Source organism: Rattus norvegicus, chromosome 1, assembly GCF_036323735.1.
Source record: "Rattus norvegicus strain BN/NHsdMcwi chromosome 1, GRCr8, whole genome shotgun sequence".
Lineage (NCBI taxonomy): Eukaryota > Metazoa > Chordata > Mammalia > Rodentia > Muridae > Rattus > Rattus norvegicus.
In genome coordinates, this window is record NC_086019.1 from 245,298,049 (window position 1) to 245,438,884 (window position 140,836).

The 140,836-nt window shown below is 43.3% G+C and overlaps 4 protein-coding genes and 1 long non-coding RNA gene across 19 annotated transcripts in view; 2 read left to right on the forward strand and 3 right to left on the reverse strand.

The window, feature by feature from the left end:
* The window catches only part of Ffar4 (free fatty acid receptor 4), an 18,021-nt gene extending 12,040 nt beyond the window's left edge, over window positions 1–5,981 (forward strand). The window contains 1 exon segment of the mRNA NM_001047088.1: window positions 5,335–5,981. Within this exon segment, the coding sequence (NP_001040553.1) occupies window positions 5,335–5,724 (390 nt within the window). The 3' untranslated portion in view covers window positions 5,725–5,981.
* Window positions 5,982–8,300: 2,319 nt separating this feature from the next.
* Window positions 8,301–15,503, reverse strand: Rbp4 (retinol binding protein 4). The gene is made up of 6 exons (NM_013162.1): window positions 15,472–15,503; window positions 15,234–15,362; window positions 15,011–15,147; window positions 14,749–14,855; window positions 9,933–10,145; window positions 8,301–8,586 (listed from the first exon to the last, which is right to left on the reverse strand). Exons 2-6 carry the CDS (start codon window positions 15,342–15,344, stop codon window positions 8,549–8,551), a joined length of 606 nt encoding a protein of 201 aa, NP_037294.1. The 5' UTR covers window positions 15,345–15,362; window positions 15,472–15,503; the 3' UTR covers window positions 8,301–8,548.
* Window positions 15,504–23,966: 8,463 nt separating this feature from the next.
* Pde6c (phosphodiesterase 6C) lies at window positions 23,967–79,826 on the forward strand. Of its 2 annotated transcripts, NM_001416003.1 has the most exons (22): window positions 23,967–24,638; window positions 33,381–33,533; window positions 33,633–33,722; window positions 34,799–34,939; window positions 43,953–44,027; window positions 44,957–45,021; window positions 45,113–45,179; window positions 47,059–47,106; window positions 51,050–51,199; window positions 52,079–52,222; window positions 53,365–53,433; window positions 55,375–55,521; window positions 55,754–55,861; window positions 56,210–56,319; window positions 62,629–62,716; window positions 68,794–68,894; window positions 71,943–72,050; window positions 72,152–72,215; window positions 75,827–75,901; window positions 75,990–76,073; window positions 76,628–76,784; window positions 79,551–79,813. In NM_001416003.1, exons 1-22 carry the CDS (start codon window positions 24,159–24,161, stop codon window positions 79,610–79,612), a joined length of 2,586 nt encoding a protein of 861 aa, NP_001402932.1. In that variant the 5' UTR covers window positions 23,967–24,158; the 3' UTR covers window positions 79,613–79,813. The 2 variants fall into 2 exon arrangements, with proteins under 2 accessions (NP_001402932.1, XP_063124726.1); XM_063268656.1 differs by lacking the exon at window positions 75,827–75,901 and having other exon boundaries at window positions 24,050–24,638; window positions 79,551–79,826.
* Window positions 79,827–83,489: 3,663 nt separating this feature from the next.
* On the reverse strand, window positions 83,490–115,831 carry Fra10ac1 (FRA10A associated CGG repeat 1). 11 transcript variants are annotated; one of them, XM_039085664.2, is made up of 14 exons: window positions 115,201–115,831; window positions 113,109–113,185; window positions 110,818–110,913; window positions 110,646–110,691; window positions 107,741–107,817; window positions 106,524–106,607; window positions 105,488–105,572; window positions 101,449–101,494; window positions 99,033–99,146; window positions 95,997–96,039; window positions 93,642–93,760; window positions 90,320–90,358; window positions 84,834–84,915; window positions 83,490–83,814 (listed from the first exon to the last, which is right to left on the reverse strand). In XM_039085664.2, exons 2-14 carry the CDS (start codon window positions 113,183–113,185, stop codon window positions 83,772–83,774), a joined length of 951 nt encoding a protein of 316 aa, XP_038941592.1. In that variant the 5' UTR covers window positions 115,201–115,831; the 3' UTR covers window positions 83,490–83,771. The 11 variants fall into 11 exon arrangements, with proteins under 11 accessions (XP_038941592.1, XP_008758593.1, XP_038941565.1 ...); XM_008760371.4 differs by having other exon boundaries at window positions 84,834–84,912; window positions 114,708–115,831; XM_039085637.2 differs by having other exon boundaries at window positions 114,708–115,831.
* A 13,936-nt stretch (window positions 115,832–129,767) lies between these two features.
* Window positions 129,768–139,524, reverse strand: RGD1561251. 4 transcript variants are annotated; one of them, XR_010061253.1, is made up of 4 exons: window positions 137,492–139,524; window positions 137,208–137,395; window positions 136,328–136,436; window positions 129,768–132,226 (listed from the first exon to the last, which is right to left on the reverse strand). It is a non-coding gene; the product is annotated as an RGD1561251 (long non-coding RNA). The 4 variants fall into 4 exon arrangements; XR_010061252.1 differs by having other exon boundaries at window positions 136,328–136,439; XR_351052.5 differs by having other exon boundaries at window positions 137,208–139,524.
* Between the last annotated feature and the right edge of the window lie 1,312 nt (window positions 139,525–140,836).

Consider the following 140,836-nt stretch of genomic DNA (forward strand, 5'->3'; position numbering starts at 1 on the left):
GAAGTGTCTATCAGGCAGCAAGCACTAAGACATTTGATCCTAATAAGATTCTCAGGGGAGACCATGCAGAGATGCCATGCTGTGTACCCAGGGTCATGACCTTATAGGTGTCAGCTTCAGTATTGAAACCCAAGCAGACTGGACTCAGAGCCTCGGAGCTTCAACTCCTCAGAGGTTTTTTTTTTTTTTTGGTGTTTGTTTGTTTGTTTTTTAAGAGTGCTATGTGTGGAGTGTTGGCAGGGATTGAGTGTGGTTCAGGAGTATGCGAATTATAATCTGCCTAGAGGGACCTTTGGCAAAGAGGCAGCAGGACAATGACGCTGAGATTTAAAGCAAAGATTTCAGCAGCGCGGGAGAGAGCGATGCTGGGTCAGCATGAAACTAAAGCAAGCGTTAGCTGGTGCACGAAGGTGAAGGACCAACAAGGGGCACGTAGAGAGCAAAGCACCACAGGAACAAACACGAGGCTTGGAAGACTCTTTATAAATTACCTATCTTTGAGTGTTGACTGCCGATTTACTTTGCTGTGAGGCTTGGTCCTACTACTTGGACTCTCTGGGCCCAAGTTCCATCATCTTCAAAAAGGCAGCCTTACTTTCTTTCCAGTGTGATCTTGCACTGGCTGGGAGCAGCAGCCGCACCTGAACTCCCCTTGTTGGCGAACACCCCTGCGATCCGAAGAAGTCAAGAGGGCTCTTGTGTGCCTCCTTTCCACGTGGGGCACACCCTCCTGTGGGGACTATGTCCCCCCCAATCTCAAGGCTGACATCTCAATCTTTCCTGCAGAGAAAAATCAGAAAAATGCCTCAGAATCATGAAGGGGAGAGAGACCTCTCCTCCCTCCTCTGAACGGGTTCGCCATGCTCTCCCCACACTTGAGTCTAAATTCACGGCCAGCGTTGCACATCTCCACATCGCCGACCCCTGCACATCTTCCACGCACAACGGAAGGTCTGTGTTTTGCAGCTGTGGATGCACTCAGCTACCTGAGTGTTAGGTCACAGAGGAAATTTACACCCGTTGCTTCCTTATACATGAACCAGATGCCAAGCCCCTATCTAAAGTCTGGCCGTACAGTTTGCCTTTTGCCTGCCCCCCCACAGTGTCTCCCATCTTGTATCCAGGTGAGCAGGTGACTGTTCCCCCCACACGCTCACACACAGCTGCCTAGGGGCCATGACATCTGCCATTTCCTCTTCAGGACCTCTCTTGTCTGGATCGCTGTGTAGACCACTCCTGGACAATTCAGAGCAATCCCTCACTCTCAGAGGTTTCTCCTCAAAACAGGGCATCCTCTCATCTGTCATTCAAGCTCTGTGAGGGGGTGAGGTGTGAGAGGTGAGGTGAGAGTTCATTGTGTCTGCACAGGAGCTGGCCTGTATTTGCATATGAGTGAGGCCCAAGCTCTGGAGCACAGGGCAGGGCCTCTCAGCTTGGGCTTTGGGCATCCCCAGCACTGTTAAATCTGATCACAGAACCCATTTCCACATGCAGAGCATCTCTCTCAGCTGGTATTGCATAGAGCTCCCAGAGGGAAGCCCTGCTTCCAGCTTTTGCTGGTTCTGACCTGGGCAGTTCAGAGTGGACATCCGACTGCCTCTCCCCTTGCTGATCACCTTTCAGGAATAGCTTGAGGGGCTGGGCCTTTTTTTTTCCCTCTGCCCTCTCTGCTTCCTCTTTCCTTGTGACTCAGACATGCCATACATTTTCAGTAACATTTTTCCTATCAACAGTTCCCCCAAGGGAGTAAGTAGCTTCCCAGGGCTGGCAGCTTCAGACAAGGTTTCCAAGTTCACCCAGCAACCATAATGATGATGGGCTCTGATGCATCTGCTGTCGTAACCGTATTTCTAGTTCTCCCTCCCACTGGCCACGGGCATGGGGCTGCAGAATGGGCAGGACCTCTTTGCTTCTTGCCCTGTGTCCAGCCTCTTCAGGAGATAGTAGCATATAGCATAGCAGAGATCGTAGAGTCTTGGTAAATATTTGTTGAAGGAACTATTAACTCTAGGGCTCACAGATAGAAATCCCTCTGCCTACTGTAGAGCTTAGCTGAGAAATTGAAATCGACTTAACTGAACATGAGGCCTGACCCTCACTAGCTACCACTTGGACCTGTAGTCATGTTATAGGCTTCGATTTGGGTCCTGAGTCCTGGGGACAACTGGTGAAATTGCCAGGGTCTTGTGTTCTGGGACAAAACAAAAAAAAACGCACCAGGGACACATGATTAATAATAGAAACAGGGACAGATTACTAAGAGAAAGACATCTCCGAGAACGGGAGGGACCTAATGAGCTGTGGGGAGAGGGTTTCTATGTAAAAGAAACCCAACAGTGGGCCTCTGGTCTTCTAGCTCTTTCTGGGTAATTCACATGGCACTTGCCTCTCCCGAGGTTGTATATTGCCTATGCTCAGGCTGGCTTTTCTTCAATGTGCTTTGCTGTTGCATGAGAGTTGGGAAGCATTTGGGGACTGAGGGATGCTGGGAGAACCTGGAGGCCAGGTCTGCCTTGGTCTGTAAAATATGCATCTCAGTACCTTGCTCCGGGGTCCAAAACCAAACAGCGTTTTTTTTTTGTTTTGTTTTGTTTTTCACATGTTTATCTTGATGCTACTCTTCCCAGTCCTAACTCTCCTACGGTTAGGTCTCTCTGAGGGGAGACCTCTGAGAAGGTGGGATATCTTGTCCGATGATTCTAATCGGGACACTACTGATTAGCCAATTAGCTCCACAGATGAGGCTCAACCCCCTAGGGCTCCAACTTCTGTCAGTGGGGATCCCCTTCACTGCCAGCATCCAGCCGGTGTGGCCTGGCTCCGCAAAGGGGTGGTGGGTGGGAATAGGATTCCCTCCTGGCCTGTCAGAAGCTTACGTGGCTACAATGAGTCATGAAAGGTCTGCTTTAAAACTGGACTTTTTTAAAGGTCTAGGGAGAAAAAGTCGAAACCAAGCAGCTGTCTGGGATTAGCAGTCCTTAAGCTCTTAAGAGCAAAAGTCATCTGGATGTTCAGGAGAAGTGCAGATCCCTGGATCCCCTCACCGGATCCATGTGTCGTAAAGTGGCCCCTATTAGACTCGTAAAAAACACTGCTTTCAGCACAAGAGGATAAGAGATCATTTATTCTGAGTAGCCATAGTCCAGGAATGGAGATTCAGGCTACCTCAAATTCCATGTTCCAAAATGATAACTGTTTTATGAAGCTTTTGTTTTTTAATATAGTAAAGGGCGATTTTCAAATACATCGTTGGGAACATCAGGAAAAAGGTGTGTAACAAACCTCACTATAGACCTGAGATGTCTGATGACATTCTTTTTTTTTTTTTTTTTTAAGATTTATTTATTTCATGTGGGTGAGTACACTGTCGCTGTCTTCAGACACACCAGAAGAGGGCATCAGATCCATTACAGATGGTTGTGAGCCACCATGTGGTTGCTGGGAATTGAATTCAGGTCCTCTGGAAGAGCAGTCATTTTCTTAACCCCTGAACCACCTCTCCAGCCCCATCTGATGACATTCTTAGATTATTATCATTATCATCATCGTCATAATCATTATTATTATTATTATTATTATTATTATTATTAGCACCTGTCAGTCCCAAGAATGGTAGGCCAGAGCCAGAGTAGGTGTGGAATAACTATTAAGGGGGCTAAAAGTGGCCAAAGATAAACTACAGTTGGGCTCTGGAGCAGCTGCCCTAATCTCTCAACAATAATTTACCTTCTAGCTGGTTAGTCAGCCTTGTAGAAGGGTTAGTGTCAGGTGTAGCTCTTTATAGGAACTTTCGTTCATAGAAATTTTGTGTTTTACCAAGTTCCCAGTGGTCACGGAACACATTCTCACGAGCACTGCTGTCCCCCAAGCCACTGCCCCTCCAGCCATCATCCACCCCCACCACCAGCCATTGGCAATATGTCAGGGTGAAGTAGCACATGCGCACTGACGTGCGGGGCTCCTGAAGAAGGTGAACCCCAGGACAACCCCCTAGAGACCTGCTCTGAGGGTGAGAGTTATGCGGGACTTCGTAAGAGCACACAAGGCATTCCACCAACGCCAGAGACATTGGAAATCCTGGCCAGTAGACAGTGAGTCTAATGTGGGGTAGGGAGCAAGGAAGGACTCATGTCTTATTGCAATGCTTGATTTTCTTCCTGATTCTACAAATTGTGGGGACCGTGGAATAAGGGCGAAAGAATTCTCTTCTTGGCTTGGCTCTGAGTCAATCCCTTTGTTTATCACAGCCATTGTCAGGCACCCGCAAGAGCCCTGGGCCCCACAGTATGGGAACCCCTACGGAGCCTGATTGTCACTGGTGGGGGCTGTAACTATTAGTATCAGAAAAAAAGGACTTTCAGTCAGTAACCTACTTCCCCAGAGAGTCAATTTGCAAGAACAGCGGTGGTGTGAACACACAGAGGAGCGATGGTGTGAACACACAGAGGATGCGTGAAGATTAAAGGAGACAACTGATAAAATAAATGTCTGGCGAGTGGCAGGGAGCCAGGGGAAATCACAGCAGTTCTGACTGCTCACATCCTGGTGTTCTGGTTGTCAAGCGCTATGAGAGGAATCCAGTCTGTTCACGGGGCACCTGCTGTCCTTGTCTGATCACAAACAGGTGGCTCTAAATGCCCCACACAGTGAGCGGCGATCATGTAATCATGCAATAGTCAAGCACCTATTTTTTTAATTAGGGAATTAAAAGAATTGTACGGAGGACATTTTAAGCCGTTTTTGATGAGTTAAACTTGCCCAAATTGTGAATGATGCTAATGACTTTAAAATTACTTCCTCCCTCCAGATGCAAGGATCTTGGGAGAAAAGGCCCCACTCCCCACCCCCACCCCCCATCCAGAACTGGCACCGTGACTAAGAGACAGAGAGAGAGCCTGGGCCAGCTCCAGCAATGGAAGTTAGTAAGGGCCAATGACAAGGTCAGGAGATATCCCATTGGCTCTCTTCCCTCAGGACAAAGGTCAGAGACTGGCACGGCAGGCCCATAGACATAATGTCCTTCACATTAGAGGTTAGCAGGGTCCAGCCAGACTGCAACCCACCATCTCTGGTCTCACCCCTATCCACCAGGTTTCAATTCTCAGTCCCACGAAGCAAAACCAACCAACAGCAAAGCCCTGACATCGACAGTGACCTGTAGCTCCATTTTTTTTTTTCAAGACAGTGGGGTCCTGACTGTCCTGGAACTCTTTATGTAGCCCGGCCTGTCCTTGCACCCACAGAGGTCCGCCTGTTTCTGTCTCGCAACTGCTCCGATCAAAGCCACGCCCCACCACGCCCCACAATAGCTCCAGTTCTTTGTGTTTCCTGCAGATCACGAAAGCCTCGCGGAAGAGGCTTACGCTGAGCTTGGCATACTCCGAGAGCCACCAGATCCGAGTGTCCCAGCAGGACTACCGGCTCTTCCGAACGCTCTTCCTGCTCATGGTTTCCTTCTTCATCATGTGGAGTCCCATCATCATCACCATCCTCCTCATCTTGATCCAGAACTTCCGGCAGGACCTGGTTATCTGGCCGTCCCTTTTCTTCTGGGTGGTGGCCTTCACGTTTGCCAACTCCGCCCTAAACCCCATTCTGTACAACATGTCGCTGTTCAGGAGCGAGTGGAGGAAGATTTTTTGCTGCTTCTTTTTCCCAGAGAAGGGAGCCATTTTTACAGAAACGTCTATCAGGCGAAATGACTTGTCTGTTATTTCCACCTAACTGCTGGTGCCAGGTAAACCATGGTGTGCATGTAAAGGGAGTTAAACACCAGGAAAAGCCCACCAGGGTACCCTGATTAAAAAATGTTCAACTTCCAACAGTGCGCATCTACAGGACCAGCAAATTAAGGAACGATCGCTCAGTATAAAAAATATTTTTCCTTAAAAGAACTTTCTATGGGTTCCTTTTGTGAACTCTTATTTAGTGTGTTTGTATTATGATCAAGTTAATAAATTTTTATTTATCGCTGTTCCTACATATAAAGCTGTACCTTGTGGTTGCTGAAACAAACCTTAGGGCTGATTCAGGACTCAGATCTTTCTGTAAAGGGTCATGGCTACCCTGAGTCCCCACCTTGTGGATCATTTATTCATTCCTGTCAAGACTGCTAAAGGAATTTCCAGGGAACAATTAAAAATGACTTTTTTTTCCATGTATAAAAAGTGGGCTGGGGACATGGCCCAATGATAGTGTGGCCCTAGGTTCAATCCCTAGTACATGAAAGGAAGGAAGGAAGGAAGGAGAAGGAAGGAAAAGAAAAGAAAAAGAAAAATACTACAGACCACTTGACCATTTTAGTAGACGGAGCACCATAGTATCAAAAAAGGGAGGACAGGCTATAAAGGTGGAGAGGGAGATCAAGACTCGATGCTTTGTCACCCCACCTATGTCACCCCACCTATCACCCCTTTGAAACACCTGCCCTGGCTGTGCAGTGGTTTGGAACCCAGTGGTAGAGCTGATCGCCCTGGCTCTGTTCTCAGGGAGCGCACCTTCTCATGGAGGCGGAGGACCACATATGCTAACAGAAGTCACGCTGCACCCGAGAGTGAGCAGACACACTGGAGAAAGTAGGACGGGGTGCTGTGGGGTGACGGTTACTTAAGTGGGTAGGAGTGGGACTGGGAACACTGAAGAGCAGTAGTCAAGTTGAAAAGCAAAAGGTAAGAAACAAAGATGTGGATCCAGAGGAAGGACCTTTGCAGGATGAGCTAGACTGACGGGCCACGTGGTCTGGGAGGCTGACGAGCCACGTGGTCCGGGAAGCTGACGAGCCACGTGGTCACGGGTCAGTGGCAGCAGGCAGAGCTCAGTGGGCAGCCCTGAGGTTGACTGTGGGAGGTCTAAAGGATGATTGCTCAGGCGCAGGCTTGAAGGAGCAAGAATAAACATGGAGACTAGGTATGTGGCTGATTGAAGGAAAAAAGCTGGGAAGACCTTGAAGATGCATGGCACCAGTGAAGGATTGTGTGCAGCCGTCTTGGACTGTGCTTGGGAACGTGAGACACTTTACACGCATAGGGCGTCTCCTAGACTTTAAGCCTGGCACTGGTTAGATAGAGGAGCAGGACAAAGCTAAGGAAACCTGGGAAGCCAACAGGATTTCATTTACAGCATATGCTTGAAATCCCATGAGGCAGCTGGATGAAGAAATAGGGAACTGGGTCTAAGGATACAATGTTGCTGGGGAATGGGATGGTTGGCTACGAACCAATGGTTTTATGAAATAGTCTGGGAGAAGATGAAGAAAGGAAAGAAACCACAAACACTGAGCCCCAGGAGATGCCAAATCATAGGTCTGAAGTAAGATTTATGGTGACCATGACAGTAAGTACTTTGTTCCTGTGGGGTTAATGGGTTTGATGCACTGATGCTGTCTTGAAGGGGTATGTGAGTATCTATGGCTGTGGTGTCAAACTGAAGCCGAGGAGCTAGACAGTCCGCTTGTCCTGAGAGTGGAAGGTGGAGTTTTCTCATGGCTGTTTCCCCTGCCTTTGCTAGACTACAAAGCACACAGGCATTTGGTGTGAGGTCCCCATGGTCCTTAAAAAAATGTCAGCAAAGCAACTCCAATATATATCACAGATGTCCTCCTGTCTGAACCGTTTTCACAGCTCCTTCACGTGCTTGCAGACATTATATTGACTCTATCCTGTTAGGCAGGGAGCAATTGCTTCCCAAGTTTAATGAGAGAAGTCACAAAATCAGCCCCAAATCTTACAGCTCCAAACTAGATTCGATTTTAAAACCAAGATCCTCTGGTACCGCAGCCTTACTGAAAAACAGGCTCCTGGGAACCTGTGGGGAACCGAGACAGGTTCTACTGATGGTATGGTCCTGGCTGCTTCCTCTCCTGCCTTGATATTTCCCCGCATACTCTTGCCCCATCCCTAAACTTCTCCAAGGGAACACCAAGGCAGCCTGCTCTTCAACATTCTGCTGCCATCTGAAATACAAGGTGAATCATGCTAGAAGTAACGAAGAGCAGGGTGGCTTCCTAGAGTTCTCTCAGACCCATGTTTCTCAGCCTGCCAACTCTTTCCAGAGGCGAGCCTTCTGTCCTGCTCACCTCATGGGCCCTGGGCTGACAGCCATAGGTTTGACAGTGTGGCCACTCACTTCCTCTTTTGGCTGTCAGTGGCTTAGTAGGCCATTTTTAAGACCTTCTTAGTTAGGTCTTAAAACCCTTTCCTAGGATATTAGAAGCCAGTCTTTAATGTGGAGATCAGGTCTTGGCATCTCCAAGTACAGCCCACCTGCAGCTGGACCACAAAGAAGTCTGCAACTCACAGGAAGATGGTGACTATACGTTTAATAAATCAAGTTTGGAATCCCAAGCCTCAAACGTCTCTCGGGGAACTTCTCAGTAAGATACACGTTTGTGTGAATGGATTCAGGCATTCCCATGTATTTGGACGATGGTTTTAATGTCCACCTAGAGAAGGGAGGGGAGGTGGGGAAACTAAACTTCTAAGATAAATAGAGATGAAGACTGGATGAGAGCTAATCAGAAGTTTTCCAACTTTATACATCCTTGACGTTGCTACAAACTGTTTCTTGAGGGTCTGCTTTGACAGTAACCTGAAAAACAGAAAATAAAACCATAATGACAGAGAGGTGGATCAGGGCTTATGTAGATAAATGAACACCCGGGCTGCCATAGAGCAAGCCACCATTCATAGGCTTCTGTGTGACTGCATTTCACAAGTTCCCTGACAGTTGGCACTGGAGCTCTTTGAATTCTACAGGGAGCAGCAGGGCTGAGGGCACATGGCCTGTAGCATGAATCACTTTCCACTTACCCTTCGACTGATTCCACCCCACTGCATCTCCAAGTGACTCAAAGCCCATCCTCCTGCCTCAAGACATGAGGGCCACACCAACCTGAGCTCAGCCTCACTGTTATAGCTTTATAGCCTACGTGGTGTCCCTGTCCTACCTGTGTCACCAGAAGGCAACACAAGAAACTCCATAGTGACAAATATCTGAGTTTGCATTAAACTTAGCTATCTATCGGAGATCTTAGATAAAGTGTTTAACCTTCCTTAGCCTTGATTTTATTTTCCTCACTGGTAGAGTATGTATAAAGTGTCTCCAAGGGTTAACTGGGTTAACTGGGGTGACTTGGGTGAAAGGCTCTGCGATGCCTGGGGGGGTAACACAATCCTTCACTAGCCCCACTTTCAGCCTCCTCCCCCACCCCACCCTTCATTATCTATATGTCTGAGCTCACATTGGTGGTGTATTGGATCACTGAGATGCCTAAGAAAAATGTTCTTTTTTTTTTTCTACACTTCAGCGTGACCCTTTTTGGATTTTGAGGCCCAATTGTTCATACAAGTGAGTGCAGGTGAATTCAAAATAGACAGCCCACTTCCCCACCATGTTTCTGAGTTTTAAATTAGGATCCGTTAGGCAATAGCTATTAAAGTTTCCCACAGTTATCCGGGGACTCTCCCCAGGAAACCCGAGTGGAGGTCCCTTGAGCTAATTGGATGCTGTTTGGTTTTGTGAAGGGTAAAAAGTATCTCAGGCACCGGTCTTTACAGACCTTGCTACACTGACGCCTTTGTTTATGGTTTTACACAAAATGGATGCATGTTGCACCCAGTTCTCACTAGGGACACTTCCTCTCCACCAAACTCTAATTCCTGCAGAATGGTTTCTCAGGCTTGTAGCATCAGCAGCAAAATGTGGGGAGCAAAAACATAAGAAGAGAGTGGTTCCACAACTTTGGTTATAGAAAAGTGCCAGCGTTTAGGGGAAGAGAAACCTTTGGTCCCTTGTCTGTGTGGCTGATGGCAAAGCCCTAGGAAAAATTTAATCAAGACTTGGCCCAAAGGAGGCTCCTCGGGCAACCCACTTGCACAGATGCTGCACCTCTTATCCTCCCAGCCCTGCTAAGTTCCTCAGGAAGAGTTGCTCACCATTGTGCTCGATCCATCTGTACTGCCTCTCTAGGCACAGCTCCTCCTGTCGCTGCCTCACCAGCCTCCGTGTCTCCGGGGTCAGGCCATTGGGGTCACGAGAAAACACAAAGGAGTAGCTGTCTGCACAGGTGCCATCCAGATTCTGCAGGCGGCAGGAATACTGCAGAGCGAAGGTGTCGTAGTCCGTATCGATGATCCAGTGGTCATCGTCTGTAAGTCAGAGAGACACAGTAGCCCCGGGGCCCTGACCAACTTGCTAACCACTGACTCCCTGGAACGGGCAGGCAGCCTTTCCTTAGCGAGAGGAGGCTGCAGAGACTCCTGATTGCTTCTGTATAAGTGGGCAAGTGAAAGAGGATCTTGCTCTCTTTACAGAAAGGTGTCCTGGCACAGAAGGCACCTCCTGGTCTAGAGGGCACCTTATTCACCCCAACAACTCCTTGATAACTGATAGCATCATGTTTTTCTGAAGGACCTCTGTGGACACACTACTGTCTTCACTTCCTACCCGACAGTAGCACATGTCTCTGTCTATGTCTCTCCCAACTCCAGGTCATGACTTATCAATGCTCTATGGGATCTACCTCCCACCATCTCACTTAGCCCCACTGTTCTATTGGGTGAGCTAGAGACTGCCACTCTGACGGTGATAGTCTTTCAGCTCTACCCTTCTTTACGCTTGGGAATCCTATTCGCTTCCTCAGGTTGACGACTGGGATGCCAGGGGACAAAAGATGCTCACTACTGAGCTTCAGATACTCACTCGAATTTGTATTTTGGGGGTGCTAAGGGGGTGCCCAGTGGGTAATTGTGTTTGCTCTGCAAGCATAAGGACCCGAACTCAAATCCCCAGCACCCACATAAAATGCCAGACTGGCTACGTGGGCCTGAAAACCTAGCTCTGGGAGGCAGGGACAGGCAGATCCTGAGAGGTCACTGTAAGGTCAGCCTAGTAGAAACAGCGAGATTCCCCGTGCAGTGAAAGGCTGTTTCAGAGGAATAAGGCTGTCAGCAAGTGTTCTGACAGCCAATGCTCTGCTCTGGGCTGGTTCTTACGCCTTCACACTCACATGTATACAATGAACGCATGTACACATGGATGGCACGGTAGGCCATTCATGTCCCCACTGTAAGTCAACTGTGTGTGTGGCTCTCTACAAACACTTGGGATCCGCCTAGGATCTGGCTCAGCACAAACCCAGACCCACAGGAGCACTGCTCACTCAGGAGAGGATGTGCGGCCCTTCTCCTCAGCTCCTGCCCACAACAGACAAGAAGAAGATGAGCCACTCCTTTATCTCTAGGCTTTCAGAGGCCTGGCTTGAAAATGTCACTGCCCACAGCTCATCTGCTAGGCGGTGACCATGAAGGTTCTCAAAAGATGGACCAGGAACAGAAGCCACATGGCTGCTGCTGGGCCGTCCTCACCACAGACTCTACCCTCCTCCCCAGGCTCCTGAGCATGGGGCAGAGCCTTCCCGTCTCTGGATAATATCATGGGACCACTGTGTCACAAAGTGCATCCTGGGAGCCTGCCTCAGACAAAAAGGCACTCATGTTTCAACTAGTATCTCAACCCATTGTCTTCACAGCTATCAGTCTCTCACACCTGCAGCTTAGCAATTTTATCCCCAAATTGTTGCCAGAATATAAAATATGCCCTCAGAGCTAACTTTTAATGCCCGATTTTAGTGCCCTGGCCTGCTGCTTCTGACTTAAAAGAAGGCCTGAGTTGGTTTGGTTTATCTCCAGATTCTTTTTGGCAGCATAGTTCAGTCACGAAGAATCCTAATGAACTTCACCAGTTACTCCCTCCTAACAGTATTTGCCAGAGAAGCTCTGCCAGGGCACAGCTTGAAAGAACGAACTTAGCCCTCCAGCCCTCTCTCCTCCCGATGGGTGGGGTTCCTCCAGAAAGTCTTCCCAGATATCACCTAACTACACACAGTAGCTGTGGAGAGAGTGCCTGAGGCAGAGACTATGTGGCTGGCAGTCCCTGACTCCCCTCTGAAACCCCAGAATATGACCTTACACTGTGGCTGTGTCTACAATGAACTGAGCAGGTAGGCTGAGCACTTAGAGTTGCCTGGTTTCAAATGTTCAACAGAGGGAACTGTTTTGGTGGTTGGCTTTCTTAAAAGATCTGTCATTCACTGCTCTCCCTTGCTGTGGCCCTAGATAATGTTCCCTTGGCTCCCTAGACCCGTGTCCTCCAGGAGAGAAGCTCGCTATGACTCTCAGGCCTAAGGATCCAACTAAATGAATCAGGGTACAGATTCCACCCAATTTCCAACTAGTAACCTTAGTAAAGGAGTAAAGTCTGAAACCCCCATGGTTTGAATTATCTAGCCTACTGATTCTCAAACTTCACTGTGCAGAAGGAACTCGCCAAAGGAGTGGATTGGGAACGGAGATACAGTGCTCTACTCTGAAGAGTTTCTGACTCAGTGAGTCTGATTTGGACCCAAACATCTGCACTTTGAAAAAAATCCTGCAGCTGATTCAGCTGAAGTTCGCCCAAGGCAGTCAGTGACTTTGAGAAACACTGATGTAGACGTTCAAGCCCCACATTAAATAATTGTTCCTCCATTAACAAAGATCCCTTTGCCAAGAGAGTGGCGACATTTACTTGGGACAAGGAAGACATCTTAGTTCGTGTTTTTCTGGGAAGGCACAACAAAATAATGACATAGCTAATATTTAATAAGCTCTTATTGTGCACCAAGCTAAACACGTCCATGCATTACCAGGAGTGATTCTTTCAACAATCTTTTAAATAGGAACTATTCCATAACTCAATTTGATAGCAAAGAAATCAAGTTTCAGAGAATCTAGTCTTTAATTAAGTCTACATTCAACCAAGAGAGGCTGATGCCAACGTCCTTCACTTTTGAGATCTTACTCCGTGCTGGTAGAGTGAGAAGAGAAAGAGATCAGCACAGAACATGGCCACGGAGGGGGCATCAGGTCAGAGCAGTCTGCTTGCACGGAAGGATGGAGCACAGTTTTAGAGCTCTTGCCTAACATGGTTCTGGGTTTGATTCCTGGCCATTTATGGGGGGAAGAAAAAGTAAAAAGAAAATACCAAGAAGTCACCTCCTCATTTCACCCAGCTGACAAGCTCACTATGCATTTAGCTCTCTAATCTGCTACAATAGGGATTCAGAATGGCTGGAATTTTCTCGGAACTCCAGCATCAACTATAGAGTTTTATTTTATTTGCATTGAATTATTTCCAATCAGCCTGCCCTATTACAAATATATCCATCTGGTGAGGTGTAGAATGTGACAAGGAGAGAGACAGAATTTTGACCTCTTTGTGTGGCCTTCAACTTCCTGTCCAGATTCATGCTTAATGTAAGGTCAAGGAAGGAAATTAGCACAAGGAATGAACATGAAGTTTGTGAAGAAGGTCCCCAGATGAGCATATGAGACAGTGGAAGGCAGACACCTCAAGTGAGTCACAGATTCAGAAACCGTGGTAAAGGTGGTGTAGGCTAACGGTCTTTTACATCATTTGTGTCCCAACAGTTGCTGTGTGGCTGTTCCCCTGGGACATTCACTTCTGAACTTAAATAATAAACTTGAACTTAATGGTGTCTGTGGGCTCTCCTGCTCCAGACCCAGTGTGTAAAGCTATGATTTCTTTACCTAGGAGGTAACTAAGAAGCTGAAATATCAAACAGAATGTATGCCTCAGACACTCTTCTTAGTGCTTTCTGCCCACTAATGTATTATATCTTCACAGTCCCATGGCCTGGGTGCTGTGATTCTGTTTACTTTGCACCGGAGGAAACTGAGGCACAGAAAAGTTAAGTAATAACCCAGGGTCCCACAGGTAATAGATTAGTTAGGATTTGAACTCAGGTTGTGTGTGTGTGTGTGTGTGTGTGTGTGTGTGTGTGTGTGTGTGTGCCCCGAGCGTGATGTACAGGTGAAATTTATCCTGGATACCCCCTTCGTCCTAGGGAAGTGGCTCTCAACTTTGCTAATCCTGTGTGTATGTCTCTTTGATATGGTTCCTCGTGTTGTAGTGCCACCAACCACGAAATTATTTTTGTTGCTACTTCCTAACTGTAATTTTGCTACTGTTGTGAATCATAGTGAAACATCTGAGTTTTCAGATAGGTTTAGGTGACCTCTGTGAAAGAATAATTCGCCCCCCCAAGGGGATAGCAACCCACAAATCTAGAACCATGGTGAGATCTAGAACCCCTCCTCTCTGAGATCTCACGATACTTCTTCCCACCCTGAATTATCCCTTAGTTAATCAAGTAGCTTTCAGATTTATAATTTAAGTGAAATGGACTGGGGGTTAAAGAACGGGTAGATTGTCCTGAAAAGTACCCTAAGCTTTAGGGAACTTCGTTGGGAGTCCTCAAAATCCTGCCTTACATATGAGGTCTTAAGGAAAGGAGACTGTTGCAGCCAGAAAACTGCCTGGCTGGTGGTAGTCCACCGGCAAGGCCCGGGGGTTTTCACCCAGCTCAGACACTTGGTCCCTTCATCTTGGATATTGGTCTCTACTTCTGCCGATGTTCCAGATTGTCGAACTGTCTCAGGGATTCCACCCAACGGAACAGAGTGGAGTGGTGATGTGGGGAGACAGTGTGGTGATCAGGAAAATGGTACCCGACAAGCCCAAAGGCCCTTCTGAACTTGGATCAGGTATTTTAGGCTGAGAATCCAGTCCCTTCTAATCCCACGGCCCCTAAATTCAGACAGGGCCAGAGAGACTGCCTCTTAAAGCCCTTCCCAATGGTGCCACTGAATAGAATCACAGTGATTTGGCCATTTATGCCCCACTACTCACTTCCTCGCTGGAGAAAGGAGGCTACACCCCAGTACTTCATCTTGAACTTGGCAGGATCTTCTGTGTCTGTGAAAGTGCCCACCATGTCTGCACACACTTCCCAGTTGCTGAAAAAGCCAAGAGAACCCTGAGCCAAGCCAGGAAAGGGCTCCTACCCCATCCAAGGTGCTCCTTTCCCTTCCCAGTGAGGGTTGGGCTCCCAGCCAGCCAAAGCGGGGAGGCACCTTGGAACGCGGCACATAGCCCACTAGAGGCCACTGACCTCAGAAGACGGACTCGTCCCTTGGCTGTAGCGCTCATATGACCCTTCTCGTCCACAGAAAACTCAGCGATGATGTTGTCTTGCAAAAAGAGACCCTCGGGATCCTTTTTGGCGATGGCATACCAGAGCCCAGAGAACTGAGAAAGAGATAAGAGAGTTGGCGACTAGAGTCTGGGGTCCACCGCCGGCCCGCAGGAATCGGGGGACCGGGGCTGATACCTACACGAGCCTTGTCGAAGTTCTCCTTGACTCTGAAGCTGCTCACCCTGCAGTCGCGCTCGGCGCTGCCGCCTCCCAGAGCCGCCAGCAGCACGAGCGCCCACACCCACTCCATTTCACACCGGAGTCTGCCCTGCAGGACAGGCGCCGGGTGAGCGCGGATCCGGAGGACCGAGCCACCCGTCGCCCCCTCCCACCCCACCCCGCCCCGCAGGTCCCGGGGGGAGCGCGCGACCGCTCACCAGCAGAAGCCGCGTGCAAGCCTGGCCGCCGCGTTCGCGCGCGCGTGAAGCGACGGAGGCGAGCGGCTTCCCGACCTTTATAGCTCCGGGGGGAGGGGGTCGCGCTTTCGTAACCACGCGGGGTGAAAGACCGCGGGGAGGTGCCGGGGGCGGGCGGGAGGGGGGCGGCGGAGCTTGCATAACCCTCCCTGACTCACCGCCTGAACGCACGCGGGGCCCCTCCGTCAGCCTTGCCGCCCCATGATGCCTAGGCTACGAGCTCCGCTCAGGGTGGTCTTGGTGGAGCCAAACTCTCCAGCCCAGACGAGCCATCGGGGCCAAGAGCTGGGCCGGGAATCCAGCGACAGCACAGCCAGCTGCGGTCTTGAGTGTCCTCCAGGTCCTGTTGCCCTGGCTGGAGGCCTACGTGGCCATGGTGTGATGATGGTGGCCTCACTGAGCAAGAAGGGACCTATGATGTAGCCTGGCACATTAGTGTCCAGGCCCTGGCTTTCCCAAGTGGCCTCTGCTCCTACTGAGGAGCTGTTGTGCGAAGCATTTTGGCATATTTTGGCTGCGGTTTTTTCCCTTTAGAAAAGGGGCATATTTTACTCTTTGAGGAGTTGTGGTGCTGTTTGTGTCAATATTTATTCTTTCGTTTCATCATCTTTAGAAAAACTAAAACGCTCCCTGTTAAATATTCTCTAGCAACGCAACCTGGTCAGGGCAGGAAATCTTCTCGCAGCGCCAGTGGCCGAGTGGTTGATCGTCCACTTCTGTTGCCACACTTCCCTGAAACCACACCGAAAAACATAATTGCTAAGTGTTCACCATGCATTTTTATTTATAAGCCATACTAGGATTTACTTATTCCAAAACAGTGAGGAAAATTGGCTCAGGAAGAGAAAAAGGAGAGGGAAAGAATTCCATAACCTTAATGGTGGTGGCCAAAAGGTGTGTTGACCGGTTAATACTTTTTGCTTATGGCACAACACGACTCACTACGTTCCCTTCTGCGTTTGGAGTTTGCGATCTGTCAAACTGAACCCAGCAGTTCAAAGGAGGAAGATTTCGACCAATGAGATTTAGTGACTTTTTTTTTTTATGAGAAAGTATTTGTGTCTCCCTTGCCCAAAGTCTGAGCATTTGAGACACTGAATATTTTGCTATAGCTTTATAAGAGGAGATGGGGAAAGGAGAGGAGAGACGCCACAGAAAGAACTAGGTTGATGTTTCCTTCAACAAACAGCACCTTAGCCACATCTGGAAATCTTGTAAAGATACCTGTGGCTTCCTTCAACTTCCTGTGACCTTTTGGACATTCACCTGCCTGGTTCTCTGCTTTCTGTCCCTCTCCACCCCTGCACCCATTGTGTTCCTTGTAGTCTCTGTGGCACCAGAGACTATGTTTCAACTCCACAGGAACCTAGGAAGGACTACTGACCAGTAGCTAACTGGAGAATTTGATTGGACTAGTTTTACCAAAGGATGCATTTCTTGCCCCTCAGTTTCGGCTAGGGTTTGATTCTATATCCCCCAAATCCAAGGATATCCAAAGCCTCTGTATAAAATGATGCATTTGAATACAATCTATATGCATCCTCGTGTGTATTTTAGTCTTCTCTGGATTATAATGTTTAATAAAATGTAAATGTCATGTAAATAACTACTGTGCTGTAAACAAAGGACTATAAGTTCAGTATAGACACCAGGGTGGTGTGTTGTTACGCAAACTCTTTTTTTTTTTAAACTATATTGTTTAGAGAATGACGAAAAGTCAGCAGGGGTCTGGACATGAGTGCCTAACTACACGGTTCATAAACAAGATGAAGGTGTCCAGCACACACACTGAAGAAAGGCTGGGGGTCTATGGGATGGTATAAGGCCACCGCAGGGTATGTAGTATGTTACCATTCTCCTGAGTGTTCAACTGAGTGCTTCTTGTGCACGTTTAAGTCGTTTCTGTCGTATCTTTCTGTGCCCTTTTCTGCTAATATTTTCTGCTCACTGTTGGTTGAAAAGAACCCAGCAGCTCAAATAAGATGTGCTCAGAAGGTGGTGGAAGTATGTATTTGCTGGGATTGTGGTCTATATCTCTGTGCCCCGAAAGGACTTCTGGGTACTTCCCTGGCAACTGCCCAACACTGTATTCCTCTTCATACTCCAGAGCAGAGCCTTTTCCTGAGTAAACCCGAGTGACACGCTTCTGGCTGACCCATTGCCTTTGCCTGAGCATTTCTGAAAGAAAAGGTCTGTAATCTCTCCGGTCAACCAGTGCCCCTGAAGCATGTCCTGGTGGCTGGGCTGCTCGCTATATATCAAGATAAATGTGGAGGATTTCAGTGGGCCTCCACATTTATATCCTAGGTGTTTAGAAAGCTGAGCCATTAACCACTCTCTTCTCTTTCCCGCCCCCTCTCCTCCTTTTCCTCTCTTTCCTCTCTCAGACCTTGATGTTTTAGATCCCAGCAAAGAAAAACAGTTTATTTTGGCATTCTCTCCCGGATTTCTTCATGATTACAAATATGTGATTTCAGGTCAACTGATGCTTTGAACATTATAAGTAGCATTTCAAACATGCGTGTATATATACATATACATATATATACACATATACATATGTATGTATATATATACACACATATATATATACATATACATATACATATATATCCACAAAGGTTTAAATATTCACAGTGGTTATCCCTATATGATAGGATTTGAGACAATTCAAGAGTTAGTTTTCTTTGCACTTCTTATATTTTTTTTCAGTTTTTCTACAGACAAAATGTCAAACATAAAATAAATACTTCGTATGCCAGCATTTTTTCTGGCCCTTTTTATTTGCAAAGTTGTGTTCTGAGTTTGCCTGTAATGCACATAAAGTTCACTTCTTCGCCATTTCTCACTTCAAGGCTGAGAGCTGCTCCATTCTCCCTTCTATGAGACATGGCATTCACATACAACAGACACTGAAATCAATGATTTTTTCAGTGTAAGCTTCATATAAGTACATACTTAAAGACCAGTCAGAAACCAGACCACGCACCTTTAATTCCAGCACTCAAGAGGCAGAAGCAACCATATCTCTGTGGGTTCAAGGCCAGCCTGGTCTAAATGGTCATTTCCAAACCATCCAGAGTTACAAGGTAAGACTCAATAAAACAAAACCAACACAAAAACCTTTCTAACATCTAGTTTCTCAGGATTTAGCCTTTATGCCTGAGTTGAATACTTGTGCTTTTGTCTTTATGCCCCTTCCCTAAAGACTACACCATCAGCTCTTGCTTTCCTTGTACCATCTCCCCAAAGCTTCCTAAGGCCACAGCCTAAGTTCTGGTCTCTGGAATGTGTTACCTGTTTGTGTATGATCTGGCTCAAATGGGCTATGGAAAAGCTGCCTGTCCAACCAACCTCATTTATTTGCTGTCAATGAAACAGCCAAACTAGAGTGTGTGTGCGTGCATTCGCGTGTGTGTGCACACACAAACAGTGAATTTATTTGCATGAGAAATTAACTTGCACTGGATTACACCACTGGGACTGTGAAGGATCCTCTGGATGAGAAGTTAATATCAGCACTAACCTTGATGAGCAAGCCACTTCCTAGAAAACACTGGAAGATGTTTTATCACAGAACGAGTGCAAGGACATTCATGTCCCTGCCATCAGACAAGCCAAGCATTTTGATCACTACTCCATTTTGTACAAAGTGGTGTTGATCTTTTCAGGCTGTCCAAGAGGCCAAGGAAAATGAAAAACAAGGAAGTTGAACAGCATCTAAAGATACCAAAAGCATGGTTGAAAACGAAAAGGTTAGCTAGCGAATGTTGTTGGGTATGGAGAGTCAAACTGGTGAGGACACACTGTAGACAGTGGTCCAAGGGGGCAGGGTCCCCAGAGAAGCAGCTCTGAGAGTCTTGGTCAGCGGTCAGGGTGCCAGGAGGAATGGGTTTCATTTGCTGTTAGTCCCTGCCTGAAAGCTGTAAGTGAGGATGTAACTCAAGCAAAAAGAAGGTACACAGACACCAGGTCAAACCCATTCCCACACAGCACCCCACATTTGCCAGAAGCCCTCTAAAAGCTTCCTAGCTACCAGGCTGGTAGCATTCTATTTCTGGTGACTCCCCAACCTCGAGGAGAAGCCTTGGAACTCTTTGCTGTTTCCTCATTTTTCTATGTCGGGACTACTTACCTTGAGACCCTTTCTCCTGCCATGTGTGGAGTCAGCTAGGCTAACTGAACTAAGGGGCTTTTTACCCAGTGACGGAAAGCCTGTGCAATATTTTCTGGGGGTCCCTGTTGCTGTGTGGTAAGATGAATGCGTTTCCAGACTAACAAGGGTGTACTAGACCTCTAGGATGGGTTCTCTTGATATTTAGGCATAATTTCTTACATAAGGTAGCTCCTGAGTTTTCACTTCCGACAAATTGGGACCAATATAGTCAGCTTCTTCTTTTGGAGGTCCCTCCTGAAATATTTTTTTTTTGTGCACAGGGTTTGTCTTTTTTTTCCAGATTTGGAAAGAAAGGCAAGCTAGAACGTTTAACTAAGCAAATCATGGAGGTTCCAAGGAATGAGGAGACTTAGCTATGATATATTTCCTATGATTAAAAGTTATTAAACATCTACAGTCAAAGTTCAAACGCACATTTATTTATAAATCGATAGCGATTCTTAAGTTAGCGATCTGTTTTCGGTGGCTGTGCTGGCTAGTTTTATGTCCTCTTGACACACAAGCTAGAGTCATTTGAGAGTGAGGGAACCTCATGAAAACCCTCGCTGAGATCAGGCTGTAGGCAAGCCTGTAGAGTATTGTCTTAATTAGTGATCAATAGAGGAGGCCCCAGCCCATTGTGGGTGATGCCAATCCGGGGCTGATGGTCCTGGGTTCTATAAGAAGGCAGACTGAGCAAGCCATGAGGAGCAAGCCAGTAAGCAGCCCTCCTCCATGGCCTCTGCATCGGCTCCTGCCTCCAGGTTCCTGCCCTGTTTAGGTTCCTGTCCCGACTTCCCTCAGTGATGGACTATGATGTGGAAGTGTAAGCCAAATAAACTCTTTCCTCTCCAAGTTGCTTTTGGTCATGGTGTCTCACACAGCAATAGTAGCCCGGACTAGGACAGTAGCATTTATAAGGACTGGTTTAACAAACAACAAAATGTACCTCTAGTCAGGATTTATTTTAAAGTCTTTGAGTTTTACCTGAGCTTTATCTAAAAGTTACACAAAAGTCAAAAGTGCATGGAGCTAGAGATGGTTCAGTGATGTAGACCATTTTTTTTTTTTTTAAAGAACTCTGGTTCAATTCCAAGACTCCACATGACAGCTCACAATTATCTATAACTCCAATTCTAAGGGGATTTGACAGCATCTTCTGACTTCTGCAGGTACCAGCCATGCATGTGGTGAATACATATACATGCAGGAAAAACATTCATACATGTAGAATAAGATAAATCTTTTTTAAAATGGAGAAAAAAGTTAAAAGTACCAGACTGGTGCAACCAACATTCTGGGTGTTCAATAACCATGACTTGCAGTCATGCTAGTAGTTTAAGTAGTCACAGCCAAATAGTTTAGTCTTTGCTTTCCACAATCAACTAGGTAAAGGAGACTATAGGCCAGCTGCCAAAGACTCTGAAGCTCTGTCAAGTCATCTGTATGATGAGACCGGAGCCAGAAGCTGCACCTCACCAGTGTACATTTTTCAAAGAAGAGAGTCAACACAGAAACAAAATGCAGCCCCCCCGTGCTTCCAAAGGGAAGACTACAGTCCGTGAGAACCTGACCCCTCCCCAACAGGTGACACAACTGGAGAGAGGGGTGGGGGAGGAAAAGAAATGAAGGAAGGAAGGAAGGAAGGAAGGAAGGAAGGAAGGAAGGAAAGTTAAAGAGGAGAGAGAGGAAAGAAATTAAGGAAAGGGAAGAAGTTCAGAAAGAAAGAAAGAGAGAGGGAGAGAGAGAGAGGGAGGGAGGGAAGGAAGGAAGGAAGGAAGGAAGGAAGGAAGGAAGGAAGGAAGGACAAAAATAAGCAAGCAAGGAAGACCGGGGAGGAAGGAAAGAAGGAAAATAAAGGAGCCAGGGTTCCTCTGAAGCTCATGTAATTCTTGAGAACCAGAGCTTCAGCTGGTTCTCAAAAGTGGGTCTGTATCTTCATCTACACAACAGTCAAGAGTCATGGGGAAAGAAGTCCTGGAGCAGAACACAGAGTCATGATGGAGGAATAAAGCCAAGAGCAGTTAATTTTGGTCACCTCATGATCTTAATACCTACCGGGAAAGAATAACCAATATTAGAAAGAATGATTTTTCGCAGTGTAAGGAACCATACTCCCCTGACATTAGGCCTACATTAACCATATGAGATGTTATATGGGTGACCATTTCTCACTAAGGATTTTCTTCTTGGTGAGGAAAACTCTGCCCAGATACAGGACATTTGGCCTTGGCTCAACTTCATGATTGCTTCACCTATAGGAGAACCTGGTTCTCTGCCTAGGGCTTGCAATGTTAAAGGTTTCCATTAACTCATGCCATCTCCTACTGGGATGGAGTCATTTCTTCTGCTCAAGAGCCAATGCTTCTATTTCTATTTTGTAGACGTGAAAGCAAGAGAACTCTTTTTGTGTGTGTGCTTATGTCTGTGTGAGTATATGCACATATGTATGAGGTGTTCAAAGAGGCTAGAATCAGGCATTGGGTCCACTGGAATTGAAGTCATGAGCCATCTATGTGGGTGCTGGGATCTGAACTCTGGTCCTCTGTAAGAGCAGTAAGCAAAGTGGTCTCAAAAGTTGATATACCTTGGTAGCCATAGAGAGGGAACTCCTCTAAACTTATTCTACATACCCAGCATCCCCTTGCTACCAGATTAAACTGTAAGGAAGAGTCCTCTCCTACTTCAAAAGCTTCAAGCCCCCCAGCATAGCCTCTGAAGTCCTGTGACTGGGACTCAGTCTACCCTCCTAGGCTCATCTCCACTTGTTCTGTCAGCTATCCTTTTACTGACTCAATCTCATTGCCTGTTGTTTGATGTAGGGCTTTCCTATCCTGACTAGGACCTAATGTATCTAACGATGATGTGAAGGAATTAGTTACTTGACAAAAGCCCTCCTGAGGGGGAACTTGGGTGCTATATAGCAGGAATAGGAAATGTGGGCACCGTACCAGATTCTTTGGGGTGTCAAGTGAATCACCATTATATAAGTGGGCATAACTTTTAGTGCTGGCGTGAGTTCTTTCCCCTTGGGAATATGAAGAATTTCTGTTCTTGATCTGAACCCTGCAGTCTCAACCTTTCTCTTCCATGACTACTGAGATTACTATATTTTAGTGAAGCAGATCTTTGCATTTAGAAACTTAAACAAGACCTACCCATTGTCCTTTAGAAGCCGATCTAAGTGTATCTCAGGATACACTAACAACTGGTAGTCATTCTTTTTCATTTCAACGTTGTCTTGCAATGTTTGAAGCTTTATTGAGACAGTTAAAAGATTCATCAATCTTGGAGTCAGCCCTTAAATAGGCAAGCCAACTGGTTCAGAAAATGTTTCGTTTGATTTAGGATGTGTGATGGCGTTGCTTGAGGAAATGTACTTAATAGATATTAAAGCTTGATAAAATAAACATTAAACAAAACTTAGTAGCTCTGTGTACTCTGCTCTCTTGCAGCCTCTGAGATGGCGAGGATCCTAGCAACAGAAGACACAGCCCGTGTCCTGTAGATGTAAGAAGCTTCCTCAGAGGGAATGAAGCTTGATGCCCGGTTACTATTACTGAAAACAAATCCTGCCTAATATGCTTAGTGGTAGAAGAGCCAGTTAGGGACAACATGGGTCACTTCTGTAGTCATGTCCTTGACAGGCAATCAAAAACTGTGGTTACTTTGCACTTAGATTGCAGCCAAATGTTATTTTTAAAACTATATACCTCTAACTCTCTTAGTAGTAAACTTCAGTTTTGTTCCCTTGAAAGGGGTTCTAAGACCAAGCTTTCTAAAATGGAGGCCCTTGAGAAGGGAGACTTTTAGGGAAGAGTGGTGAGAACAGCCCAGGGCTTTCAAAAAGCGGGAAGAATTAGTGTTCTTTTGTGTGCGTGTGTGCGTGTGTGCGTGTGTGCGTGTGTGTGTGTGTGTGTGTGTGTGAGAATGTGTGTGTTACACGGAAACTAAAACCTTCTGTCTCTCTGACCCATACTCACTGAAATGGTTAAAGCTGCTATATGCATAGAAACAAAAACCCTAAGTACTTGATGTTTGTATACAAACCACCCCGATAGCTACCACGGAAGAGCAATTTAAAGGCGCTGCCTGCGCTGTTATAAGGTAACCGGTGGAGCGGTGGCAATTCTTCCTGGCTGTGGGCTGCGGCTGAGTTATTCTTCTGGGATAGACATTGCCACCTGACTCCTGCCCGGCTGCTCAAAAAGTCTCTGAGGACTTAGAGGCTAAAAATGTTAAGGATTTTGTGACTTAAAGCACTCCTTAATCCACTGCTTCCTGCCTACCATAAGCCAAGATCTCGTGAGTCCCAGGCAGCTTGGAAGAACTACTAAGCAACCTTCCTGCTTCTCTTTTGGGGATTTAATGAGGGACCACCTGCGGCTTCCTTGGTGATTTTTGACCAGGATGTATTTCCTCGTTATGCTGCTCAGGGTATCGCTCTGAGGAACCCTCCGCTCTGGGTAGCAGCAGCAACACAAGCCACAACATGGGGGAGATCAGCCAAGATGCCGTGGAGCGCTACCTGGAGGAGAACCCTTGTTTTGCCAAGGAGTACTTTGACAAGAAGCTGCGGGTGGAGACACCGGGGGCGATCTTCAAAAACAGCCATGCGGGGGTCCAGGCTGGCACGTCTCTCCCCCGGATGACACAGGTGGAGGAGTCGGCCTTGTGCCTGGAGCTACTACAGCATATGCAGGACGAGACAGGAAGCGCCGAGCAGGTGGCTCACAGGGCCCTGCAGAGGCTGGCTCGGCTTCTACAGGCTGAATGCTGCAGTATGTTCTCATGCCGATCAAGAAACGGCATACCGGAGGTGGCCTCCAGGCTGCTGAACGTCACCCCAACTTCTAAGTTTGAGGACAACCTCGTGGCCCCTAACAGAGAAGTTGTATTTCCGTTGGACATTGGGATAGTTGGCTGGGTCGCTCATGTGAAGAAAGCCCTTAATGTCTCAAATGTCAAAAAGGTAGGTGGCCCTCCCTGTAGTGGGGCAGAGGTAGAGGGACAAGGGGGAACCGAAGGGAAGGAGTTGACAGACCTAGCCAAGCTAGAGTTAAAATACAAAGTACCAATAGAACTGGGATTTCAGAGAAGAGGCGGATACAGCATTTTGGTGCAAGTGAGTCTTGATGTGAATTTTTGTCAGATATTCCTGACTAGGCCTAGTGTGTTCCTCCATTGCTTCAGAGACTTATCCTGCCAAGACCACCAGTAGTCAGCACAGTGAAGGCTGGCCTAGCACAGGGAGCCTTTCCATGCCTCTAGTCACAACCCTCGGAGATTGTTCTGGAATAAGCTGGCTCACAAACAGATTCTTTCATCTATAGGTCCACATTGGGGGGGAGGGGAGCATTTCTACTATTCAAATGTTAAAATATTTTATTTGAGTCATAACAAATGCGAATTCAGGAGAGTGAGTGTAATTGGCCCCTCCCGCACAACTGGGATGGTCACAAATTCCAATTGTCCCGGATTCCGATCCTTTAAGGAGGCATGTGCTCTTCACTAAAGACCAAGTCTGCACAGTGCTAAGACAAGGCATTGGTATCTATGCTCCTTGTGAAAACAGGAAATCAACTCTTTCTTCTGACCACCGCGCCTCTCCTGGTCCTTTGGCAGCACGGAGAGATCACACGCCTCAGTTTCTGCCTTCACTGTTTTCCTGCCTACACCCCGCTCCTGTGATTTACTATTGACAGAAGGGGTCAGCACGGATGGAGAAGATGAGTCAGAGGGCAGCCCCTGAAGTGCCCTGTGCAGAGTCCATAACCTGGCTCGTGACTAAGGGCAGCTGAGAGGTTGGAGCTAATCTCCAAATCCCTCCTGAAGCTGATTACAGAAGGCTCTCACAGACACTGGGGAATCAGTGTGTCAAACATTAGCACCGCTCTGCAAACAACTGCAGGGCGCTCCTCAGGTACAAGGGTTGATGTGTGCTCTGAAGACAGCTTCTCTTGACCCTAGCTAACAGGCTATGTCCGGACACCTGGAATGTTCTAATGAGAACCTGCTTCCTCCCATCTCCACGATTGCAAAGGCATCGAACTTCAGACTCTGACGTGCACATTTTTTTCCTAAGACCTTTTCCCCCCCTAAGGAGAACGGGGTAAAATGATTTCTGGTAGGGAAGAGATAGCAACGTGATGTTGCTGTGTCCCTGAGCTGTCTTGTCTGTCCCCAGAGCCTTGCTTTAGGGATGGTGAGCTCAGGAAGAAAGCATCTCCCTCTTCCTTCCCTTGGCACTCCTGATGTGCAGAACAGGACGGGGAGGCATGAATGGTAAAGACGGACATACTGAGCTCAGTGGGAGACAGACATCTCATTTGCTGTCCCTGTAGATTATAAGCCCTTCGTCCGCTTGCTAGCATGATACTTTTCAACTCAGGCTATACATTAAATCCAATTAATAATACGAATGCTTGAGACTCCCAACAGAACGGCCATAGCAGACTCCATTTGGGAAGTGGGCTCCCCAGGTGGTACTAATAGGTAACCAGTGCTGAAAACCACAGGTCTATTGGGTGAGCAGATGCAGGAGGATGAAGAGACCTTCCCGTTAAATGTGGGAGATATGAGATGGCAAGGCTTGGTGACTCTGTAGCTCCACCCTTTCCTGTGTCAGATGGGAAGTCTGAGGTCATAGAACAGTGTCTCTTCCAGACCAAGGTTCCCAAGGCCTTCCCTTCTCAACACACCACTGACCACAAACACCCGTGTCTACACTGCTACCCAGACAAGAGGAGTGTGTGATCAGTAGGTAACACCTAGACAAAGATCCAGAGTTGGTTACTCCTGACCGTGGAGGCCCTAAAGGGGGGTAACGGGGAAGCCGTGGCAATGCTCTGAGGTCACTGTAATGGACTGAGTGTCCACCCCTGAGAATGGAGACAATCAAATAAAATGGTTGACTTGCAGTACTCGCTCAGTTAACCACAGCGAACATATGATTATCTTGATGTGAGCAGGAGTTCGGAGACCTGGTAGCCAAGGTCAAATAAAAGGATCAGTGATTGTCCATGGTTGAAACTAGGTTAAGAGGGAGAAAACTTTCAACAACAGGAATCTGAGAGATACTCCCCTTACGCTGCTTCTTTTCCTGTTGGGGAAGCCGGTTATCTGCTTAGGCACTGCTCCATCAGACTGGTTGGGAAAGAAGGCTGCACGAGGCTGATGTTTTCAATAATTAACTGGATGTTTATAGACCCATTTCCTCCCTTCTCTCTTCCCCTTCCTGCCTCCTCTTCTGCCTCCTGACCTCAAGAGTTAGCAGTTAAAGTTCTGGCCTTTAGACCCACTGAGCTAGCGGAAATGGTGTCTTACTGCTACCGTGTCCTCCAGTTGTTTTTGGGACCTTCTTTGGAAAAACAACTTTGGGAGAATTTGGGAGTCCATAGAACAAAATAAACTTAAAAAAAATCTGGAAAGCCTCCCTCCCTACATCGACGGACAGTTTTCAGATGTGCTAACAAGTTAGCACTAAATTTTGAAAGTTAAAAGTCACCTTTTCAAATGGCCCAAGAGTATTTGGGAGCGCATGCTTGACTTTAGTACCTATATTAAAGTAATGTCAAGTGTGACACGTGTTCGGAAAGACACACTACCTACCTCCGGGCTACGTTTTTGGAGTTCCATTTTTCTCAGTTTGTGCGTGTGACCGCTGTGTAAAAGGAAGCTGGTGTAAGCAGTAGTGGGTAACAGGGTCGAAGCAGGTGGCATCTGGGCAGCGAATCAAGAGAAAGAACCTAAAGGAGTTTGGAGACATTCTGACCAAGGGTGAGGATGGCGCAGGAGCAGAGGTAGTAGATAAAGGGGCCAGCAGAGAACTGTGGCACCCAGCAGAGCACCGGCTCCTACAGGAAGGGAACCTTGGGCACAGGATGCCTCTACCCTGCTGAGTGCCTAACTTCTTCTGTGACTAGAACTGGTGAGAAAAGTGAGGACTAGAAGCAAAGCAGACACCATGGAGAAAGAACTGCTTCTCCTTCCTGTGAACGCGTGTAGGGGGAGGCTTCTCTTTTCCGTGTTTATCCAGTGTCTGATGTGCACAAGACCTTTCTGCCAATGGTGTGTCTCTCCATTTTCACACTGTGAACTCTGGACTTGACGCAGCACCACTTTGCTGTTTTAGATTAGAAAACACGGAATCAGGCAATAGTGGTTTGCATCTTTAATCCCAGCTCTCAGAGGCAGAGGCAAGTGGATCTCTGAGTTCAATCTACAGCATGAATTCCAGGACATCGAGGGCTACACAGAGAAACCCTGTCTTGAAAAGAAAAACAAAAAACAAAAAAGGAAAAGAAAGACAAGACAGACACAGAGGGTAGAATAGGATCACAGAGCTAGGAAAACAGGGAAACCAGAAAGCTTATTCCAGAACCTTCTCTCTCACGCATGCAGCCTGCAAAAGAAATGGTGTTCTCTCAGAAAGATCATACTATATATGGGTGAGGAGAGGCAGCCAATTGCCCGGCACCCCCATTTGTTTCATGAGCAGGACCATTCCAAAAATCTCCCAAAGCGGCCCTGCGTCCATTAGGTTGAGCATGGGAATTACACAGCACATCTAAATACCTAAATCATGTGTGGAATGTAGATGCTTGGATTTTAAAGGTTACAGCAATCTGATCTACCTGATGGGGTCCCCCATGGCACAGCTATGAATTGATGCTCTGACTTGAACAGTGAGTGTCACTGGCCTTTGAGGCCTTTGTCTGGGTGTGAATTCCAGCCTGTAAACCACACTCCAGTGAATTCTCACATTTTTCACTTTGGGAAACTAGACAGAGCAGACTCCAAGGTCTGTGCTGCTTCTAGAAATATAACCAATAAGGAAATGAAAATAATTCCATTTAAAAAAATGAATGAACGAACAAACAAAAACCCCCACGTATTTTGGGCCAGAGTTTCATCGTTCTAGAGAGTGTTCTCTGGAATTACAGAGCATATAAATGCCTCCACAACCCATTTATCTTGATTTTGAACACTTACATCCCCAAATTTACCTCAATTCTTGTCATGCTAGTCATCAACATTACCTTTGCAGCTCCTATAGGAGTTATATCCAAGATCCGGTTTTTTCCTCTTCTCTCAAAAAAAAGATTATGAAAGGAAAGACTTTAGCTTGAGATGGCCTTTGAGGAACCTGTAAGCATTGACAGTGGTAAGGTGACCTTTTCACACAGTTGAAGGGGTAAGAATTTTTAATGTGCAAGACATGGTGACATATGCCTGCAATCCCAGTCTGTACTTGGGAGGCCAAGGCAGATGGATCTCAGAGTTCAAGGCCAGCTTGATCTTCATAGCAAATTCCAGACCAACCAGGGCTACATAGTGAGATCCTGTCTTTAAAAAGAAAAGAAAAAAATCAATCACTGAGTGGTGATGGAGCAAGCCTTTAATCTTAGCACCCAGGAAGGCAGAAGCAGGCAGATCTCTGTGAGTTTGAGGTCAGCCTGACCTACAGAATTATTTCCTTCCAAGAAAACCAGGGCTGCACAGAGAAACCGTGTCTCAAACGAACAAACAAATACACAACATACCCAAACTTACAGGACACAAGGTGACTCTAAGAGGCAAATTCATAGCACCAAATGCCTACATTAAAAAATTGGAGTGATCTCATTCTAGTAATTAACAGCACTCCTAGAAGTTCAAGATTCTAGATTCTAGATTCTAGATCAGTGGTTCTAAACCTTCCTAATCCTGGGACTCTTTAATACAGTTCTTTGTGTTACTGTGACCCCCTAACCATGAAATTATTTCATTGCTACTTTGTAACTATAATTTTACTACTGTTATAGATCCTAATATAAATATTTGATATGCAGGATATCTGATATGTTGAGAACCACTGATCTAGAACAAAAGGAATATATCACACCCAAAAGGAGTAGATGACAAGAAATAATAAAACTATTTATTGAAATAAGATTAAATTAGAAACAAACAATAAATAGAAAGAACAGTGAAAGAGTTGGTTCTTTGGAAAAAATCAGCAAAATCAAAACCTTATCCAAATTAACTAAAAGGCAGAGAGAGAAGATCCAACTTAAATCTAGAAATGAAAAGGAGGTGACCACAACAGTCACCAGGGAAATCCAGAGAATCACAAGGACATACTTTAAAAAACTCCACCAAATTGGCAAACCTTTAAAAAATGAAAGTTAAATCAAGGTCAGGATAGCAGTTTAAACAGACCTATAACTCCTCACCCCAGTGAAATAGAAGGTCCTGGTGAATTAAAAGTTTCCAAACCATAAAAGCCCAGGGCCAGATGGTTTTAGTGTAAAATCCTACCAGACTCTCTCAGGAGAGTTAAGGCCAATACTCCTCAGATTATTCCACAACAGAAACAGAAGGAACTTTGCCCAGGTGATTCTCTGGCCACAGCTACCCTGATATCCAACTTCATAAAAACTCAAGAAAGAAAGAGAATGACAGAACAACCTCAGACAAAGTAGCAGGCTACAGAATGGGAAAAGATTTTTACCAACTGCACATCCAACAAAGGGTTAGTATCCAAAATAAATAAAGAACTAAAAAAGAGCTAGATTTCAAGAAAACAATTAACTCAATTTTTAAAATGTGCCAAACAGAGATTTCTCAAAAGAGGAAATGCAAGTGGCTGATGAACACATCAAGAAATGTTGAGCATCCTCAGTTATCAGGAGAAAAGCAAACCTAAACTGCTTTAAGATTTCATCTTACTCTAGTCAGAATGGCAATGATCAATAAAGCAAATGACAGCTCATGCTGGCGAGGAGGTGGAGTAAGGTGACCTCCATTGCTGCTGGGAGTGCAAACTTGTACCGCCACTGTGGAGATCAGTGTGGCGGTTCCTCAAGATGGGAATAGATCTACCTCAAGACCCAGCTACACCTCTCTTGAATATCTACCCAAAAGATGCTTCATCCTACCACAAACACGCTTGCTCAACCACGTTCATTGCTGCTCTATTCACAATAGCCACAAACTGGAAACGGCCTACACGTCCCTCAGCAGATGATTGGGTAAGGCAGCTGCCATGCATTTGCACAATAGAGCATTACTCGGCCATTTTTAAAAAGTGAAATCTTAAAATTCCCAGTTAAATGGATTGAACTAGAAAATGAAATTATTCAGAGTAAGGTATCTCAGACTAGAAAGACAGACATTGTATGTTTTCACCTATGTGCTGATATTAGTTATTAATTCATTGATAACCAAGCTACATCCACAGAAGCACGGAGGTTAGGGATAGAGTCAAGGAAGTGGAAATAGGATAGTAGTTATGGGTAGATTGGGGCAGGGCCTGGAACAGAAGGATCAAGCAGAGAGAGAGAGAGGAAAGGAAGAGGGGGATAAGGGAGGGAATGTGGGGAGAGACAGCTAAAATTAAGGGCTATTTGAGGGGTAGTATGAAAATTCAATAGAAGCTTATATACATATATGGAGGTGATCTAAACGAGATGGCCAAATAATGGTGGAGACAGAGCCCCAGATGGCCCTTTCTTGTCACCAAATGAAGCTTCTAATACTGAGACTGGGTGGCATCTAATTGAGTTCTTGGCTAAATGGATCCCGTGGGAAGCCCCCAAACAATCAGGTTGTTGCCAAGTCTTTTAGGTTGCTCTCTACAAACTGATTTCAAGGGCCCATTGTTTAAGACAACACTGCACAACTTATTAAACATGGAGGTGTTGAACTGGTGCTTACGTAAAGCCTTCACTCCTATGTTCTAGTGTCTTTGGAGAAATGCAAACACCAACCCAGCCACTAACCCATTGATTACAATGGGGTCCTGACTGCAAAATATACTAGGGCAATGGTGGCACAAACCTTGTGGGAGTAACCAACCAATGTCTGATTTGACTTAAGGCCCACTCCATGAGATGGAACCCACTGCTTGGGTAACCAAGCATCTGCAAGCAGGTGTCCCAGGGACCCAAGATAAAAACCAAATAACCACTGTTCTGAAAACAAAACAAAGTCCTAGGAATAAAATGACTCCTCACGACATTCTGCTATACTCATAGATCAATGCCTCGCTCAGCCTTCGTCAGGGAAGCATCCTCCTGTAGCAGATGGGAACAAGTACAGAGACCCACAGACAGACATTATCCAGACAATGAGAGAGCCTGGAACATTCAGCCCTAAAAATGGGTGTCTCTATCCAACCGTCTCAGGGTGACAAGGGTGGCTGCAGAAAAGGAGATGGAAAAAGTGCAAGTGCCGGAGGGGATGGAGGACACCAAGAAAGCAAGGCTCCCTAACAAGACAAATGCGTATGCATGCACAGACCGAGGCAGCAAGCACACACAAGGCCTCATGGGTCTGTACCAGATGGGGTCCTAGAGCTGAAAGGAGAAATGGACACAGGCCCCCATCCCTCAGAAGCTATCTCCAATTGATAGCCACTTGCGAATGAAAATGTATTTTCCTCCAAAGGAGTCTCACGGGGGAAACAAGCTACTGTAAATGGTAGCCCGCATGCCCAGCAGTGGATAGCCAACAAGATGACCTCAGTGCTGTCCTTAAGAAGTTCCTTGACTTATAATGTATCAGGGATTGTCATATATATATATATATATATATATATATATATATATATGAGTTTAATGATTTTATTATGATTTGTGTATGAACAAGTGGGTCTCTGTTTCTTGTGCTTTCTGTTTTTTGTTTCATTTTGTTTTGTCCTCCTCTAATGTGTTAGTTTTTGTTTTATCATATCATATCATATCATATTATTCTCCCTTAGACGCCTGTTTGTTTTCAAACAAGAGACAGAAAGAGGGCGGATCTGGACTGGAGGCAAAGTGGGGAGGAGCTGGAAGCAACAGAGGAAGGGAAACCATATTCAGGAAACATTACATGAGGGGAAAAAATCTATTTTCGATAAAAATAAAAAACAGATTGTCTTCAAAAATAAAAAGAATTTTTAACATTTCCAAAACAAATCTGCGTAAATAAAAACTTCATAAGACTTGTTCCTCCAGCCAAAGGGGCCTTCATTCTGAAAATCTCAGAAAACTCAAAAGCAGGAATGCCAGGGACAAGTTGTTCACAGAGAGAACTGTGGACAGGTTGTTCCTTAGAGGACAGCTCAGCCCACACAGGTACAAGCATGGCGTGCCGGCTGAGAATCCCAAAGTGGAGTCCACAGCTACATGCCTCACTGTGCAGGGAAGTCTCTAAGAGACAATGTTAAAGGTTAAGACATCACATAGAGCTAGGAAAATAAACTTAGAGGAAACTATAGTAAAACTGAAGTTTTATTAACGTTATGAATCACAGTGTAAATATTTTTGGAGGCAGAAGTTTGTCAAAGGGGTTGTGACCCACAGGTTGAGAACCAGTCCTCTTGAAGGCGTATTGATTTTTTTTTTCTCATGTTTTGCTAGAGAGGTTCGTGGTTCCAACTGTACATTTTGCATTTGCAGTTAAATAACGTCCCTATGTCCAGCGAGCTTTCCCTCCCTGCTCATACAACTGTAACCCCGTTCCCCCTTTCATCTCCTTTGCACCTCACTTTCCACCAAGTTGTGATACCACCTCTTTCCTCCTGATCCAGATAAGCTTCGTCTTCAGTGGGAAATGAGCATTCCAGAATGGTGGAACCACTGAACTGGAGCCATCTGTTGGTAGGATTTTAAATAGAGCGCGTCTTAGGCTCTACGGTTCCGACCTATTTTGGCAAACACGTGAACTTTCTTTTTTTTCTCTTCAGAACAGCCATTTTTCTGACTTTATGGACAAGCAAACTGGATATGTCACCAGGAATCTGCTGGCAGTCCCCATCATGACGGGCAAGGAGGTTCTTGCTGTGGTCATGGCAGTGAACAAAATCAACGCTCCCGAGTTTTCCAAACAGGATGAGGAGGTACTGCTAACCTGGTGCTTGGCCAGACACACGGGAAGTGACTTGTACAACCAAAGGAAGGGATCCCAACCGTAACTTGTTCCTCTCTGTGACCTATAGGTCTTTTCCAAGTACCTCAGCTTTGTTGCGATCGCTCTAAGGCTGCAGCACACCAGTTACCTGTACAGTGTGGAGTCCCGGAGAAGCCAGGTAATGGGACATTAGCTGTAATCCTCCCTTGCTCGTGTACTCTAGCAGAGGGAGCCAAAAACGGCAGCAAGCCAGGACCGTCTTATCCCTCGTGGGGCTTAAGTCACCTGGAGTAGATTCTCTTTTTTTCTTTTTTTTTTCCCCAGAGCTGGGGACCGAACCCAGGGCCTTGCGCTTTCTAGGCAAGCGCTCTACCGCTGAGCTAAATCCCCAACCCCTAGATTCTCAAACCGTAGTCCCAGTTGTCCTCTCAGTCATCCCTCCACCCAGCGGTCCTCCATCTGTACGCACAACCGGCTGGCTTGTTCAATCTGTTCTGGGTGCCTGTGGGCTCTTCACCTATGATGCGATGATTACAATACCCACCTCATACGGTTGGCATAATTATTAAACAGTCATTAGTTCTCATTTAAAGCGTTTAGTTCCTGGGTCACCATCGGAAAAGAATCACTCATTTGTGGTTTTTGTTTCCCTGGGATAGAGGTTAAAAGAGGCATATCAGCAGCCATGATCTCCGGGTCCCTCATTCGTATAATACAGTAGTGGGCCCTAGGATGAATGCATCTAGGTCCCTCCCCATTCCGACTTTCCAGGTTAGGTGAACTCTGAGTAGCTAAGGATGCATGGATGAGTCATGTGACTTCCTTCCCACTAGGTCCAGTGGCAGCCCTCTGATACTGGAACCTTCAAAAAGATTAGGAACATTTGTCCTCTGAGCTGGATCAATCCTGTGTCCTCCCTTTCATAATCCCATGGTTTGGAAAACATCTACCCATCACCCCACTTAGAGAACCCATGGTGTTTGTTGGTGGTTCAAACTAGAACTGCAGTTTCTTGTGAGATGTGTTCATTTTCTTTTTCTTTCTTTCTTTCTTTTTTTTTTTTTGATATACTTCATGCTTTCTTTGAACTAATATTCACTTTCTGTCTCTGTCTCTCCCCACATTCTTACTTGTTCTTCCTTCCTCCCCCTCCCCCTCCCCCTTCTCCCCCTCCTCCCCCTTCCTCCCCCTCCTCCCCCCTCCTCCCCCCCTCCCCCCTCCCCATCCTCCCCCCTTCTCTTTGCTCTCTTCCAGATCCTTATGTGGTCAGCCAATAAAGTATTCGAGGAGCTCACTGACGTTGAGCGACAGTTTCACAAGGCCCTGTACACCGTCAGAACATACCTGAACTGCGAGCGCTACTCCATTGGTCTTCTGGACATGACCAAGGAGAAGGTTTTCATGTTCCATGTGCATCCTCTCCCCTTGGTCACCTAGAAAAAGCATACCCGAATGAAACATGGCCCACTGACAAATGGATATGCTATGTAAAAAACCAGATAGCAGGAAGAAGCGCTGTGAAGGCACAGAGCTAGTGGGGGCAGTAAGGAGCAAAGTGACACAGGCTTAATTTAAAGTTCGTCTTTTCTATTCTGCACCCATATCCATCCAAGTCTCCTGTTTTGATTAATTAATAGCCTTTCATTTTAGACTAGCTTTATGGTTATAATAAATGGAAGAGAAAATAACGAGAGAGATAATGCAGAATGCCATTATCATCCACCACTCTCACCTCCAGTTTTCCTGTGGTTAAAAATGTTGGGTTGGTGTGGTGCATATAGAATAGCTCAGCTCTAAGAACCATTGGGATAAAGAAAGGCTATTGGTATCTTTGTGAGTTGCCACTTTGATGGGTATCCTGTCAGCTCTAAGGATTTCCTGGTGGAGCCTTTGAAGCCGTTCATGTATAGGATCATGTCATCTTGCAAAGTCATGTATGCTGACTTCTTCCTTTCTTGCTTGTGTCCCCTTTCGTTCATTCTTTCGTCTTAGTGTCCTAGCTAAGACTTCAAATATTATATTGAATGGGAGTGGAAAGAGTGGACATTCTTGTCTTGTTCTTGAGCTTAGTGGAAATGCTTCTAGATTTTTCCTCATTAAACACAATGTTGGCTGTAGTTTATCTTACATTTTCCTGTATTCCTAGTTTTGTCAGGGCTTTTATTATGAAAGAACGTTGGTTGCATTTTGTCAAAAGTTTTTTTCTGCTTCTATTAAATGGCCATGCAATTTCTGTACTTGAGTTCATGTGTGAGATAGATGCATCACAGTTACTGATTTACATGCCTTGAACCATCTCTACCCTTCAAGCTGACTTGATCAGGATGAATGATCGTTTAGATGTGTTCTTGAATTTGGTTTGCAAATATTTTTTTTTTTGGAACTGGGGACCGAACCCAGGGCCTTGCGCTTGCTAGGCTAGCGCTCTACCACTGAGCTAAATCCCCAACCCCCAGTTTGCAAATATTTTAATGGGAATTTTATCATCTGTGTTTATTAGAAAAACTGACCAGTAATATGAGAGAGAGAGAGAGACAGAGACAGAGAGAGACAGAGAGACAGAGAGAGAGAAGGACAGAGAGACAGAGACAGACAGAGACAAAGAGATGATATTTTATTAGGATATCAGAGTAATATGGTAATATTGGCTTTGTATAATGAGTTTAGAAACCTTGCTTCCTTTTCTGTTTTATAGAATTATTTGATAGGATTGGTGTTAGTTTTTTGCAGAGGTCTGCTAGAATTCTACAGTGAATCCACCTGAACCTTTACATTATTATTATTATTATTATTATTATTATTATTATTCTACTGCTTGAATCTTGTTACTTTCTATAGACCTATTTAAATTACTGGTCTCTCTTGATTTAACTTTGATAAGTAGGTCATACTCATCTAGAAAGTCACCTGGTTCTTTAGGAAATTTTGTTGGTTTTGCTTTTGTTTTTTGTTTTTTTTTTTTTAGTTTAGTGGAATTTAAGTTGTTAAGGTATGTTCTTAACAATTCTCTGAATTTCCTTGGTATCTGTTGTATTCTTCCTCCTTTCTTTGCTAGTTTTATTAACATGCCCTCCTCTCTTCTCTCTCTCTCTCTCTCTCTCTCTCTCTCTCTTTCTCTTTCTCTCTTCCCCCCCCCCCACATCTGGTTGGGTTAGCTAATAATTTGTCACTTTTATTCTTTGAAAGAACCAACTCTGTTTCATTAATTTTGTGTTTTTAATTACTTCTTTCATTAATTCCTTTCATGGTCTTAATTATTTCCTTTTGTGTACCGCTGTTGGGTTTGCCTTGTTCTTTATTTTCTCAAGGCTCTAAGGTGAATCCTTAAGTCATTGTGCAAGAAATCTCTGACTTTTTAAATGTAGGCACCTACAGCGGTGACCTCCCTCTTAGAACTGCTTTCTTTATATCTCATAGGTCTGGGTGTGTCTTCATGTTCTTTCAGTTCTGGGAATAATCTAATTTCCTTCTTGATTTCTTTAGTAACCTGCTCATCATTCAGTTGTAATCTCCATAAGTCTGTAAATTTCCTGTGCTTTCTCTTGCTGTTGATTTCTTGCTTTACTCCATATGGTCAGATATGACACAAGAAGCTATTTCTATTTTCACGTATTTGTTGAGACTTACTGTGGTTGTTTGAATTTAAAAATGTCCTTTACAGGATCGTGTTTGTTAACACTTGGTTTCCAGTTTATAGTAATAAACCTTTAGGAGGTGGAGCCTTACTGGAGGAAGTGCATCACTGGTGGTATGGGGATGGAAGTTTGTCGTATGTTTCACTTCTCTTCTTTTACTTCCTGTGTGTGATTGAGTCTTAGTTAGGGGTTCTATTGCTGTGAGGAGATACCATGACCATGGCAACTCTTATATAAGACAACATTTAACTGAGACTGGCTTCTGTTCAGAGGTTTAAAACGTCCATTATCATCATGAGGAAGCATGGAGCACTCAGGCAGACCTGGTGCTGGAGAGGTAACCAGTTCTATATCTGGATCAGTGAGACACTGGGCCTGGCTTGAGCATCTGTGCCCTCAGAGTCCACCCCCAGTGATGCACTTCCTCCAACAAAGCCACATCTGTTCCAACAAGGCCACAACTCCTATTAGTGCCACTCCCTATAGGCCTATGGGAGTCATTTTCTTTCAAACCACCATGCAGTGAAAATATAATCAGTTGGCTTCCTGCAAGTGCCACCAAGCCATGGCTTCCCTGCCATCATGGACTCTGTCCCTCTGGTTTTGGTCATGATACTTTACATAGTAACCGAAAAGTAATCCACTTGCATTGTGTCCTAATATGTGATCTGACTTCAGAGAAAGTTCCATTGGCTTCTGAGAAAAATGTATCTTCTGTAGTACTTGGATACAGTGTTCTGTAGACATCTGTTAAGTCCATTTTATCTAGGATGTCATATGACTTCTTGGTTTCCATGTTTTTTGGTCAGGATGACCTCTTTATTGATGAAAGTAGGATATTGAAATCACTTATACTGTGTTAAGGTTTATTTGTGACTTTATGTAGTGTCTTATGAAACTGTGTGTCTCTATGTTTGTTGTGTAAATATTTAGAATTGTAATGTCCTTTTTTTAAAAGAAGGAAAGTTGGTTTGTGGTTTCTGTTATCTAAATTGCTCTTGTCTTACTTTTCCTTATGTAATTAATTTACAGAAATGAAATGCCTTTTTGATGGATTATTCCACTGATCAGTGTGTGGCTTTCTTGGTTGCCTATGAGTTAATTTGATTTGAAGTCGATTGTATGAAATGTCAAGATACTGACTCCCATTCCGTGGAATATCTTTTTTCATCCCTTTCCCCTAACCCAGAATCTATCTTTGAAGGCATAGTGTGTTTCTTGGAGGCAGAAACTAGATAGATTCTGGTTTGTTTGACTCAGTATGCTAGTCTGTGTCTTAAGATTCGGAAACTAAGACATCGAAGAGTTATTATTTAAAGGTGTGTAATAATTTATGTCATTTTGTTGATTTTGTAGTGTCTAGTGTTTTCTTTGTCCCCACTTATTTAGCTATGATCATGCCCCCTTTGATTTTTTTTGTCTCCACTGTCCCTGACTGTGTTTATCGTTTTCTTCAGCTTGAAAAATTCTGCCCAATATTTTCTGCAGAGATGGCTTAGCATTCACAACATTTTTAGCATGCTTTTAAAAAAAATTCATTAATGTTTTTATTTCTACACCAATTGCAAAGATAAATTTTCAGGGTATGGAAGCCTGCTTGGCAGTCGAGGCTTTTCAGGACTTAGAATGCGTCTTTCTCTGCCCTTCTGGGTTTGTAAGTTTCTTTTGTGAGTATTGCTTGCAAACCCAACCAAGTCCTTTGTGGTGGAGGTAAGATGGCAAAGAGTCAATGAGCAGACTCGGGAGTCAGGCAAATGGCAAAAGTAGACTCATTTATTGTAAGAACTGGGCAAACCTTTATACCCACCTCCCAGAATCTCATTGGCTCTCAAGTAGTCAGATGTGGTGCTGTCTCTTTCTCATTGGCTCACTCCATTTTGGATCCCAGCATCAGCTGTTTCTATCCGTGCAGACAGATTCTAGGCTGGCTCAGGAGGAAATATGAGCTGTGTGTGCCACCATTGTGGCTGGGCCTGCTTGGCCCACATGCAAGTTTGGCTGTTACACTTATGGGCCTGCCCTTATATGTAACCTATTTTCTCTTGCCACTCTTAATTTGCGTTCCTTTTCTCTCTTAATTTACGTTCCTTGTGCTATGTATTTAGTGTTTTAACTGTGATATGATGTAGGGAGTTTCCCCTCCCCCTTGTTTTTCCTATTTGGATTTTTCTTGCCTCTTCTACTCAGACAGACCTCTGGTTCTCTAGGTTCAGGCAAATTTCTGCTGATTGTACTGAAAATATTGTCTATGCTCTTTGCATGGAGTTATTCTTTTCTGTGCCCATAATTAATACATTTTGTTTCATGGTGTTTCAAAGTTCTTGCATACTCTGTATGCCTTTTAATAAATTTGTTTTCAGCTGAGTGTACCGATCTTGTCTTCAAGGCCCACTGTTCCGCCCTTCCTGTGAGCCACACTGTCAGTGAGGCTGTCCATTGAGCTTTTAATTTGAGTAAAATCTTTACTCCCAGTATCGTTTCAGCTCGTCTTTTCTTCCGTACATTTGTCTCTTTATCAACCTTGTTTCCACATCGTATATTGACTTCCTTTCTTTTACGCAGTTATTTAAGAGTTCTCCTGGAATTGATTCAGGCATTGGTTTTTGTGTTCTTTCATTTCTTTAAACATTTTTATTTTTACTCCTTTGGAAATTTCTTGTCTGGAATCTAAGTCACTGTCGTTGAGGGGCATTTATGTGAGATTTTGGAGGGGACAAATGGCCTTGGGTTTTCATGTTGGGTATTGTTTTGAGATCTGTGTTTCAGGAATTGGACGTTGATTGCATTGAAAAAAAAAACCTACTTTGAACTTAAGTCACCTTTTCGCCTTCGGATGAAAGTGTGTGCAGTGTTCAGAAGAGAACTGGCCATAGTAGGTTGAGGCATCGCTCTCCTATGTAAAACACGCAGACACCAGACTGTATTCCCAGCCCGACCCTGTGCCGACAATCAATACGCAGAGGGACTATAGGGACTACCTAGGGAAATAGTGACAGTTGGTTGTGCCACAACTGCCCCTTAACTACTCATTATTTTAGGGAGTAAGAGGGTATTGATAATATCGTGTGTGCTAACAGATTAGTCATCATGGGTGTAGTCGGTGGCAGGGAGAAGTAGAAGAAATCCCAGTAAGATGGTCGTACTGGGATGATAGAAGAAAGTGGAAGAGAAAATGCATCAGGCCTTGAAGACAAGATATAGGAAAGGTACCTTCCATTGAAAACAATAATACATTTATTATTTGTAATAAATTGAATTTATTTTTATAAAATGTTATAATATATCTTATAAATTTATATAAATATATAAGTTTTAAATAAATATATTTTTATATTTTATAAAAATATAAACACTTTATGTTTTATTAAATATGTTTATATCTCATAAAATATATTTTAAAATATTTTAATATAACAATTTTTAATATTTTATAAAATGTAAACTTTTATATAAAAATGAAATAAAATTATTTTTGATACATTTATTTTGAAATCCCTCAGGGCGATGAGGGTATTTAGGTGACAGGCAGACTGGAAAGAGAGACAGACTACAAGACGGTGTAGATAGCCTTGTCTCTCAGATGACTGAGGAACTAGGACCCTACGAGCTATGCAGATAATGTTCTTTGGGAAGAGAAAGAAGCCAAGAATAGGAAGAGGCAAGTCTGAGAGGAGAAAGAAAGCAGGCAAGCAGGAAGCAAGCAATCTACAGCAAGAAGAGAGCCGAGATGGCCTGCTAAGATGGCCTTGGGTACTAAGCAGGAGGGACAGATGAGGAGGGAGAGAAAGACGAGTGGAGCCAAAGGTTGCAAGACTGATGGTCTGAGGCTGGCTCTCCCTCATGCTCCTGCCTTTTGCTGTCCTTCTGAGGCAGCGTCTTAGTATTTAGCCCAGGATAACCTCAAATTCAAGCAATGCTCCTGCTTCAGCTTTCTGAGTTCTAAAATTACAGGCATGGACCACCACGCCTAATTTTTTGGTAACTCACAATTTTTATCTTTTAATTTAAGGAAGTGATGGTTGTACATATCTATGGGATACAGTGTGATATTTTCATATATGCATATACATAAATTCTGAAATGGTTACACTAATCAACATGGTGATCGCTTTACATAGTGATACCATTTACGTCTAGTCCCATGACAGCTTTGAAATATATAATACATTGTTTTTCTGTAATAAGTCCTGAGAATTTACTGCCTGGATGGAACGCTGTGCTATTTGGACAGCTCCTTCCTGTCCAGTTGACGATGGCTCTACCCATAACCTCTGGTGACGATGTTCTGCCTTCTGCTCCAGTGTTGGATGCTTTCAGATTCCACACGTACATTGCATGTTTGTCTTTTAGTGCCAAGCCCATCTCTCTTACCACCAGGTTTGCTGACACTGTCAACATCTCTCTCTCTCTCTCTCTCTCTCTCTCTCTCTCTCTCTCTCTCTCTCTCTCCTCCCTCCCTTCTTCTCTCCCTCTCTCTTTTCCTTCCTTCCTTCTGTCCATCTGTATTTCTATCCTTCCTTCCTTCCTTCCTTCTTCCTTTTTGAGGCTGGATAGTATTTCATTGAGTACATTCAACGTTGTCTTTGTTCATTCATTGATAGATATGTCAATTCCATGTCTTGGCTAAAGCTCATATATTTTCATTAGAGAGTAAGAATCTGCCCTAAGGCAGCCTGATTCTCGGTAGTGAAGGCCATTGTGGTTGCTTCTAGTTTGGGGCACTTATGAATAAGGCTGCTGTATCCACCATGTACAGGTTTGTGTGTACATACACTTTCAAAAAAGTCGAATTATTGGATCATCCAGGGAGACTGTAATCCGTCTTGTCTTCCCAAGTGACTATCATTTTCGCATATCTGCATTCTCACCAGGTCTCTCTATTCAGGTCTCATCCACTTCGTGACATGTGGTAGTACGTCACCATTTGAATCTGCACTTCCAGCCGCGGACAACATTGAACGGTTTTCACCTGCGTAGTTCCCATGGTGTTTCTTGTCTGGTGAAATGTCTGTTCCGGTCTCCTGCTGGTTTATAGGTGGAGCTTTCTGCTTCCTGATGGTTAGACTTCAAAAGATCTTTACAGCCAGAAGTGATAGCACATGTTTACAATCCCAGCACTCCTGAGGCTGAGGCAGGAGGATAACTTGAACTTAAGACCAGCCTGAGCAAACTGGAGACTCTGGATACTAGTCCTGCAATTGCAAATATTTTTCTCCCAGTCCCTTCATTCTTTTCTGAGAAACATTTCTGGAGCAGACATTTTAAATTGCAATAATCCCCAGTACTTTTCTCTCTGTACACTGTGCCCCTGGGCTGTGTCAAAACAAAACAAAACAAGGAACGAAGCCACCTGCAAACTCATAACTCGTCTGGATTTTCTCCTGTGTCCACTTCCAGAATTCTTATAGTTCTGTGCTTTATATTTAGGCCTATAAGTCATTCTGGGCTTTTTTTTTTAAATTAAAGAAATAAGATTTCTTCTCTTAATGGATGCCATGGTTCCAGTACAATTTGTTGAAAAACCAATTTGCCCCTGTGACCTTTGCTCCTCTGCCAAAGATCAGTCGTGTGTGTATGTCTGTGTCTGTGTCTGTGTCTGTGTCTGTGTGAGTGTGTGTGTGTGTGTGTGTGTGTGTGTGTGTGTGTGAGCACACTTCTCTCCAGTCTCTTCTGCTTGCTGATTTCTCTCCCCGCTAGTCGCACACTGCTGTGGTTGCTACAGACCTGACGCAGGGCTTGAAGTCAGGCACTGCCAGTTCTCCAGCCTTGATTTCAGCAAGATTTTCCATCTCCCTGGTCCTTGGCTTTCTCACCAGCAAAGTGTGGACATCTCTTTTATCGTGATATACACACGGTATTGAGTACATTGTAGGTGCGTAAGGTTAGTAACTATTTGACGTTTCGTATCTGAAAAAAATCTTAAAGTAGAAAGGAAAGAAATTATCATTATTCGTAGTATGGTGCCCTCTCTCATCTTTAATTCTCTTGGAAAGCTGAGAGTTCAAAATCCATACCATTTGTCTTTCTTGCCATTCGTGTGATTGGCAGTTGTTTTTCAAAGTCACTGTTCCAAGTGGGCAACATAAGACCCTGCAGCAGAAGAAGAGCAGGGTTCTAATCCCTGCTTTGTGACTGCAAGGATGCTTGGGGTGCTTTTGGCCACAAGGGAAACACCGCTTTTATTATTTTTCAAGTGAGAGACACCTTGATCCTGTAGCCCCTCAGCTGACTCCCCCAGCTCCATTCACTGGTCTAAACGGAACCACATACCTGCCCTTACATTAGCATCTGCTTCACGTAGACCGCCATAGACTTTCCTGAACAAATTACCACCTGACATCTAAGCAAAATGAGGATCAACTGTCAAGGTGGGGGAGAAAGGGTGTTAATTAAGGCGACTGACACTGCAGGCTGCTGTGAGCGACCTTAACTAAGCTTCTTAACCCACCAGGCTTAGGTGCTTGCCTATAAAGCAGACACTGCACACTGCAGGCATTGTACATAGAGTGCATGCAAGAGTGTGGCATAGGTTGTTTATTTAATCTTGGCTACAGGCGGAAGTCGTGCTGTTCCCATTTAGCAGGTGAATACAAGATAAGCAACTTGTATACAGTCACAGGTTCGTAAGCAATATTGCTGAGAATTACAGGGTTTTTTTTTTTCAAGCCTAAAATTGCCAAACTATGTAGACTAGCATAAAGTATACGAGTACCTATAACTCAGATAAGTCATGGACAACTTGTTCAATAATGTTTAAATATAATTGTCTCCAGGAATTTTACGACGAGTGGCCAATCAAGCTTGGAGAAGTTGAACCTTATAAAGGACCAAAGACTCCAGATGGCAGGGTAAACTCGAATGTCTTCCTCACTGTCTGTGTATGATGCCAAGAGACTGAAGTGCACAGAGGAGAGACCCTGCCTGTCCTTCTCTGTCCTGTACAGTTGGGTAGACCTTAATCTCTCAGGAAGCTATCGCTTTCCTTTTCCAAAGACATCAAGCTTTCTGGGTGGGTCTGTGTATCCCTGTGTGGAGCGAGGCATCAGAGCCAATGGAACAACATTCTAAGATGTGCTTGGTCCCTTCTCAGCTGGGCAGGATGACTTCCTGGGGGCTGGGTTATATTTACAGCCGCACTCAACTGCAAGCTTCATGGGGGAACGGGGAGAGGGAGTGTGTTTGCTTCTGTACCACCATATCCTCAGACCACGAAAACCAGAAATTGACAAGTTTGTCAGGGCCTCAGATTCTTCATCTGCCCCTTTCAACTTCCAGCATTGGTAAGGCATCCATTAATCTCTGTTGTGAAGGTGCCTGCTGAGATTAGCCAGTGAGAAGAGATCTGTGTGCTTTCCACATGATAAATGTCTGCTTGCAGTTGATCAAATATGTGATTTCTTTTTCCCTAATGAAGTCATTAATGTCAGCTACATCTGGACAACGAGAAGTAATCAGTTAAAAGTAAAGACACGCTTTTGGGTGGTTTGGTAGTCAGACACACCCAAAAGCTATTTAGGTAAATTTAACTTTTTAACAGTGAACCCACTCATGTGTGTGTGTGTGTGTGTGTGTGTGTGTGCAGTCAATACTGTTTCTTATCTGATTATAGGACTGTAACTTATATATGAAGAGTTTAGTAATTTACATTATACAGAAAACTGTGGCTAGGAAATTAGATGCTATTTATAAGACTTGTAAAGCACACATTCTTCGGTGAAGACTATTTTGGGGGGGGGCGGTGGAATAATGTTGTGCCCACAATCTTTTTCCTTCCTAGGAAATCATCTTTTATAAAATCATCGATTACATTTTACATGGAAAAGAAGAGATCAGCGTGATTCCGTGCGTGTTTCCCTGAAGTAGTCATGGGAGTTGCCACTGGGGTTTCGTACCCGATCAGTATGTTCCAATGACTTTTCTAATCTTCTCCAAGGTCACCTCCAGCAGATCACTGGACACTCGTTAGTGGATTGCCAACATACATTGCTGAAAATGGATTTGTAAGTCATTAGACAAACTTAAAGGCTACAGTGCATTATGGTGTGCAAAACACTTACTAGTTACAAAATAAATATAGCCACTGAATCAAAAACGAACGAGACAAGGGTAGATGGCTTTCTTGGCATAGGAGAAAGGCTAGGGGAAAAAAATAAAATAGGAATTGATTGGTTTGTATCTTTAAACCACATTTGGGGGATCCACAGTTCAAGAAATAACATTAAATATTCAAGTTAGATCATGAAATTAAGGATGGCACCAAAGAGTCCTCGGGTTCTTAACTTATGACTGCTCATGGGAACAGCATGCAAAGCTACGCAGGGAAATCCAGACTCAAAGAAAGAAGCAAAAGACCCCCAAAGGAAATACGCACAAATAAAGAAACCAAAGCTTCAGAAGGGTTCCATGTTTTCTTTGTAAGGCTAGAGGACAAAGAGTAGACATGTTTCATCCACTCCTAGAAGGCACTTAACATCAGCTCACAGAGCTTGGAGGGTTGGGTAAGATACACTTCAACCTCAACACAAACTGTCGGGTTTTTCCCCCCAGAATTTCATGAGTGGGTAAATGCTGGTAGAAGTATTTACACCAGAAGTAGTCTTCATGGTAGGGGTATTTGCACTAAGGTTTTCCATGGTAGGGGTATTTGCACTAGGGTTTCTCCCGCCCTTACTCAGGAGAGCCCATCCCATCAGCCCATCCTGTCAACCCCTCTTTGGAGTTTCCAAATCATGATTCAAGTTTCACCCAGTGGATCTGAACAGAGCACTAAACCTTTTTGGACTTCAATGCCCTCATCTTTTAAAGGAGACAATGACTCAACCATTACCACCAGACTTGAAATGCTATCTATCATTTTAAGTGGAACTCTGGTAGAACGGAGAGTAGAGTCTTGCATTAAGGCCCACCTGTGTATACGACCCAGGCACAGACAATTCAGAGCAACTCAAGATGGGTATGAGAAACAGTCTCCGAATTCTGTCAGTAAGCGCAGTATTTCATACGGAATTCTTACTTTAGAGCGGGTGAAACATTGTCTGGCCTTTTCCCCTTGCCCCTCAAGCCACCTTACTTTTTTTCCCCCTCCATCTTTATTAACTTGAGTATTTCTTATTTACATTTCAATTGTTATTCCCTTTCTCGGTTTCTGGGCCAACATCCCCCTAACCCCTCATCCTCCCCTTCTATATCTATATGGGTGTTCCCCTCCCCATCCTCCCCCCATTACCACCCTCCCCCCAACAGTCACATTCACTAGGGGGTTCAGCCTTGGCTTCCCCTTCCACTGGTGCTCTTACTAGGCTATTCATTGCTACCTATGAGATTGGAGCCCAGGGTCAGTCCATGCATAGTCTTTGGGTAGTGGCTTAGTCCCCGGAAGCTCTGGTTGGTTGGCGTTGTTGTACATATGGGGTCTCCAGCCCCTTCAAGCTCTTTCAGTCCTTTCTCTGATTCCTTCAATGGGGGTCCCGATCTCAGTTAAGTGGTTTGCTCAAGCCACCTTACTTTATAAAAGAATAAAGCAAGATCAGCCCCCACGTTCAAACGTTCCTCAGCAGGGCAGTCTTTCTCTTTTGCTTGGGCTGAGGAGGTTGTTTGGTAGTTGAAGGGCATCACTCGGATGATGACATCACTTGGAAGTGGGAGAGTGGGGAGGAGCAAAGATAGCAGGAAATGCCACTCAATGGCATAGCAGAAGAGGAGGTGACTTCAGTTAGCAAATATGGCCTAATGTATGGAGCATGCCTTACTGTGTTTACCAAGCAGCCAAGAGCTTCGTGGGAAACTCACCCCCAACATGCCTTCTCTCACCCTCCTCCGTGGGCTTTCGTGGTCCTAACCTCACCATGTTTCAGAATGACTCTGTCTCTTACTTCACAGATCTGTAACATGATGAACGCCCCTGCAGATGAGTACTTCACATTCCAGGTAAGGGTGGCCATATCCCTGCCTCATCCCTCAGGACTGGGAGCTGGGTGGGTGCTCCCTCTTTCTCCTCATCCATGGAGTCTAGCTTATGTGTGCCTTAGGTGTAGTCAGCTGCCACTCACGGGGCGCAAGTTCCAAATCTCTAGCTTGGCCAATGACCATCAAGAAGATTCAAAGAAGGGGCCTCAGAGAAGAAAGATAAAAGAAAAGCGGGAGGTGTGTGTGTGTGTGTGTGTGTGTTGTGTGTATGTGTGTGTATAACTGTGTGTGTCTGTGTGTATGTATGTGTATCTCTGTATGTGTGCGCATGTATTTCTGTGTATATATATGTGTGTGTGTGTTTGTGTACGTGTGTGTGTATAATTGTATGTATGTGTGTCTGGATGTGTATGTGTCTGTGTGTGTCTCTGTATGTGTGTCTGTGTGTGTGCGTGTGTGTGTGTGTGTGTATGTGTGTGTGTCTGAGTGTGTGTATGTGTGTGTGTCTGAGTGTGTGTGTCTGTATTTCTATGTATATGTGTGTGTCTGAGTGTGCATGTGTGTATATGTGTGTGTATGTATTTTGTATATGTGTGTGTCTGAGTGTGCGTGTATGTGTATATGTGTGTATGACTGAGTGTGCATGTATGTGTGTGTGTGTGTGTGTGTGTGTGTGTGTGTATGAGCACATGCATGCACACTGCCATACCTCCATCCCCTCCCACTCTTGGTTCTGTAGGGGCAACAGCTGAGCCTGGTGCATGGCTGGTGCTTTTAGCCCTAATTTGCATGACTGATTGGCTGGAGACATTGTATGGCCCAAATCCAGCCTTGTGGCGTCTTTCTAGGCAGCCCTTCCTACAGTATATTGTGACCGTGATCTGAAAAAGAAAAAAGTTCTTAGCGGGTCCCTGGATTTTATCTCCTTTTCATCACCACCCAGGAGCCCACTTCCTGGAGAGGAGAGCCCCCAACCAGCCCCGCTGTACTCACCGCTTGGCTAACCCACCGCGGCCCACCATCACAGCTGTGGCTTGCGTGTGACCCCTTAGAGGTCACGTGTTGAAAGCTAAATCCCCCAGTGTTTGTACACATTAATTCTTCATGGCTATATTGAGACGCAACAGAGCAGATGAGGGTGGAGCCCGAGGCACGGGAGGGACATTGCTAGAAAAGGAAGAGGACTCAAGTTGGCAACTCCAGCCCCTCTTGTCCACTGATGCTCTCTGGCATGTTATGATGCAGGGAGCGGTCTCTCTGAGACGACGGGGCCATACTCTTACACCTCTCGCTCTCTCAAACTGCAGGAGACTTAAATTCACTTCTCCTTAATAAACCACCCAGCCCAGGCTAGTCTATGACGGCAACAGCAAAGCGATCGTAGCGTCGACCAGGAGCTCATCTTCTTCAGAGCTTCATCTAAGTCTCCGTAACGACCGGCCACCGTCTCTGCTTCCTGGTCCCTTTGAGAACTAGATGAAGTTGCTGTGCCAGCGTGCCGCAGTCTCTCCTCTCTGCACGCTGGCACTCCCTGTCCTGCATTTCATAAACATTAAATCCGCGATCGGAGTCAGAAGTAGAGACTTCCCTCCCAAGGGCACCACTAATGTCTGTCTTTCTCTGTGCTGTTTAGACCTGCAGAATCCCATCAATGCTTAAATGGAAGAGATAGCTTCCTCTGGGTGTGGGTGATCCCTCCCCAGCAGCGACTAAACCCTGCCTTGGGGAAACCCAGACACAGCTGTTAGGATAAACAGAGGCTTCCCCGGGCTCTGCCTGCCCATCCCTTTGCTTACTGATGCGGAAACACACAAACACCATATGGTCCTGTTGTTTCTTGTACCTCCCTTCCTGCAACCAGAACTTGCTTGTGGTTATGTTGTACCCAGCGGTGGCCCCTAAATCTATAGCAATTGTGTGCCAGGGTAGACTGCACTGATAAGAAAGGTGAACAGTGAATTTTTAAGTATCTGGACCTGGAGCAGCTGCTGTGGAAGCCGGGGGTGAGGGTTGAGTTCATTCAGCATAAGTAGGTGCACACTGAGGCTTGAGGAAGCCTGGAGCAACACTGTGAAAAGGATGGGGGCCCCTCACTGTGGTTTCACGAGTCCCTGAAATGTAACAGATCTCCAGTCTATAGTTATTTCCCCCAGAATCCCAGCACATTTCAGTATGGTACCCCTGGAAGCATGCTTATCAGAACAGGGCTACTGTGTTCTGCACTCGCTTTTGCTCCAAGGCCCTGCCTCCCAAATAGTTACTGAACATGACATGCCCATCCCAGGAGGCAGCCAGACTCCTCAGATGGGAAACATTGGCCTAGGAAAACCCAGCAGCTCTATAGATTGCTCCAGAGCTGGGCTGAGGTGACTTTACTCATGCTGTATCCAGCATTTTCGTCATAGTCTGGGTAAGACTCTTGTCTATCAAATAGTCATCTCTAGTTCTCTCCTCAAATCCCACCTCCCAAGAATGGACTAATACAGCCAGAGAAGGCTTCATGGTGAGCTGAGACTCAGCCTAAACCTCTGTGGAGGGCTAAATCAACCATGAAATGTTTGAAATACCCTCATTGTGGGGTGCTGAGTCTTTGGATCCACTTGCCTTAGCCACATACTTATAAATATACTCCGTGGATCTCTTACTTGAGAGGGCATTAGAATTGCTGAGAGAGGAGATGTATCCAGATGCATCCCTGAGACTACATAGGCTTAAAAAGAATCTGTTGTGGAGGCTGGAGAGAGAGCTTGGTGGTTGAGTTTGTTCTTTTCTTTCAGAGGACTAAAAATGGATTCCCAGAATCCATGTTGGGCAGTTTACAGCTCCCTGTAACGTCAGTGAATCTGGTGCCCCCTTCTGGCACCTGTGTGCACTTACACACACACACACACACACACACACACACACACATACACATGCACACCTACCCACTTGCCACCCCACATGTATAAACATAATTTAAAATTTTAAGTATATATAAAAAGAGAACATTTTTTAAAAAAGAATCTGTCACCTTCAGCCACACTTTGAGAAACACTTCTGCAGGAATTGGTCCTCATCTCTCACCAACGTGGGAGCATCTTGACGTAGGGCCTGTGGTTGACTCTCACTTGCCCTAGCAACAACACTAGCAACATGGCTTGGTTTTGGATAGTCAGCAGGCCTCACGGGTTTTTACTATAACCACAACCTACCATAAACTAAAAGATTATTTGATGGATCAGACAAAAATTATACTAAGTTCTTCACTAGAGAGATCCTAATGTCGGAAGTTAACTTCATTGGCATTGCAAGATGGTAAAGAGCAAAGGGAACAAAGAGGTCATGTAGAGATAAGAAGCTCTTTCCATCCCCAGAGCTGGGGAGGGGGGTCAAAGGAGAAAGTTAGAGCCAGAATGCAGATGCCCTTGTTCTGGTTTGTTTGAATGGATGGCTTAGAAACTTGTCCTAACTGTGTTCTGACCCTGAGATTTTAAAATAAGCCAAGCAGTGGGTGGGTCGGGGTGGTTGTAGGTGTAGTGGAAAGGTACCTCGTGCTGGTTGATTCAGTTGATTCTAATAATAGTGAGACCGGAATAAGGTCTATGGGTTGTATATTGTCTGTTCCATGCTTTTGGTACCATACCTAAGTTACATGAAATGTTTTCATTGGTGAGAACCGGATGAAGAGTCCATGGACTTCTCTGTACATTTCTTTCTTTTTTAAAGATTTATGTATTTATTTTATGTATACGAGTACACTGTAGCTGTCTTCAGACACACCAGAAGAGAGCATTGGATCCCATTGCAGATGGTTGTGAGCTGGGAATTGAACTCAGGACCTCTGGAAAAGCAGTCAGTGCTCCCAACCACTGAGCCATCTCTCCAGCCCTCTACATTTCTTTTGAAACATCCTGTAAATCTATACTTATTTCAAAAATAAAAAGTGAAAATGTTAAAGTAACAATTCCCTTATTGTTTATAGAAAGGACCAGTGGACGAAACTGGCTGGGTCATTAAAAATGTCTTGTCCCTGCCTATTGTCAACAAGAAAGAAGACATCGTGGGTGTGGCTACGTTTTACAACCGGAAGGATGGGAAACCCTTTGATGAGCATGACGAACACATCACTGAGGTAAGCGTGGGAAAGAACAGCAGATGTATCTGAGGATATCACGAAATGATGCCAGCCGTGGAGCTACTCCTGAGTCTGCAGGGATATTGTGAAGAGCACGTAAGACACGAGTCTCATAATTGTAATCAGGATATCGTTACTGTGCCATTTCTGTTTCCAGGTTGCTATATACTGCAACATTTTCTGTTTGATTTCACCCAAAATCTTTCCAATCCTATAAAAACATTGAAGAGTACTTTTTATTCCTCCCTTTCTTTTTATAATCTCTCTCCTTCTCAGTCTCAAACTTCTGTCTAATTTTTAGCTCCTACTTTATTTTATTCTCTTCGGCATTCCTTTCCTGCAGGAGAACATCCTTGAGGCTTGGCACTTTGAAAAGCAAAGCTTGTTAATTTTACTGTCTGGGCAATAAATTCAGTTTTTTCCCCCTTAGGTTGATACAAAGAACTGGGTTGGCATTGTGAGAGAAGGAGGGCTCCTGAGTCCCACCCCTTAGCTGAGGAGCCATCGTTAATTGGTGGCTGCTGGAGAAGGGTCAGTTTTCTTTAGGAAAGAGCCCCTGAGAAGCTACTTATGCTCCAGTAGCTGGTTCCACACCCACGCACATACAGGCAGCCCTGAGTGGCTCTGAACACACAGGTCATGAAGTCAGGAAGTAGGATGGTAGGGGAGGAACTAGAAAGAAGAGAACAGAGGTGAATTTGATTAAAGAGATTATATGCACGCATTCATTTCTCAAGCAATAATAATTTTTTAAAGGCAAGAACTGGGTTGGTGGTGGTGGAAGGAAGATCAGTATAGCAAAGTATGCGGGGTTTTGTCCACAAAGCAATTTTTATTTAATGTTAGAGGATCTGAGTCACCGTTCTTCCACTTCAGACTTTAACCCAGTTTCTTGGATGGTCTCTTTTAAACACCGATACCTATGAGCGAGTGAACAAGCTGGAAAGCCGAAAGGACATTGCTCAGGAAATGATTATGAACCTCACCAAAGCCACCCCTAGTGAAATCAGCTCTATTTTGGTAAGTGGGGAATCCAGGCCTGTGAACAGCAGGTGGCATTGGACTTCAGTTTCTGCAAACCACCGGTGAGCAGAGGCTTGCTTCTGGGGTCAAGAGATGAAGATAGAGGAGAGGTCGGGGAGGAAGGAGCCCTGTCAGCTGGTAAGCTTTTCTTCCTGGAATTCCAGACCACAGTGTTACATTAGCACTTGGTGAAAAACAGCTCCTGAGTTTGTAGGAGCAGAAACAATGTATCTGGATTCATGTATATCAGTGAGGAAAAGAATATTGTGAAGAAGGGCAACATGTCAACCATTATCCTAGCAGGCTGTGTAACAACCAGTGTTTCATCTCAGTGGCCTTCGTTAATAAGCATCTACCTTCTCCTTACTAGCTGTGGGTTGAGCGGGCTCTAAGTGACCTTGGTGACCCAGCTGTGAGTCTCGTTTGCCCTATGGCCTCTTATCTTTTGTGGACCAGCAGCAACCTGGTGATGTTAAAGTCTTTGCTCACATGACAGTCTCTAAAATTCTCACTGGCTAAAGCCAAGTCAGGCGATCGAGTCCAATATCATTTTCTGATGAGGAAGCCGGTGGATTTTTGCTGAAAATGTTCTAATTACCACAAAAGTAAGGGGAAAACACCCCACAATCACTTTTTTTTTGCTCTTTTTCTTAATTTTTTAGAGTGTGTATTTAGATGTAGTCTGGTGTCGGTGTCTGGTTTCGGTTTGCTGGGGCCATTAAAAGTTAAAAAGATTTTTGACTAAAGTATTTGAGATGATAAAGATGAGGTCATGGGCGGGAATCCTTGCAACTGCTATTGGCAATCAAAAACAAAACAAAAATCCAACCAATCAACCAACCAACCAAACAAACAAACAGAAAACCCCTTTTCCTTTTTTTGCCTACCTATAGCCCATAGCTTGGTTTTCAGACGGCTACTGCTACATTTTGGAGAGTGAGAGAACTCAATTGTTTTAGGACATTTCTTCGAAACAATTCTTCCTAATCACTTGCTATCAGTCTTTCCTCATGCAGAAAGTCTTCATTTGTAACAGATGGGTGGCCTATTTTAGATAGAGCTCAACTGGTTTTAGCATTAGAGCCACCAGACAGAAATCTCTGTAGTAATTCCATACTTAAATTGTGTTTCCATTTTAGAAATTTAAAGAGAAGTTAAACATAGATGTAATTGAAGAATGTGAGGAGAGACAGCTCCTGGCCATATTGGTAAGTGTTTCCTTCTGATCCTGGTGCCCTTTTAATAAAACCTGTTTTGAACACACACTCTCATTTTTCAAGCAAATGTTGATTTTCTTCTTCTTCAACATTATCCAAGACTAAAAAGAAAGTTCTTCTGTTGACTGACTGTTTTAGTCAGGGTTTGGTTTTTTTTTTTTTTTTTTCTACTCCTATACAAAACATCATGACCAAGAAGCAAGTTGGGGAGGGAAGGGTTTATTCTGCTTACACTTCCATATTGCTGTTCATCACCAAAGAAGTCAGGACTAGAACTCAAGCAGGTCAGGAAGCAGGAGCTGATGCAGAGGCCATGGAGGGATGTTACTTACTGGCTTGCTTCTTCTGGCTTGCTTTCTTATAGAATCCAAGACCACCCGCCCAGGGATGGCACCACCCATAGTGGGTCCTCCCACCCTTGATCACTAATTGAGAAAATGCCTGACAGTTGGATCTCATGGAGGCATTTCCTCAAGAGAGGCTCCTTTCTCTGTAATAATTCCAGCCTGTGTCAAGTTAACACACAAAATCAGCCAGTACACTGGCCTTTTGGTTTCCTGCTTTTTCTTCATCATGGTTCGATATAGTTCATCCCACAAAGACCCTTTACAATTGCAGCTAAACTAGATGGCTGCAAGAGTTACCTCAGGATCTAGGGAGACTGGCTAGGTTTATCGTCTTAGTGGCTTTGGGTTGCAGAATGGCCATCCCAGAGGGCCTGCCTGCCAGGGTGACAGAGCAAAGCCTTTCTCAGGCCAATGACCATGACAGGAGAGAAAGCACGAAGAAGGAGGAGTTGGCAGCAGCTGTGTGGTCTACCTCAGACCTACAGGGGAACTCATCTCAGTGACAGTTGGCCAGGTGCACTTTTTACCCTCAATACCGTGTTGAAGAGAAACGAAAGTACAGGAAAGCAGGTCACTTCCCTCCATGAGTGAAGGTTCCCCTGAGCTCAGTTTCCATACATTTGAGCACCAAATGGCAGGCGCATATGTTTGCTTTAAGTAAAACTGGTTTCCGAGGCCTGGGCTGCTCCTTGTTCTCTGCTCCCTCCTGATAGTCCCAGTGACCTCCTGTTCCCCCTCCTCACCACTATTTCCTCTATGACTTGTCTCCTGCCCTGGCAAGTCCTATCTCCTTCTCCCTTCATCCCCTCCTCTGGTCCTTTTTTCCTCCTAGTAGCTTAGCTTTGGAGATGTCCCTTCAGCATCTCCCTCATTTGATTGATGGGAACCTGTTCCCAACCATTGTTTCTCCCATAGCACCGAGAGCATGGTACTGTTCTCTAATAATCTCGAGCCCCCGGCCTTCCTTGGCCCCTGTTTTATAAAGCATTTCACTACACTAAACTCCTTGTTGAAAAGATACGACTTTTTGTCTCCCAAGTCACAGCCATGACTATGTGCCTCCTTCACCTCTCACCCCCACGTATCCCTAAGCCCTTTGAACCCACGACAGGAATCCCCACTGTAGAAAGAAAAGAGCCCCTGGGATTAGATTGGAGTCAAATCCGCTGAGAAAATTTTAAACGTGGCTCTAAATTGCGGCTTTACTGGTTATCGGGTGCTGGTGTACACGGAGCTGGTATAAGCAAAAGGGGAGTGAAGACAGAAGAGGGGACGGAGGAGAGAAAGAGGTTCCCGCGTGCGTGCGTGCGTGCGTGCGTGCGTGCGTGCGTGCGTGCGTGTCCGTGTGTGTATGATATAGGTATGGATCATGTGTCCTGGGCACACGTGGAGGTCAGAGAATAACTCATGGAGTCGGTGAGGGCTCCAGGGATTGAACTCCAGTCATCAGGCCTGGGGACAGATACCTTGAGCTGCTGAACTACTTCCGCATCCCCTCCTATCAACCCTTTACCATTGATAATGGGTGTTCTGCATGGCGGGCTCTAGGCTGGATGTATAGTGAAGCAATCTGTCCTTCCAACAGAAGGAGGAGCTGCCCGACCCAAGAGCAGCAGACCTGTACGAGTTCCGTTTCAGCGACTTCCCCGTTACGGAGCACGAGTTGGTTAAATGCGGGCTGCGGCTGTTTTTGGAGATAAATGTGGTGGAGAAATTCAAAGTACCGGTCGAGGTCAGGTGGCATTCTCAAAAGCTGACTCTGTTGCTGGGCTTCCGTGATGTTTTCTGCGGTTCCAAAGATTAGCTCAAGTTAGGATTTCAAACTATCATTAACTTTGTGACTACACTGGCTTAAACTCTGTCAACAGCACCAGCATACCATCTTAGATAAGTGTGCCCCGGGCCACCTACCCTTTAGAGTTCTGTTCTAAAGTCTGAATGGTGTTGTTGCCTTTGGGTAACAGGTTCTTACACGGTGGATGTACACAGTTCGGAAAGGGTACCGCCCTGTCACCTACCACAACTGGCGACACGGATTCAACGTGGGGCAGACCATGTTCACTTTGTTAATGGTAGGTACGGATGCTGGAAGCCACTGAAAGTCCTTGCAACTGTGAATAGTTCTCCTCTTGAGAAGTAACAAGAAAAGGATATGTCCTGTTGTGTCACTATCCCTCAGACTCCAACCCTTCTGCAGTTGGCTAGATTATCGACCAGAAATTCATAGGTTTACCATTGTAAAGGAAAAATGCAGGTACCTGCTGGGTTCTGAAACTTCCCTGGGATGCCACGAGACTCACTAAATAAAAACCTAATCTTTGGTAGAAATGTGGTAACTGCCCCTTTCCTTGCAGGCCAACTGGGCTATACCTGGAGTAGCCCGTATTGGCCGCTATAAATGTGTTCGTACGTCTTTCTAGACTGGGAGACTAAAGAAATACTACACAGACCTCGAAGCTTTTGCCATGCTTGCTGCTGCCTTCTGCCATGACATTGACCACAGAGGAACCAATAACTTGTACCAAATGAAGTAAGTGAGGGTGCGTGCTGTGCTGACGGAGGCTGGAAGATGCTGGGGAGGGATGGATGCTCCCCCTCCTGTCCTCTGAGACCTGGAGCCAGTCACTTCTGCTGCTTTTAGTCTCAGGAGTGTTGCATCCCCCCCTGAGCTTCAAGCTCGGGATATCTGCTTTTTTCCCATGGTGTCTGCCTCTCTCCCTCTCTCTGTCTCTCTCTCTCTGTCTCTCTCTCTGTCTCTCTCTGTCTCTCTCTCTCTGTCTCTCTCTCTGTCTCTCTCTGTCTCTGTCTGTCTGTCTCTCTCTGTCTCTCTCTCTGCTTCCACTTCTCAGGTTCCCAACTTTGTTCACATAACTTTAATCAGGGAATCACATTCAATTTTCCTAGTGGATTAAATCTCCCTTGCTCAGGTTAGAAAACATATCTTCTGGGGCTCCTAATCCTTCACTTCCTGGTCCTTTGGTTCCTCCACTCCCTCTCTCAGCTGGTTTTCTAGGCTAATGTCCTGCCACCTCCTTCTCTTGTCCCCAGGAAGGAAGTGTAATGATACAGGTGCGGACTGTGTCGGGCGGATTCAGATTCACAAGTCATTTATTTCCCGAACCCTGAGTTCCTCCTCTGGGCGATAGGAGTTACACTAATGATCTGCAGCTGCTAAGATTGGATGGCATCAAGCATCTAAAATCCCCAGCCACACGTCAGCCTCAGCTCTACCACGTGACCATCCTCCAGCAGTAGTGAAGTGTTCCAGAGACCATAGGCTTGGGTCTGTGGGTTCATGGGTTCCGACTATTTCCTGGTTGAAACGTAGGCAACTCACTTATTCCCAGACTCAGTTTCTTAACTTTAAAATGGCTCTAACCTTGGCCTTTCAGAGATTGTTGTGGGGGTCAGGTGAGATTACATCCATGAAACCTGTGTGTCAGGGACTCGAGATAAAGGCCAGTGAATGAAAAGCACATTCTAAATCTGAACAGTCTCTTTGCACTTTGAACAACTGGGCTGTCAGCCTTCATCTTGAAAGCAGCATCTCTACTGAGACTTGATCCCAGGACATCATGCCTGAGCTGGCCATTCTGTCCTTACTAAGGCAAGGGTCATGGGGGCCAATGGAGTCCTCTCTCATTCTGTGCCAAACAAACAAACAAAACAAAACCCCTAGACTTACTGGGTATCTTATTGGATATCTCTCTTTTCACTTATTTTTTTTCTTTTATTCTTTCTTTCTCTTTCCAAGATCATGTTGCCATCTAGAATAGGCTAACCTTAACCTTATAATCGTCCCACTTCAGTTGGGATCACAATTGAGTCCCACCATGCCAGCAGTGTGGAGCACCTAAGTCTTCGTAGACCTTCTCTGGTTCCACCTCCTGCTGCCTCACGTTATTCTCCTTTCAAGGATGAGTAAACAGACTCAGAAAGATGATGTCAGGCCTGCTTTAGGTTACAGTCAGCAGCAGAGCTGGATGAGGCCCCTTCTTGCTTGTGGGTTTTTGAGATGGATGAGGCCACATCCTGGCCTCATATTGCCCTAAGCTGTTGGTACTTCCCAGATATTTCTGCAAATTTGGCAGAAGGAATGTGTGGTGACAGAAGAGTTTCTTGACACCAAGACCAGGGACAAGCCGATCTTCTTCAGTTTTAGCCAAGTGGCACCCTCTGGCAGATTCATTAAGTTCCTCAATCAAATGCAGCCTTTAAGTACTTGCTTAAAAAAAAAAGGCCACAGCGAGCCCCCTTTATGTCGCCCTGGAGGGATTACTTGGAATTCCCCAGAGAGACTGCTACATTGGCAAATAGAGTCATTGGAAAGGCTGACTAAGACTGGATTGTTCTCGCTTTGATGGTAGCAGGAGGGGTGGGGGAAGACCACCTGCAGAGTGCCCAGAAGCTATTGGGACACAGGGGACATCTCCAGGCTTGACCCTGTGCCTTTGGTCTGATCACTTGCCTCCAGGATGTCTGAGTGCCTTATCTCACAGACTATGCCCTCTGACAACACCCAAAAGCTCCCCCCCTTTTTTTTTCACATTTTTATTGCCCTTCCGAGTTCCTGTGGACTCTGCTCATTTGTTTCTGCAGCCAGTTGGTTTTGTTTCATTCTTTATATTTTTAGATTTCTTTTCCCTCTCATCCCCTTTGCTGTTTTGTTTGGGTCTCTGACATGTCCATCTCCTTGGACAAATGCAGCGATAAGAATAATATTAAGAATTATGAATGCCCCCCTATACCTTCCTGTATTTTGTAGTCTCCACTTGACTGTTTTGCATAATGGAGAAGACATCTGCTCACACAGCTCAGCCCTCTCTCTATTCTTGGATGATTCTAATCACATTTAATGATGGTGTGTACTCCATGATATGGAACTGGAATTGATCTCCCTATATGCATTTTCTGCTTCTCCTGGTTTGGGTCTTTGGATCTGCAGGAATAAACATAGTCTCTCACCCATTGGCCTGTTCTCTATATATTAGAGAGAATTAAAACATCTTTATCCTTTCTTCTTAAAGTATTTCCTTCTCAGGCTAAATACACTAAGTTTTGAAAACTTCGAGGGGTATGCTGCATAGTGCAAACTGACTCAAATTTATAATCCTCCTGCCTCAGCTTCCTGCATGCTGGGATTATAGGTATGCACCACACCAGCTAGCATGAGCTGCTCTGTGAACATTAAAGTTCCCACCACAGAGTTTGTTTACCATGATTTCCCCCACTCACTTCAGCGTTTTTAATGTCATTTCCAAAGTATGAATCCCAAAGTTTGACATGGTAATCCAGACATGTCTTGAAATACTTTGTATTTAATCCTACTGAAATTGAATCTCCTAAAAGTCTTCAAAAATGTTAAAATTACATTTATTGAATGTGTGTGTGTGTGTGTGTGTGTGTGTGTGTGTGTGTGTGAGAGAGAGAGAGAGAGAGAGAGAGAGCACCACAGTACACATGTGGAGGTCAGAGGACAACTTTGGGGAATCAGTTCTCTCCTACCTTTTGAGTCCTGTGGATATCAAACTCAGGTTTGGTGGCAAGCACCTTTACTCACTGAACCATCTTCCCAGCGCTTAATTCTTTAATGTCTTCTTAATTGACATGTCCATTTAAGCCACACTTGTCAGACCACCACTTAAGTTTTTCCCCCCAGTTATTTTGTCATGTGGAGATCAGATAGTCATGTTTCCACTGATACTGATACTCATTTGAGTCTGGGTAACATTGTGCTTCAGAACGGAGCAAGGGCACATGACTGGAGAGATATTTAAGGAAACACCGCGTGGGTGACCACAATCCACATCCCAACACTGATGGGAGGAACCGTGAGGTGCCTTCCCACCTGACTGGCTGAAATCCCCACCCAGCCATCCCTAGGCTTCCGCAGAAGGACATCTCCTGCTGCCTTGGCCTGGCTTTCTCTCCTCAAGTCTTCTCTGAAGGTCTCAGTGACTGCTTATAGACCACCTGTTTAAACAATTACAGAACCAATCTACTTCTTGAATTTTAAGACAAATTTGGTTTGTGTCCAGCCTTTGGTCACCAAACTATTACCTCAGAATCTCCTAGGGAATATTGTAGATGGTCTCCTAACAGCACACATAGCTTCAAAGATCTGTGGAATGATTGGAAGTCAGTCATTTGGGCAGAAGTATCAGCCCTGTTGGAATTTTAACCTTCAAGGATTAGTCTCTAGAAGATAAGGAAAACCAGAGGGTTAAATGATCAAACTGCACACATCACTTCTGTGGTTCAAGCTTCTCTCTTCTCTCTAGTTATTTTTGCCTCCCCAGTTATACAACATCAGTCTGAAATAGGTGTTTTGAACCTGTCAAGCTCACTGTGGCCAGACATTCTAAAAATAGAAAACTATTATTGAATCTTATATTTTTTCTGAATCCTTAAGATATCTTCAAAATCCCCAGTAACTTCTCCAAAAATCCCCATTCTTGAAAATTGCCATGTCAAATTATTTTTCTTCCATGAATACACGTATATGATATATACGGATATGTATCAATTCTTTTCTGTTACTGGAGTATTTGTGAGTTGTCTGCAAATGCCCAGGCATCGTGTTCCTAATTATTTCAACAAGTGCTTTCCAAGCATAAGAGGGGTAAACACAGAGAAACATAGCAGCCCCACCCCCACCCCAAGGAAAATTTCCAGTTGAGCTGTGTCCTATTAAGGTGGTACAGACTAATTGTCTGGGCTTTTTGCAGTTATCTTAAGGCTGTCCCGCATGCGCAACCCCATCAGTTGACTTGAGATATAATCACGAGTCCTTTGTGGCATATCATTGTTGAATATCTCTCTTCTCCTTTAGTCTAGGGTAATGTCTTTGCCTTTTTGCGTGCGTCTCTCAGGATGTTGTTTTTGAAGAGCCTAAGCTAGTTATTCCCAGTATCCCTTTCCAACTGCTGTACACAATTGCTTCCTGATCACTATAAATAATTTTATCAGTTCTTTGTATCTAAGAGCCCAGGTATCACTGTGCCCCGTTTTCTGAGCTTTTAAACTGTGTATAGTTTAGATGGACATGCTACTGTGTTGTTTGGCAATCTCTCTGTGAGGTGGAACATTCCCCAACTCTGTAGCAGTATTATGTCAACAGTTATTTAACTTCCCGTTAACAAATTTGACCAATTAAAAGTTTTACAATTTGTTACTAGTTCTTTGAGGATTGTGTCCACATCTTAATCATATTTAACCCCTCTTCTTCCAGCTCTTCCCAGACCTACCCCTCTCCCTATCCACCCAACTTTATGTCTCTTTTCTCACCAAAACCAATTTGTACTGCCCAAATATTCTTCAGTGTGGTCTTCTACTAGAACCTGATCAGGGTTTGCACACTGAGAAAACTGACCATGATTTCCCAGCAGCTGCCAGCTGCCAATATTTCTACACCTAGGAGTGGGATTGGGTGCTCAACTCTCACTCCATTCTGGAAGTTGGTCTGGCTTGGGCTTACACGGTTCAAATGTGCAGTTGCCCTGCTGTGTCTAGAAGTCAGTATTTCCTGGTAGGTATCTACTGTCTCTGGTTCTTAGACTCTTCCTGACCTCTGCCCTTAGATTTATGTTTCATTTTGCATAGTTATCCCTGAGCAGTGGGAGGAGAGGGTACAGAATGTGCATCCTATTTAAAGATAAGAAATCTGCAATCTCTTAAAAGATTTAAACATTTCACTCTTTTCTAACTGAAACTAAACTTAAAAAGAAATCTCTGGTGCAGACACAGTGTAGATACTGACAAGTTTGTTTTAAATGATCACTTCTAATATTGGTTTACTGCACCTGTTGGTGATGTAGCAATCCATCCTCCCCAACAAAGTTCTGTTCTTTGTGAAGCAAAATGAAAGTTCTCGAAGGCAGCCACCCATGTTTCTGACATCTTCCTTAAAAATGTTTATTTGTATATCCATGGAAAATTTTTCCATGACCTGCAGAATTTTGGTCTCAGCCTCTTGTCACTTTTTCTTCCCTTTACCTTTTTATGTTTACTGTATCTTCTCCTTCTAGCACAGGGTCACTAGAGACAAATGGTACTAGGAGTGGGGTCCTCTCTCCCAAAGAGCTATCCTTAGTTCTTAACAAATGGAGATTGTTAGATGTCCATTAGTGTCTCGGGGAGGAAAGAAAGGACACTTTACACTGATTTGCATTTGTTTCCTAGATCTTGTATATTTATTTGTTTGCTTTAAATTAATTTGTTGTTTTTTGAGACAAAACATCTCAAAAAAAAAAAAAAAGGAGCCAGCTATATCCTCCTGTCTTTTGGTTACAGATTTGTGATGCCCCGCCCCGCCCAGGCCTTGCTTAGAAATTCTTAATGGAAACTTCCTATGCAGATAGCTTGGTGACTGCCACAGTTGCTAGATGTTACATAATTATAGAACACACATCACAATCACAAGCTCAGAGAACCTAAAGATTTTATATCCATGAGATACACCACACTTAACAGTTTAAATCATTCAATAACTTATACATTGGAGTCCCACTACCTTTTTACTATTTATTATTTTGGAAATGGTTTTACTATGTAGATCTGATTGTCCTGAAACTCTTTATGTAGACCAGGCTGGCTTTGAACTCACCAAGGTCAATCTGCCAGCTTCCCAAGTGCTAGGATTAAAGGTGTGCCATCATGTAACACATTCCTATTTTCTAAGCTAAAAATGTTTTTCCCAATATTTGGCCATTTTATCAACCTTGAGTAGGGAAGGAGACAAGACATGAACAAAAATTCTAAAAGAGTAAAGACAGTGCATTGTATGGATTTCTGTGTAATCTCTGAGCCAATGAAACTGCCGTTATCCTCTTCTTCCTAGGTCCACATCTCCACTGGCAAGGCTTCATGGGACTTCCATTTTAGAGCGACATCACCTGGAATATAGCAAGACTCTCTTGCAGGATGAGGTACGAGAGTTCTTCTCTAAGGAAACTTTCAGGTTCTGGATCTAAGATTACCTCAAGTACGTGAGAAGACTTCAGTTATGACACAGGCAATGTGTATCCTTGTACCAGTATGGTTCCCATTTCCCTGACTCAGCCCACTGACAGAGTTGCTATACTGCATTTGAAATGCCAAGGTATAGGTAGGAAAAGAAAGAAAGAGGCACGGAAAGTCATGGAATCTCTGGACCCATAGATAAAGAATGTGTCTGGGCTGTGTGAGCCTTGGAGCATGTATTTATAAATGTGAAGGGGGGACAACAGCTATGCAGCCACTGCTATTCTTACTCGTGGGGCACACCTTGCAGTGTGGGTTTGGACCTTGGAGAAAATCAAATTTTGGTAATAGATGTAGGTTCAGATCAAGATAAACTGCTTCTGCAAGAGAGGCCCTGTATCAGGGTCCATTTGTAGGAGGAAAGGGGGAGGGGTCATGGATGGCTTAGGCAGGATGAACGGACTTGAACCCATTAGGGCTGCCACTCACTGTATATCACTAACTTTCCATAGGGAGAGGCCTGGTGCTGCCCTTTCTTAACTTTGTTCCAAGGGTTTATGGGCATGTGCAAAGTCACAGACATGATCAAAATACACTTTATTAAGACAGCTCCAGACCAACAACAACTCAAAGGACTCGTTTTTAGAATGAAGGAAGCGGTGTTTTGCATAGACAGAGAATTTGCTTAGAGTCACACGTTCGTGTTTCTCAGTTTCAGTAATAAGGTCTTATTAAAGGCTTATTAAAGGAGCCAAATAAACAGACCCAGTCTAGTCTAGAAATAGAACACAAGTCTTTTAAGTGATGAAGGCCATGAAAGTCAAGTGGAAACATCTTGTAAGAATCAGTGATTGGACATAAATGTAGAAAAAAGGAAGAAGAAAATGACATGACTGGTTCTAATAATCAAGGATCAATACTGCACCAAATACCTTGTCTACCCTACACCTGCCATGATAATGCTTTAGCTACAACGCTGGTGTGATGCACTAATGTTATATCTATTTTCTTTTTCTATAACAAAATATCAGAGTCTGGGTCATTTACCTGGAACAGAAGTTTATGTTGGCTCATGGTTCTGAAGTCCGGAAACTTCAAGATCAGACAGCCACGACTCTTTGGCCTCTGTTAAGGACCTTGTGAGGGAAGGTCAGGCGGACACACACAAGGGAGACAAAACACAAGAATCCATCCCTTTCTAACAGCCTCATGCTCTGGTGACAACAAACCCAGGCCCACAAGAAAGACAGCAATTCTTCCTAATGATACAGTTACTTCTTAAAGGCTCCGAGTCTCCTTCTAACACTGTGGACACCAAGAATCAAATGTCAGTGTGGGCTTGGGAAGGGCCAAACTATCCCAGCCATTGATTCTTTGTGAGTATAGATGGTGGGTCTCAGAGAAGGGCATCTGACCCTGCTGCTCCAGGATCGTCTATTTAACAGGGTCAGTGAGTAAGAGCACAGACCCAGGCCTCTCTCCCACTTACTGACCAGACTCTCCTGAGTTGGAGCCTAGATTCTACGTTTCAACAACTCACTGTTGTCCTGATGTGCAGAGAGACTTTCTCTCCACACAAAATTCAGGCCACAGATGACACCTGTTTTAGGGTAACGGAAAGAAGGAGCAGATGAAAAAGATTCAGGGAGGTGAGACTCAAATGTCAATGTCTTCATGGGAGCTCTGGAGAAAGTATTTTCTGTGCATTCCTCTCTATACCATAGCGAGGCAGTGTCAGTTATAACCCATAAGCCAGACTGTGCTCCTTCTTTTTATTAAACTTTTTTTAAATGATTTTATTTTTTATGTGTTTTCCCTGCATATATGCCTGTGTGAGGGTGCCAGATTCCCTGGAACTGGACACAGTTATGAGCTGCCATGTGGGTGCTGGGAATTGGAACCCAGGTCTTGCAGAAGAGCAGCCAGTGCTCTTAACCTCTGAGGCATCTCTCCAGCTAGTGTGGCTTGTTGTTGTTTGGTTTGGTTTTGTTTTTGGAGACAGAGTTTCTCTGTGTAGCCCTGGCTGTCCTGGAACTCACTCTGTAGACCAGACTGGTCTCAGACTCAGAGATCTGCCTGTCTCTTCCTCTGCCTTCTGAGTGCTGGGACTAAAGGCATGTGCCGCCACTGCCCTGCTCACACTGTGCTTCTTGAGGCAAATAATATTTAAAGACCTTCCGCCAAGTAACTTAGAAGGCTCCTTGTAGCTTACATGTTTTGCCCTCTGGGGTTTGACAGTTTATAACAGAAATGCACTTTTCTATCTCTTTTTTTTTTATGTTATTTATTTTGCTGTCTCACCTGGTGTGATGGCTACTCTTGGCCCACCTCAGGGCTGTGAACCTCAGTTGAGGAATCACCTCCATGAGTTTTGCCCGTGTGCCTGTTTACGAACCATTTTCCTGATTGATAATTGTTGTAGGAGAGTCCAAGCCACTGTGGGCTGTGCCACTCCTGGGTAGGTGGTTTTGAGTTATACAAGAGAGTTTGCTGAGAATGAGGCTGAGGAACAAACCAGGAAGAAGTGTTCCTCTGTCAGTGCCCACCTCCAGTTCGTGCCCCAGGGATGAACTGGGATCTGCAAGCTAAAACAAACCCCTTCCTCTACATACCGCTTTTGGTTAAGGTGTGGATCAGCTTCAGAGACGCAAACTGGCACACCTGGCTTTGATGACTATGTAAATGATTATTATTCTTTCTGAAACGGAATATTGCCTCTCAGTAGTGTACACCATCTTTTCAAGGACCTGTCGACAATGCTATTCAGCCTTTAATTGCAAATGCTTAAAGCTCTGTCAACATGGTTGCTAGACAACACGATCACACAGCCCATTTATGAGCAGTCAAGTTGACCACAAAAAATTGACACTTTAGTTAATAATGCATGCCTCCTTTTATTATCCTGTAAAGAAATAAGCCCACTAAAAGCTTGCTTATGTTTAACATAAGAAATCCTTGGAATTTATTCAGCAATCTTGGCTCTTATGGGCAAGATTCACTCAGACATTTTGTTTCTCGTATTATAATACACTGAACTGAAATGTCCTCATTTTTCGTAGAGTTTGATGAACAGGATTTCCTGTGTTCCAAACCAGACAGGAATCAGCTTGTGATCTGAGCAAATAGGTGGAGACATTGTTAGTCAAATCTGTAGGAACACACACACACACACATGCACATACTCAAACACATACATACACACACATATACACACACACATACACATACACACTCATATACACACACACACTCACACACAGATTCATACATATACATGCATACACACTTTCATACACACCCAAACACAGGCACACATAGACAGACAGACAGAACCACAGCAGCAAAGCAACAGCTAATTAGGGGTTGGTCTAGCTAAACCTGGGCTGGAGACCAGAACTCTTGGTTTGTTTTGGCACTCCTGCCTCTCTCTACCTAATGTTTCCAGAACAATGTGCAGGTATAGGGAGATGAAATGTTGCATGCTTATATAGTTTAAGAATGAATTGCCTAGGACTTTAAAAAAACACACCTATGTCCACTATAAATATTCAAGTAATAGGTAAAATGTAGAAGAAAAATATGAATGGAAATTGATGGCCTTCATACCACCCAGAAATGGCCATTCCATTAACACTGGATGAACTTCGCTGACATAGCAGTCTGTTGGCATAGTGCTAGATGGCATCCCTAGCATCCCAACACTTGGAAGGTAGAGGCAAGAGCATCAGGAATACAAAGTTATTCTTGGCTACATGACCTGAGCTACATGAAACCATGCCTCAAAAGAAAACAAACAAACAAAAAAGCAAAAAACAAAAGCTAGGGACTGGAGAGATGGCTCAGCGGTTAAGAGCACTGACTGCTCTTCCAGAGGTCCTGAGTTCAATTCCCCGCAACCAGATGGTGGCTCACAACCATCTGTAATGGGATCCAATGCCCTTTTTTGTCATCCAAGCATGCATGTAGAGCACTCATACACATAAATAAATAAATCTTTAAAAATAATAAAATCATTTTTTTAAAAAAAGAAAACAAAATAGTCAAAACCCACATTGGACTGGACTGAAATGTCTTGTGGCACCATTGCGAACAGTTCCGAGTAAGAATAGTTTTTTTCCCCTTTAATCTGGAAGTTTGCTGGCCATTGCTCAATTCTACCCATCTAAACCATTGACTATTGTTGCAACAATGAACACAGTGGGTTTTTGTTTGTTTGTTTGTTTGTTTGGTTGGTTGGTTGGTTGGTTGGTTGGTTGGTTGGTTTTTTGAGACAGCGTTTCTCTGATTAAGCCTAGCTGTCCTGGAACTCTCTCGGTAGGCCCTGTCCTTGAACTCAGGGATTTGCCTGCTCAAGTGCTGGGATTACAGGTGTCACCACTGCCCAGCTTGAACTCAACATTTTACCAGAACAAATGCTAGATTCCTGTCCGCCAGTCACACATGCCCTGTGAATTACCAGTTCTTGTTCCAAATGATATGAAATGATGGCCTTTGTGAAAACTTAGTTTGTCTAGAACTTGAGTTCTTGGGCAAAAACTCAAGTCTTTGGGAATGACTGACAGCCAGATTTGGATTTTGGTTTAAAGATTTGTTTACTTTTATTTTAACCTGGAGCTGGTCTCAGAACTCTATCTAATACTATTATCAGATCCAACAGTGAGTTAGTTTGTAGAACTTTTAGTTTCTGAGGGATTCCCCAGGCTTGCCTCATGGAAGTGACCTTGTGCGGGTCTTTATTGAGCACAGACTAAGTAAGTGTTAGGCAGTTGGAAGGACAAGTTTACCCAACTGAGAAAACAAAGGCAGATGTTAGAGCTGTGTCCAGGAACACAGCTATCAATAGTGGGGCTGGGACCTGGTCCTGAGCATCTTGCCAAAAGGCATTGTGGGTAAAAGACTGAGACCACCCACTGTGTGGACAGATCACATTGGTTCAGATCAGGTCTGCCCTGTTCTGGCTGTTTAACCCAAAGCAAGTTGCTTAATGCCTCTGTGCTACGGTTCGCCATAGATTAAGAGCATTCATGAAGCATGTAGAAGCTGGTAGTGGGTAAGAAATACTCACGTGCCCTTATTATTCTGGAATTCCGTTCAGTATTCCTTTCTGCAGCATATTCCTCTTGCCTCTCCCACAGGCCTACAGGCTGTTAAATAGTCCTGTGCTTTGGTCACTACAACCTTCATTTAGCAACACCATTGCACATCTGGCCACTGCCCTGCATAACTAAAATTCTCCGTCCAGAATACCATGGCTTTTAATACCCAGTCCAAGTTTTATATTCTAGTCATCTAGAAAATGAAAAACGAAACAGATTCATATATGAAGAGATTATTAATGAGAAGTTCAGGGGGAAAAATCTACTAATTCTTGTAAACTATTGTAAGAAAACAGTTTTAGGACCAGGGGAGAGGTTCACTATTTTTCCCTGCATACATAATTATTAGTGTAGTTGGTGGTTTCTGAAAAATGGGTGGTTTCGTGGTTACTCTAGAGTTAGCTGGTCAGCGGCACCCCATGCCTAACCATTGGGCATCCCCAGAAATCCTTTATCTCAGTGCCTCAATTAGTAAAAGTAAGCTTTGATTCTGTTGTTTTCGTTTTTTCACACGGTCCTGAAAGAGAACAATTTATTTATTCCAAAGAGGTAGACGTGGAGTTTCTGAGGCTATTCTTAGATTTTGAATGACCTTGCTCAAAGTAGAATAGAGAAATTTACTCAAATCAGGAGATTAAAAACAACAACAACAACAACAAAAAGACCAGATGTCGGGCTGGAGAGATGGCTCCATGACCGCTCTTTCAATTCCCATCACCCACATGGCAGCTCGCTCCAGGGCATCTAACTCCCTTACAGACATACACGCAGGCAAAACACCAATGGGCCTGAAAATAAAAATAAAGAAACTATTAAAAGAAAAACCCAGACATTAAAAAAGGTAGACAGGCTATTATCTCATTAAGGATAGTTTGTGTTGTTTCTTTGTTTGTTGACCCAAAGGCCAAGTGGCGGCTGCATTTCACTGTGGATTGTTCGTCTTACAGAGTTTAAACATCTTCCAGAATCTAAGCAAGCGGCAGTTTGAAACGGTGATCCACTTGTTTGAGGTTGCGATAATAGCAACTGACCTGGCACTCTATTTCAAGTAAGTACGAGGCTGGGTGTCAGGACACTGTCCGGCCCTGTGTTCTGCCTGCTGGGAACTGCACTGAGAGTCCAAGGTCATGGAGAAACCGCTCATTACTTAAGAGCACTTGATATTCTTGCAGAGGACTGGGGTTGGGCTTTCAGGATCCATGCTGGGTGGCTCACGGTGGCCTGTAACTTCAGCGTGAGGAGTATGATGTCCCATCTGACCTTTGTATTCACACACACACACACACACACACACACACACACACACACACACACACTATTTTAGAACAGGCTCACAAATCTGTTTTCTTTTCAGAATGCCAGTTTCCCCCCAAGATAGTTGACTGCCAGTAAACTTACTCTGTTTTTGGAGATGTAGTTTTGAAAATGCCAGCCTCTCCAGTTAAATAACCTGTGACCCAAAGAAGCTCAAACAGAAGGAATCAGTGTGCTCTGCCTAAAGAACAATATCACCAAATTGCACCCGTGGCTTTGTATCCCTGTGACTCACCATGGTTCGGAATCTAGTATTTAATTGGACTTGTTCAGTGCTTGCCCAGATTGTTCAGTGGTAGAATGCTTGCCTGGAATCTGGTATGTGGTATTTCAGGCTCAGAAATTTGATCCTGTGAGAGTTTTGGGTTGAACAATCTTGATGATTCTACCACACAAACTAAATTCACAAGACGTGAGCTTTGCACAGCAGAGGGCCAAGGAGACTAGACGTGCCAAGTGTCTGCACACTTTCTTCTAAGTAAAATATTAAGTTTCCTGGTGACCATTGATTAGAAAGAGGTGGGCTATTTACAGGATCTAAATATTAGGTGACATTTTGGCTCTGTCAAAGTTTGCCTTGCTAATCCTCCTTTAAAAAGAATCTAACTATTAAACAGAATACATATTTAATTGGATAGTTTTCAGATAGTATACAAGCTAGCCAGGACATAACATATAGATATTAAGCCTTTCTAAAGCCAGGATAGATAACAGAAAGTACTATTTAATTGACAAAAAATGATAGGCTGGGTGTTGGTGCATTTTATACTTTATAAATCACAGAATGGTAATAGCTGTGCTCAGCTTACATTTGAGAGAGAAGTTCTTTTCTTTTTAAGACAGAAAGGGTGAAATGTGGGTTGACATCCATATGCTGGTGAGGGCAGGCACGAGATAAGGCAAGGCCTGTGAGTGAAGAAGTAGGGCGGGCACAGAGTTTTGGAGAGAGGAAGAAGGAGAGGAACCAAGATAAAGGCGGAGAAGGACGACCCAGATCTGTGAGGCCTTCAAGGGCTACAGGTAGTTATGAATATTTCATAACGGACGGATTTCATAGGACAATTTGTCTTATCTAGGTGGGCAGTTTACATTAATATTAATTGGTTCAGAGTTTGTTGTGTGGACGTTTTGTGCAGTGAGGATTTACTGATATAAATCCGATGGATAAATAAAAGCAACGACGACAACGACGACAAAGACAACAAAACCAGTCCAGCTGTGACAAGTGCTTAGAATAACATGGTCTCCAGATACCCAGAGCTCACCTTCCCCCAGCGGTGACCCCCAGTGTCTCATGTGCTTCAGAGTTCTGTTTTTAAGGACAGCGAGGAAAGTCGTGGTGCAGTTGGGGCGCTCAACCCCCGTTTTATCATGAAAAGTCCTCTCAGCTTCCCAAGAGAGCCTCTGATACTGATACACCCCTTCCTTTCCACTCCTGTTCCTATGTGTGTTGAGTGTGTTTCGATATTTTCCCACGTATGACACTGGACTGACACTGGACTGTTTGCAAATACCTTTCTGCAACTCGCTTTCCCCGCACAGCGTTGTGTAAGGATTTGCCTTTGGTGACACGACTCTTCTAGTTTAAAATATTCCTGATGAGGCACTACCACTGGTTTATAAGGCATTTGCTAGCACATCAGATTCAAGACCTGACCTTGATGAAGCCAAGCAAAAATGCAATTAAGAGCTAATAAAAGGGCAGGCCAGAGGCTCAGTAAATAAGCATGAAGCTCTGAGTTTGGATCCCCTAGCACCCATGCAGGAAGCTGAATGTGGCGGGAAGTACCCGTAACTCTAGCATGGATGGGAACGGTAGAGAAGGAGGCTGGGTAGTGACCCATCCGCACAGACATCTGATGCCCAGCCTGGCCTTTACACACAGACGTGTACTCACCTGCCTCCCATCCTACACAAGTACACACACACACACACACACACACACACACACACACACACATACACACGTACACACACACGCACACACACACATACACACACATACACACGTACACACACACACACACACACATACACACACACATACACACGTACACACACACATACACACACATACACACACATACACACGTACACACACATGCACACACACATACATACACACACGTACACAGACACATACACACACGTACACACACGTACACACACACGTACACGTACACACACATATACACACACGTGTACACACACGTACACACACGCACGTGCGTGCGCACACACATACACACACGTACACACACACACACACACACACACACACATATGTCCCTTTGCAGCATCAGGTCCCACCACTGACATCCCACCTGCACTATGCCAGTGTGTGCTCTGGATCAGGGCACATCTGGATTTTCATTTGCTAACCGTTTGAGTATGAGATGATACCCTCTTCCTTAGATCTGTATTTACCTAATTGCCAGTGAGGTCGGCCATCCATGAATATCGGCTTCTGTGTTTCTGTTGGGTGTGTGTGCGATGCTGGTACAGCTTGTGGCCTCTGAGTTCTTTTGCTCTTTTCTTGTCTGAACTTTTTGGTTTTTATTGTACTTAAATGTCCGTGGGTTCTCTCCACTCTGTGGTTTGCACTTTTTCTGCCTCCAGCCCTTTCTATGCCAGGGATAGTCAGAATTGCCTGCTCTCTACCCTGGCTCTTGGCCCGTGCTCGGCAGACAGCCTGAGACAGAGTGGGAACACAGAATATGAAAGGCAAGCGTTTAAGATCATTTTCTGTGGTAAAATTGTTGCATAGCTGTATGTTTTCCAGGAAGAGAACCATGTTTCAAAAGATTGTTGATACCTGTGAACAGATGCAAAGCGAAGAAGAAACCATCAAATATGTAACCGCCGACCCGACCAAAAAGGAGGTCATCATGTGAGCAGACCGAATGTTTCTTCCTTTGGGGCAAAACAGCACATTTTGTGTTTTTTAGCATTTCATATTTACAGTTTAGTCATTTTTCTTTTCTTCATAAGGGCCATGATGATGACTGCCTGCGACCTGTCTGCCATCACCAAGCCCTGGGAGGTGCAGAGTCAGGCAAGTCTCATAGCATTTCCTTCCCTGTCACACACCTGTGACCTGTCAGTTACACACCTGTGACCCATCACACACCTGTGATATGTCAGCCACACAATCTTCCAGTTACATACCTGTGACCTGCAACACACCTGTGACCTGCCACACACCTGTGACCTGCAACACACCTGTGATCTGTCATACACCTGTGACCCATCACACACCTGTGACCCACCACACATCTGTGACCTGTTAGTTACACATCTGTGACCCATCACACACCTGTGATATGTCAGTCACACAATCTTCCAGTTACATACCTGTGACCTGCACCACACCTGTGATCTGTCACACACCTGTGACCCATCACACACCTGTGACCCACCACACACCTGTGACCCACCACACATCTATGACCTGCCACACACTTGTGATTTGCCACACACCTTTGATCTGTCACATACCTGTGACCTGTCAGTTACACACCTGTGACCCATCACACCTGTGACCTGCCACACACCTGTGATCTGTCACACACCTGTGACCTGTCAGTTACACACCTGTGACCCATCACACACCTGTGATATGTCAGCCACACAATCTTCCAGTTACATACCTGTGACCTGCAACACACCTGTGACCTGCCACACACCTGTGACCTGCCACACACCTGTGACCCATCACATACCTGTGACCCACCACACATCTGTAACCTGTTAGTTACACATCTGTGACCTGCCACACACCTGTGGCCTGCCACACACCTGTGATCTGCCACACACCTGTGACCTGCCACACACCTGTGATCTGTCACACACCTGTGACCCATCACATACTTGTGACCCACCACACATCTATAACCTGTTAGTTACACATCTGTGACCTGCCACACACCTGTGACCTGCCACACACCTTTGATCTGTCACACAACTGTGACCTGTCAGTTACACACCTGTGACCCACCACATATCTGTAACCTGTTAGTTACACATCTGTGACCTGCCACACACCTGTGATCTGCCACACACCTGTGATCTGTCACACACCTGTGACCCATCACATACCTGTGACCTGTCAGTTACACACCTGTGACCCATCACACCTGTGACCTGCCACACACCTGTGATCTGTCACACACCTGTGACCTGTCAATTACACACCTGTGACCTACCACACACCTGTGACTTGTCTGCCATCACCAAGCCCTGTGAGATACAGAGTCAGGTAAGTCCTATGGCATTTCTTTTCCTGTCACACATTAGGTGCTACCTAAATCCTATGAAAGGCCACACAGTGAACTCTGACAACTCCAGAGTCCTATTCTGATGTTCACAAACAGCAGCAGGCCATCAGGTCACTGGATCATGTCCCAGAACAAGGAAAGACACAGACGACTTTGGGGGGGTAGCAGAATTTGTTATTATTGGACAAGCTATAAACTTTTTATTTAGAATTCACCAGACATGATATCTCAGTCCTGTAATCTGACTACTTGCGAGGAGGCTGAGGCAGGAGGATTCAGGATTCGGTGGTAGCCTGGGTTACCTAATAAGACCTATTAAATGAACTCGCTGTGTGATCTTCTCAGTATGGGAGATAAGTCAGAAGAGGCCACAGTAGAATGGATGGTTCATTCTACTTAGCTGGCCTTGCTCCCATGGTCTCTTTACTGAACCTGGAACTTGCTGTTTGAGCTAGACTCATTGGCCAGTGAGCTTCAGGGATTCACGTGAATCCCGATATAACCACTGTGTGGGGGTTATTCCTAGGTTTTTACGTGGATGCTGGGGATTTGAACTCAGATTCTCAGGGTTGTGTTGCAAACACTTTGCCCACTGAGCCATTGCTCCAGTGTGTGTGGGTGTGTGCTTAAACCAGACATCCAGGATCTCCCTTGAGCTCATCATTTCTAAATCTTTTCTGTCTGTCACACCTAATATGGCCTCTGTTAAGACTATGTCGGGGGGGGGGGTAATGGGGGAAGGATGGGGAGGGGAACACACATACAGAAGGGGAGGCGGAGGGTTTAGGGGGATGTTGGCCGTGAAACTGGGAAGGGGAATAACAATTGAAATGTAAATAAGAAATACTCAAGTTAATAAAGATGGAAAAAAAAAAAAAGACTATGTCCAGGACTAAGGATGTGTCCTCAGTCGGGAGAGTGCTTTTCTAGAATGCAGGAAGCCTTGAGTTCAGAATCCAGCGCCTCATAAATTGGACATATTGGTAAATGCCTCTAATCTCACTTGAGAGGTGAAGAGAATCAAAAGTTCAAGGACATCCTTGGCTACCTACTCAATTTGAGGCCAACCTGGGCTACATGAGATCACATATTAAAAAGGAAAAAAAAATTTATCCAGACTTTGACGGGAAGTCTGGTGTTGGCCTCCCAGCTGATCTTCATCTGTGACTCCCTGTCCTCTTCTGTCCTCTGACCGGAATTATCTAGCTCTTCTGACTGCTCCATGACTGGAAAGGGTTGTCAGTGATGCACTGCAGAAATTTCCCAATGCATGCAAGAAATGCATTTTTTGAGCTGGGCACGATGATGCACACCTATGAGACCAGAACCTGAGACACTGAGACAGGATGACTGTGAGTTCAAGCTGCACGGGATAACATAGCAAGACACGGTCACACACACACACACACACACACACACACACACACACACACACGAAGTCTCCTTTCTTCTCATAACACTTGTACAGAAAAAAACAACCATTTGATAAAGAAGGAAGCTTTGACCTGGAGATCTGAGTTCATCCTCCCCAATAAAGTACCTGCCTGCCATTTATTACCTGTCCCTACCTCACACTCCTAGGGTCATCCCCATCACCCCAAGCTGTCACCACACACTCTAAACTCTTGGATAAGCCTCAGGCCGTCTGTTTCTCCTGGGGCATCGCCTTCTCCACCTTTATAATCTAAAGACCTATTACAAGCAGAAACACTGCCACCCTCCCTCTGGCATGAAGTGCCACTTTCCTTCCCCCTCCTTCATCCGTAGCAGTACGCCTATTAGTGTTGGAGTATGTTCACACTGAGGGCAAACTGTCCTCACTGCACCCTGAGCATCAGAAAGACAACATCTCATCTTGTCCTTCTTGGCATCCTGGTTTACATTGATGTTGGTCAGCAAACCAGTATCCATCATTAGGGTGTATTCATTTTTCATTATATGAATTAACCTCTCACTGCTATAAAAATGTGTGTATCCCCTCTTCTCTCTCTCTCTCTCTCTCTCTCTCTCTCTCTGTGTGTGTGTGTGTGTGTGTGTGTGTGTGTGTGTGTGTGTGTGTGTTCAAAATATGCAGACCTATGCCAGATGACCACAGGAGATTAAAACAGGATTGGAAACCATGAAAGCCCAAGGCAGTTTGGTTTGAGAAACTCAAAATCATCCCATCCCCCTCTTCACTGAGAAGTGATGGAAACGACTTCAAGACATGGTCCTCAGAGTTGGTCCAGAACCCTCCAGTAGACCTCATTTTATAACTCCAGAGGAGATTGTTTGATGACAGCTCAAACATTGGCTGGAAAATCCTACCCTCAGATATCACTCATGCTAACATGTTGGGAGTTCTTGTCTAGCAGGGGGTATCACAAGCCATGCCTCTTGTCTTTTGCAGGTAGCACTTCTGGTTGCAAATGAATTTTGGGAACAAGGAGATCTGGAAAGGACAGTGCTTCAGCAGCAACCAATTGTAAAGACCGTTTCGTAATTTGTTACTTATTAGAAACCACCCCTAAGGCCCTGGAAAACGACTAAAAAGGATTCACTTCTCTTTCTAGCCTATGATGGACAGAAACAAAAAGGGTGAACTCCCAAAACTTCAAGTGGGATTCATTGATTTTGTTTGTACTTTTGTATATAAGGTATGTAAACAAATTATTTGAATGGACTGTATAATCGTTTCATTGAGAAGTTTGCTTTCCGACTATAATTAAAGTGAGCTAGGTGTGGTGGTGCACACCTGCGATCCCAGCACTCGGGAGGCAGGAGTCAAGATTTCAGAGTCACCTTGGACTACATGCTAAGTTTCAAGCCAGCCTGGGCTACATAGCAAGACCTTATCTAATAAATAAATAAATAAATAAATAAATAAATAAATAAATAAATAAATAATAAATAAATAAAACTAACCAAAGTAAAAAAAAGTTAGCAATGAAGAAAAGCCATTAGGTTATTCCTCCCCTAGTAGTCTGAGTACTCACGTTTTTTTATTCAGAGTGGAGTAAAATGTACAAGAACTTACATATGAGCCATTGACAGACCTCAAAGAGCACCCATCTTTCCCAAGCTTCAGACACAGCCAGGCTCACCCCAGCAGCTCCAAACTCTGCTCCCCTCACAGCTTCTCTTTTACACAAGAACGCTACTGAAAGTCAAACATCTGATTAGCCAGTCTCCCACCTCAACTTCTCTGCAGGAGTTCTCTCGCTTTCACGGGGAGATCACCCCCATGCTGACCGGCCTTCAGAATAACAGAGTGGAATGGAAATCACTGGCGGAGGAGTATGAGGCGAAGGTGAAGGTGACTGAAGAGGAGGTGGGAAAGCAGGAAGAAGTTACCTCAGATGGAAAAGGTTAGCTGTGGATTCATCGGTTGGTATGTGTGCGTGTGGGGGCGGGCAGGGGGGTGTTGCTTGACAAAAACACAGACCGTACTAACAGGAAACTGCTTTGCTGATGCAAGCAGGTAAGGTAAGAAGTTTGTGGTTATCAGGGTTGTTTTGCTCCCCAGACAAGATCTTATGCATAATTCTGGGTGGTGTTAACTGTTCCAGACTGGTCCGCCTACAGCAGAGGCTACAACTGGACACTAGCGCCCCTCTCAAAGGAGGCTCTAGGGCTTCTCAATAAAACATAGGGCCAAGTGTCAGGAGTAGAGAACACAGTGCAAGTCTGACAGCCTCATCTGCTGTGACACTCTGGACAGCTTGTCTGGGAGTCTGGAAACTTTCTCTAGGTTATACAAGGGGTCTTACAGACTGACATTTTAAGGAAGTCCTACAGGTAAAGTTAAAGTTGGCCAACCACTTGGGGTAGCTTGAAGGAAACTCCAAGTCTCCCAAATACCTTCACTGGCTTGAAATTCCTACTCCTGCAGTCATTTCTGGGGTTTATTGCTGCTTTCAAAAAGCCTGTTAAAATGCTTACAGTGAATTATTTATTAGTTGTTCTACTGAGTGTTCATATTCACAGTGGGATGCTGGGCTGAGGCTGTAGTCAATGGTAGAATATTTCCTAGCATGTGCAAAAGCCCCAATTTTGATTCCCAGCATGTCAGAAAGCAGAATGCTAATTCGATGGTAGTGGTAGGTTGCTCGTGTGTGTGTGTGTGTGTGTGTGTGTGTGTGTGTGTGTGTGTGTGTGTGTATACTGAGGTTGGGGCCTGAGGAGCTGTGCACCTTGCCATGTAAGATAGGTTTTGTAACTGGCCTGGAGCCAGCAAAGCTGGCTGGCTAGTCTCACACCTGTCTCTACCCTACAACCTGACACCTGAGTACTGGGACTTCAAGCATGTACCATCATGCCCAGCCATTTCACATGGATTCTGGGACTCAAATTTGGGTCCTTGTGCCTGAGTGGCAAGCTCTTTTCCTACTGAGCTATTTCCTCAGCCTGGGATGTTAATGTCCGTCTGCAAAGCTTGGCACCATAAGCAATTCCTATTGGCAAAGAAACCATCTATGTGTAGAAGGCCGTCAAAGACGAAGCCTCTATACAATTCTACCACATGGTCAGATTTTACTGTTCATCGGGGTTAGGAAAACCAAAGTTATGGAGGTCCCTCAACAGAATAAAGGCAGGACTGTCTGATGCCCCTGTGCCCACTCATTAAAGCATTCGAGGGTGTGTTCCTACAGCTCCGTGTCAGACAGGCCTTGGGGAAAGACAGGGACCTTCTCTCCAAGCTCTTAACCTCTGAAGGGAGAGCTGGGCATTAAGTAACCAATACAAAACCCAGTAGTGAGCCTTGGCGTGTGCGTGGGGTATGTACTAGGAAGGCTCCCCAGAAAACAGGGTGTCTCTGCTAAGGTCTGAAGAAACTAAGTCCCAACTCACGCAAAGGAGCAGAGGTGGGTGAAGAAAACGATAGGATACGCAAAATAGCTACTGAAGCGGGAGTAAGCTGGGTGTGGCAGAATAATTGAAAAGTATGTCCATGTGTAGTCAAGAGGGGACAGAAACCGAAGTACCAGATGAAGCTGGTAGTGTGGGTGTCTGGCCAACAGCACGCAGACTGCAGCCAATGCATTACAGTCAATGAGGGGTCAGCGAGGGGAGGTGTGACTTGCACCCGGGGGACACGGGAGAAGGGATTTTGATTAATGTTATGCTGTCTTACACATGAGAATGGGAGTCCATAGGGAGATATTTCTTAGGACTAGGAAATTTGGTGACACTGACACCTTTTCCAAGTGACTCCTGACGTTTACGTATTAAGTTTATTGGAGGCAGGCCTTCATTCTTTAATACAGTATTTTTTATCAATCCTTTGAGAATTTCATGCATGGACACCATTTACTGTGACTATTTTGATTCCAACGTCTCCCCTAATTCCCCCCCAGATTGCACACGGGTCCTCTGTGCTTCATCTGCATACATTTACTTCTAATTTTTGTCCATTACTTGGAGAATTCATTAGGAATTAAGAGCACTGTGCTAGCCGTAGGCTTCAGGGCTCATGCGTCTGGCTCCGATTCTAGCTTGTTTAATCTTGCTGAGGCGGACGCCGAGATGGTTTTTTGAGTGTGTAACTGCTAAGCAAATGTACCTTTATTTTGTATTTGAGACAGAGTCTCGCTATGGAGCCTTGGCTAGCCAGACAGAGATCTGCCTGACTCTGCCTTCTGACTGCTGGGATTACAGGGGTGTCCACAGCCGGCTTTCTTTCTTCCTTTTTTTTTTTTTTTTTTTTTTTTTGAGACAAAGGCTCACCATGTAGCTTTACTGTCCTGGAATCCACTATGGCCTCAAACTAACAGAGGCCTCTGCCTCCCATGTGCTGGGATTAAAGACGTGTGTCACCACACCTGGATCTTGAATTTTATTTTTCAAATTTTTCCCAATGTCTGTGTATGAGGAGTACCCTGCCTGCATGTGTATGTGCACCATGTGTGTGCCTGGGGCACAAAGAGGGCAGAAGAGGGCATCAGATCCCTTGGAACTGGAGTCACACTTTTAAGGGAGCCCATTGTGAGTAAATGATTGTTAAACAGTCAAACCTTTGGAGTTGTTCGAAGCAACTGTTGTTACAGCTGTGACACAAATACCATGGGGATGTAATAGTACAAGCCCTGTGTCACGCTGACTCCTGATAATGCTTTTTTCTGGTCTTTCACTAGCTGCCACAGATTTAGGAAGCAGCACAGATGACAAAAAGTCCAAAACGTGCTTAATGTTATAATCTAACCCGTCTGTATTTCAAGTATCATCTTAGTTCCCATGGGAAAATAAAAATGTCCAAAAGAACCTCCTTGAGTTCTTTCAGTGACCATGAAATGACGGAAGAGAAGGAGCCCCAGAGACTCTGCTATGGGACTATGCCCAGATCATCTATTGATGACCCGGAAACCTGCGAGCTAAATAAAGTTCAGTCAAAAAACAAAACATGACAAAAACAATGGATTTTATGTGAGTTTGTTTTAAATTTTAAAAACTGCTATCTTGAAATGAGTTGCAGGTTTTATGTACTGTGTGTATCTATTAGGATTGATTTTTATGTGTGTCTTCTTTGAGTCTGTGTGACATATGTGCCAGTGCAGGCGAAGGCCAGAAGGGGGCTGGCTTCAGATCCGCAGGAGCCTGAGTTCCAGGTAACTGAGCAGTCTGACGTGGGTTTGGGATCCCAAGTGCTCATGAATGCCGAGCCATCTCTCAGCCTGAGATGCTAGTGTAAAATAGATCACTGGTTGTGGTCATTTTTAAAACTGTCATAACAAGTACCACATGTGAGGTGGCTCAGAAGCACAGCCATTTATTTCCTCATAACTACTGGGCTGGAACCTGTAGGTTTAAGACCAGGGTGCTGGCATGCTCGGTTTTAAGTGAGGCCCCCTGGGTTTTAGGAGGCCATTTACCCCGAGTTGTCACACGGACGTCTCTGTCCTTTGCTTATAAGGACGCCAGTTCTACTGAACTAGGACTCACTCCCAAGACTTCATTTCAGCCATACTTACTTCATCAATGACCTTATCTTCAACATGTTGTACTATAGATTGGGATTGGTAAGGGGAAGGGACTCAGCCTGTAACACTCACACTTGTGATCCATACTTCTGCTTTCCAAACTAAAAATCATTCATCAGCATGTTCAGAGAAGAGGCAGGATAGAGTGAGCCATGCATATAAATACAGTATGGAAGACAGACGAAAACACAAAGTCGGAAGAAATCCACACACTCTCTCCTCTCTATTTTTGTCCTTTGATAATGGCACAATGGCCAAAATATCTTTAATAGTTTATTAAAATCTGTTTTTCCCTATGCTTTCTCCCTTTCAAACTCTAAAATAATTTTTTCATTATGTACACTAAGAAGACTTTTAACATGCATGATTACTCTTATTGAAAGAATTTTGGTAAGACACCATTGGATAACTTTATAGTTAAGTCAGTTAATAAATATTCAGAATTAAGTATTTAATTGAGCAAGAACCTATTATCAGAAGACATCTGGAAAGACCAGTTAAGATTACTTTGGGGCTTGTGTTTATGGTTGGAAGGCTGTTTGTCCCAAAACCTAGCCTGTGGAGGTGGATCCCCAGAGCGGGCAGGCTTGCCAGCTCTGCATTTGATGAAGAGACCTTGCCTCAGGGACTAAGGCAGAAGAGTGACTGAGAATGATTTGCAACACCAACCTCGGGTTCTACATGCATGTCACAACATGCACAAACATCCACACATCCACACACACACACACACACACACACACACACACACACACACACACAAGAAAATTGGCAAAAAAAATACATAAAATAGAAATAATAAATTGTTAAGAGAAACTAAAGACTAACAGTTAGTTCCAGGACATGATATACGTCTGGTTGTATATCAGGAAAATTTAAAATGTCTTCTCTTATATATGTAATCACAGGCGAAAGTAGAAACAGAATAAACACCATGTATCTGGCCAAGCTTTTGCAGGAAAAAAAGATATATTACGGGGTTGGGGATTTAGCTCAGTGGTAGAGCGCTTGCCTAGCAAGCGCAAGGCCCTGGGTTCAGTCCCCAGCTCCGAAAAAAAGAAAAGAAAAAAAAAAAGATATATTACATTGAAGATTAATGCACCTCAAGTACATTACATATAAAATAAGACTCAGGGATTTTTATGTTATTTTTTATTGCATTGGTGTTTATGCCTACATGTGTATGTCTGTGTGAGGGTGTTGGATCCCCTGGAACTGGAGTTACAGACAGAATTGCCAAGTGGGTGCTGGGAATTGAACCCATGTCTTCTAGAATAGCAGCCAATGCTCTTAACTGCTGAGCCATCTCTCTAGCCTTGGTAAGATTCAGGTTTTTTTAAGCAATGCATTTTGGATGGGTGGAACCATGTGGCCTGTGTCCTTTCCTTTGTGTCTGCCACCTCCTCCTGGTCCTCACTAGGCCTGTGTTCCCTTGTTGACTCTCAGTGACAGTACCACTCCGTGCTCTAAGGGAACCTGGACCAGGACTCTACAGCCAAGCTCAGTGGCAGTGCAGGTGCCACACATCTCTGCACAGCCAGTGTAGTAATCAATGTGCCTACTTTGGTGTTCAAAGTAATCAAGAATCAAGTTTTTTGTCTTGAAGCTCCACGGCAAGACTGATGTAGAAATGCTCTCTGTAAATTCATGTTTATAAAGATCTGGGCTTAGGCAGTTTGGGGTAAGTAGAGATTACTATGGTCATGGAATATGAACTTGGGTTTGAAATCTCTGATATCGATGCAGAAAAGTTAATGCATCCATGAGAAGTTGAAGACTGCATGTAAGTGAGAAGGATGGATATGATAACACACCAGCGCCCTCTCCTCCCTGAGAGGCCTCGGCTAACTCTGGTGAGCAGCTGGAAGTGAGAATATATCGTGGCATCATGGCTGGCTGCCAGTATCAGTCAGAACTGAGAGCTCTGCCTTTGAAAATGAATTATAATAAAGCAAACAAACAAGATTTAGTTTTAAACAGACAAGAAATCAAGTACCACCTGCTTTGCTTTTACAAGCCAGGTGCCTCGTCTCTCATGTTAGTGACATAAAGACCAGGAAGGAGTTTTTGCCAGGTTTGCTCCGAGCTCCATCTTGGCATCTACAGCAGTGCCCGGCACATGGTAGGCACCCAGTCCATAGAGTGAATGATACTCCAAATGTCATTATGTGGAAACAGCTATGAGGAGAGACTGATGCATACACACTGCCTTTTCCCTTTACTTCACTTAAGACTCTTCTGGAGTCACTGCTATTTCAGCTACCAAATAAGAAACTATTCCTATAGTTTTTATGCGATCTTTTTTTTCTTAACTCCAAACTATCAGTCAGCTCAAGTAACTTCTCCTCCCTTAGAAGTTAGCACTTGAATTGAGGCTAGTGTTATGTCTGATGAAGTTCTCTAATATGCATTTGGCTTCAGAGTCTGGTAATTTGAAAACAGAACCCCACAGCCTCCTAGCCAAGGGCCTGATCAAGTCACCATCACTGACTGAACTGAGCCATAGCATGTAGCGGCTATAGAGGTGATGTTAGACTTGCAAAGACTCCGTAAAATGACTCCCATTATTGGCCACTGCCCTAGATTGCTGTGATTTTATATAATTATCTAAATTCATACATGAACTTGATATCATAGACTGTATTGCCATTCCAAAATACATTGTTCTACTGTAAAATGGTATGTACTGGTCCCAGTAACCATTTAGTCTTGCGGAACTCTATTTTCTGATGACCACTGAATGATCAATACATTTTCATAGTGAGAATGCTTAGCTATAGAAATCCCACTACTATACAAATTCCAACTTTGATGTTGGCTGTTTCAGATAATTTCCCTCAGAAATCAAGGTTGGTTTCTTTTTACTCAAAATAAGTACTAATATAAAGAAATATCACCTTCAAGCAATAAGGAGACTTACACAACATTTATCCCTGGTGCACTGACACTAATTCTGCTACTTTCTGATAGCTCAGAAAGGATTGTAAAATGACTTCCAAAGCAGGGCTCAACATAGCAGTTCATACACAGCAGAAGCCTGGTAAACACTCACATAGTGAGTTAATAACAATTATTCAACAAAAGGAAAAACTGACATTTTAGAATAAGAAGCTAAGCAATTTATTTACAGCTTAAAGCCAATCACTCCACATTCAATGACACTTGAAACAAGTTTGTCATATGCCAGAGAGCTAGAGCCCAAACAGGTGTTAGATGAGCTACTGAGAAGCCACACCAGGGAAGGAGAAAATGTCTGAAACGTCCCGTGCCTCTGAAGTATCTGTCCCAGTGCTGTCCGGACTCAACAGCATGGACACGGTCATTGAGTGTCTGCGTACGTTTCCTCACCAAGAAATAAACAAGGTTCTCTCTCCCAGGTCACAGAAACAAATCCTGAAAATAATCATCAAATTCTTCTTCCCTATTAAAAAAAGTACAAATATTGATTATAATCAAGAGTACTCAATAAAAATTAAAAAAATCAAGAGTAAAAATTAAGTGATATAAAAACTAATACAAATATTTTCATCTAGTATATTAGCTATCATTCTGTATACCAGCATGCTTTCAGAATTCAAACAATTCTTAGTCTCTAAACAATCACATCTATGCTCAAAATGGTTAAAATTGAATACTTCACATGCTGGTACCTCTCTCCAAACCCCTCAGTTTTCTCTGAAGTCTTTTGTGAAAAATCTTTGCCTCTCTTTGCTTCTCTGTTGACTTTATACCTTCTCTGTTCACTACCTCAAATTACGATCTGCTTAAGAAATGCCTGAAACAGAAACTATGTCTAAAAAAACAAACCAAGTCTCACTCCCAGGAATGTGAGGACATCTGTTCGGGCCACAGTGCTCTATTAGTCTGAGAACAGTGGATACGTATTTAGTTAGTAGAGGTTACATCTAAACGACGAACAGAGCTTTGAAGGGACACTACATTCAGTGTAACACGACACATACAGTGAGAAGTACCAAGCGCTAAATATCGTTCGTGTTTGCAGCCAGCTACAGCTCAGGCTTTGGAGTCAACAGCAGCAGAGAACAAGTGCGCTGAGTTATCTGTGGGTGGGAGGCTCAGACAGCTGCTGGCAAGGAATCCTCTACACCTGTGTAAATCTTCGAGGGGCTCCTCAGCATGGGTTATGAGACTCATAACACCATGGGACAGGCTGTCCTAAATGCAACTGAACAGTGTCTCAGAAAGAATCCAAGCAAGAACAGAGGGCTGTCTGTTAAAGTGAACTGACGCTGGACCCACTGGCTGTTTGCATCCCAAAACAATGACTGGCAATAAACTTTCACCTTACCCGGACAGGGAGACTTAGGCACTAAATAGACACCCACAGCATTCAATATTTCATTAACTGCTATCAAGAACGGCAGTATCCACAGCCTCCTAAGCTATGACGGGATGGAGCATCTACGAATCAACACTTACTGTGACTTTTCATCTGTCTCTGGCAGTGGACCCTTCCAGAGCTCAGAGTCTGAAGCACTGTCTTCCTCACCAGCGTTTCCTGCTCATTTAGAAGGAAATGTTGTCGTTGTTTTTAACAGAACACATTTTGAATTATTTACCAGTGCAATTAAATTAACTATGAATATAGCAGGAATTTAGCTTCAACTTCTAAGATTCCATAAAGTTTAACATATTCCTCCAGATACAGTAAATTTTAAAAATTAAACAATATGAAAAAAACCACAGCTTCAGCAAAAAGGGCGGGCAACGAATATCTTATGAACAATGTCACAGTAAAGTAGCAGCTGACTTAGTGACTTCCTTGATCACACAACGGAAATGAAATGGAGACTTCTGTAGAGAACACAGATGTACAAGGACCTAACTCAAGAACAGCTCCTTAGGCTATGGGTTGTCACTGGAGAGGAGTCACTTACTGATGTAACTACATCATGGGATAGTTTGTCTACCTGACACTACATTAGCCAATACTGAATAAATTTTAGTTGAGCATTAGATGATTCATATGAAGCCTATTTTGTTATATTTCAAAAATAGAAATATATTATCTTTAGTGATTTTAGAGGTGATACACAATGTCACTGTCTCAAATAAAAGCAATTTGGAAATGTTTGAAGTCCTAAGGAAAAGTTATCCCAAGCCACAAGTAATACAATCACTTTTGTAGTTTTGTTGGCCTTTATAAACTTATGATACCTAAGTTTACATGTATGTATATAACATATACCTTTTTAGATTAATTAGATTATATTGCATATAATTTTGTAACTATGAAATATTTAAGATAGCACAGGCAGTTTTCCTTGACAATACATATAAATATGTCAAAGTTTTTATTCTGAGATTTTTTCTAGAATTTATTTTATTTTTAATGATGCATATGTTATGTACAGGTGTTTGCAGAGGGCTGAGGTGTCAGATCTCCTAATGAAGGTGCCTGCAACTGAACTTGGATTCTCTCCAAGACCAATCAATATGTGCTGTGACCACAGAGCCATCTTAGCCCCATGAAAACTTTAAAAAAACGAACAAAACAAAACAAATACAGTTGTATAGAATTTGACTAACTGATCGTTAACTCCTGATTGGTGGGGATGTAGGCTGTTTCCTACTTTTATTTTTATTGGGGTGAGGGTGGGGAGCAGTCTGGTGGCTAAACCCAGGGTCTTAAACTTGCTGCTAAGAGCTCCACAGTGGGCGCACCGTCCAGCCTGGCTGTTCTTCTTGTTGCAAAGTTTGCATTTCTGTCCATGTTTATCTGAGGTGCTTATCTATTCCAAATAAAATATCAAATTCCAAAAGCAGCATCACTGGCCACCACACGTGTTCTAAACTCAGTAACAAGGTCAGGTTTTCCTCCAGAAGAAAGGTTACAGTTTCTATTCTTCTGAACAATGTCTGAGAAAGCCTCTTCTTCTCAGAGTAAGTTTCTCTAATTAAAGTAATAAGCATTATTTCTACAAAATGTCTGACAAATACTTTTTCAAATGTAACAGCACAGTCTCACACAGAAGCTTAGTTCTTGATGTGTTCATCCTAGCATAGTGTACTCTTTACAAACCTTAACTTACACAACTTCCATATGATTAAAGGAAAGATGCTAAATCTAGAATGACGTAATAAGAGATAATTCCCCTGTAGAGTTCTGACTTAACTCAGATTTGGCTTGCCAGAACAGAATGTCCCTCAGTTCAGCAGAGAACAAAAATAAAGCCACATTGATCTGCCACGGTGGTTCTAGCCTTTTACCTGCTGTACTCTGACCCTTGATCAATGTGGACGCCTGCACGTTGATCCTAACTGAGCCTGTTGTGGCACCGACTTTAACAAACAGCGGGGGAGGCGGTGTCTAATGAGCTATGTACACATGATGATGAAACAGTAAAGTCTTGGAGGAAGAGTCCTGTTCTGTGACAGCCACCCACAGTTCCCAGGGTCCTGAACTAATAACAAAAGAAAGAATAAAATCTTCCACTCCCTGAGATAAGAATGAACAGAAAACCCAATTATGCCTAATGAAGTTATCTGTGCAGCATTCTGTACAGATGTCAGAGAGCAGAGCCTACATGGCCTTTGAAACAAGCAGCTAATTGTAAAGTCACACACTGCAAACGGCTCTGGCGTTCACTCTCTTCCCTCTGAAGAATACTTTCCACAAGTCAGCTTTCCTACACTACTTTCCTCTCTCTGTATAAGTGTATTTGACTATGTGTGTGGTATGCACAGGCACAGTGTTTGCACGTCTACATGGAGGCCAAAGGTTCTAGTGTTATTCCTTGGGTATTGTCCACAGAAGGGGTCTTTCACTGGCCTTGAACTCACTAAACAGGTGAGGCTTCCTGATAAGGCCGCAAAGATCTGCCTGTCCCTCCCTCCCCAGCTCTAGGATTGAAAATGTCTGCTACCATACTTGGACCACTTATTGTCCACTTATTTTTATATAGGTGCATGCAGGGGTGCAATGCAAGACACAGTATGGAGCTAGACAAGTTATGGGAGGCAGTTCTATCCCACTGCCACATGGGTTCCAGGGATTAAAATGTCCTTCACCTTCACCCACTGAGCTGACCTTGGCCCAGTTTTTAAAGTGGCCTCTGAGGGCTGAATTCAGTACCTCTTGCTTTCATGGAAGCACTGTACCAAATGGACTATTGCCCCCGTCCATTGTTCATCAATTTTCTATTACCAGATAATGCAATTTTACTTTTAAATAGTTAAATCATCTTAAAATAAATTCCTTTGGCGAAGTATCCATTGGAAAAGCGGCTGTTACCTAAGAAAATCAAATCTATAGGAATAGACTAAATGATAAGTTCCTTCCACCCTGAGTCTAAAACTTCCCGATTCCCTGAGGGTGAGAGTCAGTACAAACAGTTACAACTACAACCATCCATCTGCCAGGGTGAGCAAAGGGTACTGCTAAGGAATGACAGGTAGAGCGGTCAATACACAACGGCTTCTTACAGCCTCACTGCCAAGTCTGCAGTAAGTATGGGCAAGAATTAGTTCTTTCCTTCTCTTCACTTTCATGTGTGTGATATAATGTGAACACCTAATGCATGTGTGCAGGTCAGAGGACACGTGAGTCCCAAGGATCAAATCAGGTCATCAGGCTTGGCAGCAACAGCCTGTATCTGCTGAGCCGCAGCCTGCTGCTCTACTGGTCTCTGTGGGTCTGCTCAGCCAACTCTGCCTGCGAAGTGAACCCAGCCACTGTAACACTTCCAATAATAAGTAGCATCCAAGCTGTCTCCTGGGACAGACCACTTCCATTTGCCAGAGAATTCCAAGAGGCAGTTTTCCTTAAATTGAGGCCAAAATGTGTTTTTAAGCTCTTTTTATCTACAGACTCAAGTTTTATGAACCAGTCAACAGAAATACACCTCCCATCTAGTGACAGCCTCCAAACACCTCCAAGTTTTATGTCCCCCCTCCCTCGTGCTTGCCTTCTCCTAGTCCTTCACCTTTCTCCAAACTAAATATCCACAGTTCGCCAACATTCTTCCCACGGCACAACTGCAGTTCTCGTAACATACTGGCGCTCTGTGTCTGACCTGCTTCAGCCTTCAAAGATCTCCTCAGTGTATGGTGCTTAAATGCTTTGGATTTTCCCAGATGCTTGCATTTGGTGGATACTATATGAAAACTAAAACTCACTCGACTGAGGGTGGTAAATGTCTCTAATAACCATAATAAATGGTCAGGTATTAACTTTCCATCTGATCAATTCAGAGAGCAAATACAGACTGTTTAGTGTCTGGCATTTTTCTTCTTGTTGGCATTGCAACAGTTACAGGTTATCAAGGATTTCCTTTGTGTATAACTGACTTTTTGTGTATATCTTCTCTTTTAACAATAATTCAATAAGGTTGACCTGTTTATACCCATTCTACAAAAGAAGCAAGACAGGGACAAATCAATCATTTAAGATGGATCTATCTATCTATCTATCTATCTATCTATCTATCTATCTATCTATCTATCTACCTACCTACCTACCTACCTACCTACCTACCTACCTACCTACCTATTACAATGTAAGCAAAATGCTCCCATTTGACTCCTGACAGTGAACAGTTATTGACAGTAAGGGTAAGGAAGCACTGAGTTGGGGACTATAAGCTTGTATCTAACCCATCTTTGACATTAACTATTTAGCCTTGAATAATTTCCGTGAGCGCTCTCTTCTCAGGGCATCTACTGAGTAACTGAGAGAGAGCCTGAAGGCATTTGCCTGTAATTCTAGAAATTTGGGAGAGTGAGACACAAAGATTAGAAAGCCAAGAATAGCTTGAACTTGTCTCAAAATAAATTTGTACATTAAAATGTTTAAATAATAAAAATAGTATCTTTTAAAGACGGAGGGAGGCCAGCAGTGGAGAGGCGGCACAGCATGCGAAGCGGATGCTGCTCTGAATGCTGCTCATAGCGGATGCAGCTCATGCCAAGAGCCTGGGTTGGCTTCCAGCAGCCGCACGCCCTCGCCATTCTATATTCCGGCTCCAGGGAGCCACTGCCCATTTCTGCGCTTCAAGCTAGAGCAGATATACGCACATATACAATGTAAAAAATAATAAAAATAAACCTTTACAACTTAAAAATAGAAGTTTTTTTTCTACCACAGACAAAAGTTTAAAACGATGTTTCTAATCCCGCAGGAGACTCCTCTCTCAAAGTTGCCAGGGAAAGGTAAATGAGCACCAGGGTCTGCATATCTCAGAAGGGCTTCAGTCACTCTGCTCCAGCTGTGGGGAGAACAGCCAGAGCTGTGGTCTGCCTTTGCAGTCTGGGACGAGCTTTGGTAAAAGAGTACAGTCTTGCTTCTACCTCTATACTGTGATTCCCCCTTGTTTCCCAGTACTCCCATATCATTAATTTTAAAACAACTCTGTGTACTTTTATGTCATTGTGAAAACTCTGGGAAGCATTTCATGGGAAATAGAGAATTTGCAGCAATCCTTTGGTAAAATCAGTGTTTTGAAAGAAGTGGTGATTGCAAGACTAAAAAGCACCATTCACAGCAAGAACTTCTCACAGGAGAACCACACTCCATGTGTCCAATCCAAAGCACCACAGCGCCTCAGACTCCTGCACAGGGAGCTGCTTTCTTTAAATCATATCCGCCTTTCCTTCCCCATCCCAACCTCGCCCTCTTCTCCTCCTGCACATCGTAGTGTGAAATGCACACTCCCCCTGCTTACTAAAAATGCTTCTGATGCTTCCTATAATTGAAATAAGAGACTTTTAATTGTAAAAAAGTAAATAGTTTACGATAAAATTGTAAAAAAGTAAGTAAACATTTTCTTTTTGTCCTTTATGATTCTTCTCATGTTATACAAAAATAAATATAATTTACATCACAGCAGGATACAAATAAAAAAACCCAAATTACAAGTGCTTTGAATCTATATAATTCTATTGATAAAGAAATGTTTGGTACTTACTGTTTCTAGAATCTTCTGACCTTTTCGAGGATGAATGTCCTGAAAGAAAACAACATTGTTTTACCAACCTTCTCTGGGTGGTGTTGATAGTTATAGCTAACAAACTGTCCTACGCTCTCACAGACGAAAGCCTTTTACTCTTTCAAGAGTCTTAGTCTTATCTCCCCAATTAAAATATTAGGTCCTTTTAGGTAATGTTCATAGAGCCTGGGACGGCTGATACTAACACAAAACCTAAAAACTGAAAGCCTATGAAAACTCTTACATGGCTTAAATAACACTTTATACGTTGCAAATAATAATGATGATGACAGTGACAGCAGTGACAATAATAAATTTCCTTTACTTTGTAGAGATGCTGTGCTCTTCCACTTGCACGGAAACTCATTTTCTAGACTTTCTTCAAGGTCATATACAAGTAGAAATGGAGATGGTGAGGAGTTAGGGCTTCTTCTTTCCATATAGCATGCTAAACAAATGTTCTACCACTGAGCAGCATCCCCAGCCACACTTGCCCACAATCATATGCAGCTGTTAAGGCATCATTTTGTCAAAAAAATTAAAAATCTCATCTCTGCAGTAATTACTGAGGAAGGCAAGAAGGAAAAAATACAGAACACCTATGGGTATATATATAGAATAATATATTACATATTTTATACATATTTATATGTATATATTATACATATTATATTTATATAATTAAATAATATGTTTGTTTAATTATATTATGTTAAGTAAACTATATATAATTTAATGTTATAAATTTTTAGAACTAAATAACCCATCAATAGGCATATATATATAAATATATATACATATATACATATATATATATAATAGGACATATAAATAAAGTAGTTTTAGAGATAGGGTTTCAGGGTTTCTTGTGTAGCACTGGCTATCTTGGACCTTGCTTTATAGAACACGCTGGCCTCAAACTCACGGAGATCTGCCTGCCAGTACCTCCCAAGTGCTGAGATTAAAGGTCCCCAACAAGCTATACATGTATAAATTACCACTCCACAGAACCCTCCGGAACAAGCCCTCAGGAGAGGGATTCCTGGAGGGTGATAAAATAAAGCACAGGTGACAAAACAGCACCTCAATAAACTGGATGAGAGGCCAAGAAGACTAAGTTTGAGTCTCTTAGAGGCCAAAGGAGATTCAACAAGTGCGGGTGTTCAATGGGCTCTTAAAGAGATAGCTCAGGAGTTAAGAGCACTGACTGCTCTTTCAGAGATCCTGAGATCAAATCCCACTAACTACATGGTAGCTCACAACCATCTGTATTGGGATCTAATGCCCTCTTCTGGTGTGTCTGAAGATAAATAAAATAAATACATCTTTAAAAACAAATAGGTGGAAAGGTTAGGGTTATTCTGCAAATCCAAGCAGACAAAGTGGGAAGGCGTAGGTTGTCAAGGGAAACCTGCCAACACCATCTGACATGTGAAGATTACTGTGGTGTTCCTCCTCCCTGAGATGCTAAAGCAGTCAGAACCACCACATGCCACAGGGCAGAGCCTCCTGCACACTTGTCTGGTGTGTGAGGACCCACAAATCACAGGGGCCTCTGACAGTAACTTCAGACCAAGTTACAGCTGATCACAACACTGCTGGCCAGAGCACCATAGTTTGAAAAGCAAAACACCACAACATTTTTATTATTGTGTTTAGGACGGATTTCTGGAGTTTCTTCAACTGTGAGAAAAATGAGTGAATTCACTGATTCCATCACTAATATCTAAATAAATGCCTACGGTCTTAGGAACTGGGGTTGAGTTAAACAGCTACATAATCTGTAATCCCTTTTCTCACAGAAATGAACTTTTGTAAGGATCCTGTGCATCTCTAAACAAGTACAGAGTGCTCTTAGAATGTATCGAGGGATCTAATCTGGGTTGAGGAAGTGAGGCTGACGTTGTTAAGAAGGGCCTTTCCAATTGAGCTGAAGTGAAACGTGAAGGGTGAGGCTGCTCCAGGGGGCATGGAGAGAGAAGATATTGAAGACTGGTCCAAGAGAGGGTATTTGTAGCCGAGTATTTAGTCCTTCCTTTCTTGCAAAAGCAAATAGCTCTTCAAACACAAGCTATTGATTTGTCTTCGTTTTCTCTCTACACATTCATTCTGTCACTCGGACTCAGTTGTCCACTCAGCCACTCACTGACGTAGCCCCTCTATGGTGGTAACAGTGAAGTTATAGAGTACATAGTCTCACATGAGGGGGCAAGGGATGTCTAGAGATAAAACCAGGAGCTCCTACTGCCCAGATGCTCAGTCATTGTTAAAGATTATTCCAAATTAAGAAGGTCTAGGTAGAGATAAGCTCTTCCTTAATTTATAATAAGCCATGATTACAGTAAGAAGATAACAATATTATTAATTCAAAAGTGGATATAACTGAATTTTTGAATGCCACATTACTATTTGAGCATATTAGAATACAAAATTTTAAACTCAGGTGAGATTTCACACTTATTAATTAAGACTTATTTTGGAGTTAGGAAATAAGATAGACATGAGAAGGCTTTCAGCTTCAAATGCCAGCTCTCAGTAAAGAACAGAATGACACGTCTACTAACCCCCATTCCGACTCAGTGACGCTTTATCTGTATGCTTTAACTGATGGAAACTGATACACAAGAGGGAAACTGAAAACATCTGAGACAGCTACCTTTGCATCTAGAGCAAGGGGGCCCTCTCCTGTCCAGATCTTACATTAACATTGGGCTAACTTCAGTAGACGTTACAGCTGGTTACCTTCTGGTGCGAAAAATCAACTAGAAATAACCTTCCTACCAGCTAACGCGGTGGGTATTCGTCAAATTGCTAATAAACTATCTCTATTTTTCCCATAATCCTATAAGACAGCTACTATAATCAAGATTTTTAGATTGAATGACAGACTGTAAAACTGCTTTACAGTTCTCTGAAAGCCTTTAAGTTCTCATCTGTCTCTTGACGAACATGCAGGCAGGTGTTCACATTACCCCGGCAGACATTACCCTGGCACACATTACCCCAGCAGACATGGAGAAGGTAAGCTCAAGAGAGTCAGTGTCTTTCTTATCCAAGTCACAAGGCTTGGATATAGCCAGGAATTGACCACTATTTGCAGTATTATATAATTCTATAGTATATGCCCAAAAGGAACCAAAACCATTTCTGTTTTTAAAACTGCTGTAAGTGACTGTAAATTCACATCTGAATTCCTGACCACTTTCAGTTACTCTAAAGCAGAGCTCTAAGCACCCCGGCTGGATGCTGAGGGGCACTGCGGCTGACTGGATCTCAGACCAAGGAGCTCTTAGTCCCTTACCTTCATCCTTCCCCTGGGAGGCCTCCTCTGAAGATGAGGATCTGGAGTTCTTATGAGGTGACTCGTCAGACTCAGTCTTGGTTTTAGACCTTTTTTTTGTGGACTTGATTTCTTTTCTCCTTTACGTTAAACAGCATAATATTGAAGTTAATTTTTTCAACTGATTTTATAAAAAATAACATCTGAATTAAAGAAAACAGTTAAAGTAGATATAATTTATATAATAAGGAACTTTGAAAGATTATGTACATTTTTTAGTTTAGTGGGGTTTTTTTGGGTTTTTTTTGTTGTTGTTGTTTTGTTTTTTGAGATACAGTGTTTAACCTTAGTTGTACTGAAACTTACTCTGTAGACCAGGCTAGACTCAAACTCACAGAGACCCGCCTGTGTCTGTCTCCAGAGTGCTGGGAGTTAAGGTGAGTGTCACCACTGCCAGGCTAGAGTATGTAAATATTTTAGGTCACTATATAAATTAAGATAATTCTGTAAGATGATAAAGCCTAAACAGAGACAAAGAACTATTTTGTAAATTCTCTACACAAACAGTGCACTTTTAATGTCCATTCCCTTTCCCAGCATGCAACTCATATCCACTGAGCACTGAGAAGTGCTGTGATGGATCTAGTCCACAGTGAGAGGACGCTCTTTTTTCAGAATAAAGACTATAGTAAACATGTCTAGGAATGGAGATAAAGTGCTTACACTTAACTCAGGGTCATCATTAAAGAACTTCTAATTTACCTTCTCATTGCTCTGGCTTTACCTCTTCTAGGCCAGGTTTACAACAGCACATTCTTGGTCAGTATGACAAGTGAGAAGCAATTAATTTTAATTGCTTAAGAAAAGAAGCATGGGAAAACAGCCCGCAAGTATTTGCTTGATAGACTTCTGCCTAAGAAACCCATGCTGATGTTATCATGCTGGCACAGCAGTTAATCATACTTGGTCTTTTATCAAAGTCATTCTAATTTTGAAATGACACTCAAAAGGGAAAGTCACAAAATACCTTCAGCCTCTCAGCATCACTGACAGAAAGAGGAAATTAAGGTTTGGGCTGGCCAATCAAGTATCATAAAAAATCCTGCTGGTTTTAAAAATGTATTGTTTATTTGTAGCAGATAAAACACAATGTAGACATGCTTACACTAAAACTTTATAAGCCACGTGCTAGCATACACTTAGAACCCCAGCACTCAAGAGGCTGAGACACAGGAATCACAAATTTGAGGCTAGCCTCAGATGCATTCTGAATTGAAAGCCAGTCTTCCTCAAAAATGAAACAAAACAACAAAACAAAAAATAAGCAAATAACAAGATAAAACCGAGACAAATATTCCCCACATGAAGGGTGTGGTGCAGGCCAGTGGTACTCCTAACTCACTCAACACAGCAGACACATCCAGATGACCTGACTTTATCAATGTCTCTCTTATCATTGAGAAACTCTAGCTAAAAGTCTATTTGACCCAGCACTAGGGAGGCAGAGGCAGGCATATCTCTGTGAGTTAGAGGCCAGTCTGGCCTACAGAGTGAGTTCCAGGACAGCCAGGGATACACAGAGAAACCCTGACTTGAAAAACAAAACGACAGGGCTGGAGAGATGGCTCAGTGGTTAAGAGCACTGACTGCTCTTCCAGAGGTCCTGAGTCCAAATCCCAGCAACCACATGGTGACTCACAACCATCTGTAATGAGATCTGACGCCCTCTTCTGGTGTGTCTGAAGACAGCAACAGTGTACATATATAATAAATAAATATTATAATAATAAATATTAAATATAAATTTAAAAAAGTTTGTTTAAAAGTCACAAGAAGGACTGGAAAGGACTGGAAGATGGCTCCCAAGAATCCACATAAATGTCAGGTGTGACCATGTTTACTGATAATCTCGGTGCTTGGAGCAGGAAGGTGGAGACAGGAGCATCACTGTGGCTCACCAATTAGACTAGTCAAAAATGGCAAGCTCCAGGTTTAGTGAGAGACCTTGTCTTAAGTGAGTAATGGAGAGAAAGTCAGAGAGCACAACACTCAGTGTCCTCCTTTAGCTTCCCAGGAAACACGTGGGCACACAGGTACAGAGGTACTTGGGCACGCAGGTACACAGGCATGCACACATGCTCCATTTATGCAGCCAGATTTATAACATCACTTCTAGGGCTGTTACAGTGTCTGGCCACTGGCTCCAAATTAACCACAGGCACCTACTGCCCCACATAGACCTTCGCATATAAACTTGCTTGGGTGATGCTCTCTATTCTCTAAACAAATCCACTTTCCAAACTGAGATTTAGACACTCAGTGTGATATGGCCTAGGTTACTAAACATGAAAAATGGCGTTTTAAAAGAAAAATTACCTGTGATGAAAATTTAATTTAAAGGAACATTCTTGGCATAATCCTAAAAGAGAAAAAAATACTACTGAGCTTCTGAATCCATGTAATTGTATTGCTACTCTATTTTAATTATAATTTCTCATGTTCTTATACCCCTTACTATACACTTAAAATAAAATAATACAAAGAAAATAATAATATTAAATCTCAAAATTATATTACAACGTTTGAGGATTGAAAATATTTTAACAATGCTTTGTTTTAAATTTTTTTCATACATTTGATCATATTCTTTCCCCTCCCTCAGTTCCTCCAAAATCCTACCTCCCTACCCACCCCACTTCATATTTTCTCTCTCTTTTGAAAAGAAAGTATTACTCAACTAAAGAAAGCTTATTTTCCCCTTTCCCAGCAGCTACCAATCACAAACAGCTTCCTGGTTAGGGGTAGGACTTTGTACCCACTTCCCCACGTCAGTGCTGGGATTCTAACTGGTTTGTCTTTGTGAGTTCATATGCGCATCAGCCCTGTTAAATCTGGAAGTGCTGTTTTAAAGGTGCTTTAAAAAGTCTTACCCATTGTGTCATAGAGAAAATTAGTATCTGACATCAAAGATCTCTCTTAATATAACAACATGATGTAATAATATGCACATATCAATGATAATGATTATTGTTATTATTTGGGTATAGCATCTCTAATGTGTTTAAGTAAACAGAGAATCTTCAAATACTTCCACTACAAATACTTCTTCTTTTCCCTAGTCTCATTCCAAACTAGTTGACTTTTCCAGACAGGTGCTTCTAAGAGGAACTCACACAAACCAGTCTGTACTAACAGGAGTAGACTGAAAACTCTATTACAGAGCCAGAAAAGCTGATGGTCATAAAAGTAAGGAAGCAACTGAAAGATAAAAACGAATTAAAAAACAAACAAAACAGTATAACACTGCAAACCACAGTTATGGGAAACTGTTGTCTGCTGGCGAGCTCCAAGTTCAGCAAGAGACCTGGTCTTGAGCAGTGCTGAGAAACTCAGAACAACACTCAAAGTAACATTTATCTCTAAACTTGTTCTTTCTTTTTAAAAGTTATATGTATGAGAGTTTTGTCTACATACATGCCACGTGCATATATGCTGCCTGTGTAGGCCAGAAGAGGGCACTGGACCCCCGGAACTGGAGTTACAGAGGGTTGTGAATCATCATATAGCTACTGGGGATCAAACCTGGGTCATCTGGAAGAGCGCCAATGCTCTTGAGCTCTGAGCCATCTCTCCAGTCCCTCATCACTGTTTCCCAATTACATTTCATTTATTTTGTGGAAAGGGGATGTGCATGCACCACAGTGAGTGTATGGAGGTCTGTGTACAGCTTACAGAGTCAGTTGTCTCCTTCCACCATGTGGGTTCCAGGGAATAAACACAAGTCGTCAAGCTAGGCCGTCTCACTAGCCCATCTCTATATTAAACAATACTGACTAGTGCTGCTGCTCCTCGTTGCCCATCACAACCAGAAGGGAAGGCTCTATTGAAGATGCCATATGCTTTGCTTGTGTGAAAAAGAAAGCTGAAGTGGAGCTGGAAGCTTCCTGTCCACAGGTGAGCTTTCATAGTGCTGGAAGGTACTGTGCAGGTTGCTCTGGGAGGATTGTCATCAATGGCCTTACTCAGCTATGAATCCTTCATGTTACACAACCCAACTCCCTGGCATGATGTGTCCACTGGTGTTACAGTGGCATGACCATCATGGGGTAAGCAGCTGATTTTGGATGGTATTTAAGCCTCACTCTACAGGAGAAAATTCACATGAAGTGCTAGAAACCTTACTCTAAATCTGGTCACGAGCATGTGGCAGGTTCTGGTAGGGAAGCTATTGCTATTGCTTTCCTGAATAGTCTGGTGTGCTTCTCAAATCATCTCCTAATTACTCAGAATGGTGCTAGGGTCAACTTTTTGGCAGTGGGAGACAATTATGAGTGCAGTTAGGGTGCAGAGATTCATAACTGGTCAAAGGACTGAGAATAACTGGCTCAGCTCTTAATAGGGCACCGATATTAGAACTCCCAAGGCCCAAAGCAGAAGAGAAAAAAAGAAGATCCAGAGGTTGCACAGTATGTCTTATAACTCTGTCCTCTGAGCATGACATAACTACTACACCCTTCAACTCTGGGCAGCCGTGATTACTTGTACAAAACCTGCAGACTATTAAATGCATGGAGTTGGGGAAGACTCACGAGTCTGTACTCCTGAAGATTTCTTCAGAGGTGTAGCACCTGGTAAGTAGGGTCCTGTAAATAATCCCTCACCATGTAAGTAGCCCTAACTACACATACTGGGTCACACACACATGTACATACACATATATACACGCATACACACACGAACACACACACACACACGCATACACACACGCACACAGGAGGGCCAATGAGGAAGAAAAAGGGGATCAGTCAGTGTGTGAGGATGAGAGAGTAAGTGGGCAAATATATATGGATATATAGGCATGTGTATATATGTGTATGTGTGTGTATATATGTGTGTGTGTGTATGTATATGTGTGTGTGTGTGTGTGTGTGTATAGGCATGAAAATGTCATAGTGAAACCCATTATTAAGTAAAATTAATATATTATATAAGTTAGTTAAGTAAAAACTTTTTTAAAAGGATACTTTCCCAAAATTTTCACTCACTATCAAAGAGGAAATTTATTTATGGCTGATACATTATGGCTACAGAATCAGACGTAAGTTCTACACTGCCTTTTCTGACACTGCTACTTAGACTCCTAATCTAGTGCCATCCTCAAGGTTGTGGCAGCTCACTCTACAAGCTACCAGCTGAAGTCTGACATTAGAGCTGTCTTATCAAGGCGCTTCCACAATGCTAAAGACTTTGGGTTCAAAATTTATTTGAGGTTTGGAGAAACTACAAGGAAAAAGAATACTTTCAGGAAAACATTCTTTTTAATTAAATTATAAATAGTACACACATTTTTCAATTCTAAATTCAAGGTAAACTGGGAAGAAATCAACTGCATCTCCACTGAACACAACTTACTTAACTTAACAAGCGCATTTCTCTTTTCACCATGCTCAGTATAACCAAAGTTGACTTCCCAGCTCTTCAAACCTTCTTTTTCATCACAACACTTATTTCCACAAAAAAACTGGCCTGCAAAAGAAAGGACTGTCACCCACAGTGCACAACAGGATTTGCCTACAAACGTATCCCTCTCAAATTTTCATTAAAAAAATGTAAATAAATTTAATACAAATTCAGCATGAAAAATAATTGACCACAATAATTATAGCATGCATATACAAAGTATGAAATCAAAGAGATGCTTTTTTTTCTTTTGCAATGGGAACTGAACCCAGGATCTTGTGCATGCAAAATATTTGCTTTACCATTAAACCACATCCCAGGTTTTTAAAAAACAAAAACCCAAAAACTATTATTCTTTCTTGCTTGCTAGAGTTGAGCTCTTAAAATAAAAACTGCGACAGTTTTTATTTCCTGTTGGTAAACTGTTTAAGTAGAATTTTAATGAGCCTATATTAGAGAATCTTACACTTTGCAAAATGAAAATATTAAGTGTATTAATTATAACCCTGAAAAAGATCATTTCCCAAAATACATGCTCTTACGCATGACATGAATCCTTTCAGTATTTAACTAAATGTTAAAATCAATGTTTTCAAGTATACCATTTACTTAAAATTCTAGCTAAAAACTTCTAACTAAAAACTTCTAAGGACAAAAAAAAAAATACGAGACAAGAAAGGACAACTCAAAACTCTATTTTGGCAGAAAAAGAGAAAGCACAAAATGATTTATACAAAGAACAATCTCCACCACAGTAATTTGTAACAAGAGTAACAAATAGAAACCATGAATGCCTTTTAATAAAATGCAAGACTGCCAAAATGAAATTCTAACATCAGCATCCAAAAGGCTAATTTGTAACTAAGTCTTTTGAAACAGGATCTATCACATGTACCCAGACTAACCTTACACTTACCATGTAGCAGAGGATGACTCCAACTTCAAACACATTTTTTGCATGTATGTATGTAAGTATGTATGTGTATATGTACGTATGTGTGTCTGTGTTTGTATGTGTGTCTGGGTATCTATCTATCTAGTGTGTGTGTATACAAACATGTCATGCCATGAACTGTGTAAGGAAGTCACAGAATGGCTGCACACGCCATCCCAGAAGAAGAGCTAATTAAATAAGCATGCGTTTAGCATGTTTAGTGATGTCTGTTAAACCGCAACCCCAACCTTCTGTTCCAACAGAGCAACGGCCTGTTCCAGCTTCCCCACTACTCCTACATTCACTTAAGAACTTAGAGGATGCCTGTCATTTGTTAAAGGCAGTTTCATATACTCTCCTAAAAATTTTACTTGACAAAATTAATAGATATTTTTATTACTGACATTTCAGATCTCTCACAATTTTAAGTAAAGATATAAAATAAAACATGACCTTAAGACAACTTTTGAATTGCCTTATTTTTTAAAATGTTTACTTAGCTGGAGGTTGGGAGAGTAGAGGGGAAGGGGGAGCTGGGGGTGGTGGTGGCAGTGGTGCCCACCTTTAATTCCAGCAACCAGGAAGCAGAGGCAGGGGGATCTCAAGTTCCTAGCCAGCTTCATTCACAGAGCAAGTTCCAGGACAGCCAGGGCTACACAGAAAAACTCTTGTCTCGAAAAAAGGAAAAGCCAGAGAAGTGTATTTAGCATTGTGTGTGCATGGCATGCCTGTGGGGACAGAGGACAAATCTGCTGAGTGTTCCCTCCTTCAACTCTAGCTTCCAGGGATTGAAATGAAGTTGTGAGGCGGGTGTGGCAAGTGTCCTTATCCACAGGCCACCTCACGGACCTGAGGGCTGCTTTACTTCATTCTCCTCCCTTCTCTGCCTTCATCACTCACAGACAACATCCCTGCCAATTACATAAGTGCACGTCAGGCCTGGTGCTGGGAGAGGTAAGAAGGCTCCACATCCCCTGGAACTGGGGGCCTTTGACCACCCTGAATGTTTGATGTTTTGATATTGGACTAAATATTTGAGTTCAACCTAGAAGTAGTCTGTATAAAACTTCTACTGGGTTCATGTATGATATTTAAGTTCTACTTCCAAAATATTGATTTTTGTTGGAATATTGTACTACCAATATTTTATTATAATTGTTAATCAAGCACTCACTTGTTCCTTGTTATTAAATCTTTAATTCTATAACATTGTCCACATATCTTCAATATTCTAAGGACCAAATTCTAAAGAAGTCATGAAAGCATTAAATTCTGATCTTTGCTAATAATATATTTATCAGAAATAAATTTTCCCAAACTTTATTTTAGATAATAATTTATTGTTTACAAGCAGGAAAAATCTCACCTAGTGATTTTAATTCATAACAAAAAAAGCTATATTCTATTAGAAAGTAAAATTTTTTAAAAAGTTACCTTTTCCTGAAATTACTTCTTTTTCTATTCGCCACCTAAATCCAAACTGGCAAAAAAAAAAAGTATATTTATATAAAAATAAATGCAAATACAAAATTTAAATTAATATATGTACATATCTAAACACGAAGTCAAGGATGATGACATTTTCAGCCTGAAAAATAACCTTAATTATTATTGTGATGGCTTTTTCTCTTTTTACAGAAACTTAAGGCTATCTCCCAACAATTACCAACCTCTGTTAAAAACGACTGTTCAAATGCCTAACTGCTGCAGGAGTTGAGGGGAACATCTGTACTTAAAATCTATGCGGAGTATGCAGTACTAACAAGAATGGGGTGCTGTGGTTAGAGCCAAGGGTATTACCTGAGAACCAGTATTCTAAGAAAGAATTCAGGGGCCAGAGAGATGGCTCAGAGTGTGAGAGCACTGGCTGCTACTGCAGACAACCAGGCTCAACTCCCAGCACCCGTGTAGTGGCTCGTAACTGCCTCCCACTCCATCTCAAAGGAGCTGACATCTTCCTGCCTCCACGGGCACTGCACACATGTGGTACACAAACATACATGCAGGCAAAACAGACATACACATTTTTTAAAGGGGGAAATAGAAATAATTCAGATAAAACATTCAATTTCTTGTTACCATTCAGCTTAAGTTTTTAATCATTTATTTCTTAATTTGCCAAATTTATGTATCTTAAGTTCATATTAAGATTCAAAAAAATGTCAAAACATTATAGTTAAAATGTAAATAAAAATGAAATTCTCCAAGTCTGTGGGGAAAAAAGTAGAATAAATAAGTATCAAAAAAGAGGTAAAAACTTTAAAATTTTATGCTCAAGCTTACATCTGTGTGTAGATTACATACATTCAACACTGTCTCGGAGTGTCTATGAAGTACTAGCAGGAGTTTCCCTTTTCTTTCATTCAGTAATCTATTTAACAGATCTGTTTGTTAAGCGACTACTTACTAGACTTGTATTTCCAATGAGAATGACAGGTAATTATTAACCATGGGACTGAGGAAGTGGCTCCGCCGAGAGTACGTAGTGCTGCTGCAGAAGACCAGGGTCCAATCTCCACAGATGGATCACAACCATCTGTGCCTCCAGTACTCGGGCGTCTGACACTTCTCGTCTCCACAGGCACAATACACCCATGCAGTACACATATACGCATGCAGGCAAACACTCATACACATACAACAAAAATAAATAAATCTTCACCGGGCAATATCCATCAGGAGGAAAGTTATAATCTTACGGGGAATAAGAAGCTACCCTGTGTCACCTCCGTAACCTCTGTATCCTTATAACCTTTCCCAGTTCTTCCCACTGGAGTCAAGCTGCAGCTACTCAAGGGTTGGTCGGTCCTGAACCCTGCTTCCTGCAACACAAATCCTGTCTACTTGGACTTTTTGTAAAAGAAAAATAGTTTTTGACTAATTTTTTTAAAAGATTTATTTATTTATATGTAAGTACACTATAGCTGTCTTCAGACACACCAGAGGAGGGCATCGGATCCCATTACAGATGGTTGTGAGCCACCATGTGGTTGCTGGGATTTGAACTCAGGACCTCTGGAAGAGCAGCCAGTGCTCTTAACCTCTGAGCCATCTCTCCAGCCCCTGCTTTTGGCTCATTTAAGGAGGTGTTTTTCCTTATGATTATGGCTGAATCTAATTCTAGTTGAAAGATGAACTCAAATACAGTGCCAAATATGAAAAGTTTTCAGAGAAAATAGCAGGAATGCAGAGTAAAAGAAGAGTCATTAGACGTGCCTTAAGTATCTACTCTGTAGAGCTGCAACAAATACAACCCCTCCAATCTTCCTATTCTCTCATTTCCACACGCAAACCCAAGTCATAATTTATTATCCCTTGTCTTCATTTCACATGCAGTTACCACCTTCTAGTAAAATACAATTTCTATCAAAATTATTCTCCTTAAGGTAGTCACACGAGTGCATGCACACACGTGTATGGGGCCAGAAGCGAGGCAGAAGAGTGGCTTAGATGCCTTACTCACCCTTACCTATTCCTTTGAAGCAGGGTCTCTCTTCTTGACCCTCAGCCTTGCAATTTTGCTGGGAACGGGGGATAGGATGGAAGCTAGCAAGCCCCAGAGATCTTCCTACCTCTGACTACATCCAGCTGGTACTGCAGGGTGCGTGCGTGTGTGTGTGTGTGCGTGCGTGTGTGTGCGTGTGCGTGCGTGTGTGCGTGCGCGTGTGTGTGCACGTGTGTGTGTGCGCGTGTGTGTGCGTGTGTGTGCGTATGTGCACGTGTGTGTGTGCGCGTGTGTGTGCGCGTGTGTGCGTGTGTGCACGTGTGTGTGTGTGCGCGTGTGTGTGTGCGTGTGTGTGTGTGCGTGTGCACGTGTGTGTGCGTGTGTGTGTGCGTGTGTGTGTGTGCACGTGTGTGCGCGTGTGTGTGCGTGTGCGCGTGCGTGTGCGTGCGTGTGTGCGTGTGCACGTGTGTGTGTGCGCATGTGTGTGCGTGTGTGTGTGCGTGTGTGTGTGCGTGTGCGCGTGCGTGTGTGTGTGCGCGTGTGTGCGTGTGTGCGCGTGTGTGTGTGCGCGTGTGTGTACGTGTGTGCGTGTGTGCGTGTGTGTGCGTGTGTGCGTGCGCGTGTGTGTGTGCGTGTGTGTGCGTGCGTGTGTGTGCGTGCGTGTGTGCGTGTGTGTGCGTGTGCGTGCGTGTGTGTGTGCGTGCGTGTGCGTGCGTGCGTGTGTTTACATATGTGTGGTTGCCTGCCTTGTTACATGGGTGTTGAAGTCCAAACTCTGGTCCTCGGGTCCTTATGACTCCCCAGCAAGCACACTGAGCCACCTTTCCAGCTCCCTGATTCTAGTAACTGTTCTAAAATAGAGACTTTAAACACTTGCTGTATCATCTCTTCTCCTCAGCTAGACTACAACACTGTTTTTGACAGTATCTCCCTCAAACTTGCTATGCAGCTTAGGCTGGCTCCTGCCACTACCTATTGAGTGCTGGGTCTACAGTTGTACACCACACCCATCTGGACTGCAGCTTTTTCTAAAGAACAGTCACTATAGTGTCCAGTCCAATTTCAATAAATACTGGAATGTGTCATAAAAAAATCTATGGCTTAAAAATCTACGTTGCCACATGACCCTAGAAAGGTATTTCAGACTTGGTTGACAATCTAGTAATTGCAAGTAGCCCGGGTTGCTGTGCTGGCCCCAGGTTAGTTACTGTGGTGATTAGCTGGTACAGACAAGCGCTATGGCACAGCACTCACAACTCATTTGTCAGGAACTGAGAAGTCTTTGGTCCACCACAACCACACAGATTTGTATCAGGAAAATGCAAAGTAATTATTGCTACTGTCTGTACAGAACCAGAAAACAACTCACAAACTAAAGACACTAAAGAAATTAAAATAAAAAAATCCTCAGAATTTCTTTTAAGATAGTTGTTTATAAATGGATTTTTTTCTTAATAGAATACAAATATTCACTCATTCCTTTTGGTATTTCCAATTGATATCATCAATTCTTGGATTACCTTCTCTAGTTCCTACAGAAGTTGAGCTAGGAATAAAATTTGCTTTAATATAAACTAAAGATATAATGTGAAAAAGGGAATCTGTCACTACTAATGAGCACTGACTGAAAGTTAATTTTACCAAAATAGAAATATTTATGTAGCAAAAGTGCATCTGCCACTCCATAAATGGCAATCAATCAAAAAGCTGTTGATTTAAAATATGATCTATAAATGAGACATCATTCTGAAGTGTTTAATCACTAGAGGCTCAAGATGAGAGCCCGGATGGAATCCAGTTGCCAACTGTAATTTTAGACTTACAAACACAAAGCACCTATCCTTCATAAATCCCACAGACCCTTTAAACCCAAGAGCACAGAGGTTAAGCAGTCAAAATGATATTCCAAAGTTCAAGATAACAGATTCAAATCAGTGCCATGAAAGAATAATGTGGGTCATGGTAGTTAATAAGAATCAATGCTATAGTTGAACAAGAGCTCTAGCCATAAATATTCATAGGGCATACCTTATTTTCTTTGTATCTACTGAGATCTGCTATGCAATATTCCTTGAATAATTTATCATAGTATTTCTTTGCAAGTCTCTTCTCCCTAAATCCATAAAAAGTATGTATTATACATTCAGAAATCCAACCATAGTTTGCTACTTGGAAAAAATATCAAATAGATGATGTATATATGATATAAATATTAATGCTCAAAGAGGCCTAATACAGACAAATATGACGACTGTCTGGAGATGAACTGTTGCGGCTCTCAGAGAATGAGCTGGAGAATTACTCTTCATTTATTATCCTCAGTGATGTCTGACCTTGAAAACCACTTTCATGTATTTTACTTTCCCAAATTATTCAAAGCATTTTATAAGGAACACATAATAGCTTATTATAAGACAACAGACAATAGCATAATTATTTTGGAAGACTAGGTCAAACAATTACAATTGAAATTAAAATTGCCAAAGATTACAAACCAGAATCAAGAGTCCTAAATGTAGATTTCTCTTCTTGATTCAGAAACTGTCCACGAAAGAGCAGAACACCCTGATAAATGATGATTAAGACAACATGTATTGGGACTGCAGAGAGGGCTCAGTGGTTAAGAGCATGTGTTGTACTTCAAAAGACCTTAGTTCAGTTCCCAGCACCCATGCTAAGCTGCTCACAACCTCTTATAATTCTAGATCTGGACAATCGGATGGCTTCCTCTGGCCTCTATGGGTTCCCACAAACATATGTGTATAAAGGCATGCACCTGCTCACACAGAGACACACATACACACACACACACATAATAAAAGAGAAAACAGAGTAAGAAAGATAAGACTATAACACTTGTTCCATTAGATTCTAATGGCAAAAATCGCCAAGCCTTCAGACTGGCAAGCCAGTCTAATTAGGAAAGGCTCTGCCACGAATCCTGATGATCTGAGTTTAAGCCTGAGAAGCACATGGTGAAAGAACTCTTCCCAGTTGTCCTCTGCCCTACACACACACACACACACACACACACACACACACACACACACTAGAGTAAAATTACCAAGTCATGTCTGCTTCATCCTCCTCATTCCATAGGAATCTGTGATTTTCTCGTATAACATCCAGATCTGTCTTATCATTCTCCCTAGAAAATAAAAACTTTAATTTAGCATAAAAATAAAACTAGACAGATTTAGGCTAAACAGTGATGAAATTTTTGAAAATTTGAATAAAAATATAAAAAATATACTTTTATTTGGAAATTTTTAAATAAAACAAATATTTCAATATTTTTAGAAAGTACTTAAAAAATGAAAGGAGCGAGTTCTATAGAGAAACAAATCTGACCAACTCTATAGTGGGTTAGTTACACAAATGCGCTTTGCCACCAAAGCAAGGACACAAAAGCTCACATGGACACTGAGTGAGGAAATGTGAATAAAAACAAATTTCAGAACAGAGCTCTCAGTAGGACACAATGTTACATCACTTTACTAGGTTCCTGGAAAGACCGATAAAGGAAGAAAAGTAAAGAGGCCTGGCTTGCAAGCAGAATAAATAAACATTTGAGCGGTGTGGGCTCAGTGGACAGGGAAGATAAAAGTGGGGTGACTGAGGCAGTGTTAACGTCTTTAGGACTACCTACTCAGATGTCAAGTCAGAGAGAGTCCATGCAAGACTCAGAGCCTCAACAAAGGAAGCATCTTCTTGGATGGGAATCCCGAGTGAAGTTTCCTGATTGCCTTATTTTTTAAATAACACTTTTACTTTTGTGAGATTATAAATATTACATCATTTCCATCCTACCTTTTCTTCCTCCAACTCCTCTCACATACCCTCCCCACTGCTCTCCAATTCATGGCCACATTTTCAATTGTACCATGAAAGCTAGTCCTTAGAAAGGAGGCTTTCAGATCAGAATCATCTCGGGTCATCTGAACCCTGTGTCTAAGTGTCTGGTGTCCTCAGCAGTAGGGACTTCTTGGACCTCTGGAAGAGACCAAGGGCAACAGCAACAGACTGTGTTTGGGGAGTCTTTTGGACACTGCCTTATTTTTGCAAAAGCAATCCTGGACACTACTGTCTAAATGTGTCACTGCTTCAGAGGTCCCATCAACAAGACACAAGAGCAATTCTCACATGTACTGTTATTTCCAACATCATTCTTGTTCAATCATGAGGACACTCCCGAGGCCTGTTGCCAAGTAATTTACAATAGAGGCCTCGAAGATCATCTGCACTTGCCCTATCATCCTCTGTAAACTTCCCAATACTTACCCCAACCGCTTAAAGTCCTCTCTTTTGCCACCATAGTACAAAATATAGTCATTTACAAACTTTGTGTGCCTTTGATACTGAAATGCAAAACATTAAGGATTTTTGTAACTGTTCAGAAGTTGTTCCATTGTAATATATTACTAAATAAAAAGAAAACATGGCATGAGTCTATCTAGCATTTTTAAATGTGCAAATCATGAGGGACACCTGCACAGCAGACTTCCACTTTCTGCTGAAAACATTTCAAGCATGTATTACCTGTAATGTTTGGAACCTTTTTCATGCATGCATTATTCTGTGGTAAAATTGTATAGACTGAGGGGAAAGAGGGAGCTTTCTGTTCTGCTTCTAGACTGCACACAGCTTTATTCTCTCATCCAGTCTAATAATCAAACATGGAAATTGGGGCTTCTAAATTAATGGTAAAAATTAGAATTTATCTTCCATTATTACACAACGTAATAATTAATGATAAAGTATATAAATATAGGATATGTTTATAAAATTAAATCCCACGAACATTAAGGTTTCAAGAACGAAACACAAGCATAAGCAGTCAGGAGGGGAGGTACGCTGGCTCCCACTTCGAATACCAGCATTCAAGAGGCAGAGGCAGGGGGAGCAACTAGAGTTCCTGGCCAGCCTGGGCCTCAGGGTAAGAGAGTGTCTCAAACAGAAAAGAAATCACAGTAATATTTTTTCTTCTCTTTTTAATATTCAGAGAATCCACAAAACCGTATCTATTTTTCATGTGAAATAACAAGATATATGGACATTTAATGTTCACTTAAAAACCTTGGCAGCACTCTCCATACTCAGGCATGGGCAAACTGAGCTGTCTCAGCTTCAGGGATGACCTCCTTCAGACACAGTGATGTTCCTGACACAGTGTATTCTAATAGAGTACTTAATAAGGACATGAAACTAAGGGGGAGGCAGCCCAAACACCTCAAGGTCTGGGTTCAAACTCTCCAACTACCACAAATGGGCATGCTATTTGAACTCTTAATTTTTTCTGTTAGGAGCTAGATGACAAATTTTGCAGGCTTTGCAGTAGTGGTTTCTGCGGTCACTGCTCAGTAGGCTAATGTAACATGAGGCAGTCATAGGCAACTGGGAGGGCTGTGGTCAATACAACTTCTTCTTTTGCTTCTTGAGCAAAAACATGGTGGTGGGAGACAGAGTGAACAAAGAACTATTCCTCCTCCCTACCCCTGAAACTAACAAGTCCCACTTTGGGCATTATTATAAAAGGCACACCAGGGACTGCCCTTGTATTGAACTAATTCATTCCCATTCCCCAGGCTTGTTTTTTGTTTTGTTTTGTTTGGGGGGGGGGGTGTGCCTCATCTATCCAGTGAGACTAGCAACTTGAAAACACCAAAAGACACAAACTGAAACAATTACAACAGCCTGCTCTCCCTCACTGAAAAGCCAAGAGTAACTCTAGGAAGACTACTGTGGTGGATTGAATAGGTTGGCCCCTATATATCCATGTGTTTGAATGCTTGGTCACAGGAAGTGGCACTATTAGGAGGTATGGCCTTGTTGGAGGAGTGTGGCCTTGTTGGAAAAGATTTGTCACTATGCAGGTGGGCTTTGAAGTCTCCTATGCCCAAGCTCAGCCCAATCTGGGAGATATTCTCCTCCTGGTTGCTTGTGGGGGATGGGGGGGTCAGTTCCCTTCTGTTGACAACAGATCAAGATGCAGAACTCTCACCTCCTCCAGCACCATGTCTGCCTGCATGCTGTCATGCTTCCTGCCATGATGACAATGGACTGAACCTCTGAACTGTAAGCCAGCCCCAGTTACATGTTTTCTTTTATAAGAGTTGCCCTTGGTCAGGTCCCTTCATTATGAAACCTTAACTAAGACAGCCACTAACTTTTTGGTTTTTTTGTTTGTTTTGTTTTTGTGTTTTTGAGACAGGGTCAAACTATGTAGTTTTGGCTGGCTTGGAGCTTACTATGTAAACCATGCTAGCCTCAAATTCAGAGATCTGCCAGCTTCTGCCTTCTGAATGCTGGGATTGAAGGAGTGCACCACCACACCTAGCAAAATCACTGACTTTTAACATAGTGACTCTTCCACTATAGCTAAACACACCCCCAAACCGAGGTCCTCTACCATCCATGCCAGAAAAATAGCACCTATATTTTTATTCACATGAGGTGCCCTATTGCTCTCAATGAAATGTTAGATAAGGGATAACATGTTTAGCTAAGCTAAGCTTCCAAAGGGTAAGAGAGATTAAAAGAAAAATCTAGAACACAGTAATTTAAAGGAAAGGAACGACTCTAGTGTGGTGCTCCTTTCTGCAGTCCTGACCTGGGAGCGAACACTCAGGTCTTGCCTGGCCTCCCCTGTTCTCTAACAACCCGTAGTGGCGCGACGTCAGGGTAGCGGTGCACGACACAGCCTGACTTACAGCTTAAGTCTCCAGTCACACCTGAGGAACGGGCAACAGCAGGCCTAGAGGTGGCACTCAGACAGATTTAATTTTAAAACAGAAGTTTTGCAGAAAATTTAAAATAACCAAGAAGCAGGTAGAAAGGGAATAAATTAAAATGATACCAAAGAAGACGAGAACAGAAAAGGGAGATGCTGGGAGCCTGACAAGAACAGGCTGGAATACGTGTCAGTTCCTGGACTTTTTAAGTCTATTTGTAGACCACAACTACTATTTTTTCATTAAAAATGAATTTTTCTTCTAATTTTTTCTATATATTAGCAAAAGAGAATTACATCTGAAAATATAAATGGTAAACTTCTATATCAATAATCACTAACCTGTAAAAATAAAACTAGTCTACTTGACAAGATTTTGATGTTTAAAAGTTAGAAAACATGGCTAACAAGCAAAATACTCTATTAGTCATAAAAATAGGGCTATAAAAAGGATACAGCATCCATAGCTATGAGATGAAACCTTCTATTTCTTGCTTCTTCCCTGTTTAAAAGAGAAAAGTTTAAGTAAATTCAAATGTCCATATTTTATTAACATAACCAAACCCACAGGTTCTGAGACTATAAAACAGCTTAAACCGAAGACCGTCGTAACAGCAGAACACCATACCTGTCCAGCAAGTCTGCAGCAACTTGTTTATGGGCCACCTTTCCATATTTTTCTTTTTGAAATGGTTTTGTAAGCAGCAACTCATCTTCAACTGTCCTAGATAGTAAAAAGAAAAAGTGTTAAGAGCTAATTTTTCTTGAAGGATTCTGCCTGATTCCATGTTTGTAACTGCATGGCAGGTATTCTAACAGCGACCTCCACCTCAGCTCTTAGGACAGCGACCCCTGCTGGAGGAAGTGGATCGCTGCAGATGCATCGACATTCTATAACCCAGCCTCACTTTGTATCTGCTCTTGGCTTCCTGACTGCAGATACAATGTGTCCAGCTACTTCATGCTCCTGCCTCCACATGTTACTCCTTCTCACTGAACCCCTTCTTAAATCTTGACCCAAAACAAATTTTTCAGTTTCTTTTTGTCAGGTACAGGTTCACATCAAGGAAAGTAACTAACACAAAGTAAGGGTTTAACTTTAAAAGAGTTTCTGATCTTTTTTTTTTTTTTTTTGGTTCTTTTTTTTTTGGAGCTGGGGACCGAACCCAGGGCCTTGCGCTTCCTAGGTAAGCGCTCTACCACTGAGCTAAATCCCCAGCCCCGAGTTTCTGATCTTTAATGAAACATTTTGTTTCTTAATTTTATTTAATACTTATAAAATAGAAAAGATTAAATAAAATGGCTAGTTCTAATCAGCAGGTTCCTAGTTCAGTTCCTGACTCAATTATTTACCACCCTAAGTTATTTATTTATAAAGTAGGAATAAAGAAAACTCAAGAGTTAAAAAATATGGAAAGGAAAGTTTGACTATAGAAGACAAATGATCGGCCTTACTGATATAAATAAACAGAAGCCTAGACCATAGCACCCAACTAAACCTGCTCAAATTCTATTCGTAAGCCATTTCTTTCGAGGGAGGATCCTTAGTATCCCAGGATGGCCCAGAAATCACTATGTAACCAAGGACAAACCTGAACTGATGATCCTTAATCTACCTCTCAAGAGCATGTGCCACTTTCCTTTGTTTAACACAGCACTGGGACAACCTGGGGCTTCATATATCCTAGACAAACATTCTACCAACTTAGTTATATCCTCAGACCAGAAAGTAACATTTCTTAGTGAAAATCTACCAAAAAAAAAAGAAAGAAAGAAAGAAAAGAAAAGAAAAAGAAAAAAGAAAGAAAAGAAAAGAAAAAGAAAAAAGAAAGAAAGAAAGAAAAGAAAAGAAAAAAGAGAACAGGGCTGGAGAGATGGCTCAGTGGTTAAAGGCACCATCTGCTCTTACAGAGATTCTGAGTTCAAATCTCAGCAACCACATGGTGGCTCACAACCATCTTAATGGGTTCCAATGCCTTCTTCTGGTGTGTCTGAAGATAGCTACAGTGTACTCATATAAATAACATAAGTAAATCTTTTTTTAAAAAGAAATAAATCTAAAAAACATACATTGTTATAATAATTCATAATTTTACTATTGTTATTGATAAAGACTGACGATCTTCTAAAACATTCAGTCCTAGTTAGTGATAACATATTAGTCTCACTATAGAATAATAAACCAAATTCTCTAAGTTCTGCTACTATGAATCAAGCACTCCTATGTTACTACATAACATGAAATGTCTAAGTCCTGATAGCTAAGAACAATGCTCCCAAACACAGCAATCTGGTGAAGATGTAGCCTCCGGGTGGGCATGGCAGTCCATACCTGGAATCCCAGCATTTTTGAAGCTAACCAAGATTGTGTCATAGGACAGCCTGGGTTAAATAGGGAATTCCAGGCCAGCCTGAACATAATACAACCGTCTCAGGAAACAAAAATGACAACAAAAGACTGGGTGAGGCCCAGGCTTTGATGCTAGAGGATCTTGGTCCCCCCAATTCTGACCTGCTCGTTCAAGTAAACATCATAACTGCTCTGAATTACAGTTCACCCTCCACATGGACCTCACTGGGAAGACAAGCACTAGCAAATAGGCCTCCTTTAAGCTGTGACATCTGCAGGCACACACTACTAACAAATGAAAAAACAAACAAAACAAAACAAAAAACCATGCAATAGAGGAATCTTTCCTTTTCCCTCTATCCCTTTCAATAAAATCCTTCACAACAAAACTTCATTTTTCCCACAACTACTTCCCAATTGAAATCCATTTATTACGGTGTAATGAATAAAACCTCACTTGCTACAGCACTTGTTCCCATACAAAGTCAATCCAAAACCTTTCCATATTATTTATTTATACTTCATGACCGTCTAGAAAGAATGCAAACTACGGATCAATAAAGACTTACTTCTTCCTCTTTTTGCTGGATCCTCCACCTTGCTCATCATCACTAAAATCAGAGTCATAGCCCCCATGCCCATGCATCTGCAAAAGAGTGCAAAGTCAGCTGTGCGGACCTGAGAAGTCAAACACTCAGGAAACACAAGAGTGAAGATTGAGTGATCTTAAACGGCTACAAGCTTTACAAGTCACGGTAGGCAGAGCGTGGTCTGTGGGCTAACAGCCACCTAACACTTTCACTCCCTTTGAAATACGTGGACAGATACTTGAGAAACGCACAAATGTTGTCTACCTTTAATTGCTGTCAAGGGAAAAAGGACATTAATCATGCTGTGGAGCAACTGCATGCAAGGGACGGCACTGCATCACTTTCATCTGTGTTACACACACCCTAGAGATGTTTCAGCCATTGACAGACCACCGGAAAAAAGTCGACGTTATTGCCTAGTACTTCCAACTATGTCTTTTACATGTGCAGCTATGCCTGGCTGTGCAAACACCATTTTAATTTTCTACAGTAATAATTAAAATAACATGCTCTATAGGTTCATAGCCTAGAAAGCTACTCTTTTGGGGGCTGTCTGTAGTATAGGTGTTTGATGGCTGTGCCACTGTAAGCATACTTGTGCTGACTTGATGCTTGAATAATGAAAAGTTGCAAGAAGGTATTTCAGTGTCTCTCTTGTTAAGCAATGAATGACTACATCCTTACTTTGTCATAAACACAGTGATAAGCACTCTATAAACCATGTTGATGATTTTTCAAGTTAAAAACAAGCGCTTGCATTTTAGGAAGGAAAATGTAGCTAAACTGATCTCCTTGACTCTTAAGGCCCCAGTTTCGACAATCTCTTGGGAATACTAGGCACACCTTGCCAGAACTAGTATTTGTAAACAGTATATTATCAACTGATTAAACATTTCCCTTTAAATTTTAAGCATGAGTTCTGTCTTAGGTCTCCTTAAAATAAGTTTCCTTACTCCTGGGCTTAGTCAGTTTTATTATTTTCAGACTGACATTCTTGGAATTGCTGAAAAGCTTCAGCTGTCAGTCAGTCAGCCGTGTCTGAAAAGGCATCTGATTCCAGCATCACACAGAGCTTGGAAAACACACACGAGCAAAGGTATAGATGATTTCACCATTGTATCAAGTTATCAATATTCAACTCCTACAGCTGAAAGGAGCCAGTCCAGGTCAAGTAATACTATTTTCTAGCTTTGGTATTTGTGTCAGCAAGTACACATAATTTGTAACACACATTAATAGGAATAAGGGTGGGCTGCAATCTCTACAGCTGAAAGGAACCAGTCCAGGTAAAGTGACATTAACTTTAGCATTTGTGTTGGCGAGTACAGCTAGGACAGCCAGTGTTTCCATTCTTGACTACCTTCCTTATGTCATTCCATCTGGTAAAGGAGATATGTCAAATCAGTAAATTCTGTTAGTCTCTGTAACTCCATTTTCAAACTTGGGTATACCTCTCTTCCCTATCCCACCAAATGCTAAAGAGAAGAGGACAGCCAAGCTTGATGGCACAGGTGTGCAGGCCCAGTTCCCACCTTCCCTGACTGACATCTGTCATTGCCTTATACACTTAGACTTCACCTCTATCCTCACTTGCTTCATAGCTGATGGAGGAAAACCCGCAGTGTGGGGCCTGGAGCTTTGCAGAATCTTCTCGGCTTCCCCGCTTATGTAAAGGTTAACATAAAGGTTATGTAAAGAAGTCCGGACGTCGCAGGAGTAAGACGTCGAGCTTAAAGAGTTTGGGTACGGTATCCAGTACAGTAAAACCTGTAAATCGAACTAGCAGATCATCTTGACCCCCTCATCCGTGATCCACTTCCCTGCTCCGAATGCCCATTTCTTTTTCCTCTGGCAGCTTCATCCATCCCATGACCTATCCTAACTCAGTAGCTTCACTAAAAAGCTCTCACTCAAATCATGCTACCAATCGACTGGAGTTAAGGAAAGCTCGAGAATGGGGCATCTGCTGCCTCCCGAAACTGTCAAAATAAAAATTAGAATCAACTCCTAGGAGGAACCAGTTTCAAAGTCCTCTCTGATACCAAATACGCCCACGGCTCTCCTTACACACCCCTTCCCTTCCGCTCCTCTCTGTCTGGCAAGTTCGCCCCAAGAGTCCTGACAGCTGCAGCGACGACCCACGGCCTCAGCGAGCCGCTGCAGGTCCGCGCCGGTCCTCCAGAGCCACGCAGCGTCGCCGCCCGCGCCACAGCCACCGCCCGCTGTACGCCTGTCCCTACGGGTACCGGCTGGGAACCGCTTCCGGCCCGGCTCAGAGGCGTGTCACATCTACAAGACACCTTCTCCGGCGTGCCGACGGTGTGCTGCAGCTAGAACGGCTCGGGGTAAACAAGGACGGCGGAAGAAAAGGGCCGGAAGAGGAAGCAGAGGCTCCCTGCTTTGGTCCTTCATTTTTCCTTTGAGCCATCTTCTTTTCCCTTTAGGGAGTCCAACATGTAGTACAATGTGGCACTGCCCAGTCCACATCCTTCTTTGGAAAATGTATCTGGCTATAGAAAAACAACAACAACAAAACAGAAAAACAAAAAACACCCCTGTCTGTCACCTGCGATCCTCTCTCTAGTAACCTTAGTAACGCCTCCACGGAGCATCCTCGCCCAGCTAGCGGCTCAGCCTCAGATCTGCCTTATAACCCCCTCCTTTTCCCCTACGAAAACAGTGCTCATAATTAGAACAAAAATAGCTTCTCCGCGTTCCGCCACCCACACAATAGATACTGTTCCAAATGCAGTGCTGGCTGTTGAAGAGATCGAGTTGGCGAGGAAGAGAAAAAATGGGGAATGAGAAAGATTTCACAGGGTCGCGGATTCTATGCCAGTAAGCGACCTAGCACACGCGGAAAGGGCATGCAATATAGAATTAAAAAAAAAAAAAAGACTAAGGCAGGCAAAATTAAATTATTTTAAGCTCCACTCGGTTCTTCCTGCATCATGCATATCCTACACAGTGATGTCCCATTCCTCTTTTCACTGGGTTCAGATCTTGTTTCCCTCTAGTACCAGCGGTTTTTCATCTCACCCTAGGCCGCCAACACTGTGTCTTTGAAATCACAGGAGCTACTAAAACATTTGCTGAATAAAACTGGCATGCTTCTCGCTTTTACAACGGACCCATTTTAAAGAAAAACTCTGAATCTTAATACACGTTCTTTTTAAATCTTTTACCTTAAACAGTATATTGACAATAGCCCTGTCAATCAGTTTAGGACTATTTTTATTCCTCGCAGCAAATTATAGATAAATCCTGATTTATGCAGAGCAGTGAATGTGGTCTTGTTAATTACATGATTATAAATCCATGTATTTCAAGATAATAAAAATGTTTCCTTAAAAATGTAAACAGGAAGCCTTATAAGTTATTACAGCATTGAGTTATTTTGCCAAGCAGCCATTTTTGATAGATATCTAAAAACTAAATCTTTGCCCTTTTATTACTAATAAGAACACCAGTAGCCTATATCTAACTCTTTTATACCAATATTTGACATGCCTTAGCATTTCTGCTCCTTTTTAGCATTTTATGTTAACTTCATTTTAGTTTTCCAACAACCCTGTGCTGCCTTTGTAGTCCTTACATTTAAATTTTTTGAACTTTTTGCTTATGTATAATGTGTGTTCCTGATTCTCCATGTTACATTACTTGTGGAGGACAGAAGATGGTGTTGTAAGCCCTGGAACAGGAGTTACAGAGTGGTGTGGGCCATCTGTTGTGGGTACTGGGGAGCCAAACCCTGGTCCTCTGAAAGAGCATCAAGCCTCCCAATGGCTTTGCCAACTATGGTGGTTTGAATGAGAATAAGCCATATATATATATATATATATATATATATATATATATATATATATGGCATATATATAACAAGAATAAGCCCCATAGACACACACATATATATATATATATATATATATGAAAGGCGTGTGTGTGTGTGTGTGTGTGTGTGTGTGTGTGTGTCCATACCTTAGTACTCTATCCTGTAACTTGTAGATCAGCATGTGTGCTCTCAGCTACTGGTCCAGCACCATGCCTGTCTGCTGCCAAGCTTGCAAACCATGATGGTCATAAACCTACCCTCCAAAACCGCAAGCAGGCCCCCAATTAAATGCTTTCTTTTATAAATTGCCTTGCTCATGGTGTCCCCTCACAGCCACAGAACGGTAACACACTGTCCCTTCTATCCGTGCTTTTGTTTTACACATGAGAGAGCTAGGCATGGGCCTTGACCCTGCAAGTCCATGAGGGTTTGGAGCTGGGCAGCACTTCCCTTTTCCACGATTCAGGTCCTATCCCTCAGTTCATGATTCCATGGGGAGTAGTTTCTGCCTTGATATGTGTTTCTATTTTCCATTCAATCAAAGGTTTCTGTTTTTTGCTTTGAGGTGAGTAGCTACTGGAAACGTTAAATACAAAATATGTGCTATAGGTAGATCTTATAATCTGAATTTGAATCAACACGGGACAAAAAACTTACCTGATTGAAAAAAAATCTCAAGTAAGCAATTACAGTTCAATATTAAAAGACACAAACGCCCATTAAGAACTTGATTTGGGCGGAGCAGTCATTGAGATTACAGATATGTAAAAACCACTTCTTTATCTCAAAGACAAACTAGTTTGAAAGACAGAGAATATAACATAGCAAAATCAATATATTCTATCATACACCATAAGTATATGGCATATGGAAGCCTATGGGTCCCAACTTTAAGATACATTATCAATGATTAAAAAAGGAACAATATATTGATGCTATCAATATCACAATATCACAAAGCAACAAAATGCTATGGTAGGTATGATAATGGCCAGAGATGGAAGGTGGTGGCCATAAAATATAAAGCCATGCTTTTAATATATGTTCTGTTGATTTATGTCTGAACACACTTTATTTTCCAAAAATGATCACATGAATATTTTTTCATTAAGGTTGATGCGGCATTGATACTTCTCCATGGTAACCTGATATCTGTAGTCTCTGCCCCAGATGTCAAGGCACTATAGAAATAATGTTGAGTCTCGTGAAGATGAATTGTAATGATGATGCAGCTTCTGCCTGACCCCCTTCTGTTTCCTTGCCCGCAAGACAGACCCGAGCCATCTTCACTGAGTCCGACCCACATTGCAGATTCATGTAAATTAAAGGTTGCTTCAAGCAACCAGCTTTTGGGGTGGTTTGCTATTTGCTGTGAATTGGGATTCCCAGAAAAACAAAAAACAGCCGCCCACCTTAATCATTCTACAAAGTCAACTGACCGATTACAATTTCAATTTGTGGAAAGTCAAAATGTTTGCAGATCCAGTAACAAATACCTTGCACTATCTTTAACCCTTAAATAACCATGTATTACTCACCCGTGTGTGATCTAAGATTCTTGACAAGATTAGGTAAATCCTTTTGGAAAGCACAAACATCTCCTACCTTTCCCACCCCTTGGTGAAGAATGTAATTAGATGACCTATAACAAAGATTCTCCAACTTGGTTATAACCCACCTACTTCATATTGTCATCTGCATTAGTTAGGGTTCTCTAGAGGAACAACACACACACATACACACACACACACACACACACCACACCACACACACACACACACACACACACACCACATACCACACACACACCACATGTCACACATGTCACACACACACACACACACACACACACACACACACACACACGATTACAAGGTCCAAGAATCCAGTAGTAGTTCAGTCCATGAGGCTAGATATCTTAGTTGGTTTTCAGTATACACTGGAATCCCAAAGAGATAGGCTCCAATGCCAGTGAAGGAATGGACTTGCAAAAGCAATCAGGGAAAGAAAGCAGGCATTTTCCTTCCTTGTGCTTTATATAGGCTGTCAGCAGAAGGTGTGGCCCAGATTAAAGGTGGGTCTTCCTACCTCAGGAGATCTAGATTAAAAGTGGATTTTCCCACTTCCAGTGATTTAAGAAAAATATCCCTCACAGATGTACTCAGCTATTGAGTTCTCATTAATTCCAGATGTAGTCAAGTTGACAGCCAAGAATGTCCATCACATCACTAGTGTATCCGAAAGCTCCTTGATTTATGATTTCTTTACTATAAAGCTTCATGAAATTGTGCCCACATTGCAACATTGTATTTGAGATAACCTAAATCTGTCTTCCCTGGGCATGGTTGGCCTTATTTGGCTCTAGAATAAACTCTGTTACTCCCTTTGAAGTCAGAGCTATGTTTTTATGTCAGCAACCCCAACAGAAAACCAGAACTATCTGCTCTCTCAGTCCCCTCTGCATTGGATGAGAATCACTTCTTCCTCTAACTGGAATCTCCTTCCTGTTTACCTGCATAACCCCTCCTTATCCTCCCAGCTTCAGCATAGATAAAAGGAAAGCTTTTCATAACCAAACTGGCTTAGACTGGGTGAGATTACCATAATGCACACCTCCCTTTCAATACCAACCACCAACAAATATGGGAATGGAAATTTACCACTAATGGTTTATCCGGTAATGATTTACCACTAATGGATAAACATTAATGGTTTATCCCATTCTCCATCACTGAGATATTTGCTCCACTAGAATAGGGATTATGGCTCTCCTGCAACCCTCAGTCAGTCCTTAGCACAATGGCAGATAAGCAATCATCCTAAATATTTGTGAAAGGGCTGGAGATGAGTCGATGGCTTGAGTGCTTGCCTTGCAAGCTTGAGAACCTGAATTTGAATCCTCAGAATCCACATAAAAAGATGAGCCTGCTGGTGAGCCCCTGTGATCTCAGTGGTGGTGAAAAAGAGGCTAAAGAGGTGATTCCCGGAAGTTCAATGGACCAATTAGACTAACTACCTGTCAGAGTCCAGAGCCAAGAGAAGCACTGTCTCAAACAAAAGGTGGAAAACCTCTGAGAACCAACATCTGGGGTGTCCTCTGACCTCCACATACATGGTGAAATACCCACAGGTTCATACCCACAAAAATGCACACGTGTAAACATCATTAAACAGGACAAAGTAGTATCATCCCTGTTTTACAGACCAGGAAGCAGATTTAGAGAAATTGTCTTCACCGAAGTTGTGATGATGTGAATGGGCCCAAATGCTACCAGCTCTGAATTCCAGGTTTGCGTTTAATAGATCTATTGCCTTTCAATGAGGCCGATGGCAGTTGTGATACTTGGGCAAATTGGGAGCTATTTTTATGGAGAAAAGTGACCAAATAACTTGAGAAAGAGATTAGTAAAATGTGGGAAAGATTTTAGAAGAAATGAGACTTGAGCTATAATTTAAATGCAGATCTTAAATACTAAAGGATATGGAAAGGGGGATAATAGTCAAGACAGTGCACTTTCAGGAAAAAACTGGAGGTAGAAATGTCTATGACTTGTCTAGGGGAGCATGAGGGGTGTGACCTCATTGAGAGCAGAATTTAAAGGAGTAGTGAGGGTAATGCCACAGAGGGAACTTGAGGCAGATTTAGAATGTTCTCCAATACTAAATGTTGGCATTTGGTCCATGATAAAGGAGAGTTGTGAAATAGAGGTGTCATTTTGGATGGACAGGGATGGGAAAATCAGCTTAGATGTTGCATTTATAGGGTTCCGCTTTGTAAAGGAGACACTATGGGTAGTGCTGTAGTCGTATATTATCCCTTTAGTAGAATGAAGAATAGTCTATTACCCACTTAATAGAATGGCCAGAGGCAGGAGGGACCGTGGGAGTTCATCAGGACAGATGGCAGTCAGTGTTGGGAACTGAAAGAAATAATTTAATAATTGAAAGAATAGGTGGTAGAAGTTGTAGCTGATAAGCTAATAAGGACGTGGGACAGAGAAATGAAAGGTGCTTCTAAAGCTGAAAAGATTGAAGGGTTGTAAGCATCCCAGTGGAACCCAAGAGGATAACTTCAAAAAATTATAACATTTTTCTGGAGAGATAATTCATTTGCTTTGGAAGGAATTTGAAGCTTTAACAAAGCTCACAGAAGATTAAAAATATCTCTTCTGTAAAACAAAAACCTTGATATCTGTGTACTTCAGTTAAGACTTTTTTTAAACCTCTTCATTCTTTTCTTAAGATTTTTAAATCATTTTTATCTTGTGTGCATGGGGTCTTTTGTTTTTGTTCGTCTGTTTTTGTCTTTGTTTTCTTTTTGCCTGCATGTATGTGTGAATGTAAAATGCATGCAGTGACCACAGAGACCAGAAGAGGGCATCAGAACCCCTGGAACGGGAGTTACAGCTGGGATCTGCCATTCGAGTACTAGGAACCAAACCCAGATCCACTCTGTGCTCTTTACTACCGAGCCACCTCTCCAGCCTGGTTTTGTTTTTTTTTTTTTGTTTTTTGTTTTGTTTTGTTTTGTTTTTGTTGTCGTTGTTGTTGTTTGTTTGTTTGTTTTAATAGCTTTTATATCTCTCTCCTAAAAACATAATATCATCATTGTCTTCTCCTATCAAAAGCATCTCAGATAGCCAAGTCAACCAGAATTTCCCTGAAGTGGTGTTCCTGCCACTCACAAGCCAGAGAACTCCAGGGAAATTATTTCCTTACCTGTAAAATAGGATAATACAAGTATCTATATTATAGTGACTGATGAAGTTTAAAGTGAAGTGATTCTGGTGAGATGATGCCTTGTTCATAGTGACTATAGTAAGTGCTACTTGTGAAAAGAATCTAATAACAACAGAATAAATCAACTATTAACTGCTTCTCAAGTATGCCCAAGATCAACACATACACAGCCCTGTGGTTAACAGCATAGGATTAAATATGGTCTGGCTAATACATAGTTCTGGGTCAACTGAATAGAAAAATATTGTATGAGACTTTTTCTGGGGAAACATGATACTCATCCCTGCTACTCATTCCAGGTAGGAGACCAAAGGAACAATACCGCCAAAGTCCAACTCAGTGAATCAGTGAGTTTATTGGAGTCACTTAGAGCAGCATGGTGAGGGTTACTAACAGGAGCACAGACAATCCACAGGCAGCAGCATCTACTAATGCTTACCTGGTATGGGTGAAAACTCATAAAAAGCAAGCACCCTGGAGCTCTCTGCACACTCTTTCAGCTCAAGAGGTTAGAGTTCCCTCTCCTCAGTTGTAATAACCTTGAGGAGAGAGAGGCCTTGTGAGCCTGATAAGTTTCAGGGACTTCTTGAGACTTGGGAGTTGATTGCTGCCTGAATCTTAGCAAGCCTTCCTTTGGACCTTACAGAGACTTAGGAGCTTCCCTCCAGAATGTAATATTTTAATTTGGAGGAAATTGGAGCTGAGAGATGGCTCAGTGGTTAAGAATGCATACATACTGCTCTTACAAGAGCTAAGTTCAGTTCCTAGCAGCTACATCATGCTACTGTAATCTGCCAGTAACCACAGTTCCAAGCATTCCAGTGCCCCATTCTGGTCTCTTTGAACACCTGCTCCCAAGTGTGTACATGTATAAAGACAAGAAGAAAATAAAACTTTAAAAAAATAAAAAGAAGTTGTCCAATTTGGAAGAAATTGCAGCACAACATATGGTTTAAAAAGTGAAGCTTGATTCCTACCTTACACCATATATAAGTCAGTTTTAAATAAAAGAGAAAAACAACTTTATGGTATTTTTAAATATTTTTTTCTTAGAGCCAGAAAGACTTAAATAGAGTGCACAAGGAAGCATAAATAAGTTAAGACTTCTGTTCATTTAAAAGATTTTATTAAGGAAATAAAAAGTTAAGTTACAGGGTGGAAATACATAAATACATACATATATATATTTGTACAAACGCATGTATATACACAGACATATATATATACATATATATATATGAGTGTTTATACATAGCCAATACATTAAAGAATGATATTTAAAACTATTATACTAGGGTCTGTAGAGATGGTATAAAGGCTAAACACACTTGCTTATTATGCAGAGAATCCAAGTTTGATTCCCAGCTCCCACATGTCAGTTCACAAACATCTGTGACTCCGGTTCTAGGAGATCCAATGTCTTCTGCCTTTGTGGGCATTTCACATATGTGATATACAGATATACATGCAGGGAAAACTCTGTATAGATAACAATTTAAAACTTTCTTTTAAAAGCATCAGAAAAATGTATTACACTAGAAGAAGAATCCCAGTGGGGAAAAAATGGCAAAAGACTTGAAGGGTTCCTCCACTGAAGACGACAAAAGCCAGTGCACACGCAGCAAGGCACTTGCATTTGCTGTTATTGGACAGAGGCAGACTGTGAACACAGAACACAGGATTGCACACCGGCGTGGATAAAGAAGCAGCAGCTGATCCAGTGACGGCGAGGATGTACTCTGACCTTCACTTGTACACACCGGTGCTGAGACTCGGGAGGATCACTGAATAATACTCACTAATGCTGAGTAAGTTTGACCCTTTAACAGCAAAGTGTTCATATTCACTGAAAGACCTGAACTAGAACACTTATAGCAAATCTATTCATAAGGAAGAAAGCCAGAAGCAACCCAAGTTAAAGTAGTTGAACAAGTTTGGTTTAAGTGCACAGTGGACTACTGTACATCGAAATACTTGAACAATCTACAACTGAACACCACAGTCTGGATAAATCTTAAGAGCAAAAGTAAACAAATGTGGTGCTCATGTAGAGAATGAATATGTTAATTAACTACACCTAGTCTTTTCACGTTGTAAGTACATCTCAAAGCAATATGCTGTGAGGGTAAGTGCATATAAATTTTATCGCAATTTGTAAAAACAAACAAACAAACAAACAAACAAACAAACACAAATGGATGTGCCAATCCTGCTGTCAGTCAATGGTGGAGTCCAAGGAATAAAACTAGAAAGGGAAGAAGCCGTGAGCTGAATGCTCTGGGAATGGGAATGGTCTATGCCACCCTGGTGTTCATGGTGTGAGTGGCTCTTTTATTGCTATGATTTATATACTTCCACATATATGTGTTGTAGTTGGTGGAAATTGATTATTAAATTATTAATTAAATATTAATTTAGTTGAAAGGCCATTAATTGATTATTTAATAATTAATTAGAACTATTAGTGTGCATTAATAATATTGTTGTACTTTGTGTGTGTGTGTGTGTGTGTGTGTGTGTGTGTGTGTGTGTGTGTGTATCTCTGTGTTTATGGCTCTTAAAAACTTCAAATGGAAATGAAAATTTTGTTAAAGCAATTTCAAGCATGAGCAAACAGGGTTGGAGAGTGGATAGGTAGAATGTAGTGTGCCCTCAGAAATCACATCACACAAATGCTCACATAGTCAAAACCAAACATCCTGTAGGCAGCAGGGGCAGAGGCTCTGGGAATGTCAAGAAGACGGGACTAGCACCCAGAGGACCTTGAATTTGGCACAATTGGCTTGTACTTCACGAGCCCAGATCTTGACGGTAGCTAGGGAACAGCCTCAGTAAAGCGCAGCCTTTGGATAGAGAGAAAGGAGGCGACCAGGTTCCTTGCCAGCTGGCCAAGGGTCATGCACTCACCTGTGTAAAAGCCTGGAGGGTGCTGCCAGATGGGGCTAGGGGAAGTAAACACTGCAATTTGAATGTGCACTGGGAGAGGATACAGAGGGAGCTGTGTACCAACCAATTCACTAAATGAATTGATTGTTGTTTTTTTACACCTGTTCCCAAGAGACGATGGTAGAGACACGCTGTCTATAAAACCTTCTGCAAGGCAGTAGTGGTTGAGAAACCTTGTGATCAAGAGATAGGGGGCTACTTAGTGGTACCGATGAGATAGAGAGCAGAGCTCAGGAACACTAAATGTCACTGGAAAATTGATGTGCTGAGTTTTGTCATATGATATCCACGGCTATTAAGGTTTCAAGCCGCACCCAGGAGCTGCTCTGGGGAAAAGCTGCTGTGGGGATGAAAGGGGGGCGGTGTACGCTGTCCTTGGATCAAAAGCTGACTAGACCTGGGGCTCTGGTCATGGCTCTCAGTAACAGGCTATACAATACCCTATGGTGAGCAAGAACAAGAGCAGACCCAGGAAGCTATGGAAACACCAGGGAAAAGCCCCTAACTCAAGAGAAGGGAAACCAGAGACACTTCAGACATCAAAGACTTCAGAGATCAAAGGCTTTATGTTTGAAATGTTTTAAACTACAGGAACTAAGCCCATGTCCCAAATTAAGTTAAGCTTTGTATCCAAAAGAAAAGGAATATGGGAATGTTTCCCCAGGATTCCCTCACCCACCAATGACATCCAACAGCCTCTCCTGGTGTATAAAAGAGGTCAAGAAGTAAGAGGTGACCAAAGCATGCAACGTCACATTTAAGGAGATGTTAGTTGGTCATGAGGCACATACGATGTCCAGGTAAGCATTTACGGACACAGAAGACCTTACATCCATGACACCAAGTCTTAGTGAGATGAGTCAGCATAAATTTGGTGGCATTGATTGCATACAATTTCCCCCAACTGCTATCTTGACTAACAAAGCCTCTGAAAGCAAATTCCCTTTGCCACCCTGTGCTGCTACTAGAGGAAAATAGGTGCCTGCAGGAAATGGATATGCAGACAGAAAACAGAGTGACTGAAAAGGTCAGGTGACTATTGATGAGTGGAAAGAAGACGGTGAGCCTTCTTCACTTTGACTACATAATAGCAACAGCATCCAAAGTAATAGCTGTTTTCATAAAGAAGTATTCAACTTAATACTTCACTGTCTAGGATATTAACTAGTTTAGAAGGCAAAAAGTATATATACATAGCCAGAATTGCTGGATTTTCAGATTCAATATCCTTGATATTGAATATCCTTGATATCAACATTCTTGATATGGGCTTTTAAACACAAGTTTAAAAAACAAAGCCAAGCCCTCTGGGAACAAAGCACCATTGTGCCTTGAGTTCTATCCATAGGATGCATCCCTTCCTCAAAACGACGCATCCGTTGTCATCAGCCCAAGAGTGGGCCTTTAGGGTAGACTTCGAAACAGAGTATAAGACAGGACCTTGGTAAGTCAAACGTGAGAACCCATTTGAGGGGGAGTCAAAAGTCTTGGGCTTCGAGAACACTGGCTGCTCTTCCAGAGGACCCAGGTTCGATTCCCTGCACCCACGTGGCAGCTCACAGCTAGAACTCTAGTTCAAGGGGATCTGATGCCTTTTCTTCCTAGACATGGATATGGTACACAGATATCTGTATAGGCAAAATACCTTATATATAAAAATTTTTAAAAAGTTAAGGTTTTAAGCATTCAAGAAAAAAAAAAGGGTGTTCCTCAAGTCCTGGACTGAAGCCTGTGGTGCCTCAGAAGACAAAGCTGTCACCCAGATAGAAGGGGTACAGTTCCCATCTCAGAGAATGTTGGCAAGATTAGGGTTTAGCTGCGTCTTCTGACACTGGAAAACAGTGTAAGAGTTAAAGGGATTCTTCTCTTCCTTACCTCACCTTTTCTTGCGTTCTGGAAAATAGCTTTCTATAATGAAATTCTCTTTCCCATTTGACTTCCATAAGACAACAGAAAGGCTGTGATAGTTAATCTTGACTGTCAGATTGGCTGGATTAAAAGTGATGTGTTTGGGTGTCAATTGGACAAGGGATGGTCAAGTGATGGCTAACCTTCATTGGCAATTTGACCTAGGAGACAAACCTGGGCATATTTATGTCTGTCAGAGCCTTTCCAGAGAGGTTCAGCTACAGCAGAAGGAAGATCCACCCTGAATGTGGATGGTACCATGCCATGAGCTGGGAGTCCCGGAGCAAGCAAAACAGAGAAAGTGAATGCATCTCAGCTCTTCTCCGCTTCCTGATTGTGGATGCAATGTGACCAGCCTCCTGCCCCATGCCCTCCCTGCCTGGATGAACTAACTACACCCTCCGACTTTTGAACCAAAACAAAGCCTTCCTTCCTTAAATTAATTTCTATCAGGCATTTGTCACAGCGGCAAGAAAAAAAGCAATTCAAAAGCAAATCTGCCCAAACTCAGCAAATTCCCACTCTTGGTCTCATAAGCGATGAGTGGGACTGCACAACCCCACCACTCCACTGACAAACCGCTCACTAGCCCAACTCTGGTTAGCAGTCTCCTTTCACGCAGCCTCTCTCGAGAACAGGCTAGTCTCTGAGTGAGACATTCTGATGTGCCATGCCATTAAGTCAACTTTTGTCATATTTCTCCACGTGCTTACTCTTTCCAGCTGTGTTTATTCATCTCTATAAGAGAAACGACTTTCTGCCTAACTCCTCATAGATCCCACGGCCCCAGGGTTCTCTCTATTGCAATGGCGCACCTCCCCTTTGCACCATCCCTTCCTTCCTAGATGTATTTTGAATTAAGTCTTCCCCTGTTAAGTCAGACTGATTTATCACTTATCGGTGTGTTCTTATGCCGGTGAGCCTGTCCAGCAAAGTTTCTGACATGTAGTGTGTTGTTTGGAAAGGTTCTGTTTAAGAACACAAATCTTGGCTATGAGTATCGACTCTCTGGGAAGGAATTAAGCAGCCACTGAACTGACCCCACTAGAGTTTTTAGCAGTCGAGAGTAAGATCATTGCTCTCCCCTGTGTAGTGGAGGCTCCCATTAACTAACCACACCAAGTTTCCTCTCTTCCTTGGAGTCTCTGCCATTTGGGGATCCTGTTTCTCGGGGTTGGGGGTGGATATTTTTCCTATCTTACTCTTACCAACTACTCCTATAGCCAAAAAGACGATCAGCACGCTGATGTGTCTTTCCAGTCCAGAACTGAGCTCCAGACTCACACATTCACCTCTACACTTAACGTCTCTGCAACTACTCCAGCTTCCTGTCAAGACAGAAAGTGGCCCCAAGAATATGAGGTATTGCTGTGACAGACTGACCATGTTGTTTGTGGGAGGATTGGTGGGAGACTTTGGGATTTTGATATAGGAAAACCATTAAGTGTTCAAAGTTGGGGGAGCTGTTCTGTGGGAGCTTGGAAGATAAGACTGTTGGGAAAAATACAGATGCCGGAAGCCTGGCTGTGAAGTTTCAGAGGAACGTTTGAGAGTCACTCACATACTTAATCATGAGCACTGCATGTCTGAGTCAAGAGTGTATGGTTCTGGTTTGCTGGGGCTGAAGAATAGGTGCCAGAACCATTCAAGGGAAGCCTTTTTGCTTTGTTTGACACAAGCCATGGTCATTTGAGAGGAGAGACACCCCAGTTAAGAAAATGACTCCCTAAGATCTAGCAGGTGAGTCTGTAGGGCATTTTCTTATTTAGTGATTGATGGGAGGAAGGCCAAGCCCACTGTGGGTGGTTCTACCTCTGGGCTTGTGGTCTTAGGTGATAAAAGAAAGCAGCCTAGGGCTGGAGAAATGGCTCAGCCGTTAAAGGCTAGGCTCACAACCAAAAATATAAGAAAGCAGCCTAAGCAAGCCATGAGGAACAAGCCAGTAAGAAGCCCCCCTTCACGGCCTCTGCATCAGCTCCTGCGCCTTCAGCATCTGCCCTTAAGGTACCTCCCGGACTCCCATTAGTGATGGACTGTTACCTGGAAGTGTAAACAGAATAAACCCTTCCCACCTCAAGCTGGTTTTGGTCATGATGTTTCATCACAGAATGGAAACCCGAATTAACACAAAGTCCATTCATTTGTAGCATATATTGGCATTTTATTCCTCTAAGTGGTTGAATAGCATCCCCCACTGTATTTATATGCAATATTTCATTCATTCATTCATTATCTGCTGGTTGATTCTCTCTATCATGCGCCCCCCCCCGTGTGTGTGTGTGTGTGTGTGTGTGTGTGTGTGTGTGTGTGTGTGTGTGTGTGTGTGACAGGATCTCTAGGCTGGCCTTGACTCTTGATAGTCCTACCTCAGCTTCGTAATAAGATCATAGATATCTACCTGGCTTACCTGGCTTCAGATTACTTCAACATTGGCTGCTGTTACTAATGCTGCTATGGCCATGCTCAAACATCTGTCAAATCCCTGCTTTCAGTCTCCTGTATTTACATCTAGGAGTAGAATTATCAAGGACAGATGGAGAAGTAGGGAGGGAGGAATAGGGAAGGAAGGGGAGAGAGAGAGAGAGAGAGAGAGAGAGAGAGAGAGAGAGAGAGAGAGAGAGAGAATTTTCATGCCAGACTGTAGATCTGAGTTCTGAGGGCACCCAATTTCAGGCTTTTATACTGTGTCAAAGGAGTCCACCGGGGACACATGGTTAGAGACAGAATCAGACTGGAGGGAAAATGCTCCTTCGCATAGGTGTGGCTAGAGTAGTGAGGGGGAAACAAATCAAACCAAAGCACGGGGTCACAAGGTGAGTAACCTTTATGGTTACACAGCAACCATCTACCTGGCTCCTATGTCAAGGGCTTTTCTGCAGACTGATGTTAGTTATGTGAAGTTACATGGGGACAGTCTTTGTCTATCCTCTGCCAGCTTGCCTTTGTCCTGTGGTCCTTCCGCTATGCCAGGAGAGCTCAGGCTTTGACCTAACAACTCTGGTGACATTCACATGTGCTTTTGTATTTTCTTTAGAGAGCTGCCTAATTGAAGCCTTTGACCATTTTTAATTGGTTTTGTTATTGTTGTTGTTTTGTTTGTGTTTGTTTGTCACTGCTCCTGTCGGTATTGCTGAAGTTTAGTTCTTTATTCTCTAGATGTGATTTGTGTGTGGGTTGGGTTTTTTTTCCTCCATTTGTAGGGGGACTTTTCATTTTCCTGATAGTATCTTTTGATGCACAAAATACTTGGTTTCCATGAAGTTCGAATGAAAAAAATATTTTTAAGAAGCTAAACATTTGACTCAGGTACAAATATGAAACTAATATGTCAGAGATTGTCAGAGATGTTATTTTACCAACTAATGAGGCAGTCAGTAAGATGTTCTGACTGGCTCAAAGGAGAATTCTAAGAGCACACGGGACCTCAGGAAAACTATGGCGCATTCAGATCTTGATAGTCGCAGGAAAAGCGCCAATTGCCCCCTCTACTGGGCAAACATCTATTGGCAGTTTTACATACAAGAATCATTTATATTACTGTCAGTTTTCTGCCTTTCTGCACCACATGCCTATTGAGGACAGTTTGCTTCAGCTCGGGGACTGCAGGGTGGTAGGGCTTGTTCATGCTGTCCTTCCGGCTTCCTGTTGATCTCTGTTTTGAACCTGCATAGAAGGGGTGTGAGGCAGCCTGGTCTCACCCGCCTGGAGCCTTACTTAACTCCAGAAGGAGACAGGAAGAAGGAAATCAAATAATTACAACCTGTGATAAATACAACAAAGGCAAGCGGTTGCTAACACAGGATCACAAAAAGGGACCACAACCTGGCGGCCAGGTCAGGCTATTTATTCCCAAGAGAGAACTTTTAAGATGAGACCTGACCAGTGAAGAGGAGCTCTTAGAAGTATATGGGTAGGAGTGGCTATGGGTAGGCGTGGCCATGGGTAGGCGTGGCAGGAAGTAAGCCCAATTGCAGCTCTGTAGTCTGTCCTTATCCTCCGTGCTTCTAGGGTCTGGCCTATTGTGACTGCAGTTATTGCTTATCCTTGCCCAAGACCTAGAAGGTCCAAGTCCTGCCCTCCCAGCCGTTTGACAGGCTAGTTTTCAGTCTACGCTCCTAGAAATGTCGAAGAAGAGAAGAGCCAGCCCTTCTCAAATCAGCTCGCCCTATCCCTTGGTCGTGCCCTTCTGAATCACCCTATCTGCTAAGGGAAGCCTGAAATAACAGGGTTGAAACCACAAAGACGGAAAAAGGCTTTGCAAATGCCAGTGACTGGGAGAGTTGGCACATTAGTGTGACCGTGTAAACAGATCAGCTCTTCCCTCGGAACTAATTTGATTAGAAAACTGCAAAGCAGGAGATCTTAATGGAAGAGGAAAGGCCCAGAGCAGGGTGGGGGTGATTGGAGCAGCAGCGTCAATATCACCTTCTTCACAGCTAAGTCCTGGACCCAGGCTGAATGAAGTACAACTCTGTTCCAAAATCCACGGATCTCACCAGGAGGCTGGCACTCACCAGGGCAAGGTTGGACCATCTGCCCAAGTTGGAGCCATGCCCCAGGGGACAGACAGCGGAGGAAGGAGCAGAGAGTCTGGGGACAGTGGTACAGGCTGGAGAGGAAGTGGGAGATGGAGAACAGAATTAGAGAGCCCACAGAACTTGGGGAGGAGGGGTGTATCATAGCAACCAAAGGGAAGTGTTTAAAGGAAGGATGCTGCCAATTATGTCAATACGGAGGACTGTTTCTCAAAATGTGGTTCTGAGAACACCCACGTTAGAGTCGCTCGGAGCTGGTAAGAATTCAGTAGGTGCTGGCAGTGCCCACTTCAGAACCTCCGCCATTGGAACCAGAACCAAGTCATTTAATAGGCACTCAGGAGTTCTCCCGCTGCAGCCTCCGGAGTTCTGTTGTCCATGATTTACTTACCTACACAACTTGCTGCACAAAATGTTAAATGGAAAAATCCCAGACATGAATAATTGATGAGTTCTAAATTGTTCATCATGGTGAGTAGTGTAATAAAACCTCAGCCTACCTGGCTGTCAGGTCCCAGAGAAACTCAGGGACAAATGGCAGCAAACCAAAGCACATGCTGACCTCTGGGTTCTCTCAGTATTGTAAGTCCCAGTTACAGAGTCTTGGCTCTTCTCAGCTCTTCTCACTATACCGCTACCCTAAACCTCTATAGTCCTGGGGCTTGACTCCCTTCCCTGCCAGCTTCTCTCTCCTATAGAACCCTGGCATTTCAGCCCCTCTTGGTTGTTCTGTCTCTCTTGACTTGCTCTTGGTTCTCTTAGTCTGATTGTCCCCACTCTTCTTTTTCCCTCTCACCTCCACCCCTTGTTTTTTCCTCTTATGGCCTGGTTTGATCTGAACTCTCCCAGATGCCTCTGGCCGTACTCTGCCTCACGTCTACATTAAAACCTTCTCCTCAGCCATACCTTAGGGCAATCATGTCCTCGTATCATTCACTGGCTCCATCCGGTTGTGGGATATGTCCCTCCATCCAACGTGTGCACACTGTATATGTTACTTGCCTGTCAGTCACTGAGTGGAGCGCGCACCCCCACTATCAGATAAAACGCTGTGGCAGAGTGTTTGCGTTCAAGCAACCTTTGTTTTACTTTCCAAGTCTCCAGAGTGCTAGAGTATTGATGCTGGCGGTCCAGGCCTGCCAAAGGGAAGCAGAGAGGTGGCTCCTTTAAGTAAAAAGGTAAAAATTCTTGCTAAGGAAAAGGGGGGGGGGGTGGGGGGAGGTCCAAACCTCAAGTCAGAAAGATCCAGAGGGGCTTTCGAGGGTGAGAGACCATGTTCACATTGTCAGACCCAAGTTTTTGACATTAAACAAAGCCAACATTCCTCAGGAATTTGTGGAGCCAGTTCTCCTCTACCAAAGAAACTTCTACCTCCGGCAGAAGGGCTACTCACGGTGCCCATTAGCACACCAAAGTGCGTGCTGGCCTCTGGTACCCTCAGTATCACTAGAAGCTGTTAGATATTTCAGAGTGCCTGCTGGCCTGTTGGCTTGTCTCTTGCCACCCCTTACCCTGACCTTCTCCCGCTCATGGGCTTTCCTCCCCCAGCTCCTCATCTCTCCTCACAACCCTGCTATTTCACCTTTGTCCTCTGTCCACACTTTCTCTGTCTTCCTCTCTCCCTCTCCCTGCTTCTCTCTCTCTCTCTCTCTCTCTCTCTCTCTCTCTCTCTCTCTCTCTCTCTCGCCTGCTGGCCATGGTTAATGTGCTAATTTCTTTCTCTGCTCTGGACTCTTCCAGATGCCTCTGGCTGTACTCTCCCTCCTTTCTACAATAAAAACCTTCCCCTTAACCATAATTCAGCATGGTCAGGTCCTCAGTTTATACATCTAGTGCTGAAACCCTCAGTTTATAAACATATCACGTCTTTCGCAGTACAGTTATGGTGGCTCTCTTTTATTATTTATCGTACAAGGCAAAAGCACAGCAAACAAACATAAGGTTGTGTGTTACATGCAGTTTTAGTCAGCCTCCAAGGGATTGGCATCTATCCTCCATGGATATGTGAAATTCCTGCGATTGAAGTGTTTAAAATGTGTGGTTATTAGGCAAATTACTTATTTTCTCTGAGCCTGTTTTCATTCATAAAGCAATACTTAATTCATTCACAAGGTTGACTTAGGATAACCTTCACATAAGATATCTCTGTATGCTATGAAGTGTTTAGCATCTGCCTGCAAACAATTAGATCAGAGGACTAACAGTCAGAAGGAAATTCATCGGGGGGCCAATGAGATGGCTCAATGAGTTAGCATGCTTTCTGTGCAAGCTTTACGGCCTAAGTTTGATCCCTGGAACCCAGGTAAAGGTAGAAGGAGGGAGCGGGAGAAAACTGTCTCCATAAAATTGTCCTCTGACAAAGATTAAGTGTCTCACTCTAAGTCACAGAACTGTGTACAGTAGAATCGGCTTCTGAAACAGGCCTGCTTATGTTAGTAAACATCGGTGGTTGGCTGTTTTCTACTCTACCTGCATGAGAGATATATAAGTCTGACATAAGAAAGATTTCACTGTTGGTGGTAGAAATATTTAAGAATCACCTTAACATTTTTTTTCTGAAGACCAGAAACTCTATATAACTCTATATATGGCTTTTTCCTTCAAAAATAGGACATTTCCTTGCTTTGTAAACAGCAATGAAATGTCTTTAACTATTAATTCCATATATGTTAAAGAATACTTAATGAAATAAAATGTTTCAAAAAGAAGCAGTTAAAACTATCAACAGGCTAAGTAAGCTACTGCATGAACATGGACGAAAGGGAGTGAAATGAATCAGTGTAAAAATCATGAAGCCATAAACATGAGCATTCTTTCCATTGAGAAGGTATCACAAAATGTCTTTCAATGTGGGAATGGAATTTATAGGGAGGAGGGGATGTTGACAGAGTGGGAGATGGGGACAATTAGAATGCATTTGATTCATGCATATATATGTAATGTCCACAGATTTAATTAGTAAAAATTTTTAAAAAGGAAAAAAATTGTTCTCTGACATCTGCACATATGCTGTGGCTTTACATCTGACTTCTCTCTCTCTCTCTCTCTCTCTCTCTCTCTCATATACACACGTGCACAAGCGTGCCCGCGCATGTGTGTGTGTGTGTGTGTGTGTTTGTGTGTGTGTTTCTTAAACTAAAAAAGAAACACCATTGGGTATGAGAAGAAGAGGAGATTTCCTAGGAATTAAAATGGAAATAACATGGATAAAGACTCAACAGAGCATATGAAGATCATAAATTCAAGTTCAGGAAAACTTGCAACACAAGGAAAGGTGGTCAGATGACAGAGTGGTCACACTGAATGTTTAATGTAATAACAACAACTAGAGGGTGATTGGAAGAAGGTACCAGTCAAGTTTCCATGGTGCAGACACCAAGGAAGCGAACAGGACTTAGGAGACGCTAGTTCCTCTGTTCTTGAACTTCCAGGAAGGAGTTATTGCAACAGCCACCAGTGTGACCCCAGAACAAACACCATCCTGGAGCTCGTTAGATGCGCACTTGGAGGCAACACCCTAGTCTTACTGCATTGGAATCTCCGGAGGGCATGTCTAGCCATTTGTGTCGGGGGTGGGGGGACTGTTTTGGTTTCATGCGTATGTATGTGTTAGCGTGTGTACACATCCATAGGTACCTCTGTAGCGTCTAGAAGTCTCATCTCATTTTTTGAAACAGGGTCTCTCGATAGACCCAGAGCTCGATGGCAAGACTTTCTGGCCAGCGAGCTCTGGGAATCTGCCTGCTTCTGGCCTGCTTCTCCCCAATCAGCACTAGGGTCGCTGGTGTACACTTTCCTGACCACATGGATGCCGAGGATTTGAACTCACAGCCACACGCCTCTGCAGCAAGCACTTGATCCGGTGAGTCGAGTTCCCAGCCCCCAGTCTGTGTTTAGACAAATCCTTCAGGTGATTCTTGTCTGCTTTAGGCCTAAGACCCACTGAGCTGGAGACAGCACTTGACTCCTACATCTCGAGATCTTATGGTATCATGACTAGTTATAGTGCATTGTGTATTGAAAATCGGGTAAGAATACAGATTTTTTTTTAAGGTGCTTTCTACTTATGTGTACATGTGGACCCACACACATAAAAATATAACTGAAGGGAGTGAACATGCTACTTTTCTTAATTTTGGGGATCACAACAAAGCATCATGCTGTAATCTTATACACACACACACACACACACACACACACACACACACGATAAAAAATAGAGTTGTGATTAACTATGGCAGGTGGCAAAGATACACGGTAAATGACTGCCTGGGGAGCCTACAAGGTGAAAGGATCCACGGGAGAGGCAAGACCGTCACCTGGGTGGGAAGGGTCAGAAGGGAGGTGGACTCCTTGGAGACCAGCTGCAACATATGGGTTCGTGTTTAATCAGGGCTTGGGTCACGGCTGCCTATGGTATTGAACATGAAAAGGCCATGGAGAGAAACAAGCCCTCCTCCCTCCATACCCTGTGCCACTTCCTTCTGTAGGAACAGAAGTGTTATAACTCACTCACCTTCAGGGCTTTTCGGTTCAGCATACACTTGAACCAGCACTGATGTTTTTGACACCTGTGGATTTTCGTGTTTTGTTTGTTTGCTTGTTTTTTTGTTCTGTTTTGGTTTTGTCCAGATCACACTTTAATACTCTTAAAGGCCAATGTAACACCCACTGGGAATTAGAAGGAAATCTGACTTATTCAAACCTGGCTGGCTTTGACCTCCAGGCTTTCTACAGAGGTTGGGATTTAAAATTGAGAACTCAGAAGCCCAAAGACTCTTCATTTGTCTTTCTGGTGCCTGGTACAGTTCCTTGGGCCTTGGGTTTCCTTTGCTCTTTGTGAGGGACACTAGACCCACCCAGGATAAAGTTTAAGACATCACACTCACATCATTCACACTGATGGGAACCTAATTCAGGCTAAGGCATGAGGAACCAAAGCCCTAAGCGGCTGATGTGAAAATAAACCGAGACCCCTGGTCTCCTAACTCCCTCATGACACCAACTTCCTCTTCCCTCTTCTTGGAATACAACAGCGAAAGTCCAAAACGAAAATATTTTAAACTCAGAATACCCTGGACCCTGGTCTGATTAAAAGTGCCCACAGTGAGTCACAATCCAATATCCACAATTCAACACCTCCATCAATTCAACAGTCAAAACAGCACTGTGTAAGCAGGATTAGTTTAAGAAGGGGAGAAAATGAAGAATTTTCATAGCCTCTATGTTGTATTTACCATCAGCAGTGATTGATCGTCATGGGTGCTTCTCTAATGCGTCACAATGGTGGTTCTCTCTGGGCTGTGTTTGCCTCATCTCCAGCGTCCATTCCATTAGGGATCAAACCTGCTGAGAGGGAACGACCATCCCTTATGTATTTTTAAATTCCTCCTGGTTGCCTGGCCTGGTTTTAGCACATTGTTCCTACTGAGATTTCAACATGGTCTTTAGTTTTCATAAATATTTGCTGTATGACGACCCGTACAGTAACCCAAAGCCAGTGTTTTTGCAATGGTTATCTTCCAGATTTAAAGGGAGCCAAACGGCAAAACGGAATGTGCCCTACCAGTGGGGGAATTTAACAAACCACCTTTTAAAGAGAGAATGGCTGAGGAGGTGACAGGCTCAGATACACAATTCAGAAATCAGAATCACAAGATGAGTCGGAAGCATCGGATCAAACCATTGGAGGCAAATTAAAGTTTCAGACCGTAGCAACCCGGGCGAGACCAAATCAAACATCAAATTACATTTACGCTAATTTCCCCTTCTATAGCTAACGTGTCGTTTTGAGGCAAATAAAAATAATAACACATCTAAGGGACTGGACGTATTGGCAAGTTTTGAAAGAAAAGCTGCCTGCTTGCTTTCCTGTCGAAATGGGAGGAAGGGGGGAGGGGGTGCCTACCATGTTACAGCTGAAACGTAAAACCAGCTCCCGGGCCAATAACTGAAAAATGAAGGGGAAATTGTGCCAAACACTTGGCAGCAGCTGGAGCAATTAAGTAAGCACCTGCTGCCAGCTTCATCTGCTGCCCCCCTCCACCACCCCCACACACCACCTCCCTGCTTCATTTGGGCTGTTTTCTGGGGTTTTTGAAAACATCCACAACTCACTGTTCAAACATATAGATATAACTTTTCTCTCTTTCTTCTGTCCCCTTGGCTATTGTTGACTCAAGACAGCCAAGTAGCAGGAAGCCCCAGGCAAGGTGGTAACAGCATCTACATCTTGAGCTTTCGGACTCTGACAGGAGAGTGCCAGTGTTGTCTTCTCTGGCCAAGGGTGTCACCCCAGAGAGACTCTGCAAATAAAGAAATAGATTAGACTTCTGGAGGCTGGATTGCTATCGATTTAGTCTAGGACAAAAGCAAGCTGGGCTGCAGAGATCTGGGCTTACCCATTGTTACAGATGAAGCACACAGGGTTAGCAGAGTAGCCACAGAAGACACGTGACCAGGCTGCGAAGCGCTGAGTCGTGCAAATGTCATGCAGGTGTTAATGTTGCAATGTTTATAACAATTCGACCAAGGGAAACGAAATAACAAGTTGTTCATCTACCAGAAGTGAACTGGCACAGTCCAGAGCCCCAGGCTACCATTTCCCCTTGTTGTCTATAAAAGATAGGTAATGACGCTCTCTTCAGAGGTGTTTGTGAGGTCAACTGAGATGTATGGGTGAGCCACTTTGCTCCATGTCTCCCTTATAAAAAGATAATTCGTGAATGCGGATTGCATTTCAAGTGGAAAATCAAGTTCATTATCCTGAGAATTCTGCCTGCTCACGGCCCACCAATAGAAGCTTCACATTAAATTACATGTTTTCAATAGGGAAAAATGGAAGGGTTCCCATTAACACTTGACAATCAGTGAGGCTGGCTGCTTCTCTCCCACGGAGAAAAAAAACCCGAGGGGATGAGACAAATACCCACTTGTCCCTCAATCTTAAATGTCAAATTAACAATTCTCCATCCATCCGGATTCCCACTCTGTTCCCTTGGTAGGAAATTATTTTAAATCAGCTTTCGAGTTCCTCCTAATGCAGCCAGGAGCCTGCAAAGAGAATTCTTAGAACACAATCAAAGCTTCTGGCTACAGCGTCAAAGCTCCCTGAGGGCAGGAACCACTCTGCCTGCCTGGCTCCCCTGCCTTCTCCCAGCCTCTTCCAGAATGCTCCCCCACACAGTGGCACTCTTCGTGCAATTACAGCAAGACTTCAGTGCACCACCATGAGGAGGAAGGAGCTGAGGAAGAAGACTAAAGTTGTTTGAATTTGTCGACTTCGTGGGCATGCCCCACACGTGTCTTGCTGTTTAAACCGTGACTCTGACATTTTAATTTGCTGATGGGGGACACTTTGTCTTGCTCTTCATAGCTACTTGTCTTGCGAATAGGACTCAGAGTTCTAGAAGCAGAGTCTAGAATGGTTAACTGTCAATTAGTTACAGTTCACAGAAGAAACCAGAAAGATTAGTCAGTCCCAAAATCCTAATAGTTTAATAGCTTAAACGCCTCTCTCTCTCTCTCTCTCTCTCTCTCTCTCTCTCTCTCTCTCCTTGCTCTCTCTCTCTCTCCCCTCCCTCACAAACTGACATAAAGCCCCTTTGTCCTCCAAGCATGTCTATGATTAGATTAGCAGATGCAGCATCCAGTCTACTCTGTACAGCATCCAACTTACCCCATCCTCAGAATCCTGCTTCAGTATTCTCCCTCCCATAAAACCTGGGACTCCTGTGCTCAAGTTCAAGGGGCTAACACTTAAGCAGAACCGTGGAAATGGAAAGGAAGATGAACGTGGAGAAAAGGGAAACTGACCTAAGACAGGAACAGGAAACCCAGAACATGAGCAACCTTCATCATGTAGGTTCATCAACAATCAGGTAATGTGGACACCCAAGATACAGGAAGGCAGGGACACTGAAGGTTCTAACACCGTCATGGACTGAACAGAGAAAAGAGGGATCAAAATTAAAAGCAGTCTCCATTGTCTCTGGCACGACACAAAGCCCCGAGTGTGCACTATCTATATCAATTTTAAGCTCAGAGAAAGTAATAGAAGCCACTGATATGGTTTCAGTGCCCTTCAGACCAGTGATGGCCTCAGAGTGGCCTAATGACTTAAAATGGCACATGGAATGGACAGTGTTTCAAATCCATAAAGGAGAACCTCCGAGGCAAGTCTGTATAGCATGGACTGATTCTATGACAGGAACCTGCTAAAGATGCGTTAGGAGCCCTGGAAAGCATCCTGGAGTGGATCTAGGATAATCAGGGAGGTGACAGATGAAGAAAGTGAACCCTCTTAAAGCTCATCCTTCTTGGTTAGTAAAGAATATATTTTTAAAAATGTATTCCTTTTATTGGATATTTTTTACGTACATTTCAAATGTTATCCCCTTTCCCAGTTTCACTTCCAGAAACCCGATATCTCCCCCTGCTTCTATGACAGTGCTCCCTCAACCACCCACTCACCCACCTACTCCCTCCCACCTCCCCGCCCTGACATTCCCCTATACTGGGGCATCAATCCTTGCCAGGACCCAGGGCTTCCCCTCCCATTGATGCCTGATGAGGCCATCCTCTGATACATATGTGGCAAGAGCCATAGGTCCATCCCTGTATACTCTTGGGATGGTGGTTTAGTCCCTGGGAGCTCCGGTGGGGGGGTCCTGTCTGGTTGATGTTGTTCTTGTTGTTGTTATGGGGTTGTAAACCCCTTCAGCTCCGTCAATCCTTTCTCTAACTCCTCCAATGGGGACCCTGTTCTCAGTCCAACGGTTGGCTGCAAGTGTCCCCCTCTGTATTTGTCAGGCTCTGGCAAAACTTCTCAGGAGACAGCTATATCCGGCTCCTGTCAGCATGCACTTGTTGGCATCAGCAATATTGTCTGGGTTTGGTGGCTGCATATGGATTGGCTGGATCCCCAGGTGGGGCAGACTCTGGATGGCCTTTCCTTCAGTCTCTGCTCCACACTTTGTCTTTGTATTTCCTCCTGTGAGTGTTTTTGTTCCCCTTCTAAGAAGGGCTGAAGAATCCACACTTTGGTCTTCCATCTTCTTGAGTTTCATGTGGTCTATGAGTTGTATCTTGGATATTTTGAGCTTTTGGGCTAATAGCCACTTATCAGTGAGTGCATACCATGTGTGTTCTTTAGTGATTGGGTTGCCTCACTCAGGATGATATTTTCTAGTTCTATCCATTTGTCTAAGTATTTTATGTAGTCATTGTTTTTAATAGCTGAGTAGTACTCCATTGTATAAATATACCACATTTTCTGTATCCATTCTTCTGTTGAGGGACATCTGGGTTCTTTTCAGCTTCTGGCTATTATAAATAAGGCTGCTATGAACATAGTGGAGCACGTGCCTTTTTTATATGTTGGGGCATCTTTTGGGTATATGCCCAAGAGAGGTATAGCTGGGTCCTCAGGCAGTTCAATGTCCAATTTTCTGAGGAACCACCAGACTGATTTCCAGAATGGTTGTACCAGTCTGCAATCCCACCAACAATGGAGGAGTGTTCCTCTTTCTCCACATCCTCCCTAGCATCCATTGGCACCTGAGTTTTTGATCTTAGACATTCTGACTGGTGTGAGGTAGAATCTCAGGGTTGTTTTGATTTGCATTTCCCTGATAACTAAAGATGTTGAATTCTTCTTTAGATGATTCTCTGTCATTCAGTATTCCTCAGTTGAGAATTCTTTATCTCTGTACCCCATTTTTTTTCTTTTTTTCAGAGCTGGGGAC

Excerpts from the sequence above, each read along its gene's own strand:
- Rbp4 (NM_013162.1), bottom strand. The coding sequence starts at position 15,344 with ATGGAGTGGGTGTGGGCGCTCGTGCTGCTGGCGGCTCTGGGAGGCGGC. Across the intron at positions 15,148-15,233 it reads AGAACTTCGACAAGGCTCGT|TTCTCTGGGCTCTGGTATGC; the intron begins GTAGGTATCAGC and ends TCTCTTTCTCAG. Across the intron at positions 14,856-15,010 it reads GGACGAGTCCGTCTTCTGAG|CAACTGGGAAGTGTGTGCAG; the intron begins GTCAGTGGCCTC and ends TGGCTTTTTCAG.
- Pde6c (NM_001416003.1), top strand. The coding sequence starts at position 24,159 with ATGGGGGAGATCAGCCAAGATGCCGTGGAGCGCTACCTGGAGGAGAAC. Across the intron at positions 45,022-45,112 it reads GAAGAGATCAGCGTGATTCC|GTCACCTCCAGCAGATCACT; the intron begins GTGCGTGTTTCC and ends ATCTTCTCCAAG. Across the intron at positions 52,223-53,364 it reads GTGAAATCAGCTCTATTTTG|AAATTTAAAGAGAAGTTAAA; the intron begins GTAAGTGGGGAA and ends TTTCCATTTTAG.
- Fra10ac1 (XM_039085637.2), bottom strand. The coding sequence starts at position 114,728 with ATGAAGCAAGTGAGGATAGAG. Across the intron at positions 101,495-105,487 it reads GTAGATACAAAGAAAATAAG|TTTGGATTTAGGTGGCGAAT; the intron begins GTATGCCCTATG and ends TTTTTTTGCCAG. Across the intron at positions 84,916-90,319 it reads GTCAGAAGATTCTAGAAACA|CAGGAAACGCTGGTGAGGAA; the intron begins GTAAGTACCAAA and ends CTTCTAAATGAG.